The sequence below is a fragment of the Lynx canadensis genome, chromosome A1, assembly GCF_007474595.2.
Source record: "Lynx canadensis isolate LIC74 chromosome A1, mLynCan4.pri.v2, whole genome shotgun sequence".
Classification (NCBI taxonomy): domain Eukaryota; kingdom Metazoa; phylum Chordata; class Mammalia; order Carnivora; family Felidae; genus Lynx; species Lynx canadensis.
This window is the reverse complement of record NC_044303.2, coordinates 185,361,255-185,503,353: the sequence shown is the minus strand read 5'-3', so window position 1 is coordinate 185,503,353 and position 142,099 is coordinate 185,361,255. Positions and strand designations below refer to the sequence as shown.

Below are 142,099 nucleotides of genomic sequence, written 5' to 3'. Positions count from 1 at the left end.
TTTCCCTAGGTTATGATCGTATCCTTCATTGGGCAAAAAGTATTTGTTTCTAAGTTCCTAATTACTTAGAGTTTTAGTTTAGAGAGAATCTGGTTTGGGTAATTTGGTTAAAGCACCAATTCCCAAACCATGTTATATTTTCAAATTAGGAAATTTTATAGATATCTGACCCCTAACCTGGAGCCACTGAAATAGAATTTCTGGAATTGAGGCCTGCTAATCTAGTTTTAAAATTTCCCTGCATGCTTCTAAAGTAGCCAGCCTGGCACTTAAATTTAAGCACCCACCTAATTAAAGCATTTTTTTTTGTTACTTTTACAAAGTACGAAATTGAAAAGTTTCAGAGTAAAAAACCTTTCTCATTCTTCTTTAGCTACTGACTTTCCATCTGTGGCGGAAACCAATGTAGGTCAGATCCTTGTATGTTTCTGCAGACACTCTGTATATGTAAGAATACACTCACTACCTATGTGTGTGTACATACATGTATGTAATTGTCCCTTCCTACAAATAGTAGCTAATACACATTTTTCTGTACTAAATTAAAAAAAAATTAATGTCTTTATTCTATATTATAAAGAATGTCTATATGTGGTTTTGTTTTTGTTTTTTTTACAATTCACTGTGAAATTTTGATCTTTTTTTTTTTTCTAAGATTTTACTTTTAAGCAATCTTTACCGACATAGGGCTGAAACTCACAGCCCTGAGATCAAGAGTTCCATGCCCCTGCCGAATGAGCCAACCAGTTCCCCTGAAATTTCAGTCTTAAGGAAAAGTTGCCAGAATAGCACAAAGAAAGTCTGTATCCCCCTTCATATTTCCCAATTATCAACATTTAGCCACATTTATCCTATCATTTTTTTCTTTCTCTTAACACAGAGTATGGTTTTTTCCTGAACCATTTAGGAGTAAGTTGCAGACATGCCTTTTAATCATCCACTTAGTATCTAAACATCAGTGTATAATTTCTAAAAATCAGAATGCTCTTCTACTTAACCCCATAATGTAACCTTCAAAATCAAGAAATTAATATGGATACATTATTACCCAGTCCACAGACCCTGTTCACATAAGTTGTTCCCAGTAATGTCCTTTATAAGTCTATGCAGTCTACGATAACTCATAGTATTTCTTACCGTTTTTCAGCTTCAACCTGGAACAGTTCCTCAGTGTTGTTTTCTCTTCATGATCTTGACTTCTGACATCTCTCCGTATAAGAAACTGTAAATTCACATTGATACTTCCAATGCCAATATTGCCCCACAGGGTTTATTTTAGCTTTCTTTTTTTTTTTTCCTGTGTTTGTAGCTCCATTCTCTGACAGAAACCTAGCTCCACTGTTCTTAATATGCTTACTAATTGGCTCAAGTCACCTATAAGAACCATTCTTCTGGGGGTGCCTGGGTGGCTCGATTGAGCGTCCAACTCTTGATTTCAGCTCAGGGTCGTGATCTCGCAGTTTGTGAGTTCGAGCCCTGCATCGCTCTCTGTGGTGGCAGCACCAAGCCTGCCTGGGATTCTCTCTCTCCTCTCTCTCTCCTCTCTCTCCCTTTATCCAAATACATAAATAAACTTAAAAAAAAAAAAAACAATTTTTTTGATTAGAACAATTCTGATCACACCAAGTTCTTCTGCTACCCTCATCATAGACCTCCATGAGCCAGTTGAGCATGCCTGAACTCTAGGCCATGGCCTGTTTGAGGCCACCCCGTCCCTCCCCCAGCTGATGAGGCACTGCACCAACACCCACAGAAGTACCACGTACATGCAGAGCACCAAAGAAGGAACTAGGTATTCTTCCATAGACATATATATTCCATTCTATCAGTGAATGAACCAGAATTTATTTAATCTGTTTCTTGATGATGTGCTATAGGTTGTCAGAATTTTAGAGCATGCCTTCAGTGAGCCCAGTGTATAAAGCACTTAAGTTTGTGAGACCTTCTTTTCTACTATATGTCCACAGACCTGTAAGCCCAATATTCTTCAGGTACCGAATATATCAGTCTGGAGTAAGAATACATTCAGAAAAAATTCATTATCAAAATAGGAAAAGAGCTTGAAATGGATCTGAGTGTATGAAGAAAAGTGGAAATAGGAAACATCCAACTGTCCAATAAAACCTTTAGGAGAAATTACTGTTGGAGTCTAAATTAAATTATCTCTTTGAAAACCAAATCATACGTAGTAGTAAATAAGCCAGATTTAATTCAGTTGTGGAGGTTAGTCAAGAGAGAATTTTCTGGCTTGAGGGCAGTATTAATGTAGATGAAGAGGAACCTTCAAATCTGGATTTCAATGTGGTTCTAACACTTGCTCCTGTCAAGTTATTTTTCCTTTGAGTTCCAGTTTCTTTTTAGAGTTAAGTGGGAATAATACCACCTGTTTCACAGGTCTGTTGTGGAAATGCCTAGAGCACAGATAATTAGTAAAAGCAGCAGTGGACTCAACCAAGTCCCTAGGGGAAGAGCTTGGGAGTGTGTGGAGGAACCTATGCTTAGACACTCTGTCAGCTACACTTCCTGACATAAGACATAGGAGTTTCCCTCCAGAAGTAGGATTACGAGTAGTTTTTTCTTAGTGATTTTTTATATTTTCCAAATTTATACAGTGAGCATATGCTTAGTATTTTGGAAATACATTTTAAAAGATTTTTTTTTTTAGTTTATTTATTTTTGGGGTGGCACAAGAGACAGAGAGAATCCCAAGCAGGCTCATATGTGCTATCAGCCCAGAGCCTGCTGTGGGGCTCAGTCTCAGAAACCTTGGGACCATGACCTGAACCGAGATCCAAGAGTGGATGCTTAACTGACTGAGCCACCCAGGAGCCCCTGAGAGATGTTAAATAAGATAAATTATTCTTGTACCCTGTTTAGTGTAACAGCTTCTGAAGTTCGTATTTTGCCACACAAATGCAAAATACTTGAATTTATATGTACTTAATTATATCTCTGGAAATTGGATAAGTTAAAATTCCTGTATTTGCAGTTGATTTATTTTGAAGTTTTTTACTTAAAGTAGGCTCCATACCCAACGTGGGGCTTGCATACATGACCCTGAGATGAAGAATTCATGTTCTACCAACTGAGCCAGCCAGGTGCTCCCCCTGTCCCACTTTTTAAAAATTGTTGTGGGGTGGGCTTTTTTTTTTTTTTTTTTTTTTTTTTTGCAATTGGCTTAATATCAAAAGATGGCCATGAAATTGCTCAGCTCATTGCCACAATTGTTTTGCTTTCCGTGGATCCCATCTTCATTCTGATTTTTGACAAACATACAACATATTGAATAATTTTAATTTTCCCCCAGTTAAAGAACTCAAAAAAAGCAGCCTTTGAAATGTAAACTTGGTATAGAGGTTTCAAAATGTTTTTTTTTTTTTTTTTTAAGTAAGTTTGTTAAGTAATCTCTGTACCCAATATGGGACTTGAATTCACAACTCCAAGATTAAGAGTCATATGCTCTTGTGACTGAGCCAGCCAGGCGTCCTGGTTATAGAATGTTTTAATGTGAGATGCTAAAACTTACCCAGGATAAGTTAAACACTTGGGCATGTTGACAGTCTGGGAATAATTTTTTATTCTCTCCATCAGGCTTTGTGTGCTTAGTACATACTAAGTTATTGGATAGTTGAAAGGGTGATGAGGGTTCTGGCCTTTGGAAGTATTCTAGAGGAACTAGAGGACAAGGATGGATGATGGAAAAAGTCTGAAATGGCACCGTTGTCTGTCTAGTTTGATTACATCTCTCAGCAGCATGAGGGATAATCATCTTTAAAAATGTCAAACTCAAAGCATTCTTCATTACTGTTAGTGATTCATTATAGACCCATCACACATGATCCACTTAAGTCATCTAAACCAATTTAAGTTAAGATCATCTCCAGGTACAGATGGGCTTAGCAGGCCCAGGTTATTTATTTAAAAATTTGAAGGGTTAAGAAACCTAGATATGAACTTTGGTAAATAGATTGGTTTCATCCCAATCTTAGAATTTAAGTTAAATTGTTCTAAATTGTGATAAGACATACATACAAAAGTGCTTAAAATGTGTATGCAGTTTAAAGAATAATGATGAATACCATATGCAACAACCCAGGTTAAGAAATAGAACATTACGGATCCCTTAGCAAGTCTCTTATACAGTAGTCCCCCCTTATCTGCGGTTTCGCTTTCTGTGGTTTCAGTTACCTGCAGTCAACCGCGATCCAGAAGCAGATGATCCTCCTTCTGACGTATGGTCAGAAGGACAGTAGTAGCCTAATGTTACGTCCCAATGCCTACGTCATTCACCTCACTTCATCTCATCACATAGGCATTTTCTCATCTATCATCACAAGAAGAAGGGTGAGTACCGTACAACATTTTGAGAGAGAAACCACATTCACATAACTTATTTTACAGTATATTATAGTTCTGTTATTAGCTATTGTTAATCTTTTACGTTGCTTATTTATAAATGAAACTTTATCATAAGTATGTATGTATAGGAAAAACTATATAGGATTCAGTACTGGCCACTGTTTCAGACATCCACTGGAAGGTCTTGGAACATATCCCACGTGGATAAGGGAAACTACTGTATGCCTTTCTCCTATTCTACGTGTATTAGGGTTCTCCAGAGAAACAGAAACAATAAGGTGTGTACATACGTTGAGAGAATTTATGATAATGAATGGACTCTACGATTATGAAGGCTGGCAAATTCAAAATTGGTAGGGTGGACTGGCAGGCTGGAATCCAGAAGAGTCAATCTTTCAGTTTGAGTCCAAAGGCAGTCTGTTGTAGTACCAGGAAGAGCTGATATTGCAGATAGAGTGTGAAGGCTGTCTGCTGGTCACTTGAATTGAGGCCCACACACATGATGGAGGGCAGTCTGCTTTACTCACTGTCCACTGATTTAAATATTAATCTCCTCTAAAACACCCTCATAGGCAGCTCTTTCTGCCCTTGGGTCTTGTCCCCCTGCTTTAATAAAATCACCTTTTTGCACCAAATAAATAAATAAATAAATAAAATAAAACACCCTCCCAGAAACACCTAGAATAACGTTTGCTCTGGGCACTTTGTGGCCCAGACAAATTGTCACAGAATTAACCACTACAGTGCCACCTCTCCCTCCAGAGTTAACCATTATACTCACTTAAAAAAACTTTTTTTTAATTGTGGTAAAAATAAACATAACACAAAATTTGCCATCTTAACCATTCTGAAGTGTATAGTTCAGTAGTGAAGTATATTCACCAACAAAGTTATAGAACTTTTCCGTCTTGTAAAACTGAAATTATGTCCATTAAACAACTTCCTGTTTCCTTTTCCCCGTGACCCTGGCAACCACCATTCTACTTTCTCTCTTTATGAACTAGACTATTCTAGGTACTTCATGTAAGTGGAACCATGCAGTATTTGTCTTTTTGTGACCAACTTCTTTCACTTGGCCTAATGTCCTCAAGGTTCATCTGTCATAGACTCTAAGTCTAAGTTCTCTTTTGGCCAGAAGAAGAGTGGACTCAGGATTAAAGCAAGAGATGGCTAATGTCCAGCAAAAGACAAGAGCCCTGAATAAGGGTCCTTGCCCCGTTTTTATTAGGATCAGAAGGCTTACAAACATGGCGATGGACGTGCACAAAGGGATAATGAATCTGTGAATATTAACTTGTGGATGTGAGGGAAAGGGGATCTTAAGGATATTTGTGGTTAGGGGTTTGGGTTAATACAAAACAAAATCTGGGCGCTGGGCAGTCAGGAGGAAGGTTGTTCACAGCGGACATGAGGTAGCACCTCTGTTTATCTTAGCTAGCCGGAGATGAGACAGATAGGGGATATAACCTCAGGGTTGACAAAGCACTTTTTCTTTTGTTAACCATCTCCGCTCTGGGCTGCTTTGCCTGCAGCGCAGCGGTCCAGTCCATAGTTTAATTCACCCATTTACTAACCTGCCCCTATGCTACTATGAAAGGAACTTTTCTCTTATAGTACTAAATTGGGGGTGCTTCCACCCTGAACATCTAATCTTGTTTATTTCCTATACCTGTGTAATGGGCACCTTTGTACCATTTCTATTTCAGGCCTTTGCCTCTCCCTCTGTCTTTTGGGGGCTCTGCACCCCCTCCCTATTTTGGGTGCCTTTGCACCTCCCTAATCCTGGCACCTTTGCACCTCCCTATTCTTGGGATGCCAATCTGGTTTACCCAAACTCGGGTGTGAGCATTTTATGACTTTGTATTTCTTTATGCCTTGTCAACCCATTGGTGTAAGCCCAGGGGATTCCTAAGCTTATTCCCCACATTTAGCCATGTTGTAATGTGTCAGAATTTCTTTTATTTTTAAGGTTGAATAATACCCCAATGTAATGTATATGCCACATTTTGTTTATTTATCCATGGATGCTTCCAACTCTTGGCTGTTATGAATAATGCTGCAGTGAACATGGATGTCCTGTGTTGCTTCAAGACCACGCTTTCACTTCTTTTGAGTACATACTGAGAAGTGGAATTGCTAGATCATATGGTAATTCTGTTTTTCAGTTTTTTGAGGAGCTGTCATACTGTTTTCCATGGTGGCTGTGTCATTTTACATTCCCATCAATAGTGCACAAGACTTCCAATTTCTGTCTTTTTTTTTTTTCCCAAAACTTATTTTCTGTTTTTTTTTGTTTTGTTTTTGTTTTTGTTTTTTTTAATGTTTATTTATTGAGAGAGCAAGAGCAAGAAAGAGAGTCCCAAGTAGGCTCTGCACTGCCAGTGCAGAGCCCCTTTTGGGGCTTGATCTCAACTGAGATCATGACCTGAGCCAAAATCAAGAATTGGGCACTTAACCACCTAAGCCACCCAGATGTCCCTGGAAGCCTTATTGATTACACAGCCGATTAATATGTATTTTGTATGTTACAAATACAAACATGTATGTTACAAACATGTATGTTACATGTTTTGTATACTGGATTCTTAAAATACAGTAAACTAGAGTGAACAAAATGTTTTGTAAATAATGAGGAAAATATATTTATAGCACTGTACTTTAAAAGCTATAAGGGAAGCTAGCCTTGGGGGCTGGTGGTGGCACTCGTAACTACCCAGGAATTCACTCACACCATCCTGTTCTACTACGTTAATTAGATCTTAGAGATTCCATAATTAGTAATTGTTGAGGGCCTTTGATAGAACCAAGTTTACCTTACATATAACAGGCTTTCTTAAGATTGTGCAATTCATCCAGTAGAGATCTAGTCTCAAGATACAGGTTAAGCAGTTTTGGGTTCCTTGCTAGATGATGTGAGTTCCCTCACAGTTCAGAGTTCCTGTGATTAGCATTGAGCCTTCATAAATTCACTTAATGCTCCCCTTTTCAGTGCAGTTCCTCCATCCTCACCCTGCCCATCTCACACCCTTCCAGTCCAGTCTCTCTAAAATAGAAGTCCATTAATCTGGGGGTGTTGGGGAGGGGATCAGGGAATCTAATTTAACCCACTTCTCTTTACTCTTCCCCTTCCCTCTCACCTACAATTCAGAGTTATCTATCTGGTCCTGAGACTTTGAGGATTTTTAGAGTAAATTATGTTGGTTCTTAGCTCTCCCAGCCATTGGCTATAATTCAGTTTTGGGGGGTTGGTTAAATTGTTAGCTATTAGTCCTCTTTGCCTTCTAGCTTCCAAAATTTTTTTACTGTTGTCTGCTTCCTTGTTCTCTCTGTCCTTGCTATCTTGACTTTTGTTCAAAAATTTCTTTCACTGGGATTTTGGGAGGAAACAAAATTTGATACGTGTCTTCCATCCACTATCTTAAAATGGAACACCTTACTTGTATTGATTTTTATAGGCTTGGATCATGATTCTCTTCCTGACCCACTTTATGAACTCAACACTCTTTTCTTTAGCTTAATGCCTCCATAACAGATTTTGTGATGTCCTGGCTCACTTGAATGGCTATTCTTTGCCATATGTATTTGGGAAAGTTGATTAGCTTCAACAGGAACAAAAGTATCTTAGATGAATTTATCCATCATTTAATATAAATGAAGCACCAAACTAACCATTTTATTTTTGGTTATTAATATTGCCTGCATTCACCTAGAAAAGGTGATGCTGTTGTTAGTCATGATTCCTATTGTATTTGGACTGTTTTTTAGTTGAAAAGACCTAGAATTCTTTGAAGTCCTGTGGACCTCTTATTACAGAATGCCAAGGCTAAGCTTTAAAATTGAGAAACAAAAGTTCTATTCCTTCCAAGAGCAGTTCTTAGGAGATGATTAAGAGTCAGCAGGGCATCTTAACAGTGTTGATCTAAAAACAAAGCCAATAATTTTCATCCTTTATCCAATGTCCCAATCAGTGTCCTTAAGTTAATAATGCCAGCTTCCTGAAAGGACACTAGATTCTTTGTTTTCCATTTGTGAGATTATAATTTTTTTTTTAATTTTTTTTTAACGTTTATTTATTTTTGAGACAGAGGGACAGCATGAACAGGGGAGGGTCAGAGAGAGAGGGAGACACAGAATCTGAAACAGGCTCCAGGCTCTGAGCAGTCAGCACAGAGCCTGACGCGGGGCTCGAACTCACGGACCGCGAGATCATGACCTGAGCCGAAGTCAGCCGCCTAACCGACTGAGCCACCCAGGCGCCCCTGTGAGATTATAATTTAATTTGATTTTACCAAACAGTATTTGAATTTCCATTGCACAGGGCTAAATGCTGTATGATAATACAATTAATATTAAATCTGTTGTTGGATACTTCAAGGATGATCTGGATATATAAAAAGGATGTTACAGGGGTACCTGTCTGGCTCAGTCAGTAGAGTATATGACTCTTGGTCTTGGAATCGTGAGTTTAGGCTCCACGTTGCACATAGAGATTACTTTAAAAAAAAAAAGTAGGATCTTATACTATGTAGACAATGTGTTGATTTTTCTATGCAGCTTTAACAAATTACCACCTATCTAGTAGCTTAAACAACTCAAATGTATTATCTCACAGTTCTGTAGGTCAGAAGTCTGACAAAACTCTTCCTGGGCTAAAATCAAAGTGTTTTCAGGCCATATTCCCTTCTGAAGGCTCTAGGGAAGAATAAGTTTCCTGCCAATTTGGGTTGTTGATAGAATTTAGTCCCTTCTTGCTAGTTGTAAACTGATGGCTGTTCCCAACTTCTAGTGGCCACCACACTCCTTGGCTTGTGGCCCCCTTCCTCCATCTTTAAAGCCTGTCACAGTGGATTGAGTCTTCATGTTGAATTTTTCCAACCCTCTGTCTCCTCTTTGACTGGGAAAGGTTCTCCAAATTTAAGGAGGCATATGATTAGATTGTATATCCCCTAATATCCAGTAATATCTCCCCATCTCAAGGTCAGTGGCCTTAATCACATCTACAAAGTCCATTTTGCCATATAAGGTTCTAGGGATTAGGGTGTAGACATCTGTGGGTGACCATAATCCTGCCTGTCATTAAACCACAGTTTTGTTCTGTAACTAAAAAATGAAATTATTTAGAATTGGCAAGTTGAAAATTCAAGTAAAAATGTTCCCTTGATGTAAATAAGTGTTCCATCATTTACTTACATATGTTAAAGGAGGGTAGCAGAAACAACCACCTTTTGGGACACCTGTATGGCTCATTCAGTTGAGCATCTGACTTCGGCTCGGGTCATGATCTCTTGGTTCATGGGTTTGAGTCCTGTGTAGGGCTCTGAGCTGACAGCTAGGAGTCTGGAGCCTGCTTCAGACTCTGTGTCTCCCTCTCTCTCTGCCCCTCCCCTGCTCATACTCTGTCTCTTTCTCCTTCAAAAAAAAAAAAAAAAAAAAAAAAATAACATTAAAAAAAAAAAAAAGGAACCACCTTTTGACAGTATTTCTTCTCCTCCCCATATTTGGTTATTTTATTTTTGCTTTAATCTTTATTTAATCTTTGGTTAAGATTCTTGAGAATAACAAAGACTATCCTTTTGTCCTTTCATAAATATTGACTGCATCTACTCCCAAAGTGACAGCCATTGCAATGGGGCAGATAAAAATGGTGGGGACATTTTCTTTTTTCTATTCTTAGCCGCTGCATGTAAGGGAAGTCAGATTAAAATGGAGATACTGAATGGTTTAGGAGGCAAATGTTGCCTTTCTTTGCTCTTACCCAAAAACTTCAAAAACTTCAGCATGTGATCCTAAGACAGACTGGCAATATTGTCTACTGTCTTTTATCATGCTCCAAAAAGCAGTTGATTATCTTGGAAGGGCTTCAAAAGCAATTAAGAAAATCCCTTATGTCAAGTTACATTTCAGACAGGACAAATTAGATGTATGGGGAAATGTCCTGATAAAGTACTTGAGAAATAATGAATCCGTGTACAATTTGTAATTGCTCCTGAAAAAAATTTACAACATAAAAGAGGCTGTTAACCTGAGACTGGAAGCTCAGAGATGTATTTTTTTTTTCATTACAAATGCAAATGCCTTATGAAACTGAGCCCAGAGCATTTTAAAATGTCCAAAATGTAATTCAAAACATTGTTTATTACATCTCTTTCTGGGCTCTTCACTGCATCACAAGCTCCTTTGTAAATGCTGATTTTTAAGCCAGCAGGTCTGCAATGAAAAAATGACCGATTTGACTTCCTAATGTGGAACAGGCCCTACAAGGCAGCTCGTGCCAGAATAAAGGGTCAGGGTCAACCGCAGTGCCACAAAAGGGTGGTGATGGATGGTGACTGAAAAGACATTCAGTTATGTGTTTGCAAGATTGTTGTCTTTGGTTTTTACATTATGTATTAAAGATAAATGATCTTCAATCTACATAACCCTATCCCCGTGACTACAGACCAGCTCCATGGATGGCCAGTAATGAATTAATAGGGTCAGAGGTTGGTGGATTGGGTGCTGGAGGCTAGGGATACTCAGTGAGAAATAGGTATCATCTAGATAGAGTACTTTTATCACAGCGCTGAGAAATTCAAACGCAATTTCCTTCCCTTATGAACTGCTATTCCCCTGTGAATAAAATGATTTCAACTCTTCAAACTACTTGGATTTTATCCTCAATTTCCTAACTTTTGAAGTATGAGTGTGCCCATTGCTAATTTTCCCCCAGTGATAAACATTAGCAAGTGGGAAGTTATCTAGGGTTATTATACAATATTTATAGACCACTTTTTATTTGTGAAGTGTTTGAGGGTCTCTTAAATATGAACTGTTTCCAAATAACCTTGGGCTCATTTTTCATCTTGATCCAAATCCCATGGAAGCAAACCAATCATGAAGCTCTGTAAAAAGTCATTGGAAGCCCCAGGCTCAGAACCCAGCTGTGGAGCACGAACTATTAGGTTCTGTGCTGCTGGAAGCTTTGAGTAACTGAGCCACAGGGACTGATGCTCATTTAGGAATCAAAGTTGGTGCTTTGTTTCTGGAAGCCTTTGCCTGAGCTGAGGAAGGTGGACTAAATCCCTCATAGGAGTTCACATTGTGTAGACTTTACTTTTTACACAATTGCTTTTGAGATCATTCAACAAAGTGATGTCTTTTCTGTTTAAAGAACAGGGAACAGGAACAACAAACCAATGAAAAACAAACTTCAGGGTATTCCTATCTGCAGGACGACTCTGATTTCTAAGTTTGTTTTCATTAATGTTCTCATCCACTTTCATCGGTTCGTGTTTTCTCTTGGTAAGCTTTTCCCCGCTCCCATCCTCAAATCCCATCACAGGTACATACCTCATTATTTCTAACTCTGATGTGCCTTCTTCTGATTTACAGCTTGATCATGTTAATTTTCATCTGTCATCAAAGTATGATTGTCCTGACTCTCTCCAGAGTCAGCATTTGACATAATAATAGTAAAAATACTTGCTAAGTACATTTCTAACTGTTTTGCTTGTATAAGTCCATTTAGGCTCAAAATAACCCTCTCGGGTATTTACTGTTCTTGTGCTCATTATACACATGGAGGAATGGGAGACACAGTGATGATAAGCATGTTGTTTAAGCCTTGCAGCCAGCAGTTGGTAGAGTCAGGGTTCCTGCCCAGGTGATCTGGCCCCAGAGCCCACACTGTTCACTTTTGCTTTTCACTGGCTCTCATAGTGGGGAGAACATCAGCTTTAGGTAAGATAGACCTGCGCTTACAGGCAGATCCTGATACCTATATTGGCTGTTTTGCCTTGGGAAAATTAAGTAACATCTCCGTGCTTTAGTTTCCTCAGCAACATATAACTATTTGTGTGTAGAAAACAGATAATCCTCATAAGCTTTCATGGCCATAGTAGGTGCTTGAGAATGTTAACATGCAGCTAACCCTTTCTCACCCTCAATGTTCTCTCCACTATGTAATTTGCAAGTGACATCGGTTGATTTCTGTATGTTACTGGGAAAAATGGTTCAATATGATTCCTCTCTCTGAGGTAACTTCAGGCATCATGAACTTTTCAGACTGGCACTTTTCACCCCTTCAGTCCATGTAGGCAAGGACTACATCTCTGAAGTTGTACCAAGTTACATGTTCTTACATGTACGGATTTTTGATCTGAAACTTTAATATTTCACTTTACGTGTGCTCTTTGATATGATCTTCAGAAAATGTTTTGAATGAAGAAATGAAGTGGAGTAGCAACCACCTGCTTGTGGGTTTCTATCATATCACGAAGAGCTGGTGGGCTGGTCCAGCGCTCCAAGAATGGCAATGACCCATGGCAAATGCTCTGGCAGGAGTCAGTGTATTCCCTGGCCATGGGGCCAGCTGTTTCTAACTGTACACTATGTGGTGGGAAGTTTCCTCTCCAAGCTGGCCCGTTCCTGGGAACCACACGGGCTATTAATTTTACGGTGGCGGATATAACTGCAGATGTCTGTGTGTGAGACTGGGTTGCAAAATAAACCTGATGAGTTATCCACTTTCTGGGGACAAAACAAAGAGTTTTATCTTTTCTGTGACTTATCACAATAGCAAGTAGAATGCATAAACTCTTGCCAAATCAGTTATACTTTTTTATACGTGATAAGAATATGAGAAGAATATGGTTGAATTGTACTTAAGTACTTCCTCAAATAAGCCCTCACAATGTTTTGATTAATCGTTTGGACAAATTTCTCTCTCTGCACCCCTTTCTTTACATGGCTTTACCGTATGTAAATCTGATCCTGTTCATCCACAGATGGATGTGGGTACTATGTAATTTCCTGGGTATGTGGTAATATCACAAAGAAGGAAGCATAACTCTTGTCCTAAAGGATCTTGAAATCTAGTAAGAGCCAAGAATCAAACATGTAAAGATGCTACACAGTAAACATTAATATATATGGAATAACAGCTATTTGTAAACTACCAATTATTTATGTATCCTTCCAGAGATAGCTTGTGCTATGAGCATATGTTTATATACATTCGCCTTTTTAAAAAATACGGTTAAGAGCATGCCGTAATCCTTAGGTTCCTGGCTGTTTTTTCACTGGACAATATATTTTGTAGGTCATTTCATAGATGCACACATATATATATGCTTCATTATCTTTAATAGCTTTGGAGTATCCCATTATATGGAAACCAGTTCTTTTCTTTTATTATTACATAAGTGTTTTAACTCCAAACATGTACATCAAACTTAATCACTTACCTGAGCCTTGGAGTCTTAAGGGAAAAAAATTTAAACACAGAAATTTGGAACTTTATTGAAGCAAGTTTATATCTTTATTTTGAAGGTGATGACATTTATTTGGATATATATTCTGGCTTATTTGTTTAAAAAAAAGCAGCCTCATTAAACTGTAGTCATATCAACATACCACACAACTGTTAAGGGGTTCTGTGTGTGGAGAATTTGTTGGAGTAATTTTTTGTGTGTGTGCCCTCCCTGGAGTAAGTTTTAGTAAAGTATGTATCATGGCCATGTATCATGGCCACCAGTAATAGTAGATGTAATTCCTACCCTACTGCTTTACCCACATTTGAAAGGAAGGCTTTGGTTTCTTCACTCACTGTAGGTTTAAAAACTTATTCTATTGTGGTAGGAACACTTAGCCTGAAATCTACCTTCTTAATAAATTTTTAGTTGTACAGTATGTTATTGTTAATGTTGCACACTGTATAGCGGATCTCTAGAACTTATCAATTTTGCATAATTGAGACTTTATGTCTATTGATTAGCAGTTCCCCATTCTGCTGCACCCTCTCATCCCCAGGCCCCGGCACCCACCATTTTACTCTGCTTCTGGGAGTTTGACTATTTTAGGTATCTCATACAAGTGGAATCATGCAGTATTTGTCCTGTAACTGGCTTATTTTACTCAGCATTATGTCTTCAAGGTTCATCTGCTTCATATTGCAGGATTTCCTTTCCTACTTATTTATTTATTTAGGAGATAGGCTCCTGAAGGGTCAAAAGAGAAAGGAGAAGGAGGGTAGGATCCCTCTGAAGGGCAAAAGTAGAAATTCCTCACCCTTCTGGGCAAGAGTAGTTCAGTGGATTCGCCCTGGGGCTTTGGATCTGCATGGAGGAGTAAACTTGGCTGGAGGTTGTCAGTTTCCCAAGGAGTACTAGAGTTAGTCCACTGAGGGAAAGTCCCAAGAAATTCTCGGAGAATCTGGGGGACATCCCCGGGCTGGCAAAGTCTCCCTGTACGGGCCACTAAATGTGGGGCAACCAGTTGGGTGGAAGCCTGCAGTGTAAGAATTTACCCAAGGCAGAACAAAAGAGATAGAAGTTTATTGAATACACAGCAAGGAAGTGGGGGGCAGGACAGCAAAGGAGAGACTGTCTGTCCCTTCTTTTTTAAACCTAAATACAATTCTATTGCATATATATATATGACATCTTCTTTATTCATCCATTGATGGAAGCTTAGGATGTTTCCATATGTTGCCTATTGTGAATGGTGCTTCATTGAACATAAGAGTGCAGATGTCATTTTGAGATCCTCGTTTCAGTTCTTATAGATAAATACTCAGAAGTGAGATTGCTGGATCACAAAGTAGTTCTATTAATTTTTTGAGGAATCTCCATACTGTTTTTCATAGTAGCTGCCTCATTTTATGTTCCAACAACAATGTTCTAATTTCTCCACATCCTTGCCAACACTTACTTTTGTTAGTCTGATAGTCATTCTAACAGGTGGGAGGTGATCTCGTTATGGTTTTGATTTGCATTTTCTGATTATATTTTTCATATATCTGTTAGCTATTTGTGTATCTTTGGAGAAATGACTATATAAGTCTTTAGCCTATTTTGAAGTTGGGTTATTCATTTTTGTTGTTGTTGTTGAGTTGTATGAGCTCCCTATATATTTTGGAAATGAAACCCTTGTCTGGTATATGGTTTACAAGTATTTTCTCCCATTCTACAGGTTGCCTTTTCACTCTGTTGTTTCCTTTTCCTCACTCTAGTTTTTGCTGTTGTTATTTTTTGTTTGTTTGTTTTAGGGCAACATAAAAGAAGATATGCTTAGCAAACTTTAAGTAGTAATTTTCACATTTTTATTCAATAATAACTGATACTTATAATTATGTTTTAGGGGTGCCTCGGTGGCTCAGTCGGTTGAGCTTCCAACTTCGGCTCAGGTCATGACCTGATGGTCTGTGAGTTTGAGCCCCGCATCAGGCTCTGTGCTGACAGCTCAGAGCCTGGAGCCTGCTTCAGATTCTGTGTATCCCTCTTTCTCTGACACTCCCCCATCCATGCTCTGTCTCTCTCTGTTTCAAAAATAAAATAAAACATTAAAAAAAAATTTTATAATTTTGTTTTAGAAATTCCAAGATGCCGGTATTACTGTTGAGGAAAGATGAAATTCATGCTAGTTTTTTTTCTAATATATATTTTCTATATGTTTCCTTTATTTTTACCTATATATTTTTTAAAAAATTTTTAATGTTTATTTATTTTTTGAGAGAGAGAGAGAGATGGAGTGCAAGTGGTGGAGGGGCAGAGAGAGAGGGAGAAACAGAATCTGAAGCAAGCTCCAGGCTCCAAGCTGTCAGCACAGAGCCTGATGCAGGGCTTGAACTCATGAACTGTGAGATCATGACCTGAGCTGGAGTCGGACACTTAACTGACTGAGCCATCCTTGGGCCCCTACCTATATTTTATTCTAAATTTTTCTTATGCACTTAGTGTTGTACTAGGTGCTTTACATGCATTATGTCATTGAATTCTCACAACACATGAAGTACATATTCCATTTTACAGATGAAAAAAGCTCAGAGAGACTAAGTAACTCACCCAAGATTATAGAGCAAATGGCAGAGTTGGAACTGAGTTCTGTTTGTATCCAAAGTCCTATTATTTCTGTCCTAATCTTTGAAAACTGTGGGTCTGAATAGCATACCCATGAATGCAATTGTTTATGTGCACACGAGAAGAGTGCTTATCCATTCTGGGTGGACTTTTCTTGTAGATAGAGGGTTTAGACCCCCATGGTGTAACATCCTGCTCATTTTTTCACCTTGAAAATCTTTGGCCGGCACTACCAACAGGTAAACAACTTGATTTATATGAATTTTATCTCATCTCAGATTTGCCTGTTTGGGGATGGAAGTGATGAAATGAGACAGAAGAATGAGTTGATGGAAAAGTCATTGTATAATATTCACTATGTGCCGCACTAAGCAAAGAACTTTGTAGATGTAGCATGTGGTAGAACCCTATCTGTATCATACTAAAGCCCACTTTTCTTGGGGAAAACCCATTCCATGTGGTTCTTAGAGACTGAACTCCTCCTCCCTGCCTGTCAAGGAGTGGTCATTTGATCAGTACTTGGGCAGAGTACCCCATTTCCGTGGCTGAAGGGATTGGATTAGAAATGGGCAGATGATCCAGTCTGTGTTAATTTAACCTCTTCATGGGATTTTTGCTGTGACTATCAAGAGTTTTCTCTTTTCTCTTAGGAAAAATAGTTGTAAGGGTAAGCATTAGTGGCCATCTTGGCCACCATGTGTAGGCTAGAATGTAGTCTAGGAATGAAAGCTGAGAAAAGAAGAGCCAAAAGTTTGAGAGAAATATTTGAATTCCAAATGACATCAGTTGAAACCTTTGATTCAGCTATGCCTGAAGCCAGTCTCATTGCCTGGAACTTGCCAATGACATGGGACTCCTTGGAGCAATGGCATATTCCAGGGCTGGAATTATGAGATGCACATAGGTGCCAGAAAATAAGAAAGTGATCAAAAAATAACAGAGGCATGTCAAAAAGACATAGGAACCAACGTGAAGACTATCCCAATAGCCACATCTAGGACAATTTTAGCATAATAATAATAATAATAATAATAATAAATTATATCCCATAGAATAAATATTTGTGAATATGGACTTACAAATATTTCAATAAACTATTTAAATTATTTAAGTAAATAATGGAATAAACAAATAAATCAGGGAAATGGGTCAACTCTTTCTTCACAGTAGAATTCCAGTTAATAAATATAGGATGCATGGTGGAAACAGAAGTTTACCATTTGCCAAACACCACGCTAATAATTGTTGCAGGCAATAATCATTGTGGAGACTAAAATGAGTGAAAGTGTGATGAGAAAAAACATATTTATACTTTCCCAAGGTATCACCTTGCAAAATACTTACTTACGAAGGAAAAAACTCTACAATAGAAAAATTTTGTAGGCACTACCCTGACCAAATGATCAAAGTTAATATCACAGCAATGAGACATTGACATGTGGCTTCTGATATGATGCCCTAAGAAGGGCACAATGTCACTTCTATGGCATTCTTATAAAAAATGTGTAATCTGAATCTAAATCATGAGAAAATATCAAACTCAAGTTGAGGGACTTATTTAAAATTCTAGCTAGTATGCTTGCTTCGGCAGCACATATACTAAAATAGCTAGCTAATATTCTTCAAACTTGAGGACACAGTGTCACTTCTGTGGTATTCTTACAAAAATGCATAAGTGATTGCCTGGGCGGCTTGGTCGGTTGAGCATTCAACTCTTGATTTCAGCTCAGGTCATGATCTCATGGTAAAGCCCCTGAGCCCCTAGTCGGGTGCTGTGCTGACAGTGTGAAGCCTGCTTGGGATTCTCTCTCTCCCTCTCTCTGTCTGCCCCTCCCCCACTCATGCTCTCTTTCCCTCCCCCCCCCAAATAAATAAACATTTTTTTTAATGTATAATTTAAGGGGTGCTTGGGTGGCTCAGGTCATGATCTCAGGGTTCGTGGGTTCCAGCCCTGCATTGGGCTGTGCACTGACAGCTTGGAGCCTGGAGTCTGCTTTGGATTGTGTATCTTCCTCTTTTTCCCCACCCACCCTGTTCCCCCCCACCGCCACCCAGCTTGTGCTGTCTCTTTCTTTTAAAAATAAATAAACTCCTCAAAAAACTGAAAATACAACTACCCTACGACCCAGCAATTGTACTACTAGGCATTTATCCAAGGGATACAGGTGTGCTGTTTCAAAGGGACACATGTACCCCCATGTTTATAGCAGCACTATCAACAATGGCCAAAGTATGGAAAGAGCCCAAATGTCCATCGAAGGTTGAATGGATAAAGAACATGTGGTATATATATACAATGGGGTATTACTCAGCAATCAAAAAGAATGAAATCTTGCCATTTGCAACTACGTGGATGGGACTGGAGGGTATTATGCTAAGTGAAATTAGAGAAAGACAAAAAATATATGAGGACTTTAAGAAACAAAACAGATGAACATAAGGGAAGGGAAACAAAAATAATATAAAAACAGGGAGGCAGACAAAACAAAAGATTCGTAAATATGGAGAACAAACTAAGGGTTACTGGAGGGGTTGTGGGAGGGGGGGATGGGCTAAATGGGTAAGGGATACTAAGGAATCTACTCCTGAAGTCATTGTTGCACTATATGCTAACTAATTTGGATGCAAATTTAAAAAATAAAAATAAAATCAAAAATAAATATGTAAATAAATAAATAAACAAACATTTTTCTTAGCGTGTAATTTGGATCTAACTCATGAGAAAATATCAGACAAACTCAAGTTGAGGGACTTATTTAAAATAATTAGCTGGTATTCTTGAAACTTGTCAAAGTCAAGAAGGATAAAGACAGACTGAGGAACTTTCCCAGATGGGTAGAGACCAAGGAGATATGAAGCCTCAAAGCAACATAGGATCCTGGACCACAAAAAGACAATTGTCAAAATTTGAATTTGAAACTGGTTTTCATAGTTTATGACAGTAATTTGTTTATATTTGGGGAAGCTGGGTGAAGGGTGTATGGAAACTGAATAACATTTCTGTAATTCTTTTGGAAATATAAAATTATTCTAAATAAAAGCTATTTCCCTCTTTTGTTATTTTATGTTAGGTTTCTCTCTGAAACTGAAAATTCCATAATTGAATAAAATATACTTATTTTGTTGAATTTTCACAACAGCCCTCTATAAAAAAGCTTTAGGTGGTTTAAATAATTTTCCGAAGATCACATAGTGAATGACAAAGCCAGGATTTGAATCTACATCTGCTTGACTTCAAAATTTTATACATGTTATAAAAATAACCAACTGAGTAAGCAATCCAGCTTATTTTAAAATTTACTGGCTTTTCAAAAATGCTGCCTTGTTCCAGAGAAGACTTGAGGCAGAAGACTTGTGATTTGAGTGCAGGTTAGGAGAAATATTGGCAAAATATTAGAAAATGTTTTGGTGTTTATGTTTTATAAGCATACAGCAGAACTCTGTAATTATGTGGTGCAGGAGGGCATACCAATTAGCCTCAATATGGACTTCCTCTGAAAATAATTAACATTTGACAGACAGTATGATCTAATAAACCAGATGACTGAGGCATTTTCCAATGGGATACATACTTAGTTTAAGCCTTCGATGAGTTGTTTTTTTACATGGGAGTCGTTTAAATTTAAGAAAAAGCAAACAGTAGGGCATGTTAAAATATCTATTAACTAAACACCCCGAAAGGGTATAAAATGCCTCCAGCTGCCAAAAAACAATTAGGCTGCAAATATGCCTTTGGTTACCTAACTACACATTCCCTAAACATTTAGTTCTAATTAATTTTCTTCATTACACAACAATGCCTCTCCTAATTACACTAGAGAAATTCTATAAACCTACCAGCTATTCGAAGTCTTTATTGCACAAATTATTCTGGTAGGCCCCTATTAGAAGCAAATCCTCACTCTCTAATTTATACATACCTCATCTCAGCGGACATGGGCTACTTAGTAAACCCTTGACAGCCAGGCAAACTAATCCTGTATGTGACCATTTTCCAAATTAGAAATTTCAGCGTGATGGAACATCAAGGCTGAATAATTTAAAACATACCAAGGTAAAGGTGAAAAGCACAAGCACAAGAACCGTGTAGCATCTGAATTTGTACACATGGTGCCAAAGCTTGTGATCCCTGGATCAGCAGTAGAGGCTGACTCAGAGGAACAGAATGCCTGTGCTCTCAGTTGAGTACAAAGGGTAAGCTAAGTACAAAGGGAAGGCGGTGGCAGTCTGCAGGCACCAGAAACAATACAGCAAGTACAGTAAGAAAAAAGGACCGAAGGGGCCATAGAACCATAGATTTTTCAGGGTAGGCAAAGACCCCAGACCCATCACTCAATAAGTGAGGAAATCAAGGCCCATTGAAGTGATGTGGGCTGATAGCAGGACTCTTCGAGGTCCTGACAGAGCCGGCTACACAGCACACTGTCACTCTAGAGAGGGTTAGTACACTTTATTGGAACCTATTAGCTGTTTGAAAGTTGGGCAAAGGCAGAGTTTGATTCCTGCAAAGCCATTTTGGCTCCCTTTCCTGGAAGATGGCATGTAGGCCAATCAGTACAAATGCATGCTTAGTATTCAAAACTCAAAACCAACTGATGGTGTTTTGGTAGCTTCACTTTCTACGCCTGGGGTATGCTGATTAGCCAACCATTTCAGCCCAGGCCTGGGGATCTGCTTCTGACTTCTTTTTTTTTTTGTACATATGAATTTTCTCTCATGACATTAGATAAAAAGTAACCTAGAGTTTTGCTACTCAAAATGTGGCCTGTGAATCAGCAGCATCAACGGCACTGGGGAGATTATTAGTTCCCAAACCCACTGAAACAGAATTTGCATTTTAACAAGATCCCCAGGTAATTCATATGCTCACTGAAGTTTGAGCAGCACGGGTCTACAGCAGTAATCCTCAAATTTTAGCACGCTTCCACTCATCCGGAGGGTACCCCATCCCCAGAGGTTCTTATTCACTAGGTCTTGGCCGAGGCCTAGCGCTCTCATCTCCTAACAAGTGTCTCAGGAGACTTCTGAGACAAAACCTTGGATTCTAGCATAGACTCTGCTTTGTCAGATATTTGCAGGGGTTGGATATTCAATTGCTGGAGGTTTTGGTAGACAAGTGCTCTTCATTGTTCACAAAGTGCCGATTTGTGCAGTCTTTTAGGTGATTCTGGAAATTCTACACATTTGAGGATAGCAATAAGTCAGGTAAATTGTCAACAATGCAGATTCCTGATCCCCACCACCAACCCTCCCACCTATTTTAGTGGGTCCTGGATGAGATCCAGAAATCTGCATTTTCAATAAACATCCACATGATTCTGACAAGGGTAGTCAAACAGCACACTCAGAGAAACATTGATTTAAATGCGGAGCATCTTAGGGAAGAAGCAGGATTTGTGCCCTCTCAGCAGCAGGATTTCAACGTTCTCCCAGTGCGGCAGCAAGCCCTTCTCATAATTTAGCATTTGAAGCAGTTCCAGGAAATCAGTCCATTGAGCCTTTCCCTCACCGAAGCCCCAGTAGAACTTGCTCACTCCTCCTTTCTTAATTATGTCTGGCCAGCAGTGAGCACTCCAGCAGCTGTGTTCTTTAATCTACTTATCCATCTTACAACTTCGATTAATCAGGTGCATCCATCCATCTGGTTAATATGAGGACAAGCTGTTAATTTGTGAATGAAGATAAAGGTCTATAGACAACAAACACACTAGCAAGAAGCTCTGGAAGGTGACATTTACCCCAATCCTTGCAAAGCAGGGTGAAGGAACAGGGAAATTCATTTGTTATAATAAAAGAAGGAAATGCTTTTTGGTGGAGGGAAGTGAATATAGAATTTAGGCACCCCTGGGTACCCATGTGGCTTGCCCTAGGCCATCTCTGAGTGGAGAATCTTTAGCTGTAAAATAGGAAAATAATAGGGCTTAATCTTCATCTCAGGGAAGTGAGGAGACTCCACTGAGATTAGGTGAGACAAAACACTTTGTAAAATGCAGCAGAAATATTTTTGGTCATTTCTGTGTATTTCCTTTACTCATTTAATACATATACATAGGGGAATCTCTTTTCATGCACATCTAACACTGAGATTTCTAGCAAGCGGATTGTGCACTTTGATCACATGGTAGCTTTACTGTTTTATAGTCTTCCAAGTTTTTTTGCTTTGTTTTGTTTTCTTTTTTGGTTTCTAAAATCCACAGGACAGATTCCCCCATCCTTTCCAACTCCAGTATTAAACTTAAGTGCACATTTCAGTGTATTATGGACTGAATGTGTCTCCTTCAAATTCACTTGTTGAAACCCTTACCCCCCAATGTGATGCTATTTGGAGTTGGTGCCTTTGAGGGGTAATTAGATTAAAGGTGGGACCCTGGTAGTGGGGTTAGTGCCTTCATAAGAAGAGAAAGAGAGCACCTAGGAAAGGCCCTGTGAGCACACAGCAGGAAGGCACTCTTCATCAAACTTGGAAGAGAGCCCTCACCGAGAACTGAATCTGTCAGCACCTTGATATTGGACATCACAGCCTCCAGAAGTATGAGAAATAAGTATTTGTTAAGTATCCTGCATGCCACCCCCCCCCCCTTCAGCTTATGCTATTTTGTTATAGCAGCCTGAGCTGACTCAGATGGTGGGCTTGCAGCCATAGTTTCTGATTCAGTAGGTCTGGGAGGGGCCTGATAATTTGCATTTTTTGACAAGATAACTTTCTTTTTTAATTCTGCTAGTTGTGGACTTCATTTTGAGGACCACTGCATTAAAACAAAATTTCCCCTGATTATGAAATGTAAGCTTTCTTTACTTTAAAAAGTTTATGTTCTCTACCTCATATTTCTGCTCCTCGTCTCCAATTTAAAAGGAAGCATACCCCAGATTTAGAGCTAAATGAGGTGTAGTAGAAAATATACACCTAATGACCTTGGATGCACTTTTGTCAACAACACTGCGCTAAGCACAATTTCTTTCTTTCCATGTCATTAAGAAATATTTTGAAAGCCTTTCAGCTACCCCAGGAGTTTACGATCAAGCTGGGGAGACTGAATATATCCTGTAAAACACTTGGCGAATAATTCCTGAGCAAAATAAACTATAAATGCAAAACAGCCTTGCCTAAAGTCCCCAGGTGAGAACACTGTCACATTCCTAAAAGGAGAAATTGATATTTAAATCCCAAATGCTCAGAAAATCTGCTTTATCACTTCAGCATTTTTTACAGCTAGCTAGAGGCAAACCTCTTGACTTCAGTTCAGTCACAGATGGGGTAAAACTTTGAGGCACTTCCATTGGCCTAACGGCCTGTCCTGTGTCATTAAATAAAGTCTGAAACCACTATTTCTCAGAATGTGATCCATGGACCATCTGCAGCAGAATTGCCTTAGAAACATATTCATTGTACACATTAAAAATGACCTACCCAAAAACAACAACAACAACCACCACCCTTGGAAGCCAGGTCATGGAAACTTGTCATTTACCTAGCTCCTCAGATTAATCTTATGTTTAGTTTGAGGGGACATCCTCCAGGAACTTCTCCCTATCCCCACCCAGTACATCTGACTTTGGGATGACCACTTTGTTCTTAAGACTACACCATGCAGTAGGCATCAGTAAGCCTGCAGATGCAAGGAGATGTTTAGTTTTCTGTTTGAGTCTTAGTTTTTGGGTAGATACAGATAGGATAGGAACCTTCTGTTTGCACCTGCAAGAAACACAAAGATCTGTGATGGACAAATGGGAGGCAAGACTTTGGTACATAGATAAGAAAAGGAATCCAAAGTAAGAGAAAGGATCAGAGGATACTTGGAAGAGCCATGTTGCTGTTGGGTGAGTCCCAGGGAGTTTAACAGATTAGGTTGAGATTATAGTGTAAACCCTGACAGTTGTTGTATGTTTGTTTGTTCGTTTGTTTGTGATGCAAGTGCCTGATTTAAGCTTTGATGGCCCAGGAATCCATTTCAAAGAGGCATCCATTTCAAAGATGACTATTTCTCATAAACACATGCCAGCCAGTGAATAGGTATAGAGCCAGGCCACCTCCCCTTTATAGTCATCTTTTTTCCCCTTTAAAATATATTCTGTAATCTGATTTTTAAAATGGCTACATAGTTTCCCATCATATTGAAATTATGTTTTTTATAAATAGCCATTGATTATGGGGGGCAGTGTCCTTTGATAGTTCCCAACAAGATCTCTCTATTTTATACCAGATGGCTTTTCCTAGCTCTTGCTTAATGATCAAGGGGTAATGTTCTGATTACAGTAGTTGTTCCATTTCCCTCCCTCTAGATCACTTAAGTTCTCATATCATCCTTAGGGGCTTTCTAAAAGCAACTGCAGCATTCTCAACCCCTTGTATTTCATCCATTAATTTATTTATTCATCAAATATTGAGGAAATGGAGGTGACAGATACAAACCCTGCCTTTTGTGGGTTTGATTCTGGTTTGAGCTCAAGAGCAATATACAAGTAAAAATAAATATAATACCAGGTAGTGAGAAGAATAACTTAAATAGGTCTAGACTTAATTGCTCTTAATTGGAAGGACATCTGTTATACTACAAACATCACCTTGAGCAAAATCCGGGTAGCAGGCTTAGGTCATTATAGGTCAAGAGAAGGAGGTTAGAGACACTTCTCCAATATATATATACACTTCTTGCTCTGTCACTGATGGTATCCCCTTTTATGGTACTGATGGAGCCATATAAAGAGATGATCCAATTAATAGCTCACTGGATGACAATATTCAAATTAGATGGAGAATACCAAGCCTCCTTGCTGAAGCAGATCATTTTATTTATAATGGTCTTGCCTTTGGCTTGCTGCCTGCTATTTGTGTGGTCTTTCTCTCTCCTCTCTTTTTTTCTTTCTTTCATCAGTGAAGGATTTAGACTGGATGGATAATGTTGGGAGTCTGGTTGGTATTTTCAAGTTGGAGGGCTGCCTGGGTGGCTCAGTTGGTTGAGCATCCCAGTCTTGATTTCAGCTCAGGTCATGATCCTAGGATTGTGGGATTGTAGGTAAGCATGGAGGCTATCTGAGATTCTCTCTCTTTCTCCCTCTGCCCCTCTCCCACTTGCTTGCGTGTGTTCTCTCTCTCTCTGTCTTTAAAATAAAATAAAATAAAATAAAATAAAATAAAATAAAATAATAAATAGTTGAACATAATGTTATTTATTGTGTATTTCTGGGGTCAAGCAAATCAATAAAGGAGGCCAAAAAAAGTTTGTCCTTCAGAAGTCACCAGCTCACTGAATGTGTGTTGTGGCAAAAGCAGAACTATCATAAGAAAGAGGGATGGATCCCAATATTATCTGACTTCTCCACCTAGACCACAAATGAAGAAAAACCTGTCTAAAAATTGTTATGTTTCCTCACTGGACTTTCAAACGCCTGTTCATAAATGAGCTTCTAATTAACCAAAATCTGGCTCCCATGAGGTCACTAAAAATCTGACACTTTTTCAGAAGTAAACTTTAGAGTGACTTTCTGGTCATTTTACAGAGCACTGAAGCATACAAGCATTTTGCTTTCCAACGGAAGTTCTTTTCTGTTAGTGTCAAACATAAAATGTCCATGATCCCTTCTGTTTTTCTAAACATCATAGCTAAACAACGAAAGGAACTTTTCCATCATTTTTCTATAATTTAAACCTAAGCAGGCTTGAAGGGAGCAGTAATGATATCTAGGATGACTTTGTGTAGACCCCATGGCTTTTGCATATTTTCATTATGCATTTATTTGGTAATCAGTGGAAGTTATTTGCTTCTTATATATCCAATTCCTCAGACAAACAGAGTAACGTCAGAATAAAGTGAACCATCAAGTGTTATAAAATAGCCATATTAGAGGAAAATATCCTTTTAGCTTTATTTTTATGAAAAGGTAATTAGGGAGTGCAAGTTCAAAATCTGGTAAGTCTGACTATTGTAGAATCTATTTCCTTAGTATGGCATGGGTCAATTTTTGTGGGTTAAAAAGCAAGGGTGATGTATTAATTGACTTGGGCTGCGATAAGATATCATTGGCTGAGTAGCTTAAACAATAGACATTCATTTTCTCACAGTTCTGGAGGCTGGAAATCCCAAATCAAGGTGCTGTTAGGGTGGGTTTCTGGTAAGAGCTCTCCTTTTGGCTAGCAAACAGAGAAGGCGCCTTCTCACCTTCTCACTGAGTGTTTAGATGGCCTTTTCTCAGTGCATGCGCAGAGAGAGTGCTCTAGTTTCTTTCCCTCTTTTTGTAAGGATCAGTCCATTTGGATTAGGACTCCACCCTTGTGACCTTATTAACTTTAATTATCTTGAAAGCCTTATTTTCAAATATGGTCACATTATGGGTTAGGGTTTCACCATATGAATTTTGGGGGACACAATTCTGTCCATAACAGATGGACAGAGGGACTTTTGTGTGAGATCTTTCTGAAAGAGTTCTTCTCAAGTGTGAAAACCCTGTAACCTCTATCATTGAAGTGGGCAGGGAGGGGAATGATAATTTGAAGTGGAACCTTTCCTACGTGCTGACAGAGCCTCAGACCCGAGCATTCATGTTGATCCGGGACCCATAGTCCCTGTTCAGGAGCTTTTTGAAACCTTTGAATCTACCTATGTGAGGGTCCCCTAATTCAAGCCTGGAGAATTTCCACAGGGTAGTGTGATACTTTAGTCTCCCAAAAGCTTTCTCAGCTTTCTTTCTTAAGTAAGAAATATATTTATTAATAACCAAGTCACCTTTTCCTTTACCTTTGGTGCCAATCTCCAGCCAAGCTAAACACATGTTTCTGAACTGGATTTAATGCATATCTAATGGCCACTTTTGTCAAGGATTTATGCAGTCTTCCTTGTACTCTTTGAGAAACTTCAAGTTCACATAATTTTTTTTAACCTGCCTCATTCTACTCTATACATGTCCAGCCTCTCAGTCTTTGTAAGGGAACAATTGTGCTCTCTTTGGAAATAAATGCTCTTGCTGCTAGTGAAATCAGGTCTGTTTGTTCAATTATAGGACTCTCTCTGGATGCCTATAATGGAACATTGTGTCTGGTCAGTTAGTGGTCCGTTTACTTCCAGGTAAAATCTGCATGGCCAGGAGAAGAAAATTTATTTGTTTCTCCTGATTAAAAAAAAAAAAGGTCATGAATGATCGTTATAGAAAACAGGAAGAAGAAAAAGAGCAAACCACACATACAAGAAAGCAAGCTCACAATCTTACGATGCATAAATAGTCATTGTTAACATTTTGGCTTATTTTCACCCAGTGTTTGTTTTAATAGTGTTGACAGAGTATTTGTCACCTGCTAAATACTTTGCATCCATTGAGAGATAGATCTTGTTAAGTTCTTAGAAACTGCTGTGCCACACACAGACTAAAGGGAAATGTACACACTCCCTTGGATGGAGTCCTCTGTATGTGTTTCTTGCTATCTTATTTTCCTCAATATGCTATTATAGACATTTAACCATGAAAATAAATAATCTTTAAAAATATCTCTTTCACCTTTGACCCAGCAATAGGTATTTATCCAAAGAATACAAAAATGCTGATTCAAAGGGGCACATGCACCCAAATGTTTATAGCAGCACTATCTACAATAGCCAAAGTGTAGAGAGCCCAAATGTCCATCAACTGATGAATGGATAAAGAAATGTGATATATATATATGTGTGTGTGTGTGTATATTTATATATGTATATTGCTCCTGAGCTCAAACTATATATATATATATATATATATATATATATATATATATGCAATGGAATATTACTCAGTGATCAAAAAGAATGAAATCTTGCCATTTGCAAAAACCTGGATGGAACTAGAGTGTATTATGCTAAGCGAAATAACTCAGAGAAAGGCAGGTATCATGTGATTTCACTCATATGCGGAATTTAAGAAACAAAACAGATGAACATAGGGGAAGGGAAGCAAAAATAAGATTTAAAAAAAAGAGGGAAACTAACCATAAGAGACTCTTAAATACAGAGAACAAACTGAGGGTTTCTGGAAGAGAACTGGGTGGGGGGATGGGCTAAATGGGCGATGGGCATTAAGGAGGGCACTTATTGGGATGAACCCTAGGTGTTATATATAAGTGATAAACCACTAAATTCTATTCCTGAAATCATTATTACACTATAAGTTAGCTAACTTGGATTTAAATTTAAAAAAAAAATCCATTTCATACTATTACAGGCTGTAGATGGAACACGATGTATTTAATCACTTACCTACTATTGGCTTTTGAAGTTGTTGTTCCTCTTTTTATGCTGTTGCTTTCAGCATACTTGTATATTCTGCCAAATCAGAACTAAATTGTCTATATTCTGAACCTTGGTTTTACAATAGGTATCAGGGCATTTTTTTTAACTACCTGGAAATTCTCTCTTATCCAGGGTTATAGACAAGCAGATTTTGAATATGAGCATTTCCAGAAAGGGGGAGGGGCATTAAAACTACTCTAAAGATTTGAAAGCAAGATCTCAAGTCCTCTTAGACCACAACTCTGTCTATCTCTTGACCCCTTCCATCAATTCTATACACATCTGTTTGGATGCCACTGGATGGGTAACTTTTTATTTTGATAAAATTATAAGATTTCAAAATATTTGTTAAGAGTAATAATACAAAGAAATCCCCTTTAAAAAGGCAATTTTTAAAGAGAAGTTTTAGGTTCACAGCAAAATTGAAGGGAAGGTATAGAGATTTCCCATATACTGCCTGCCCGACACATTCACAGCTTCCCACATTATCAACATCTCCCACCAGAGAGGTCCATTTGTTGCAATCGATGAACCTACATTGGCACATCATAGTCACCCAAAGACGTTGGTTTAATTAGGGTTCACTCTTGGTGTTGTACATTCCACAGGTGTGGACAAATCTGTAATGACATGTATCCATCATTATAGTACCATACAGAGTAGTTTTACTGCCCTAAAAATCCCCTATGCACTGCCTGTTCATCCCTCCCTTTCTCAGACCCATGGCAACCACTGATCTTTTTACTGTCTCCATGGATTTTGCCTTTTCCAAAATTTCATATAATTGGAATCATACAAGTATGATCATTTTTAAGAATAAGGCACAAAAAGCTGCAGTGAGTGTGGGGGTTGTCAACTGTGAGCTTCACTGTAAGGTGACTTCACTGGCTATTTCATTAGGGTAACCCAGTTATCAGTATTGTTAGGTATTTCCTCTTTGGCTGGTCAGATTCCCTAGAGAAGTCTTTTATTATATCATGCCTAGAGGGTATAATTTGGGTGTCAACATTCTGGGCTCAAGTAGGGGAGGAAGGCTGGCTTCTCAGGTTCTGGTATGTAAACTTTCTCTTAATTCTCTGGCTTTTGGTAGACAGTCCCTGCCTCGGCCTCTGTATTACCCTCACTGGCCCTCTGCCTGCAGAGTAGGGGAGGAAATCTGTGCTCCTAACTGCTTATGAAACAGATAACACCAGTTTTGAGGTTTTTAGTCCCATCCTTACTCCATAGTCCCAGAAGTATCTAATGTGACAAACTGCTGTGCCTTTTAGGTTCTGATGTCAAATGGGTTGCTTCTTGGATCTCTCTACTGTCAGCTGACGATTCTGTTTCCCAGGTCAGCTAGCTAAATCAATGACCACCTTGTCTGTTTTCGAAATCCCCAAATTTTATTTTCAAGTTCACTTCTCTTCTTATTCTTTGGCCTTATGAGTTTATGCCTTTTTTCCTTTAAAATCCCTTTAGTATTGATATAGTGAGGTTTTGGGAGGCAGGGGAGATAATGTATGTGTTCTGTTTCCTGAATTTTATTGAAAGCCTCCTAACACTTTCTTTAGATGATGATAAGACACTTTTGGTGTGTGTTATATTTTTATTCCTATGTACGTGAAGCATACTATTGATTACGAAGCCCTCCTAGTTTATCTTACTGCACCATTCTTAACAATCACAAGTGCTAGAGGAAGACAGAATTCTGTTCAAACAATGGCTCTGCCATTTGTGACCCAGGGAAAGTCACTTCATCTCACCAAACCTCCATTTCCTTACTTGTAAAATGAAGATGAAAATGGTACTTGCCTCATCTGAGTGTTTTAGGGTATAATTGAGACAATAGATTTAATGTGTTATCACAGTGCCTGCCGCATAGTAGGTGCTCAGGAAATGGCTGCCTTTAGCCTTGTGCTCATCCTTAAGTCAGTGTAAGCTTCAGGAAAAGTTCGAAAGAGCTAAGACATTTTCAGGAATCGAGCCTGCTCCTGAAATGCTGGTTTCAGTAAAAAGTAATCTTTAGATCTCACTTGGATGGGCAACTCTTGGCATTTGAAGCAGTGAGACCTAATCCACAGGTGAAGGTCATAGCAATCCTCATTCATTCATTCAACAAGGAGTGCTAGCTGTGTGGAACATTTTAAGGTAAATATTATATAGCCTGTGAGTGAATCACTGAATACTTCAGAATGCCTCTTATAAAGGGAGGTTGTTTCATATTAAGACTTAATGGAATTAACAAAGCATGCTTAATATTATCTAATATTCAGTACATTTTTTTTCAGTACATATGAAAACTACTTTGATTATCATAATTTTCATTTTCTAAATATTTGCTGTTTGTCGATTTGGTTTCCAAATGTCTTTCTGTTGTTTTTTCCTTTTTTTTTTTTTCTCAAGTTTATTTATTTATTTGGAGAGAGAGAGAGAGGGAGCATGAGCATGCGTGAGCGGGAGAGGGGCAGAGAGAGAGGGAGAGAGAATCCCAAGGAGGCGCTGTGCTATCAGCACAGAGCCCGCTGTGGGGCTTGATTTCATGAACCTATGAGACTGTGACATGAACTGAACCCAAGAGTTGGAGCCACCCATGGTCCCTGTTTTTTCATTCTTAAATCTCAATTTTCTTTCATCTCTATCTCTCCTGCCCCAGAACACTCCCCTTTCCTTTTTTTCCCCATGTTTTTGTTTGTTGAAGAAACAAGGCAGTCGTTCCATAGAAAGTCCTATATTCTGGATTTGGCCAACGCATCCTCCTGATACAGTTTAACTTGTTTCTCTGTCTCTAGTACCCTGTATGTTGGGGGAGATAGGACAAAAGGCAAATTAATTTCCGCAACAATTTATTTTTTATTTGTTTTGGAAGAATATACTATAGTGGTGCCATGCAGTTTTTATTTTATCATTTCATGTGATACATAATGTTTTGTTATTTAGCTATTAGTGATACTAATAGATCCGTGGTTTCAGGTGGTGATATTCTCACTCTTTCAGTGTAAAATTTCCCACCAACATTTTATTTAATCTTTCTGTCATCTATTATTGACTGTTATACACTGAATTGTGTCCTCCCAAGAAATGTATTGAAATTCTAACCTCTGGTACCTATGAATGTAGTCTTGTTTGTGACAGGGTCTTTACAGATATAATCCAGTTAAGATGAGGTCCTTAGGGTGGGCTTAAATCCAATATGACTGGTGTCTTCACAAGCAGAAGAAAATGTCATGTAAAGTCAGAGACACACAAGGAGAATGCCATGCCTCAAAGAGTGGGGAGACCTTCCAGTTGCCCTCACTCAGATGAAACATGGGCTGATCTGGCCCCCAGTGATCCAGCTGGTGGGTGAGAATGCTCCAGGCCAGATTCTGGACAATGTACACAAGGAGCCAGCAAGGATGCTTTCTCCTCCCACTATGCTCTCCCGAACATAATAGGCAAATCTTTTTATAACCCAGTTTCTTAGGTATAAGGGGGATGTATTTTTATTTCATTTTTTGAGTCCTGGCACTCAACAGAAAAGCCTTTTAAATATTCTTTTCTATTAGTTTTTAAAATGTACTTTATTTTAAATGTATTTTAATGTACTTTACATGTATTTTAAATATACTTAAAAAATGTGTATCGGGGCGCCTGGGTGGCGCAGTCGGTTAAGCGTCCGACTTCAGCCAGGTCACGATCTCGCAGTCTGTGAGTTCGAGCCCCGCGTCGGGCTCTGGGCTGATGGCTCAGAGCCTGGAACCTGTTTCCGATTCTGTGTCTCCTTCTCTCTCTGCCCCTCCCCCGTTCATGCTCTGTCTCTCTCTGTCCCAAAAATAAAAAAAAAAAAAACAAAAAACGTTGAAAAAAAAATGTGTATCTATTTTGCGAGAAAGTGAGAGAGCACACACGTGTGAGCAAGTAAGCCAGGGAGGGTCAGAGAGAGGGGGAGAGAGAGAATGCCAAGCAGGCCCAGCGCTTTCAGCACAGAGACGGATGTGGGGCTTGTGTGGGGCTTGATCTCACAAACTGTGAGCCAAATCAAGAGTTGGACATTTAACCAACTGAGCCATCCAGGCAAACCTAGTTTTATACTTTATATATATTTTAAATACAACCAACCAGTCTTTTTCCTAGCTGATCATCCCCAAAGCATTGCTGTTTTTTACTAATAATGAAAATGGTTTCAAGGCTCCAGTTAAAAAAAAAAAAAAAAAGAAAAGAAAAAGGTAAAGACTGAAATAATACAGCTGCAAGCCAAGGAGTGTGCAAGGATTGATGGAGCTGCCACCAGAAATGAGGACGAGGCAAAGTAGGATTCTGTCCAGAGTCTCAAAGGGAGCATTTCCCTGCTGTCATTTCAGACCACCAGCCTTCAGAACTGAGAGAGTAGATTTCTGTGGTTTTAAGCCACCAGTTCTGTGGTACTTGGTTACACCATCCCTAGGAAACTAACACAGTGACCATTTTCCAGATTTGGTTATTTCATTGAATGTTGTGAAGTGGTAATATTTGAATTCTATCATTTCTTCTGTATTTATTAGCTGGAATTATTTTAGTAGAAACTTTTTTTCCTTCACTAAGGCTATTTTCATTGTCTTGAAAAATATTTACTCTAGAAAGGTATAGTATATGCTGATGTTTGTTTGTTTGTTTAAAGTAAGCTCCATGCCCAATGTGGGGCTTGAATTCAGAACACTGAGATCAAGAGTCACACACTCTACTGACTGAGCCAGCCAGGCAGACTTGTTCTCTCCATTTTAATTATCAAATTTCAAAGTAATGACTTGACAACACTTAGTGATGTCCAGTGAGCTTATTTTGTTCCCCATTTTTTGTTTTGAATATATTATGGACTTATGAAGAGAGCTTATTTAAAAAAGAATGTCATTAATAAATTATTCTGGGCCTCTGGGCTTCTCCCAGTTGTAAATGAAATGTAGGATTGATATCTTGCCCTTGAGTAAAATGTATACTAAGAAAAATGACCTTGTTAGGATGTGTAAGAAAATACCTTTTGGTGACCCAGGGGAGTCTATTTAAATTCCAGTAGGGTCAAAGTTGAGTTTGGTTCAGATAATTCTCTGAATACCAGTATAATATATTAAGTATAATTATATTGCTATTTGTTTTCCAGCTAGATAAATCTTGTACCTCCTTAGAATGGCCACCGTTTTATCTGGGGAGGAATTAAATTAAATACTCTCAGAATTTCTTCCCTTCTTAAAACCATTACAAGCTATGAATAGAATCCTTCTTTTTATGGGGCGGATGGATAAAGAGTTGCATAGTAGCAACTGAATGGAGATTTGTGTTTGTTTTTGAAAATAAAAACTTGGGTTTGGGAGAATGAGTGTATTTGAGGGAAAAGCACAGATTAATTAAAATTAGAAATGTCCTGAAAAATTCTATTTTATAGTGTTAGCTATAGTTCCTACCTCCCCACAAAATTCAACCTCCTTCAGTGCAACACCATGTCTAACTTATTAGTATATCCTCAAATCCTCAGTATCAAGATTTCACAGAGTAGGTGCTTCATAAATAAATGAATATAATTAGAATTCAGTGTAGGTAAGCCTCTTTAAAAGATCAATATATGTCAGACAAATTTGGAACATGATGTGAGGATAATGAATTGGATCCAATTACCATAAAATGATGTATTAATTGTATTCAAAGTGGTGTGGCAGTACACTGGTAAAGATGCCCACGACATAAAACAGGTTACAGCATAGCATACTAGTCCATCATGTAAAGAAAAATGGTAGGTAATATTTCAATATGAATTAAAAGAAACTTATGGGGCACCTGGGTAGCTCAGTCAGTTACGCGTCCAACTTCGGCTCAGGTCATGCTTGTGAGTTCAAGCCCTGCGTAGGGCTTTGTGCTGACAGCTCAGAGCCTGGAGACCACTTCAGATTCTGTGCCTCCCTCTCTCTCTGCCCCCCAGCCCCCGCCCCAGCTCATACCCTGTCTCTCTCTCAAAAATAAATAAACATTAAAAAATTTTAAAAAAAAACTTAGAGGAATATATTATATCTATAATGGGCTTAGTCGGCATGCAGGTAAGCAAAAAGAAACCACACAAAATATTTCAACATAAGAGATTTCATATAGGTTGGAGGTGCTCAAAGAGCAGGCAGGGTTATTGAGGTGTCACAAGGACAGTACTGTGGGGAAACAGCTGCCATCTAGGAGTGAGAAACAGAGGTTAAGGTCATATGTGATTAGAATCTCAGAGGAGGGCTGTGATCTCTGGGAAGGGAGCAATGCTTCCCTTCTGCTGGGGCCTCTCTGCTGGGATGTTGTGGCAAAGGTGCTAGGTGAGCTGGAAGATGCTGGAGACTGGGTCTGGAACTCAGTGCACTCCTGGGGATGAGTGGGGTTGCTGGAGTGACACTGATAGGGGCAGCAAGCAAATCAGAAGTGGAACTTTCCTTGCTCATCCTGCCTCCTGCTCTCCCTCTTGTGAGAAATGGGAAGTGCAGAGTCTCAAGCAAAGCATCACAAAGCAGATTATAGGAAAGTAGGTGTGGAGCCCAGAGACAAGAACTTAATAAATCATGTGGGGGTAAGGGAACGCAGACACTTACTCACGTTTATGTACTTCAGCATTGTTGAATTGGGTTACAGCGATCAAACCTTTTTCTTTTTTGTTTTATTTATTTATCTTGAGAGAGAGAAAATAAAGAGGGCAGGGGCTAGAGAGAGAGGGAGAGAGAGAATCCCTAGTAGACTCTGTGCTGTCAGCACAGAGCCCAACACAGGGCTTAATCCCATGAACCATGAGATCATGATCTGAGTGGAAATCAAGAATCAAATGCTGAACCAGCTGAGCCACCCAGGTGCCCCAAACCTTAATTTTCTTTAAGCTTATTTTTTTTATTTTTAAGTAATCTCTACACCCACTATGCAGCTCAAACTCATGACCCTGTGATGAAAACTCACATGCTCTTCTGCCTGAACCAGCCAGGCCTTATTTTTCACTGAGATATATTTCACATACCCGTTTCAGTATACAGTTAAAATATACAATACAGTGTTTTTTAGTGTATTTACAACGTTATGCAGTTATCACCACTAATTGCACAATAGTTTAATCAGCCCAAAAAGAAACTTTGTGCCCTTTAGCTATCACCTCCTATCCCACTACATCCCCCACCCTCCCCTTAACCCTAAGGCAACCATAAACCTGCTTTTCATTACTACGGAATTGCCTATTCTGGACATTTAATATAAATGGAATCATACATTATGTGAGCTTCTTTCTTTTTGTTTGGCTTCTTTTACTTGGCAAAATGTTTTCAAGATTCATCCATGTTGGAGCATGTATCAGTATGTCATTAGTTTTTATAGCTAAACTATAGCTTTATATAGTTTTTATATAATATTCCATTATATACAGCCTTTTATTTACCCACCCATCAGTTGATGGATATTTGGGTTGTTGCTGCTTTGGGGCTATTATGAATATTGCTGTTTGTGAACATTTTTGCACAAGTTTTGTGTGGCTGTATTTTTTTCAGTTCTATTTGGTATAGTTCTATTTTCTGGGTCATATGGAAACTCTATGTCTAACATTTTGAGGAACCATTTAACTGTTTCCCATAGCAGCTGCACCGTTTTATATTCCAACCAGCAATGTATGAAGGTTCCAAGTCTATACATCCTTACTAAGACTTGTTATTGTCTGTCTTTTTGATCATAGCCATCCTAATGGGCATGAAGTGATATCTTACTGTGATTTTTTTGTATAAAATGAAATTATATTTTATTAATAATCCTAGCATCTTTTCATGTGCTTATTACCATTTGTATATATTCTTTGGAGAAATGTCTATTCAAGTCCTTTACCTATCTTTAATTGGATTGTTTTTTGTTGTTGGGTTGTAAGAGTTCTTTATATAGGACATTCGACTCTTATCAGAAATATGATTTGCAAATATTCTCTCCCTTCTGTAGGTTGTCTTTTCAGTTTCTTAATAATGTCCTTTGATGCAGAAATTTTGCAATTCTGATGAAGTCTAATTTATTTCTTTTTACTCATATTTTTGGTGTCATATCTCAGAATCCATTGCATAATCCAAGGTCACAAAGATTTACATATGTTTTCCTGTAAGAATTTTATGCTTTTAACACTTATGTTTAGTTTTTTTTTTAATCTGAGTTAATTTTTGCACGTGGATATCCAGTCATTCCAGCGTCATTTGTTGAAAAGACTGTTCTTTCCCCCAATACATTATTTCAGCGCGCATGTTGAAAATCACTTTTTTTTTTCCAGATTCTCAGTTCTATTCTGATGATGTATATGTCTATTCTTACGCTAGTACCACACAGTCTTAATTACTGTAGCTTTGTAGTAAGTTTTGAAATTGGGACTAACATTGGTTTTCTTTTCCAAGATTGTTGGCTATTTGAGGTATTTTGCATTTCCATATGGATTCTAGGTTCAGCTTGTCAATTCATGCAAAAAAAGCAGCTGGGATTTTGATAGGGATTACATTGAATACCATGCTTACTTTTAGCAAAAACATTTCCACTGTGACCAGAAAGTCTGTTTTTCAAGATGCTAACTCTCTTGGTAATAGGCGGTAAGTGTAAACTGCATTAAGTTAGCTCAGATTAAAATCAAGATTTTTGTCTCTCTTTTGTAGAACAAATCACATTGATAACTTTAAATATATTTGGGTGAAATGCATATCTGTGTGGTTTGGTGAGGGCAAGGACTGTATCTAGTTTTGCTGACCACTGTATCCCCAGGCTAAGCCCAGAGCCTTATATGTAGAAAGTGCTCAGGCTTGTTAAGAAAGGCAAGCATCTTCCCTAACAGGTGAGGGAACAAGAGCAGAAGGATATATGGACTTAGGCTGTCCAACGTGATGCCCAAGGGCACTAGGATGTGTAAAAAGAACCCAGCTCACCCAGACACAAAAGTGCACACATTGTCTTTTTTATATGAAATGTTCAAATGTCTAGGGGGTGGGAATATGGACTGACTGTAAAACAGGTTTCTTTTTAGGTTGATGGGCATATTCTAAAATTAGATTATGGTGATGACTGTACAACTCCGTAATTTTACTGTAATTCATTCAATTATATACTTAAAGGTGGTACATTTTATGATATGCAAATATCACAATAAAACTAAAAAAAAAAAAAAAAAAAGAAGAAGAAGAAAGAAAAAGAAAAAAAAAACCCTAACATAGAACTCCAGCTTGAGACTGGGGCTTCAGTCAGTTTCAATTTTTACTGGGGAAAGTGATACAGACGAGGTAGGTCAAAGGGGGCTATATTTCACTGGCAAAGGAACAAAAAAGGAAAATAAAAAAAAATGGAGGTGGAGTGATTGAAAGGAATAGTGGATCTGCAAAGAGCAGTTGGGACTGAGGCTCACAGAAAAGGTAATGAGGGATCAGGGGCCAAGATTCCTGTCGGGAGTTGGTCTATAAAAGGGCCTGGAATACAAAGTAGAGAACGGACACTAGGTTGAAGGGAGACAAGGGACTGGAAGGCTAACCCATCTGCCCAGTTTTTGACAGCGAGGAAACAAAGAAGGTCGTGGGCTTGCCTTTCAGCGGCACTAGGGGGACCACATTTGAAACACTCCGGGGCAGGGCTGGTCACCCTGGTGTGAAAAGACTGTAGCGGCAGCCGGAGAAATGTGGCGGTGGGAAAACCTTCTAGTTAGGAGCCATCACTTCGCCATTCACCCTTGTCAGCCCAGCTGCTGGGATGGCTCAGCAGGGAAGGGAAATGATCGATAGTGGCTCCTGACAGGTTACAAGGGAAGAAGTAAATGTTCTACAAATGGCTGTGGGTCATGTTGGCCAGGCTGTCTGACTCCCAATCCTGCCCTTGGTCTTGATGCTGGAGCGTCTGCATCCCTCACAGACACTAAGTCTAAATCACATCCAGAGGCTTTCTGGCTTCTATACTTTTGCTCACCCCAAGCTAAAATTCACCTGGCCTTCAAAGCCTGCTTCATTTATTTACAGTGCTAGCTTTCTTATCATTCTTTAACATGTGTGATGTGCCAGGGACTATGCTAAGATCTTTCTAGGCATGCATACATTCTCACACAAACCCGAGAGTTAGAAACCGTTGTCCTCATTTTTTAGATTAGAATATAAACAAAGATGAGAATTAATTTGCTGAGATCACACAGCTGGTAAGTAGCAGAGGTGGGCCTTGATCTTGGGTGTGTCTGATGCCAAAGCCCATTTTTCTCACAGAGTACTGTCTTGTCTTTTCAAAGTGAATCTTCAATGGGCCACTCTAATTGCAGGACTGATTAAACACTAATTTCTTACTTCTAAAGGTGGAGTAAATAAACAGCTAATTATTTCCCTTTAACTGAATTGGGCATTCACAGAGAGCAGCAGACATGCCTGATATAAATAAAACAAACACCAGCTATTTTGCCCCCTGGTCACTAGTCGGGGAGTAAGGTTCTCAATCTTGAGGCATGGTTTCGGGCATTGGGAGTTGGGACTGGGGATTTGTCACAGCCTGCAGCCTTCAGAAGTGCTCTGGTTTCAGTTTGTTAGGACCCAGCTGTTCAGTCAGCAACTCCCAACACTGACTCTGGGAGCATGGACGGGACAGCTATTGTTGGGCTCCCCTGGGGAGGAGCTTGAGGGCTCTTCCCTTTTTGTAGCAAATTGGCCTGATTTCAACCCTTACTGGGAAGAACCAGGCATGCATGTGTTACTAAGTCACAAAGCTCAAGTAACCTACTCAGTTTTCAGATTAATACCTAAAAAATCACATTCACAAAATTTAAATCTAATACTTGCACCCAAATTTAAACTAGAATATCATGGTAAAAGCCTGCAGCCTTCAACTAATCTTGAGGAAGAAAGCCTTATCTTATCCCTCCATAGAGTGATGGTAATGATTAGATAGAAAGCATTATCCTCATTTTACAGGTAAGAAAGTTGGCTCAGAGAAGTTTCTATCCTGAGTGCACCTGACACCTTGTTTTATGTCTATAGATACTCCATTTTAAATATCTGTTCATTAACTGACCCCATCTCCCTGTAGTCAGTGGAGGAGAAAATATAGGTATTATTTATGTAGTTTCAGGTATAATGTTTTCTCCTTTCTGTCCAGTTCACCAAGCTGGAGAGTTTGCCTTTCTCCTCTTCGTCTGGGCACGGAATTCCTGCCATTCCCCCAGGAGATACTTACCCAGGAACAGCTTCTGGGATTATCTCGCCACAATGGATCTGCCATGCCAGAGTGTGGCGGCACAAAACTAATGGTGGAGCCAATAAATGAGTGGAAAGTAAAAGGTCTTTTTTCCACCTTCGTGGGATCCATGCAGCAAGGCGGTGAGGTGCGAAGCCAGGTATGGGCATGGTAGCAGGGAAATGACTGATGTCATCATTAGGTCTGAGAGTTGTGCGTCCTTGGTACTCAGCTGCTTCCTAATGACATTTTTCCCCTCTTGATTTCTTCTCCCTTTCATAAGAAAACTCAGTGCAGAGCAGAATGAAACCCTGAGTCCAGGGTCTGATTTGAATGGAGGTTTTAATATAAGTGATATTTGTGTTCTTTAAAATGAAAGTTTTTTTCATATATTGTTCCATGTTATAAATGATTTATGTTTATGAGAAGTACAATTTTTAGTCATAACCTTTCAAGCCTCCTTGGCATTATGTTTTTAAGCCACACGAGGGCAGTGGTGTCACATGTAAAAGATGCCTGCCTTCTGCTTTCTGAACAGATGGCACATTTGTTAGACTTCATTGGATGTATTTTTCCTTTATCGAAGCACAGGGGAATTTCACATTTGCAGGTAGAATGGGGGAAGATAGTTAAAATTTTATGCCGTATTTTTATCTCTTTGTTTATGCTGATAAAGGCTGCAAAAGCAGTTGATTTATCCTCCTTTTTGCTGTTTTGAGAGATTGTTGTGCTAACAAGCTGGGGTGGGTGCTCATTACCACCGTGACCCTGGCAGAAGATATTCTGTTGATTTTGCATTTAATTGGAAATGTCACAATGATAATACATAAGCCCATCCTTCTTCCAACCCTCCACACCCTTAGATATGACTTAAATTCCTGCTGTTGCTTTCAGGAAAATTTTGCATTTAGTCTTTCTCCATACCTATTAGGTAGGCAGAATCTAGCCAGCTTTCTCTGAAGTTGGGACCCTGTGACCTTCCTTACCCCACGATCACAGAACCTCTGAAGTAGCTCTTTCACAGATAGGTCTAGTCCTGCTGGGTTCCAAATGTCCCCTGGCCCTTGTGGATGCAGAGGGTCTTAAGTCAGAGCTAATCCGTTGCATCTTCTTAAGGTGGGATAATGCAAAGGTTGCTGCAGAACTGTGGACAGTTCTAGCATGTGTCCTTTGAGCATAGTTGGTTTGTCATGCTGTATTGGCTCATGCAGTATTTAATTTTTAAAAATTGCTAACACTTAAATGCAAAGAGTTCTATTAAAGATCCAGTTTCTTGCTTTTCTTGAAACACTGGACAATCAGAATGACTAGCCTGCACAGTCTCTGGGTGACAATTGGCCCACAGCCACCTTCTTTGTGGCTATATGTAGTCATTACATACCCAGGTCTCCCCTTTTGTTTCCCTGACACTAGAGAGGTGCTCATTAGAACCGTGTTTGCACTGTTTTTGGTACAATAAAAAGGAAAATGAGAATTTAATACCCATGTCAGTCTCAGAATAGAAAAATGGAAGGTATAGTCATGGAGCCACATGTCTCAAGGAAAATGAGCCTGAATGTAGCCTTCCCTGCTGCAGCATTTAGGGAAACTACCTGCCTGCTAGCACCTTGAATTTCCCACGTGGGAGAGCTGTGCCTTTGAAGGTGGGCAGGTGTGGGGCTGACCTTGGGTAAAGTACCAGCAGCACTCCGGTGATCTTTTTATCCCCTTGGTTGAATGGGGATAATCTCATTTAACTCCCACAGCAGCCCTGGAAGGTAATCACTGAGTTATCTGGGCACACCGCTTAGCGCAGTATGGTCGGCCAGCTCCTGGCTTTGTCTTACCTTCCTCTCGGGGGCGGTGGGTTTTCAGGCTGGTGTGCCACGGAGCCTCCTGAACGGGCACTCTTTGGTAAGTTGCAGATTCACTGCCTGACCCGGCTGGGGGAAGAAAAGGTTAAGGGAGAAGTGGGGCGGGCGAGGAAAGCCCTTTGGACGGGGTCTCAGACCCGGATGTGGCTAGATGCCAGTCCTGGAGCCTCGAGGTGGCAGCTGAGCTCCGCAGGGCTCCAGGAGGATTGGAGGAACAGACAGGAAATCCATTCTTGCTCTGCAGATTCATCGGCAAAACGCCCAAAGCAAACAGCAGAGGAAGTTTGCTTTAGTGGAGACAAACTCACAACTTTGCTCTTTCAAAGCCTCTGTTTACAAGTCAAAGCCGAGGCTCAGGCGGGCTTTCTATGCACACTCACCTGCAGGGGTGCTGCCTGCAGCGCGTTTTGCTAACTCTGGGTGCCTCCGCAGCGGGGCTCCGGATAACCAGGTGGGGCAGCTCGGGTGGAGCTCTACCCCTTGGGGATTCAGGGCTGTTCACCCCAGGCCTCCCAGGGTCAAATTTGGGAAGAGGGATGAGGAAGAAGAAAAAAAAGCCCTTAGCACTGGTGAGTTTTCCAATGGAGCATCACCTGTGGGTTATGGAATGAGGTGAGCAGCAGGAAAATAGGAAAATTGACAGATGCTGGCTTTAGGGAATTGCAGCTTGAACAAAGGTGCTAAATAAAGCATGCTGCTCACGGAATAGAAGCCACAGAAGATGTCTTTAAGGAGGGGTGTTGGTTCTGTTACCTGAATGGTGTCTACTGTTGTAACTGGATTGGGTATGTCTGTTACCTTGAAATAAAATAAACTGTACTAGTGTCTGGAAGAAAAATATGTTGGCTAAAGGGACACCTGGGTGGCTCTTCAGCTCGATCATTGATGAGGTTTTTTGGGGGTGATAGTGGAGTTTACAGGGTCTGGAGCTGACGGCCAACAAAGAATTCTTGAAAATGTCTTTGGTGCAAAAAGGTGATTTTATTAAAGCACAGGAACAGGACCCGGGGACAGAAGGAGATGCCCCAGGACCAGGAGGAGAGACTGCATACACTGTGGAGTTGGAGGAGGTAAAGTCCAGGGGAAGTTTCCAGTGAGGTTTTCATATGCTAAAGAAGAGTCACAGGATCCTGGAGGCCTGGCTATTGTCAAGCTAAGGTGGTTTTTCCCCCAGCAAAGCATTAGCATTAAGACAGTAAGAGAGTTCCTGGAGACACATTTTACTCTGCCCTCCTCAAGTCTTTGCCAATGGGCTGCAGGTTATAAGGAAATGTAACTTTATGTGTCATTTTCTTCTGCCTTTGTCTGCCACGTCAGTCATGATCTCACCGGTCATGGGATTGGGCTTCATGCTGAGAGTGCAGAGCCTTCTTGGGACTCTCTCTCTCTCCCTCCGTCTCTCACACTGCCCTTACCCCACAGGTGCTCCCTCTCTCTGTCTCTCTGTCTCTCTCAAATTAAATAAATAAGGTTTAAAAATATATCTGCGAGAGGTGGAGTTTGGTGAATTTATAAAAAACAGTATCACAGATCTTACGTAACTTTGTATTCCAGTGAAAGATTTTCTGTGGGAAGGGAGGCCAAGAGAGTGCTCTCTGCTTCCTAGTGGGAAAATGGAGACCTGAGGAACCAGGGGAGCTATGAGATTGGTGAATCACTGAATTTCTCGCCTTGAGGGGCTGCTGATGAAAATGTCTTAGAGATGGTGTGATATCATGGTTCAGCCCTAGGGTTCTGGAGGCAGCTACCTGTGTTTTGAATCCCGGCTGTGATGCTTTTTAGCTGTGGAATGTTGGGCAAGTCACATTCCTTCTTTAAACCTTCATTTCCCTGGCTAGAGAGGGGCGGAGAGAGACTGAGCATCTAAGTCACAGTGATGTAGGGCTGGAGGACAGTGCTGACATTCGCACTGAAGTGTCTGATTTCGAAGCCCTGGCTGTCTACTGTATGTACTGCCCATCGAGTTAAAAACACGTCCCACCTCCCCACCCCACTCCATCCTCACCAACATTTCCTCCCAATTTAGATTTTGAACTCTTAGATTCAGTGCATTCGGTCTTTGCTGCTTTTGTGATTCCTCGGTGCAGGAACCTCCCACCTTCTGTCCCTCACTTTCTGGCTCCTTTGTCATCTGTCCCTAATTTTTTTCAAACTGAATCTCTGACCCTTCCCGGCCATAATTTCTGGTTAATGTTTGCCCCTTTTCATGCCTTTTTTCTCAGGCCGTCCTCACTTTGTGTAATACTCTTCCTTCTCCTGAGAAGGCCTGTGTGGGTGTGGTTCTCTGCCCCTGAATTTCTTTAAACTATTCCCTCCTAGAGTGCACCCTCTGAGGGTCAGTGGCTAAATAAGTTAAGAAAACGGTTGCTTGTTTACATGGAGTTTTATATGCTAGTATGCGTTATAAATCCTTCAAAAGATGCTATTGCATGTAGGGTTTCTCACACTGTTTGGACCTAAGGAATTTAAAATACTTCCTCCTTTCTTTCTTCCCTCCCTCCCTCCCTCCTTTCTTTTCTTCTTCTTCCTTTTAATATTTCATGGGGCCAGAATGTCATGGTACATGTTTTGGAGGCTATAGCACTGACCATTATAGTTGAGGTTATTGAATTCCTACGTAGGGGAGCCCAAGGCCAAACCCTGGGACCAATTGTGTTTCCAAGTGGGGTATAACAAGGGCATCAATCAGCCCTGCTGTTGCTCTTCTGGGAAGTCATATTTTGCATCTAGTACTGTGCTCTTACCATCTTACCTGGTAACCAAGTCCCTATCTCATAAAGCATTCCAGTAAGTGCATCCCTGCTCTTGGTCTCCTGTCTGTTATCCCAATTCCTGTGGCTTTATTTGTGATTCCAAAGTCTGGCATCCTACTCTGTCCCCAACCTTGATTCTATGTTGCTTGTCTCCCCACACAATGCCAACCTATATCTTTCAATTTGGCTTGCCCTCTGGGCCTCTTAGGATACCTTGGTCTTCATTCTTGGTCCCATGCCCCTGTAGTCTTACTTACTCTTTTCAGAGTTGATGTGATTTAGTTGCTGAGGGGTTCAGTCTCTGGGATCTGATAAACTGACTTCTAATAATAATTGTAAACTCTTGAGGGAGTTATTTAACTTTGGGCCTCAATTTTTCTCATCAGTAAAGCAAGCATAACTCCCTTATACAGTCCTGATGAAGATGAAATGAGATAGTCCATATGAAGTGCTTCTTGTACCACCTGTTACAGAGTAAGAGATCAATAATTATTAGCTATTATATTATTCAAGTCCCAAGGGCTTCTTTGATCAATTTAGCCCATACCGAGCTCTCTCATCTCTAAATATTATAATTAGTGTCACAGACTTAACACTTGATTTTGTTTGTGACTTAGTTACAGCTCCCCACACTAGATTTGCACTTAATTTTTTAAAAAAATGGATGATTTCAGGAGTGCTTGGGTGGCTCAGTTGGTTAAGCATCCGACTCTTGATTTCAGCTCAGGTTATGATCTTACAATTCATGAGTTGGTGCCCTGCATCAGTCTCTGCGCTCGCAGTGTGGAGCCTGCTTGGAATTCTCTCTCTCCCTTTCTCTTTGCCCCTCCCCAACTCATGCTTGTGCTTGTGCTCTCTCAAAATAAGTAAAATCAACTTAATTTTTATTAAGTTTAATTTTATTAATTTTTACTTAAAAAGTTTAATTTTACTAATTTTTATTTAAAAAAAATTAAATGGATAATTTCAAACGTACCATAAGTAGAGAGATGAATGGCATCCTTGGTAGGATCCTATTTTTTTAATGTTTATTTTTCAGAGAGACATAGCACAAGCAGGGGAGGGGCAAAGAGAGAGAGAGGGACACAGAGAATCCGAAATAGGCCCTAGGCTCTGAGCTGTCAGCACAGAGCCCAATGTAGGGCTTGAACTAGTGAACTGCAAGATCATGACCTGAGCTGAAGTTGGACGCTTAACTGACTGAGTCACCCAGGTGGCTGTAGGGTCCCTTTGTATTTGTCACTGGATTGGGTCTTTTGTGATAGTCCTTTTTCATTCTGTTCTGACATTAAATCTAACGTTGCTCCATACACAGGAGATGTTGACATAGGCTGTAACGGAGAACAAGCCACCCACTGTGTGTGAGGCTGTGCCTAGGAAGTCTCTCTGCTCAGACTTTCCCGGAGGATGAGATCACCAAAATGGCTCTCTTTTCTCTTTCTCTTAGATGTAGAGATGGAAAAATAGCAGCCTACTTCCTAAACGATATTTCATTCTCCAAAGCAAAAGCATTCCATCTCCCCTTTTCTGTTCTTCAGCTGAGTCTGGGGCAAAATAATTTTTGAATCAGTGATTTCCCATTTTCCCCTAAAGTTTTATCAGAACTGCTTTCTGGTATCAGGTTTGAATCCCAGTTCTCGACCTTTGTGGCTTAAAGCGGCAGACTTGAAAAGACAGATCTCAGAGCTAAATCTCCACCCTCCCCCCCCTTTTTTTTTGCACTGGGTGATTGACATCCAGGGACACAGCATATTGACTTCTCTCAAGATGTTGAACAAAATAAAAACTATGTGCAAGAGGAAACATGATCCTACATTTATTAATGCGGCATCAGTGTCTCTGGAAGCATGTTTTATGCCACAATTCCTCTTGATGGCACTGGAGCCTTAAATATCATAACCAGTCTGGTCTTTCTCATTCTAAATCCTATTATCTAGGTTAGCTCATCTGTATTCAAAAGATCAATGTTGCATTATTACAAAGATCCTTTCAAGTGTAAAAAGGATGGCACTTCATTACAGAAAGTAAAAGAAACTAATCAAACTTTCTTGGTGAAATCATTGACTTTTTTAAGTAAAGGGCAAATTTAAGAATTTGAAAGTCCGAGATGCGAGAGAACTCTGTGGTTTGGGCGCACTCCGGCATGAATGCGTCTGGTTGTAGCGTGTGGGTCTTGGATAACCTAAAGAAGAAAGAGGCTTTCTCGAAAGAGTCTCAGTGCTTGCAGCTATTCTCGTTTCTTCTGTCATTGCCTGGTTATGTGTCTTGGAAAAAATGAGCTGCTGGTGGGAAGACTCCGAGTTATAATCCATGGTGTGCCCTATACAGGCAACACGTCAAGTGACTTGGTTAATAGAAATTGTTAGGAAAACACTGGTAAATGTTATTTATTCATTGTCTTAGTTCTTCTGTTAACAGACAGCTCTTGTTTCTTATTATCACCACTTGTGTTCTGTGGCTTGTGTATTAACAGGGAGGATGTTTGTTAGGGATGCTTTGGGGGTCAACACCTGTGGAATGGAGAGGAAAGAAGTGGGATGGGGTAGGGGGAGATCCACAATGCATGCCCAAGGATACATACATAAGAAAGAGCGCCTCTGGAGCAAGAATGGCTTTTTGGTGCTGTCTTTCCTAAGGAGGAAGAAGCCTGCCCTGTCATATAAACAAACAACCTTGGAAAAGGTGCTTGCTTTTTAGCCAGCCTTTGGTTTTTAGTTTGAGCAGTCCCCAAAGGGAGATGATAGTTGAGGGCTATTTGCTGGCAGCACTCCCAGTAGCCTGGGCAAAATTCCTTTTATTTCTGAAAGTTGGATCTGGGCAGCACATCACACTCTTTTTATTATTATTTTTTTAATGTTTATTTATTTTTGAGAGGGTGGGAAGGCAGAGAGAGAGGGAGACAGAGGATCTGAAGCATGCTCTGTCTGCGCTGACAGCAGAGAGCCCAATGCAGGGCTCGAACTCAAGAACTGTGAGCTCATGACCTGAGTCAAAGTCAGGTGCTTGACCCACTGAGCCACCCAGGCGCCCCCTACCACCCTTTACAACTTAAAGGAGAATGTTCATTGACCACCTTCCAGGTACCAGAACTGTTCTAGGTCCTGGAACTTACAGTGATGAATAAGGAATAGTCCTTGCCTTAAGGTATTTCTAATCAGCCTCTTCTGACTTGTTGATTAGTATGACATGCCAGATGTAATTCCAAGTACTCTTTATCACTAATTTTTTTTTTAATGTTTATTTATTTTTTAGAGAGAGAGAGAGACAGACAGAATGCAAGCAGGGGAGGAGCAGAGAGAGAGAGAGAGAGAGAGAGAGAGAGAGAGAGAGAGAGAGAGAGACAGAATCTGAAGCAGGCTCCAGGCTCTGAGCTGTTAGCACAGAGCCCAATGTGGGGCTGGGACCCGCAAATGGTGAGATCATGACCTGAGCCTAAGTCAGATCCTTCACCGACTGAGCCACCCAGGTGAAAGGGCGGGCCTACGCCGGCCGACTCCATCTTGTTCTGTGTCCTCCACCTTGAGTGACTATGTCCCCAACATGACCCCTTTTCCGGGAAAATCGAAGAAACCTCAGACCGCGCCTCCTCCCCTTGAGTAACCTCCCGCTCACCTGTTCAAACTTCCTGATCAAGCGACCTGCGTAACAGGACTCCGACCATTCCCCAGCAAATTGGCCGAGGCCACGACCCTTCCCCAGCCAATCGGCTGAGGCCACAGCCATTACCTCACCAACTACCCCTAGGCCCTAATAAAACCTTTGTGCTTTTGAAACTCGCTCTCTCTCTCCGGTATCTCACCACTGCCTCGGTGCAGGTAGGGGATTGAGCTCGAGCTAGCTCGAATAAAGGCTCTTTTGCTTTTACATCGGACTCGGCTCCCTGGCGGTATTTGAGGATCATGAATTCTGGGCATAACACAGGCTCCCCTCACCTGTTCTTTTTTTTTTTTAAATGTGACTAGTATAAATTTTAAAAATAACTTAGTAGCTTGAATTTGTGGCTTGCGATTTGTTTTTACTGGACAGAGTTGCCTTACAGTATCTGAGATTCTTCCTATGGGGAAGTATTTTGCTCTTAAATTCAAAGAAAATCCTATTTGGTCTGGTAGTAGGATCAGGTTCTTTTGATATGCTTCATTTAATTTGTATTTATTAATAGGGATTCTATCCACCAACAGCCACTACTTGCTGGTTGTTTCGTGATTGTTGAAAACTAGTTAGAGGCAGCCTGAGTGAGATGAATTAAAGTTCTATTGTTGTAGGGGAACAAGGTCATCAACTTGGAATTAACGGATTTCAAATCACCAGGAAGGGATATTTTACCCTCAGCTTTACAGTTTCAGCATGTAAATTGCTGTTTAGAGGAGAGTGTGTAAAATCAATCCAGCCTTTTTCCCTTCAGAAATTAAAAGCGATTTATTTCTATTTTTGGCGAATCCTGGGAAACACTTGTACATCCAACTCCTTCACCCTGATGCCACCTGTATTGCATGTTGTTTTGGACCTTTGAGTAGGGAGGTGGAAAATTCGGTTGTCTTGGTGTCCCACAGGATTTGGAGGAGACCCCTCTGATCCCTGTTGGGGAGCCCATCTGTCTCCACCTGATACGTTTTATTTCAAATGAGTCAGAAACTCTAAAGCTCAACTTGGCCAAAGTAGCGCATATCATGTGGACTCCAACCAAAGCCATATAAATCATCCCCAGATCATACCAAACTTGGCCCCCAAACTGGGCACAGATTTTCCAATGTGGTCCTGGAGTTTGCCAGAAGGCAGGAGGACCGCAGGGATATGTGGGTTGCAACTGGCTTTTGTCCCAAACTTCTGTGGTTAGTGAAGCTTGTCTGATCTGGGATTGGATATAAACACAGCTTGTGTACTCGAAAGACACCAAACCACCTTGAAGGGTCATTTGGTCCACGCCTCTGCAGAAATCATCCTCACAAATAACTGTGTATCCAACCACCCAACATTACCCCTGCCCACTGTGCCCTCACAAATCAAGAAAGATCCAGAGATGGTTTGTAAATACATTAAGTATTCCAATTTATTGTTCTCTTAGTACTTTTTAATATCAGTACATTGCTGATAAACCTAAACTGGAGACCCAAGTGAATGAATTTTTATATCTTTCTGATTAGATATGCAGAGGCTGCCTTATTTGGTAAAGTGACTCCAGAATATAGCAGCAGTGTATTTTGTTTATCTGATTTCTAGGGCAGGTTCTTTCTTAATGTTTTTACTGTTGTTATTGTTTGTTTGTTTAATGGACAGGAACAATAATGATTAACTTTAATAATTCTTTGTTTTCCTTGGGCCAATACAATTTACTTTCTAGATTTCACTGAGGTGGCCCTGTGCTATATCGTATTTGTCTGATTTGTGAAGTAACCTGTTTTTGGGGAAAGAAGATGTGGGAAGTTGTAAGTATTTTTTGTTTTAAAGTTTACCCAGGAGTCCCCAGATAATTGCATCTCTCCATAGACAAGAGAGGTACTTTATCCTCAGTTTGTTTTCTTTTCTGTAACACAACAAATTGACATCCCCTTTGATAGTTAAATAAGGGCATTCCTGGAAACAAAGGAATAGGTCTGGCTGGAGCTTCCAAGGAACTTCTCAGTTAAAAGGAAGTCACTGCTTTCCGTGTGAAGGATTCCTCAGTCTACCTGAACAACTGGCCAGCTGGGTAAGAGTGTAGGATTTATTGGCTGTGTGTTTGGGCAATGTACTTAACCTTTCTGTGCCTCAGTTTCTTCATCAGTAAAACAATGATAAGACCTTTTAGAGTTTTATGTGGTACAAAAAATACTGTAAAATTAATGCAGAGTCTGGATTATCAAGTGTAGGAAAGAGATTATCAAATGCAGGTGGCAGACATGGCAGTGGAGGATGATCCTTTTCAGTCCGAAAGCGTTTCCACAAAGTTGTTTTTGTTTTTAAATACCGGAAGACGTTTCTAGTAGCGTTTGTGCGATGAACATCCTACAAATAGAATACGTGTAAAATTTCTAAGGAATTAGTTTTGTATAAGCATAGTGTAAATTGGAGTCAGGGCTATGATTTTGATTGCCTCCTGAGTTAGTATTTTAGGAATAGAAATGAGCATAGCTAGGCTACCTTTAGTTCAGACACATGCCTATAAAGTCAGTTGTTACCTTTCTGAATCACACAGTAGGATCGCAGCAACCTGGCCATACTTCTAGTTATTTATCTTACTTTAGGCTCATTTTCAACACCCAGCCTGACCGGACATCACATGTGCCCATTTGAACATGTCCAGAGACATTGTTTCTGATATCACAATGATGCTGTTTTCATTCTTGTACCACAGTGATAACTGGCACATTCTTCTCTCTAGGAACTGTGATGTTTGCCACTTCCTGTAACATCTGGTCTTGGTCTTAGATCTGTCCTTTGGAGAATAAAGCTGTTCTTGAGCTCACATGCCAGAGTTTCAAATATTTGTGGATGGTTGTTATACTTTTCTGAACTATTCCATTGTCCAGGTGAAATTTAGTTTGTTCCTTTAATCATAACTCAAGTGGCAGGAAATGGCTGGTAAGAAAGGAACCTCATGTTTTAGTTCTTTATTGTGTAACACACTGAATGAATAAAACCACTTTCTATTACATTAATACTTATATACGATATAATAATATATAAAATGATGATTATATCATTATCATATCTCAATCAGCTGATTCTTCCTTGAGTCTCTCAAGTGGTTGCAATCAAATTGTAAGTGGGGTTGGCTTGACTTGGGCTGGCTGTCCAAAATGGTTTCACCACCCACATGTCTGACTCTGGTCTCAGATGATTTGAATGTCTGGGGCCTGAAATGGCTTGAGATTGGCTGGGCTTCTTTTTCTCCAGAAAGCCATTCCCTTGTCTAGCTTGGGCTTCCTCACAGCATGGTGGCCTCAGGGCAAGATGGACACGTTACATGGTAGTTCAGTGCACAAAGACGGAAGAAGTAGAGGCTGCCAGGTGCCTTAAAGTCTGAGCCTAACAACTGTTAGAGTCAGTTATGTTCTATCGATCAAAGAAGTCTTAGAGCCCACTCAGATGCAAGGAAAAGGAACATAGATTTTGCCTCTCAATGGGAAATCAAAAAATTTACGGCTGTCTGCCCCTCCACTCCCAGCTCTCTTGGTGCTAATGGCTAATGTCACCTCTTAAAACAGCTACAGTGTTCAAAACAGGACAAAATAATCTAGCATGCTATCAGAGAGGCCACAAGATTTTCTTTTTTTCTTTTATCTTTTTTTTTCTTCAATTTATAATCTCCTAATAGCTTTCTACTAGCTATCGCCCACTATGGGCTCCTAATAAATTCATCATTCACTAGATCCTTTAAGTCCTTATTTCACAAACTGTTATCATGTTTCCTATTTGCATAACTTCCTTTTTTCACAAAAGGCAGAATATGATTTTTGGTAATTAAACTTGTTGATTTGCGCTTGTTATTGTTCTGGTAGTTTAAGATGTTTGAAGAGTGTATTCACAGTTTGGACAGAGTTTGTGGCCTTGCTTACTGTTGCCAATCCTCGGCAGCCAGAATGAACTTGCCACAACACAAATCTAGTTGTGGTTCCCCCTGCATAAAACTCTTCACAGCCCCAAGATGTTGTCCTCAGGAAAAAGTCTGAATTTTATGTATGAAAACCTTGTAAGGTTTTTCATACCTGTCTCCTGACTATACTCTGATTCTCATTTCTTCTTTTCCTCCCACTTCCCCTTCCCCTCCTTCCCCTCCTCCTCCTCCTCCTCTTCCTCCTCCTCTTCTTCCTCCTCTTCTTCCTCCTCTCCTTTCTCTTTCTACTTAGGAATATCCATGTGTAGATCTTTGTATGGATATGTGTTTTTATTTTTCTTGAGTGAACACGTAGGAATAGAATGGCTGTGTCATATTATAGGTGAATGTGTAATTAAAGAAAAAACTGCCAAGCTGTTTTCTAAACTGGATGTCCTGTTTTCTGTTCCCATCTGCAATCCATGTGGAGTTGCATTTGCTCCACATCCTTGGCTCTACTTGGTATGATCATCTTTGAAATTTTAACCATTCTACTCTGTGTATAGTGATAACTCATTATGGTTTTAATTTGTATTTTCCTGATGACTAATGATGTGTTCCATCTTTCCTCTGCTTCTCAGCTATTTGTACTTCTTCATGAAGTGTATGCACAAAGTTTTGGCCTATTTTAAAAATTGGATTATTTTCTTATGCTTGAGTTGTGGTGTTCTTTATGTATATTCTGGCTACAAGTCCTTTATCTGGTATATGTTTGGGAAATATTCTCTCCCAGCCTGTGACTTGCTTTTTTGTTTTTAAAAATGTCTTCAAAAAGCAGAATTGTTTAATTCTGACATCCAATTTATTATGTTTTTTTCTTCTAACGACTGGTGTCTTATATGTTCTATCTATCTAAACATTTCTGTCCACCTTGAGGTTGTAAAGATTTTCTCCTGGTTTCTTCTAGAAGCTTCATAATTTTAAGATTTATATGTAGGTCTGTGATCTATTTTTGAATTACTATTTTTGTATGATGTGAAGTAGGGAACTGATGTTATTGGATTTAGTTTGCAAACCCTTTATTTTTATTTATTTTATTTTATTAAAAATTTTTTTTTTTTTAATTTTTGAGGCAGGGGCAGGGGCAGAAAGAGAGGGGGACAAAGGATCTGAAGTGGACTCTATCCTGACAGCAGAGAGCCTGATGTGAGGCTTGAACTCACAAACTGTGAGATCATGTCCTGAGCCAAAGTTGGAAGCTTAACTGACTGAGCTACCCAGGCACCCTTACTTTTTTTAATTAAAAAAAATTTTTTTTATTCTAGAAAGAGAGAGAGTGGATGAGTGGGGGAGAGGGGCAGAGGGAGAGACAGAGAGAGAGAGAGAGAGAGAGAGAGAGAGAGAGAATCTTAAGCACTGGGATCATGACCTGAGCCAAAATCAGGAGTTGGATGCTCAACCAACTGAGCCATCCAGGCACCTCTTGATGCCTTTTTTAGTCATACTTAGTCATAAGTTATATATTTTCATAAGGAAATTATGTTTATCTTCTATTTTTTTAATTTTTTAATGTTATTTTTGAGAGAGAGAGAGAACAAGGGAGGGGCAGAGAGAGAGGGAGATACAGAATCTGAAGCAGGCTCCATACTCTAAGCTGTCAGCACAGAGCCCAACATGGGCCTTGAACTCACAAACTGTGATATCATGACCTGAACTGAAGTCACACGCTTAACTGACTGAGTGACCCAAGCAAGGTGCCCCTATTGTTTTTATGTTTTAAAAATTACTAACCTAAAGGTATTATGTTTTTGTTTGTTTTTACTGCCTGTCTTATTGTTATCAGTTGAGAGCTCACTGAGAGCTGTGACCAAATGGTAATTCCTCTTCCTCCTTATGAAGTGTGTTGAATGATACCGTAACATCCTAAAGCAAATGAATAGCATTCTCTTCTGGTGGCATTCCTTGATGACAGCTACTCAAATAAGTTCATGTGTAATCCAGACAAATGTTGCTTTCTGACGGTCCTGCTTAACTCCAAGGTATAATTCAGAACATGTAGCCTAAACATTGATTCTCAGAAGGATTACCAGGTTCTTTGCAAAAAACTGTGAATTCCTAAACACTGTCACACATCTAGTGCTTTTGAATCTCTAGGGATGGGACCCAGGAGCTGAATTTTCAATTTTTTTTCATTTTAACCTACTTATTGAAGTGCAATTTATATACTACTCAATTAATGCAGTGAAAGTGTACATTTCAATGATTTTTCAGTTATTCATGCAGTTGTCCTATTATCACCACAATCCAAAGGATGCTGCATTTTTAAATTTTTTTTTTTTCAACGTTTATTTATTTTTGGACAGAGAGAGACAGAGCATGAATGGGGGAGGGGCAGAGAGAGAGGGAGACACAGAACCGGAAACAGGCTCCAGGCTCCAAGCCATCAGCCCAGAGCCCGACGCGGGGCTCGAACTCACGGACTGCGAGATCGTGACCTGGCTGAAGTCGGACGCTTAACTGACTGCGCCACCCAGGCGCCCCAGGATGCTGCATTTTTAACAAGGGACTTCCCATGAAATGGTTGGGGCTCTCAAGTTGAGAAACCCTGTTTGACAGGATCAAATGGATAAGCTTCACCCAATTTGCTTTGAGCTTTAGTGTTGTTACATAGGTCTTTGGGCAGAAGGGAGTTCACCATTGTTTCACAGAAATCTGGAAATGAGAGATTTAACAGTTTTGCTTTCAGTATCCTCAGGTGATTGTATGAGCCCATTAATGCACTAAAATTTACTTTGGCTAAAGTACAGATCTGAATTCTATTCACTGGGTCATCAGCTAGAAGACTGAGTCCCTCAGCTAATGTGTGATTCTAGTCAACTCTCCAGCATCCATATCTCAAAACAGTTTGTATGTGTTGTACTCGTAGGCACGATAGCTAGTTGTCTTGGAACTGGTAAATTGGGCTCCAAATCAAAGCTCTGATTGTCAATACTGGAAATACAAGGCCTTAGATGTCTTTCATTCCCAGACAGAAAATAAAAATTTTGGATGCATTTAAAAAGTATGCATGTTGGGGAGGGATGGAATGGGTAATGAAATGTTAAGTTACCTGCATTAGCAATATAGGGATTCAGGAAGTTTGTGGCATTAGAAATGACAAGGTACCTTACGAAGGGTCTTCTCCAGCATTTCTCAAAATGTAAATCAGCATGTTCCTTGATATAATGTAAAGAATGAGATTTGTGGTTTAAATAACTCACAATCCCCTGAAAGGTTAATTCAACTAATTTCTGCAAGCTGTTTCACATCTACTGTATATTGTAAATCTCTACTGGGGTCATGTGTTTTATGGTGGAATTTAAATTTTTCCATAGAGCATCTTTGCAGCAGTGTTGGCCAGTATTATTTTTCCAGTCTCAGTGTCTAATTTATCTTATTTTGATTGCACAATATTGAGAAAATTATAACTCACAAAGATAAGTAGTTGCAAACGGTAGCAGTTTTTGAAATAGATTGCTTTGCTGTGTCAAGATGCTTGTCAATTAAACTAGGCAAAAAGTGTAAAAGAGGAGCAATAGGACATTTTTGCCTCGATTGTCTATGTTTTATCTTCTGTGCATAAATTGTTTATGTCTTTTGTTTAAATACATCTATTTTGGGGGGCGCCTGGGTGGCTCAGTCAGTTAAGTGTCCAACTTGATTTCAGCTTAGGTCACAATCTCACGGTTCATGGGTTCAAGCTCCTCATTGGGCTCTGTGCTGACAGTGCAGGGTTCTCTCTCTCCTGCTCTCCCTGTCCCTCCCCTGTTAGCTCTCTCTCTCTCTCTCAAATATAAATAAAAACATTAAACATTTTTAAAGTCTCTTTTTTGATTAGTGCCTGATTTGAAGCTGTTTTGTACTAGTGACTGAGATAGGATCTATATGCTTTTTACTAGTGTTACTTAAGTTGTAGTATGTAGACCAGTACTGTTTGTTACTGGTCTAGGTCAAGAAAAGAATAGAAATTGGGAATTATAATTTAGAAATTTTTACAGCAATTTGTCACTGCCCTGACATCCAATCAAGTGGTCAGTGGATTCTTTTTGTTAATCAGGGTCTCATCTATCCAGGTGTTGTCACACTCACATGATGAATCACGTATAGTTCAAGCTACTTATCATCATCAACCTCTAATGGAATGGCAGTTAATAAACAAAGAAATAAAACCAGACTTGTCCTTTACCACAGACAGGTTGAGAAGAACTGGAGTAGAGGACAATTAAGCTGTTGGTCATGTGTAATTAGATACAATTTATATATACTTTTGAAAGGAAGGAATCAGGTTGTTGCTATATCCATGGCATTATAGATGTTATGTCACTAGAAATGCTTCCATACACATTTTGAAACCTTCTGAGGTTTCTAGAATTTTCTACCAGATAAAATCCAATTTTCTCTCTCAGAGCCAGACCCAGAGGTAGTTTCTTTCCATTGGGAATTTTCCTATCACAGGACATCGGTAGCACCAAGGGGGTTGGTCTACCCCCATTCAATTAGTTATTCACCCTCTTACCATTTTTAAAATATGGTCCATTGGAATTTTCTCAATTTATAAATTCTCTGAAAGTAGAGCTCAAGCCCAACCTTCTTTCAGATTGCTTCCTTTAGTCTCTGCCTGTATAGAAATTCTGGAGCAGCTATGACCTATAGATATTGGACTTTAGTGCTCTTCTTTTTCTTTTCCTTTTTGGCTAACACTTTTACAACTACCACTGTGACTGGATCCTTGTAAGAGCTCAACACACGTTAACAATTACTAAAATTATTCTTTGATTTCCATATGTGAAAAAAGACAACCAAAGCATTTTTACAAGGAGAAGTGTGGAATTGTCTCCTTATCTGATAATTTTAGAAGACAATCACAATGATAATCACGTAGGGAGCATTTGATGGCTTAGTTATAATTGTTAAAAATATTATGCCTGAATGCCTTCACATATTTCTCCTTCAGTAATGTATTCTTGAATTTTTTAAAAATGAGAGCTTCTTGCCTTCTTGATTTTCCTTTTCCTTTCTCAATATTGACCTCTTTCTAACATTTATATGGATGGGATGAAACCTTATGGCTTGTTTTCTAATTTAATTTTTCTCACTTAATGATATAACTTGAGCTTTCCATGTTGGTATAGTCAATATAAGTTCACCTCATTTTTTTAGATGGTACTTGAGTTTTCTGTTGAATAGATGTACACTTGTGGGTTCTCTTACCCTCTCACTAATAGATACTTAGGCTTACTGGCTAACCCAATTGTCTTTCTGACTATATAGACTAGTCATGTTCTAGAATATTAATGCAGATAAAATATTTTCTCATCATGTAAATTACCATGTGCTGAAGGGACTAAAGGAAATCAGCTTGGCCCTAAAGGGAAAAAGGCAGCAATTTCAAAGACATTTGAACAACAACTCTAAAATAAAATTAATTAACTTCCCTTTAAACAAATTCTTTTAAGTTTTCATGGCAATTTGTGCTTCTGAAAAAATTCTTGGCATGTCTTCTATAGGGAAGACATTTATTCTCTGTAAGCCCTAAAGATAGGAGGAAAGGAGAATAACTCCAAGTAGAAAGGGAAGACTGTTAACACTGGACAGAGCCGAAAAATATTTTAGTTGGATGATTGTTTGCTTAAAAGGCCCTTTGAAGCAATCTTGAATTGCAGTGTTAATTCCATTGTAAAATTTCCCCAAGGAATATTACAATACAGGCTGGCTATGAAACAGTGTCTAGGTTGTTTTCAGGCACATTGTAGGTGCTCAATTGTTTGTGGAATTAATGTGGTTGTGAGAGAAATGACCCAGAAACAGTGATATGACTGAGGTCTCCTTGTGAGCCCACAACTGCATGGACCACGAGCCCTGAAGAATGGTTGGCTGCCCACTGACTCTCAGATGGCCTGAAAATTGATCCTAATATTCAAATAATCCCTATGATCTGGAGTGTAGGGAATAGGATAAATGATTCAACCAGGGTCTTCAACTCCTCAGGAGCCAGTAAAAGATAGGAGAGGTTCCTGCTGCAGAAGAGCCCTTGTAGGGACCATGCATTGACCCAGCAACATAAGTTTCTTACAAAGTTGAAGGATGATTATTAAAATTAATGGGTGCTCTCCTTTTGGGATGAGCACTAGGTGTTGTATGGAAACCAATTTGACAATAAATTTCATATATTGAAAACAAAATTAATGGGTGCTCTTATAAGTAATGTAAATCTACTATAGAGATCATTTAAAAAGTAATTGCTAAGGGTGCCTGGGTGGCTCAGTCAGTTAAGCATCCAGCTTTAGCTCAGGTTATGATCTCACGGTTTGTGAATTCCAGCCCCGCGTTGGGCTCTCTGTTGTCAGTGCAGAGCCTGCTTCAGATCCTCTGCCCCCTGTCTCTCTGCCCCTCTCTCCCTCACTTGCTTGTGCCTGCTCTCTCTCTCAAAAGTAAGTAAACATTAAAAAAAGTTATTGCCAGGGGCGCCTGGGTGGCGCAGTCGGTTAAGCGTCCGACTTCAGCCAGGTCACGATCTCGCGGTCCATGAGTTCGAGCCCCGCGTCAGGCTCCGGGCTGATGGCTCGGAGCCTGGAGCCTGTTTCCGATTCTGTGTCTCCCTCTCACTCTGCCCCTCCCCCGTTCATGCTCTGTCTCTCTCTGTCCCAAAAATAAATAAACATTGAAAAAAAAAAAAGTTATTGCCATACATTTTATTTTTGTTTTTAATTTATTTTTAAAATTTATTCTTGGCATATAATTGACATACAATGTTATATTAGTTTCAGGTACCATATGTTTTTTAAAAGAAATTACATTTTTATTTTAAGTTTTTATTTTTATTTTTTTATTTTATTTTTTAATGTTCATTTATTTTTGAGAGAGAGACACACACAGAGTGTGAGCAGGGGAGGAGCAGAGAGAGAGGGGGACACAGAATCCAAACCCGGCTCCAGGCTCTGAGCTGTCAGCACAGAGCCCGACGCGGGGCACAAACCCACCAGCTGTGAGATCATGACCTGAGCCGAAGTGGGACACCCAACCAACTGAGCCACCCAGGCACCCCAAGTTTTTATTTTTAGTTTAGAGGGAGAGAGAGAGAGTGTGAGCAGGAAAGAGGGGCAGAGGAAGAGAGAGAGAGAATCTTAAGCAGGCTTCAGATTTAGTGTGGAGCCTGACGTGGGGTTCGAGTCCATGACCCTGGGATCATCACCTGAGCCAAAATCAAGAGTTGGATGCTCAACTGACTGAGCCACCCAGGTGCCCCTATTCCAGGTGCCATATGTTTTTAATTGGCGTCTGTTAACCATAGAGTAGATCTGCAGTGTTTGACATACACAGAGAAGGAAAACACAGACTGAGAGACTCCAAAGAATATTTGACCCTTCTGCCTTCTAATTGATGTGGTAAGATATTGTTTGCATCATGTGATAGATAATGATCTCTTTAAATTATCACCTTGGCAACAATGTAGCATGATGTAATAGGTCAAGTAGAATATCTGGGGTCTAGTCCTCATTTTTGCTCTTTAACTACTTTTATATCTTTGGGCAAGAAACTTAGCCTGATTAGGCTTTATCATCAGGAAGCTGAGAATAAAAATACCAGTCCCGCTTATTTTGCAAGGTTGTTGCAAGGATGAAATGAAATAAATAAATAAATATGAAAACATTTTATAAACTGCTGTTATACAACTATAAAGTCTCATTACTTGCTGAGATTACAATATCCTCAAATTTTAGTGTGTAGATAAGAGTCATTTGTGGTGCTTGCTAAGAATGCAGTTTCCAGAACTTCTATTTCCAGCAATACATAAGGCAACAGAGCCCAAAAAACCCTCCCGCTACACAACTCCTAGAAATGTTGGATAAAGTATATCCAACGTCATTATAAATGCATAACTGAGCTTGTGATCAAGAAATGAAAATTTCTAGGGCCAGAAACTGGAAGAGGAAGAAGTGACTCAGAGAGGTAATTGGGTGCTAAAGACACAGCTGCCTTGAGGGACAATAATATATAGTAGAATGTTTTAGGCTAGAAGCAGACAGAAGACAATGTCTGTGGCTCACCCAAGGTGTAGAATCAGACCCGCGACCTCCTGTATATCCACTTCTCATAAAGGGCATTTTTCCTCATTAAAAAGGCAGACTAAGAGACAAATCTACCATTGACCAAGGGAAGGGACAAGGAGCCTAACCCTCCTAGTGGTTTACAAAGACCCCAGCTGTGAAATTAACTCTAAGCTCCTGAGATTGTGGAACTGAAGCACCAAGGGCAGAAGCCAAAGGATGTTTCCTTGTAATTATGTCCCCTCTGCCCAAGGGTCTGTGGATTGTAGAAATAAAGCCCCGTCTAACATTAACTCCAGTTCCCAAATCCATTTGTAATAAGACCTAGCAGAAATATAGACTCTCAAGGACTTTAGACATTGGATATAAGGTACAGAATGTAAGTATGTATAAAATGTTTGAAAAGTGCAGATACCTGGGTGCAAACGAATCAATAGTTGGGGTGGGCCTGAGAATCTGCACTTTAAGAAAGCATCCTAAAAGAGTTAAGATGCAGATGGCCTTCAGAAGACCCACTGGGAAATGTAGCTTTGCCAGTTTTCCAAAATGGATTCCACTGGCCACTTTAAATACTAAAAGGTATTCATATTTGGCTCTACCTCCATGTTAGTGGGTTAAAAAGAGTAACTTTTAGGGTTTTTTTTTTTCGAAATATTTATTTATTTTGAAAGACAGAGACAGAGAACACAGGGGAGGGGTAGAGATAGAGGGATCTCAGGCAGGCATGCTTCCAGCTGTTAGCATGGAGCCCAATCCCACGAAGCCATGAAATCAGGACCTGAGCTGAAATCGAGTCAGACACTTAACCGACTAAGCAACCTAGATTCCCCTAAAAGGAATACCTTTTAATGAGGAACTTTCTTTTCTGCTCTGTGGCTAATCAGGCTTTATCAGTTTTCTGACTTAAGTGGATAATTAGGTAGCCAGAATTTTTTTCCTTTGGCCCAAAAACAACCAAAGAACAACAACAACAACAAACAATGATACTCAATGAGTGTGCCTGGGTGGCTCAGTCCGTTAAGGATCTGATTCTTGATTTCAGCACAGGTCTTGATCTCAGGGTCATAAGTTCAAGTCCCGTGTTGGGCTCCATGCTAGATGTGGAGCCTACTTTAAAAAAAAAATAGCTAAATAAATAAAAATAATGATACTGAAACAACATGGAGAGTAAATGGAAGTGCCATTCTCTTCCCCTCTTTTGCCAGCTGCTTCCCTAGTGGTCTCCCTTTATTGCTGCTGAGTCTGCTCAGGCTGAAAATGCCCCTCATCTTGTTATAACTTATGGAGGTTAAAATGGTGCATAATGGACGATTGAGGCAGATGGTGACTTTCTTTACTGTTTATGTTCCTCCCATATTGAAAACTTGTAGCTGCTCCAGGTGCATTTTGGCCTTTGGTGAAGGGTTGGGGAAGGGATTGAGAAAGGGTTAGAGGAAGGTCTCAAGAGAACAGCCACCAGAAAAATTTTAGTCCTGGCTTCCCATCTTCCTTTTCTCCATCACCTTTTTATCTATTGAACTCAACATGAGTCAGGTTTTGCTTTTGAAAGCTCTGTGCAGGGAAGAGTTGTTTTTCCTATCTTTGAGCTGTTCAGCCATCTGTCCCAGTTTCTTCCTGGTTTCCTGTTATTTTCATTCTGCCTTTATAAAGATTAACATGCGGTGCAACCACATATTCTATTAAGCTTGTCTCCTCACTACTTTATTTCATTAACTGCTTGATCACTATGAATAAAAATAATCTTCCATTAAGTCACAACTTCAAACGTCTCTGAGACTTTAGATCAAGCAAACCTTCAACAGCTTAAAAAAAATCTCTTTAAATCCAAGAGGTTCACTTCAAAGGAAAACCTATGGGTGTTCTCAACCCAACTGACAGGTAAATAGTCATTTGTAACTAAAGATATGCAAGTAAGGAAACACAGCTTACTCTGGAGTTTATACCTTCTCTTAACTTTTTCTCTACTTAAAAGGGCAACTTAAGACCTGGCTGGAGATAGGATTGGCTTGGATAACACAACATTGTACACATGGAAATAGGGTAGTATTGGAAGCAACCATACAGCTTTCTGTCCTATTTCATACTTTTTTTTTCGTATTTACAAAATTAATACACAAAGAAATAAAAGAGAAAATGGGGACAAAAGGAGGCAGTGTTGGTAGGGACAAACATCACCCAACCAGAGATAACTACTATTAATAATTTGATAGTCCTTGTAGTTTGTGTGTGTGTGTGTGTGTGTGTGTAGATAAAAAAGGATAAAATGCATATTCTTTCGTAGATATTCTTTTTTTTTTTTTTTTTTTTTTTTTACATCCATATACTTTCTTCATGTGAAGGATAACTTTGTGTGTGCTGTTTTCTTTGCCTGGACTTTCCTTCTTTTACCCAAAGAACGCCTTTCTTCTTCAGAACTCTACTCTGAATCTCCTTGCCTTTGGGAACCATTTTTGATCTGCTGACTTTTTTATTCCCCACCGGATGTTTCCTTTGCTTAGTGGTCTCCTTCTGGGCACTGATCATAGTTGTAGTTTTTTATTCCTGTGTGCTTTTTTTATTGTTTTGTCTCTCCCACTAGACTTTAAGCCTCATAAGGGTACAGGTTGGGTATTCTCAGGGCCCAGCACAGTGCCTGACACAAAGTAGGTGCTTCAAGAACTTTGGTTTGGATGAAAGAATGGTAAGTTTTCATATATTCTATGCTTGTCCAGCTATCATTTAACTTTGAGGCTGCTTATTGGCTAATATAAACACGATAATGGGCATCACTGTATGAAACAGCCTTGCCCACAACCTTAGTTATTTCTTTAGAAAGATTCCTAGAAGTAGAATTACTAGACTAGAGAGTATGGGGCACTTTAGTGCCTTAGATATATACTTCCAGAAACATGTCAATTATTATAGTCTTTAGTAGTAGAAAAGAATGCCTATTTCCCCATATTGTCATACTTAATTCTAATTTGTAATTTTTTTTTCCTGCAAATTGACTATTCCTAATCTTTGTCTTTTTTTTCCCTACTTGGATATCTGTCTTTCTGTATTTATGACAATCCTGCGAATTAAGATTCTTGGCCATGTATCACAGTCTGTCTTTTGACTTAAACCTTTTCTTTTTTAAATCTATCAATTGATGTATGTGTATTTATTTGCACAGATGCAAAACTCTCCATCTTTTTTCCCTTGTTTTGTTTGTTTGTTTGTTTTTATCTTTATAAAGCTTTTCCCACATTAAGATTATAGAAATAATAGCTGGGGGAAAAAACAAACAAACTAAGGGTATATATATGAGTATATAGAGGGAGAAGACTGGATTAATCTATAAATGAAGGTGGTTAATTTATCAATTATATGGAAGGGAAAAAGTTCGTCTCATCTAACATCTTACATGAAAGTATGCTTCAGATGGATTCAGATCAAATTTTTAAAAGTATGAAAGAATTGGAAGAAAGTATTGGTAAGTACCACTTATCTGTCTTAATTGAGTACTCAAATAAGAGTTAAGAATCTAAGAATTACTTTGGATGAAAAAATAATTTCCCATTGTTAAAAGTTTTGGTTAGAGATTTTGATCAGAGATTTCCCAAGTAGTTCAGTGTTGAGAGGGAGATTCTAACCTTGCTCTCTAAATACCAACTACTTTTTTCTGAGCTCCACAACAACACTTCTGGTTAAAGTAAGCCAGGGAAGTAAATAGTGTGGTAGAGAAAGGCCCTGTACTTGCAATGAGAAGACACAGTGTCCGGTCCTGGCTGTATCTCATTGCTCATCACATAGTTAGATCATCTGGGGAGAACTTTTTCTTAGACATTTTTTTTTTTTTAATCTGTAAAATGTATAACAAAAATCTCTGTGCCATCCACTTCACAGAGTTGTTGGGAAGTTCAAATCAGGTACTAAAAATGGGCAGTATTATTACTGAAGAGTGCTGTACATAATAATAGCTCAATGTGTTTTATATTGTTCCTCTTTATGTCCCAATCTATCTTTCCTGCAAAACTATTTCTTTAAGAGCAAGTTTGTTCCTCCCTGCATTCTGAAGCTGTCTGGCATGATGGCTTTCCTTAAAGATTATACTCTGCAGTAATGAAGAGCCTTGACTGGAGTCCTGCTGAGTTTGGTTTGAATCCAGGTTCTGTGGTTTGTATTATTGTGACCTTGGGCAAGTTATGTAATCTCTCTTATGTTTCAGTTTTCCCATCTTTGAAAAGAGGATAAAAATAGCACTTGTCTTGGTAAGTCAAGGCTCTGGTTATGTCAGTAATCCAAACTATGGTTGTTGAAGTAATAAAGGGAATGCAGTAGCTTATCAATCTCTATCTCTGTCTCTATCTCTATCTCTATCAATATCTCTATCTCTATCTCTATCATCATCTCTATCTCTATCTCTATCATCTATATCTATATCTCATGTGTTTCTGTCTCTGTCTCTGTATTTATCTAGCTGTACTTTCCAGGAGTGGTTAGTTAAGGTATGATCTTGTCACTCTCTTTTGATTTGCTTTTTCTTTTAGCCTCAACCTCTTTTGATTTGCTTTTTCTTTTAACCTCAACCTTTTATTTTTCCCAAACAAGATTTATCTACACAGCAGAGAAAAAGGTGTTATAGTCCCTAATTTACGTCAAGTAAATGTATCAAGTTCTCCAACTTGATATTTTAACAATTCACACATTAAAAAAAAATCCGGGTAAAATGTCTTCATTGGTTCTACTTTGGTCATATTCTCACCCTGAATTAACCATGTGGTCTGGTGAAGGGGGTGCTTTGGTTGTTTAGACTTGGTTCCCCTGTCCTTTTATGACTGTGGTCATGTGGGTTCTAGGAGTGTCAGTCCTCCCACTATCACATGATTAGAGAATGGGAGAAGCAGTTCCCCAGAGGAAAGGGTGTATTAACACACAAATATAACCAATGTCTATGAGTTTTCTCATAGGACTGTTGTAAGAATTCAGTGATAGAACTTTTTGTACCATTGGTACATAGCAAGTGCTCAAGAAAAAAGAAAAAAAGTTAGCTTTTACTAGTATTATGATTCAGTGGAATGTTATTTGTTTCTAGGCATCTTGCAGATATCAGTCACCTTCTGAATTGTTGCAGTTAAACAGCCTTTGACTAGGTTTAGTGTAAACATCTAGGAAAGAGTTGTAGGAGATCAGGTGATAAGAAGAGAAAGGAAAGGAAGCCATCATGACTCCTTACAGGAACCAGGACCCAGAAGGGCACTGGGGCTTAGAGCAGGGGAAAGAAGCCTGTCTTTTCTGATGAGTGGTTCCTCATAATAAATGCTTATTTTCAGTGGCAGCTGTAGGAGTATGCTAGCCTTGAGTCTCTACTGCCATTCCCAACCTCTCTTCAAGAGTCAAATAGTTAGGCTTAACCACGATTACAGTGACATAAGACTCTGGCTCCTCTGTTTTTGTTTTTTCCTTCCAACTGGTTAGTCTGTTGCCCCTACATTTTTGCCCTTTTGTCTCCTCAGACTTGGATTTATCTCAGTTTTGACTTTTTCCTTTAGCATGACTCTGGTCACATACAGATAATGCCCAATAATAATACCTAATGAGAAAAATGGAATTTAGTTTAGCTTCCTTGTATGTGTTGCATTGTTGAGACAAAAAAAAAAAAAAAGGTTGAATCTTTTGACTTAGAGCCATGGAAACACTCTTCTTAAGAACCATCAACTTGAAGTTGAGGCTTCCAACTGGCATAGATCTTCACAGCAAGCAGGCAAATCTTTTGAAATAAAACCAATCTTTTCTTAAAGACAGACATCAGGAGCACATAAAAAATCACGTTCACCACAATGTATTTTGGGGGTAATTTTCCTTGATTATAAACAACATTTTGATGTACTTGTATCTAGAACATCGATGAGATAGAGTTCGAGTGAATAAATAGTTTCTGCATTTCATGATGTGATTTTAATTCCTCCACCTTGGCTGCTTAGGAATAACAGCTTAATCTGATATCACTGAAAATAAGATATATCTGTATTTCCGTGATCACTGAAAGTTCATATTGGATTGTAAGCTCAGATAGAACTGACCTGAGGCTTATCAGAGCTGAGCAACGGAGCTGCATGAGAACAGAATAAGATTTAATCAGAAAGGAAATTCTGCTTCAGAAACAGTCTTTGCCCCACCAAACGACACTTGGGGAGGAAGGAGGACAGGAGATGAGAAACAGAAAAAAGGAACATTTCAAACACTTTTAAAAAATAGCACTTTTCCCCCCTGGTAACTTCTCCACTCAGTTAGGTTTAGTATAAAGTAATCCTGCGTGTTCCTGAGGAAATCTTCTGGTTATGTTCTCGAAGCAGGTGAATAATGGAGATATCTGCCACACTGGAAAATAGTGCCGATCAATAATATTGTGATTTTTGTTTGCCATGCCTTTTTTGCAGCTGACTCACCTTCCCTTCTCTCTGGAGCTTGGATGCTTTATTTAGAGATGGGGTTTTTATCTTCTCTTTTCCTAATGGTGATGTTTGGAGGACCAAGGAAGCAGCTATGAAAGTGACTCTGGAGGGCAAATACCCAAGCCTTTAGTACTGCAGTGATTTCCTGAACTCACAACCCGTTGCGGGGTTACTGTGTTACTGAGGCCGCAGCGCATATACCTCACCCTGTTCTGATACTATTCAGGGCAGACAGATGTGGCCATCAAAGCTATTGCTATTGGAAGATTTTTTCTGCTCCTGCAGAATGATGTACTGTAGCTAAAACTTTAATTTTAGCAAGTAGGATGATTGTTACTTCTCTAATGCCTCTGATTAAGGTCAGCAGCAGACATTACTTGGGAACTAAGATTGCTCTCATGAGCAAATGACACAGGGGAAGAAATTAAAAAAAAAGTTTCTGTCTTGAAAATGGAGGATACCAGAGGGAAATGTGTGGTGTACAGATTGTATCAGTTTTCTCATACCATGTGGTATGCAAGACATAATGGCTTCAACAACACCAATTTATTTACTTATACTTTTGCCATTTAGATAGGGCTCAGCTGGTCTGGCTCATCTCTGTTTCCTGTGGTGTTGGCTGGACTCAGTATGTGTTTGTGGTCAACTGGGTTGCTTGTACAACCTCTCCGACATGCCTAGCAATTGGCTCGGTGGCTCTCCTTTGAGTAACTCCGCAGCGGGATAGCCTGGGCTTCTTCACTGCATTAACAGCTTTCCCAACTATGTACCATAAATCTCAACCTCCATAAAGAAATATTTCACCACCTTCCCTGGACCATTTCCTGTAGTCATAATTGTTGTCAAAATAGACCCTTCCACTGAAGCTGTCCTGCTCTGCCAGCTACTTCAGATTTTGCTTGTCCTTCCATGTGTATTCCAGCATGGCAGGGTTGTCATTGCAGTCATGTCTTACTATGTACCTTCATCCATGCACTGGGCCCTCATACCCCTAAAGCAGTGTGGCTCTCCTGAGCAAGGTGGCAACACTGCTCCTTCTCCCTCTGGACTATTATTTTATTTTATTTAATTTTTAAAGTTTATTTATTTATTTAGAGAATGAGCAGGGGAGGGGCAGAGAGAGAGGGAAAGAGAGAGAATCCCAAGCAGGCCCCACATCATCAGCACAGAGCCCAATGTGGGGCTCAATCCCACAAACAGTGAGATCATGATCTGAGCCGAAATCAAGAGTCAGACGCTCAACCAACTGAACCACCCAGGCAGCCCTTCTCTGGGCTACTATTTTAAAGGGGCTCCATGCAGGACTGTCGTATCCGCATTTTGTTCCCCTTTCTTCATCCTCTGTTGTTCTTCTTCTATTTTAGACATGAATCCAGCATGGGCTTGGCTGGGAATGAATGGATTTGACTAGGGCACACTACTGAATTAAACCAATGGGATTTTACTTGCTGAAGCCTATCGTGTCCCATTCTTTCTATCTTTAGGATGAATTCTCCCAAGGTCCTAATTTTCTAGATAGCAATCTAACTATCCAGCTCGGACACCCCCTGTTTCACTCATCATCACTTTCTCCAACTAGCACCATTATCAAGTGAGGTTTGTCCCATTTTAAAGGTGAAGAAACTAAGTAAAGGAAATGGGAAATTTAATTCCCTTGACTTATGCAGCCACTGTAGGTTAGGGGAAAAAAAAATAAAGGCGACATTCCAGAACTCTATTTAGTCCATTCCTCAGTTGGCAAATCCTCCTTATCCTAAGAAATCAAAGATATCCTGTGGGGGTAGCAACGAGATACTCCATATGGTGTTCTGCTCTTTCTCACCCTTTTAATTTGGCTCATTGTTCAATCTTAATTTGCAATTGTCACAGCTGCGATCGCATTCCCAATGTTCCACCAACTCCAAAAACCCTTGAATCCGAACCCTCGGTGGTTTTAATTTTATTTTTGTTGAGAAAGGTTATGTTGTCACAATGGGTAAAGGTAGCTCTTCAGTGAGGGAAAACATTTTTTTTTTGGGGAAAAAGATACTTCTAATTTCGTATTAAGCTTCAGAATGGGCTGCCACTGTGGAACCTCAAGTGCAGGGGAGTTGACAATTTAGCCATAATCAAGCTAACTGAATTGGACAGAGCAATGTGAGACATAATTAGCAATTCCGTTCAGCGAGCTGTCTCCTGAAAAACTTAAAATACCTTCCCTGCCTCATGCATATTCAGTGCCTCATTTGCTATTGTTTTTATCCAACAGGTTGAAATTCAAAAGGAAAAAATTCTGAGTTGTCTGTCTCATTTTCATCCCCCGCATTCTCTCTCTTCAGCAGCCCCCCCACCCACCGCCTGCCCCGCCACCCAGCCAGTCCCATTTCAATACAGCAGGGTCACCCCAGTGCCAACTGCACACTGATGAATACAAAGTCCTGAGCACATTTTTTCTCTTGCTAGTACCTTTGTTAACCTTTCCTCTTAATTAGATAAACTGAGCATGTATGTTTGCACTGTGGAATTATGACCATTCGGTTGTTGTGGTCAGGCTTCTGTTGGGCATTCTGTCTGTCACATGGTTATTGGGTCAGGATAGGTTTGTGCAGAATTGGAGATTGATTGATGATCCCATGCTTTTCCTCCTGATCTCTATCCACCTTGATGGGTTAAGCTTTCACTTGCCTTGATGTTTCAGGGGGTTAGACTTTTGCCTTGTAGATGTGCAGCAAGACGGAGACCGCAGAAGTAATGAGAGGGAAGGGAAAAAAAATCAAACACATTCCCTTCTGTTGCCTACAACAGTGGTTAGCTGAGCCTACAAATTCCCCTTTAGAAGACTGTCTATGGGGCGCCTGGGTGGCTCAGTCGGTTGAGCGTCTGACATCGGCTCAGGTCATGATCCCGTGGTCTGTGAGTTTGAGCCCTGCGTCGGGCTCTGTGCTGATAGCTCGGAGCGTGGAGCCTGCTTTGGATTCTGTGACTCCCTCTCTCTCCGCCCCTCCGCTGCTCATGCTCTCTCTCTCTCTCTCTCTCTCTGTCAAAAATAAATATAAACATAATAATTAAAAAAAAAGACAGTCTATACAGTGTGTTGGGTGTGAATACTCTGGAAAGACCCCCTGAAGGGGTTGTCTGCAGAGGCAGTATGGTGTAGTACAAGCAAGAGTTGGAGTTAGATCTAGGGTCAAATCCTAGCTCTATACTTATTAGCTGTGTGGTCTTGACCAAGTTACTTAACCTCCCTAATCCCCACATGCTTCATTTGTACAACAAAGATCATACCAACCCTGTGTGTGAGTATCATTATGAGGAATACATGAAATAAGCTATAGGGAAGACCTAATTGAGTGTCTGGCACACTCAATTGTGTTCAATAATTGTGTCCTTCCTTTTCTTTCCTCCCCTTCTTTATATTAGTCGTTCCTTTCCTTTTTCTTTCTGCTTTATTATATTTTGTAGTCTGAAATCAGAAAATGTAAAATATTCTAAAATTTCTGGAAAATTACTCAGCACTTTACATCTCGTTCCCTACAAAGCTTCTTTATCTTAAAAGACACATTCTAGCAATTAGTACATGCTGATTTAAGTTTCATCTTCTTCCCCCTCCCCCATTAATATCTGCTAAAGGTGACAGGCCAAAGGTATAAATTGAGTTAAATGAGAAATTAAAAGTTTTTCTAATCCTAAATCCCCAGAAGCATCACTATATTTCATCACTTCAAAAAATAGCTTCTTTCAGATTTTAGCTTTTCCATTTGGGGAGCATTAGAATAAGAAAAGCATATTGATAAAATTTCATGTTAAAAAATTTTAATTTGCTGACCTAACTTGGACGGTTTAATTTTCACATCTTTTTTTTTATGTGAAAAGTAGGAATTTCAGGCAAACTCAGGCTTGTAAATATTTTAGAAGAAGCTGAGATATACTCTAAATGGATTCTGTATCAAATACAACGGTAGTGTTCAAAAGAGAGTTCTAACGGGAAATAAAAGGAGAACAAAGGTCGCCAGTGTTGTAAATCAGGGGAGGAGAGTTGGGAAGTTATTCTTTTTCAAAGTTAAATTTGTTGTAGCAGGTTGGCATCTGAATAAGTTGGTAGGATGAGAAATGAATGCAAAGACTAGGCCAAGTAGAGGTACTTTTCCTTCCCTCCTTCCTGAAAGCATATGTGTCATACCAGTTGGCAGGTGATTTTAGCCTTCATTGATTACCATCACACACTGTCCCCTGTTTTCCAAGCAAAAGTCTTGTTTTGTTTTGTTTTTCAAAATAATGCAGAATACTTGAGGGGATGGGTCACCTCACTTATTTGATGTGGCCTCCCACAGCTTCTAGCCCACTCTATATATGTGTTAAGCAAGAAAGGAATCTTTGCACACTGGAACTAGAATGAGAGAAAATGAAGCCGTGAACCTATCTTCCATCTGCAGTAACCCTCACGAATGTGTTACGGCCAAGGCTATGAGCCACCAGCCTCGCCAACAGAAATGGATGTACAGGAGGGATGAAGAGATGAAGGCCAGATGGGAAGCCTTTGAAACAAATATGTTGAACTCCAACACTGGAAAGAGATAAAGAATGAAGTGAAAATGGAGAGAATGTGCAAGATGAAAGAAAAGAGGTGGTGGCTCACCTCCCACGGAGAGAATTTTGACTGTGACCAAGTTCCAACACAGTTTCCATGTCATACATGGGGAGGGTAGAGGAGGGACTAGGAATCATGACCCCTTGGACTGAACACCTTTAGTTAGGTCTTCAACATAATCTCTTGTGTCTCTCAAGCAGGAACTTGATAAGCAATACTTTTGTTTTTAAATATGAAATTTATTGTCAAATTGGTTTCCATATAACACCCAGTGGTCATTCCAAAAGGTGCCCTCCTCAATACCCACACCCACCTTCCCCGATAAGCAATACTTAAGGGAGACTTGAAGGAGCCCATACCCTGAATGGGGTATGAATAGAAGAATGGGGACAGAATAGAAGCAGACATTTGAAGCGTAGGGAGAGATTTGCACATTGTTAGTAGTGGAAAATATCATCCTTTGCCTCTGCCTCCTTGAGTAAAACTTCCCAGAGTTTTGAAAGAAATTAATCTGATGTTTCTACTTTAACCCCAATAGAAGCCTAAATCCTGAAAAGTCTCTGCAATAAGTATATTTTGTTGACAGGTTATTGTATAGGGTATAACCTCCCACAAAAAATCTTGTCTAAATCCACCAGAATGGTGAAAATGAATGATACTGCATCAAAGTCATGCCTGTATTTGTTACATAGCCTTCAATTTTTTGCTTCTTTCTCCCTTATACTTTTTAAAAGCAGGGAGTCTATTGAGAAATCTTATTAAAAATCACAAACTGAACAGCAGACCCCCCTTTTTTTTTGAGAACCAGAAACAGATTTTAAATGACAAAAAAAACCCTCCTTTAATCTTTTTGTAACATCTTGACAGTTGTGCCAGAAGATGTCTGCTTCTGCCTTCAAAGTATAATTGCTTTTGGTCTGAAATAATTCATTTCCCACTCTTTTTCCTCTACTAGAAATCTTTGCCCTTTAAGCTGGATATTTCCCCTTAATTTTGTGTCTACTTTTTTGGAAGGTAATGGAAAGGGGTAGGGAGCTGGTAGTCTAAGGAGTCCAGAGTGAATGTCACAACACAGTACCTTGTGAGGGTGTAATGTGGGATATAGCATCCGTGAACCAAGGCGGGCGGGAGGGGGGGCGAACTAACAAATTTTGTCATAAAAATGAGGTTAACAGTAACACTGTTGGCTATCTAGTGTCATCAAAGGTATTTGACCTTTTTAAATCCATCAGAGCATGTTTCTATTTGTTCTGTTTTCAATAATTCAAGTGAAGTCATATCACAGTTGAAAAGCTTTTTAGCAGTATAGTGTCTTAAAGATGCCAGATCTTGTTTTCTCCAAAGAATCCTTTATAAACATTGGAGTAGGAGTGTCCTCAGATTTCTGTAAAATCTATATCTGTGGACTCTTTAGCAGGAAACATTTCTGATTTGGGAAATAAGCCTAGTGGGCAATAGAAATAGGTGATCTCAGCAAAAGGGGGATCTTCAATGGTGGGATGGGGAGGGTAGGCAGCAGTGAGAATCCATAACTGCAAAGTGGCATGGTATGTCCTTCGATTGCCTAAATTCAAGTCCTGAATCACAAACTACTGAGAAGAAAGATAATAAAGGGAAAAAGAGGATGTGAAAGAGAATCAGAGTGTTGACCATCACAGTAAACTTAAGAGTTTTGGGCTCCTTGTCTTGTAGAGTATCTTTTTTCCCATATATATCTGTCATTTCTTTTTTCCAAACCAGTTCTGTGAAGGTACGTGTAGTCCATCAGCTCTTTTATGACTTAGTTGTACAAATGCTTTTGGCTTCCTTGCATCTACCTTTCTCTATATTCACTAAAGCCCAGAAAAGGACTATGCCATGCACGTCGTGGGGCTTATGGGATTAAGCAACTCTCTGCTGCCAACTTCTGTCCAGATTTGATGTGCTGGATGAATGAAGATTTGTCTAATAGAGTATCTTCTCTGCTTTTATAATTGCTTGCAAAAATAGGAAATATGTGAATAAAACGGGCTGGGGGAAGGGAACTCCAAGCCTCTGTTGCAGTACTCTCAACTCCTTGGAAGCTATCAGGCACACTATTGCTTCCACTTGCCTTGACGTTACTTAGCCACTGAGAGGCAGGGTGGAGGTGGTGCATTTCATACATAGGCAGGAATTTAAGGTACTTTTGGAGAAGCAAATCTAGGCCCAAGTTTTCTTCTTTCTTTGGAAACACAAGGATGAGAATTAACATGCACTGAGCACTTAACTATGAGCCAACCACTGTGCTTGATGCTCCTTATAATATGTGGTTGGGCCTGTATCCCATTTCCCAGTAAGACACAATCACCAACATTCTGGGAAGGACCAGTTGCCTTAAAATTAAACCCATGGTTTATGCTATACATTATTATGGTCTCTTAGGAGATTCTCAATGGATGAAAACAAAGATTCAGTCTTGCTAGCTGGGTCCAAGACATAGAAGAAGAAACTGATTATTTTCCTTAGGTTTTCTTCCAATCCAGGACTTCATATGTCTTTTTCACTTCTCTTTATTAGTTATTTAATGCTATCTGTCCTTCCTGGGATATAAGATCTGTTTAATTCTGAGTCCCGTTTCCAGGATTCCCACTATACTCTATTACTTGTAAGTCCACTTTCCTTCTGAGGAGCATGGCTCTTATCTATTTCAGTCTTTGGGGATCCCAAGAAGTTTTATGCAAAACTAATGATCTTTTATTATTATTAAGAGGTCTCGTTTTCCTGGAGGATTAGCACCTCCTAACTCTAGAGACCATCTCATTTTATCCTTATAACAGCTTGGCAAGGTAGGTTGGCACAACCTTATTTTACTCTGAGGAAAGTAAGTTCAGAGTTAGATAAGTTGCTTAAATCACGTAATTAGTAAATGGTAGAGCCAGAAGTTAAATATGGGTCTGTTTGGGGCTAAAGGAACTATGTATGTTCCTTTTACACAATCATCTGTTAAAATCTAACATTTATTGAATGCCTACTGATGGGTCAAGCACTGTGCCAAGGCTGCTATGCTGAGGAATTCTGAAATGGAGTTGGCATCAAATGGAGTTGGCTTTCTGAAGTACTATGATGAGAGAGATTCTGTGATCTTGTCTACACTCAGTGGGAAAGGATGTTGGGATTCATCGTTAATGTCTGTCATGGGAGCATGATAAGGTGGCTTTGCCAATTATTCACCTTCTCTCACAGAGCCACCCAACATCAGGAGTAGGATAATATGATATTTAAGAGCTAGATTTGACCTGTTACAGACCAGATTCAAGTCCTGAATCCAAAATGTAACTGCAATGTCTTGAGGAAATCACTTAAACTGAGTCTTCAGTATCTCATTTTTTTTTTTTGAAAGAGAGAGCATGAGCATGAATGGAAGTTGGAGGGGGGCAGAAGGAGAGGGAGAGAGAGAATCCCAAGCAGCACCCCCATCCCATGTGGGGCTTGAACCCACGAACCATGAGATCATGACCAGAGCAGAAACCAAGAGTCAGACACTCAACCAACTGAGCCACCCAAGAACCCCTCCATTATCTCATTCTTTATTATTTTGTTTATTTATTTTGTGTGTGTGTGTGTGTGTGTGTGTGTGTGTGTGTGTGTGAGAGAGAGAGAGAGAGAGAGAGAGAGAGAGAGAGAGAGAGAGACACTTGCACAAGCTGGAAAGGGGCAGCTTTCCATGAGATCTCGACCTGAGCTGAAATCAAGACTCAGATGAGCCACCCAGGTGCCCCTCTCATTCTTTAAATGAGGATGGTCATGATATTCACTTTGGGTTACTATGAGCCTTAAATGTGACAATACACTAGAAGCACATAATGCAATGCTTGGTACATTAGGTCTTTAGTAAATGTTACCTGTTATAAATGCAATGCAAATGGAAGGTTAACTTGATAGACCGCTTACTATCTTTTTCTTTTTCTAATTGTATAGAGGTTACTTCTCTAAGGATACCTAGTTGACATATTTTTCACGGTGAAATAAAAGAGTAATTATTTTTCCCATTTATTTCTCTGACAGACTCCTCTTCACTTCCTTAAGATTAGAAATCCTGATTTGGCTAACTGATCTGGTCAGTAATGAGCACCAAATACTGACTGGGAGACTCAGGTAAGAAGTCATCTGCAAAACCACAGATGAAGGCTTGGTACATTTTGAAAAGTCAGGATGAGTGTAATAAATTTAAGGGGCTTATAGGGGATGCAGGGCAGAGAAAACTCTAATGTCTGTGTTTTGGGTGAAGACGATATTGGTTTTGCAGACCACAGTTTCTCTGTCTCTGCTGCCGTGTTGTGAGATAAGAGAAGTATGAAAGGGTTTGGCGAGGGGCTGAGACTGAGAAATGTAGCCACAAACCAGTTTCTTGTCCGAGTTCCATTAGCACCGTGCAGGCGTGTGCTCCAGTGCTGTGAGTGTACTTAGGGAGCTTGTAATTGCCCTGTGCTTCAGTCAAGAGATGGGTAATTGCTCCTATGGGCCATGGATTTCCTGCTAGCAGCAGCTGATTGAAACCAGCCATTTATTGTGGTTAAAAACCCCAGACTTACTGCAGTGTTTACAGATAAACCTTCTGTGCGACAGTCATTTACTCTACCCAGCCATCCATATATTAAAGATATTACATACTACCCCCTCCCTTTCTCTTGAAGACAGATCAACTGTTCTTTTCAGTTTGATTAAATTTCAGTATGTAGTGTTGACATGCCAACTCTTGTATTTTATAGCTTATGCTTTAAATAAATTTGCATTTCTTTGGACCAAAGTTCTATTTTGGGGGTGTTTGTTAATAGACACACTACTATAGTTTTAGTTAGATACTTTTGCAAAGTTGCTTTTCCTCTTTTCTGTTCCTCCTGTGAGCCAAACACAGATCTTAGCCTGTGTATCTGTTGATGCTCTCATGAGTTGGAACGTAGTAAAGGTAGGCCACTTACTCAGTAGTCATAAATTTTTAAGTTTTGGGGAAGCTGAGAGAGGATTGTGTTTTCTAATTTCAGTGGCACCTGCATCTACAGCAGGTACAATAGATGCTGCTACATGATATCACAAGGTGGAAGACATTCTGTGTCCACTCTCACCTTACTGGTTTCCCATTCCGCTACCCTTGCAGTTCTATTGAATTTATTTTTGGGGGGCACCTGGGTGGCTCAGTCAGTTAAGCACCCGACTTCAGCTCAGGTCATGATCTTATGGTTCGTGGGTTCGAGCCCTGCATCGGGCTCTGTGCTGACAGCTCAGAGCCTGGAGCCTGCTTCCGATTCTGTGTCTCCCTTTCTCTCTGCCCCTCCCCTGCTCATGCTCTGTCTCTCTGTCTCTCAAAAATAAATAAACGTTAAAAAATAATTTAAAAATTTTTATTTTTTACTTAAAAATGTTTTTTTTAATGTTTATTTATGTTTGAGAGAGAGAGACAGAATGCAAGCAGGGGAGGGGCAGAGAGAGGGAGACACGGAAACAGGTTCCAGGCTCTGAGCTGTCAGCACAGATCCTGACTCAGGGCTCGAACTCACAAACTGCGATGTCATGACTTGAGCTGAAGTTGGACAATTAACTGACTGAGCCACCCAGCTGCCCCTTAAATTTAGGTTTTAGGGGTTAAAAGAGCAGATTGATATCTGCATATGATTCAGGTCTGTCAAGTGGATCTCAAGGTTTTGGGTGGTTTTAATTCAGTTTCTCTGTTTATGAATAGGAACAGTGATATCACCTTCTACTTGCTCCCTTCGTTCTTGGGCCAAGAATGAACAATGAGCACAGTTAAGGATAAACCAGGAATGCCCTGGACTCGTGAAACCAGAAATTCTGTGACTTCCAACCACGCCCCCCCTTTTTTAAAACTTTCCTACCAAACCTTGGTAGAATTCATGAATGATTTATGTTCTTTCTATAGCAGTGGATGGGATTATCTGTTAATCTTGACATTTATGTGTAAATTCTCTAGTTGATCGGTGGGAAAATGGTTGATCCATTTTTTTTTTAACGGAGCAACTGTGAAAAGTTTATATTATCATGGTCAGACCTGGTCAATTAACAAAAGAGGTGAGATGTGTCTTGTGCACGTCTTCTCTTCTTGCAGCTGTATCTCCCCTAGACACATGGAGCTGATGGATTTGTTTGTAATGCAATGTTAAGGAATATATTAATTAGGACTCTCAGGTCTGTGTCTAAGCCTGTGTTCCTGGAACCTCAGATAACGACTACTAATTTACCTTCTAAATTCCGAGGTTGAAATTAATGGTTTGAGTAGAAGCCAAATGAATTAAAGCAAACACTTGCCCCTAGCATATGAATATGGGAATTTGGTCCCCTGGTAGATAGCAGATGGGGTATGTATGTCTGGGTGTTTAAGAACATGCTACAGGACAAGAAAACAAAAACTTGACTCCTATGATGGTATAGTTCTGTGACTCATTTCAGCAGATTCAAATTTAACACAAAGATTAACGGAGTAATAATTAAATTTATAAAAATAGTTCTTCGTAAAAGACCGAGGGAAAAAGTTAATGAATGCTTGCTTCTAGGCCCTGCTACTTTACTTGATGTCTTCTTATTTATTGTTTCCCTGATGAGGTAGATGTTTTCTTTTCTTTTTTTTAATTTTATTTATTTATTCAAGCAATATATACACTCACCATGGGGCATGAACTCACGACCCCAAGATCAAGAGTCTCATGCTTTTCTGACTGAGCCAGCTAGGCGCCCCTAGATGTTATTTTCTTAAAGATGAGGAAGCAGAGGGGCGCCTGGATGACTCAGTTGGATAAGCATCCGGCTTAGGCTCAGGTCATGATCTTGCAGTTTGTGAGTTTGAGCCCCGCGTCAGGCTTTGTGCTGACAGCTCAGAGCCTGGAGCCTGCTTCAGATTATGTGTGTGTCTCTCTCTCTGCCGCCCCTCTCCTGCTCATGCTCTGTCTCTCTGTCTCTGTGAAAAATAAACATTAAAAAAATTAAAAAAAAAAAAAAAGATGAGGAAGCAGAGGGTCCCAGGGGTTAAATAACTTGGCCTATGTCATAAAGCTTATAGGAGGATCAGTTGGGATTCCAGTACAGGCAGGCCTGGCTCCTAAATCCATGTGCTTTCTATTATTCACCCAGTCCGTGAAGTTTTCTTATTTCTCTGAATATCCAATTTCCTAGCGCATTTATACATGATTTGATTGATCAGCATTTGGTGTCACTTGGCTTTTTAGGAACTCATTCAATTATTGATTCATTCAGCTAATATTTATTTTTGTATCTCCTGTATGTCAGGCTCTGCTAGGCACTGAGAATACAAGATTAATGAGATGTGGTTCCTGTTCTTGAGAAACTTTCAGGGAGAGAACAGATATGTAAAAAAAAAAAAAAAAAAAAAGCAAAAAAACTTTTGATCCAGTTTGAGAGCCACATTAGAAGTACAGTAGGACCCGTGTCCCATCCATGGTTTTCCTTACAGGGTTTCAGTTCCCTGTGGTCAGCCATGGTCTGGAAGCAGATGATTCTCCTGGCGTGTCATAGCCTAACACTGTATCACAATGCTTGTATCATTCACCTCACTTCACCCAGGCATTTTATCATGTCCCATCATCACAAGAAGGGAGAATACAGTACAATGAGGTACTTTGAGAGACCCATATTCACATAGCTTTTATTATAGTATATTGTTATAATTGTGCTACTTTATTATAGTTATTGTCGCTAACTAATTTTATTATTAGTTATTGTTGCCAACCTCTTACTGTGCCTAACTTAGAAATTAAACTTTATCATAGTTATGTATATATAGGGTAAAAATAGTATATATAAGTTTTGGTACTATCTGTGGTTTCAGTCATCTGCTAGAGGCTTTGGAATGTAGTCCCCCCAGATAAGGGTAGACTAGTGTATGTCAGGTTTCATGGGTGAAAAAACAAGTAATTGACATGTTTGTGAGAAGAGGTTGTGTTTGGCAAAGGGTTTTTGCCAAAAAAAAAAAAAAAAGCTTTAACTGGAGTATTAAAGGATAGTGATGATGATAATGATGATAGCAGCGATAATAGCTAATAGTTTTGAACACTGAGTATGTTTATGAAAGCTACCTGATTAAAGTATTCCTTTATTTAACCTCTCAATATCTCTAGGTGTTATTCCTTTTCACATCTTGGTGATGGGGAAACAAAGGCACAGGGAGTTTAAGTAACTACTAGATGGTAGAAGTAGGATGCAAATCAAAGTTGGCTAGTTCCAAAGCCAGCCCCATTTTGTGGTTCTGTTTTACTGAAGCAGTGCTGAGCGAGGGTTTACCTAGAAGATGGTCAGGTTGGGGTAAAGGGAAGGTTGTGGAGTTTGGAAAGTTTTACCTGAGTAAATGAGCAGCATGTGCGAAGTCAAAGAGACGGGAAGCCATGTAGCACATAGTGGATGTTTGTAAGGAGCAGCATATGGCTGAATGCGCCTTGTGTATTGAGGGTTGTTGAAGAGGGTTGCCCAGATCAGGAAGAACCTATTTGAACATGGTAAGTTTAGATTTGGTGACATTGAAGGATTTTAAGTAAGGGAATGAGATGATCCCATCACTTTTCATCACTAAGGTATACACAGGAAATGAGGAAAAGCCGAGGTATCAGGGATTTGAGTTAAAGCCCTCAAAATACATTAGTAGCAGGAATTTGACAACCTCAAGTTAAAATCATTTTAATAGCATACATTATTTATCTCAATATTTAAATATGTGATAACTTCCACTTTTAAAGCCGTGCATTCTTTCTAGTCAAAACACTTCTAACAAAGAGGTTAGACCAGTTCTTGGAACTGAAATCTGCAAATGCCATGATCATTTATGCAGGTTTCAGACAGGCCATGTCACCTGAGAAAGACACTCATTCTAGATCTGAGCTTTAGAGCAAATTGCTTTCTCCTAAAAGAGGACCTCATGGAGAATTTGTAAATCATAGATTTAGCGTTTTTGTGTTTTTAGGAGCCCATTCTAATGTTTCACAGACCATTAGCTAAATTCCAGGCTCCTGAGCCTACATACACGCACCGACAAACCAATTTGGGGAGGGAGAGCCATGGCTGAAAGGGCCACCAGGGTTACTGGTTTTGACTGCTGCCTTTCTAGGCACTGCCACCTGAAGATTTAAAGCCAATAGCAGTCTTTGCCTCTCCTGGTATTTTCCACCTTAGATTGGATCAAGCATTGCCTGACACTGGTGGTTGTTTTCCCTGACTTGCTTTGCTGTTATATGATGACCTTTTCTTTGTTTATTGTTTTATTTGAACTTGCTGGGAGTTTATATAATTGATGGGCTTGTATGCTGTAGTATGTCTGGGAATCTGCTGCTGATACACTACAATGTCTGAAGGTGTAATTTTTTCTTTCATTCTCCCCACCCCCACTCCTACCCCTGATGTCAGATAGTCAACATCCCAACTGGTTGAGCTGATATGGTAATAGAGATTCTGCCTTATCTTGTAAGCAAAAGGTTTCAGTTAATCAGAGTCACCTAAGGGTCAGTGTATATTGGAAATTTCAACATTTTGTTGACAATCTCTCAAGCTCTGGTATACTACCTGAGTTTTAGGTTTTGATGTATTTCTGAACCGAGATCAGTCTCTGCCTATATTACCTCAGCTTTACTGGGGTATTGAAATGTACAAATCATGCAGTTGTTCATTACTTATGAAAAATAAGTAGTATGTAGTTGTCAGTATATGTTTGCTAGCTAATCACTTAACATTTTAATCTGATTTTAAAAACTATAGGCATTAGAAAAATTGGGGCACCTGGATGGCTCAGTCAGTTAAGAATTTAACTCTTGATTTTGGCTCAGGTCATAATCTCTTGATTGTGGCATCAAGTCCCATTTCAGGCTCCATGCTGGGTGTGGATCCTACTTGAGATGCTCTCTCTCTTTCCCTCTGCCCCTCTCCCCCATTCATGCTCTCTTTCTAAAACAACAACAGCAACAACAATAACAACAACAACAAAAGTGTAGTCATTAAAGACAACAAAAATGAAAAAAAAACCCACAAATTAAAAACAGTACAGTATATAGGTTCCCATTTTTGAACTAAGGTATACATGATCTTGAATGAAAAAGATATGGAAGAAAAAATATCAGAGAGCAGTAGGCATAATCTGGGTCATGAGGACTTTCTGTGTCATTTCTCCCTGTGCCAGTACATGTGTAATTTTTCTTTTGTATTTAAAAAAGCTTAAAAGCCCAGGAATTATTTATAATACTGGCATAACTCAAAAGCTTGTAATATGCAAGAGGATTGAGTGACTAGCAAATAATTCAAACATGTTGTATGTTTCAAAAAAAAAGTTAATTGTTGACATGGTTAAGTGTGAAGTTTCTTTGTTGTCTTTTCAACTGTGCTTGGGTTTTGCAGCAATGATTGAGATTCTTACATCTTGGCACTAAGGAATCAGGCTTGGTAAGTCACTACTTTCATATTCTTAGAGTCTTATTCGAGTTAAACATTAAAAACACTTCCACTAGTTTTGGGAATTGATAGGCAAACAGATATACTTGTGATACCTCTTGCTCACCTGTGATGTTAGCCTTAGTCTTATCTCAGTACCTTCTCTGTCAGTCAGTCGTGTCCAACATCTGTTGGAAGCCAGTGGTGTGCCAAAACTCATGACAGGTGTTCAGGATAAAAAATGCATGGTTCCTCAAGAAGCTCACAGTTGCTTTGAAAAAGAATCCAGGGTAAATATTGAATTTCATTGCTTACATGTGTTTTCCTATAGAGAAGAAGGTAGCTTCTAAAATGGGTTATGCTTTGCCATCCCTTCTGAGAGGTGCTCTAAAACAAGGCATAACTGCCAGGTGAGGCTGTGATTGGATATTTTATCAAGAGCATCTAGTTAATCATTAGACATCTAGTTTGGTGCTAATTTAGCAACAATTCTCCATGAATATTCAGAGGTGAGATTTTCTTTTTGTTCTTTGAGAGTGAATCTGGATTCTGCAGGCAAGAGCTAACGTGTCTGATTTGGTTGAAGGGCTCTATATGGAGGGACTTTTTGTTTTAGGAGTTTCTGTGGGATCCTGTAAAGTTGGTTCTTCATCCCTCTTCATGGAATAATACCCTAAATGAGGAGCTTGCAAGAGATAAAAACCAACAAATAGGCAGTGAAATGGGCAAGAGAAATGTCAAACTCCGAGGGCATTTGTCAAAGGTTTATCAGTGTTTTAGTTCATTTGGGCTGTTTTAGCGAGGTAACAGAGATTGGGTAGCTTATAAACAACAGAAATTTATTTTTCAGAGTTCTGGATGCTGGGAAGTTCAGGATCAAGGCACCAGCATGGTCATATTCTGGTGAGAGCCCTCTTCCTGGTTTATAGTCAGTGCCTTCTTGCTGTGTTACCATATGGTAGAAGGGGTCAGGGATCTCTCTGGAGCCTATTTTATAAGGCACTAATCCTATTCATGGTTCTCCACCCTTCATGGTTTAAATACCTCCAAAATCCCGACCTCCTAATAACCATCTTTGGGAGTTAAGACTTCAACATATGAATTTGGGGGGCAGGGAGCACAAACATTTATACCATAGCCATCAGGTACTCACCGGTCCAGAGTGGTCCCAAGTTATCAGGAAGGGTTGGATCTTTGTGATCAGAAAAATCAGCAGGGGGTGGGTTGCATGTTGTCATAGTACTCAAGGTTGCTCCTTGAGTTCCATATCTCCTACAGCAAATATGTTTGTTGTGTTTATGTCTTGATATGCAAGATATCACAACACCAAACTTAAAAAAATAATAGAAAAACCTGTGCCAGAAACGTTTCAAAGGTAGAGAAGTATGCTATCCTTTAATGCCACCGTTTTGAGAGAAAGTATTCAGATTTTTGAAGGAAGTTAACATTTTCCTATAATATCTGCATTCGTATATAGATTTATCTTTCTATCATTGACCTCTCCATCTATCTGGATTTGATCTACATGCATATATGAATTTGATGCAGCTGTTTGGTTTTAGCATAGTTATTTGCTGCACTCTCATGTGTTGAAGAGTAAAAGGTAGGGGATGATTTTAATTTAGCATTTTAATTTGCAGGATACAATTAATAAGTATTAAATAATTTAGAAGGGGAATGAGTCTTTCTGGGCCAGACTTTTCTTCTGAGAAATGACTGTATTCTAGATTTTACTTACATCTGCTCAGGGTCAGAACTGTGTCATACTGTGGTTTATTTACAATGTATGGTTTATGTTATGGGAATTTATTGGGCAGATGACACCTGTAAATTTACTGGGGAGCTGACACTTTGACTTCCCTCATTCTTTCTTGTGTTCTCTGAGTCCAGACTCCAGAAGAATATGTATATTGGATTCATATTTTGTATTTTTTGAAATCATATTACAAAATACAATAAAAAAGAAAGAGCCTTCACCATTTTCATCTTAATTTTCTTTTCTATTGTTTTTTACCTAAATTTTCTGAATTGAATTTCTTCTTTTATAAAACGGGGATGTTGATGTCCCTCTCTTCTGGTTTGAGGATGTGGCCTGGTACATTACAGGCACCCAAATCAGTTTGCGGAACTAAGTTTTAAGTGCTTAGCAAACAATAAGGTGTTCAACAAATGTTATGTACCTTCCACATCTTTTTGGGATCTGAAGGTGAATGAGACACAGTTTCTGCTTTCAAGGAGCTTGATACCTAGTGGGACAGAAAACCAGGTCAACAGAGCCAATAAAACCTCTTATTCAAAGTGCTTTTTGGGACTAAGGAGGCAGTGTACTAAGGATCTTTGTGTTCTCAGCCAGCCAGAATTGTCCAAGTCAGCCATATTATTTACAGTATACAACTGAGTGTTTGCCCAAAAGACCTAAAGTCATTGACAACCTATAAAAAAGGTTGTAGTGGTGAAAGCTGTTAATGTGTACACTGAGTGGAAAACAACTTTAGCCATGGGACCGTACTAGTTTACTAGGGTTGTTGTGACAAAGTACAACCAACTGGGCAGCTTAAATGACAAAAACTCATTATCTCACAGTTCTGGAGGCTAGAAGTTGGAGATCAAAGTGTCAGCAGTGTTGATTCCTCCAGAGGATTATGAGGAAGGCTCTGTTCCATGCCCTTCTCGTAGCTTCTGGTGGTTTGCTGGCAATCTTTGGTATTCCTTGGCTTCTGCTGCATCACTGAGATTACTGCTGCATCACTTCATCTTCACATGATGGTCTCCTTGGGGCCTTCCTGTCTCTTTAAATGGTGTTCTCTTTCAGATGTATTGAGTAGGGGCCTACCATACTCTAGTATGACCTTATATTAACTAATTACATTGACAATGATTCTACTTCCAAATAAGGTCACATCGTGAGGTAATGGAGTGGGGAATTTAACATACACATTTTATGGGGAACACAACTCAACCCATAACAGGGCCCTTTCTGATATTACAAAAGTGCTTCTTTTTTGTGTTTTCCAAGTGACAGCTGACTAGCATTTATCCCAAATGCTACAGACACTGGAAAGGTATATATATTATCCTGATGAGAAAAACGGAAGAGCAGGTATTGGGAGAGAAGGGATGGAGCCATGCTTCATTGGACACTTTTTATAGCTTAGCCACTATTAGGTTCTTAGTCTATGTAATTTCACTTGACATAATTTAATTCTGATTAAAACATGTTTATAAGATCATCTTCATGTTGCCGGTGCAGAAACTGAGGCTCAGAAACATGGGATAACAACTCAGAGTTGGGAGGCACAAAATGGGGTAGAACTGAGATTTAAAAGCTAATACATTGAGTGCCAGGAAACATGTTCTTTCTCTTCTAGTCTGGTGTCCTCCCAAGAAAAGCTGTGATGATAATATAGGATTGTGGAAGCTAAAGATCCTAGAACACCTTTCACATAAAAAGTGTTTATCCCCAGGTGAAGTAACTTTACCAGTTACATTCTTGGTCATATTTTAAAACTGTATAATGGGAGCAGATACCTCAATATTCTTTAATTTTTGCCAAGATTGTTTGATAGGCAGATATTAGATGCTCTTCAATCTAAACTTCAATTAAAAAATTTACAATTGTCTACATTTTCCTATCCCACTCATCAGGTTGTTGACCATGATGGGAAAGAGCTGAATTCACAATGGAATTGCAAGGAGAGACTGTTGGGATAGTTCACATGGAAACTTTAGGCACTTAAAATTTGACTTTCTTCTGTTTGGCATTCAACATGTTCTATTTCTCCCCCATTCCCCTTTCTTCTCTATTCTTGTCCTACCACATCCGTGTCATGAAAATGGCTACTGAAATAAATTAGTTTAATTTGCGAAATTACATTATGGTTCTCTCTGCTCATGCCAGTTTACCCAGATTAGCCCGGGCAGATGGCTGCGGAGTTTCATTGCTGGTGAGAAAAGGGGCCCTTTCCAGAGATGAAGTACAAATGTGGGAGAAATGTCGTGGATGCCAAAAAGCTGTATGCTTGAGTTTTTGGGCGAGCAAAAGCAGTGCCGTGCATCAGGGCGACTCTGCCTTCTCAACAGAGGGCTTACTGAGAGCTAGAAGCAGCTGGTTCTGGAGAAAAGATGGCTTGAAAAGAATCAGAGGCATTATGAGTCTTAAATTATTTAAGTTCCTCCTGTGGCAGCGAACTGTAATTGCTTCCTATTTCTGTAAATATTAGCAGCTGTGAGCCTTTCAAGTAAGAAGCTAAAACAGCGCTCAGTGTATCATACTTAAACTCTGGAATATTGTTAAATATCTGACCTTGGGCTGTCAAAGCACACTCATTACCCACACTAGTCCTTCTGCTGGGGAGCTGTTGACACACTCTGAACTGGTACATTATTTTCAGCCTGGTCTGTAATAGCCTCAATAGATGCAGAATCGGCAAAGGGAATTGCGAGTTACCAAGTAGCAATGTCATGATCCATTTCCTCGGGGGAGGTCGCCTTTGTGCTTGCTGCCTTTTAGTTGTTTTTACACCTGTGATTCCACCTATGACTGTCATGGCGAATCCTTTATCAAACTGGCAAAAAGTTGAAACAGGACTAATTCGAATACCAGCTCTTACCTCTTTAGTCTCAGTTGATCCCTCTGCCTTATGTTCAGTGGTTTAGTCATACAGAATTTTTTTCCCCAGCCTTCAGATTCATCATATTCTCACTTGTCTCTTGCACTTGGCTTATGCTGAAAACTTCTATCTGGAACACACTCTGCTTGTCCCATAACATCTCCATACTAGCTTCTACTTATTCTGTTGATGACACCTGCTCTTGGAAGCCGTCCCTGACCATCCGTATGTGGGCTAGTTATGTCTTCATTATCCCATTTGTGTGGGCACTTTACCCATAAGAGCACACATCATATTGGATTATAATAACATATTTAGTGGTCTTTATCTGCCTTCGTATAGTGGGCTCCCTGAGGGTAAGAAAAGTATCAGTTCTATCTGTTGTTTAAGTTGCACGGTCTGTGGGGAGACTGGTAAACAGAAAGTGATTGACAAATGTTTGTTAAGTTGAATTCATACTCCTGTATCTAACATTTCTGGGATATAATACCTTTGGGCTTAGTCTTGAGTAGAGCTGCCAGAGCAATCTGTGTATGTGCCAGAATCTCATAGATGTCTTCAGATAGCCACTGAGTCTTCTTCCTTACGAATATATTTGTTTGGGATAGAATGTGCCCAGCTCGCATAGGTGAATCAAGATTGGCCTAATAAGCCAGTTACCACAATCTCATTTCTTTTTGTCAGTGGTTGGTGAAATATGCCAGGAATTGTTTCATTTCTGGTAGTGAAACATAAAGAGAAGTATGTTGAAGGTTTTGGGAATTATTTTTCTTTTTATTAATAGTGTGATTTGAGAAGGAAGCCATTTTTACTCTCATCCCTCCTTTTTTAAAAAAAGATTTTATTTTTAAGTAGTCTCTATACCCAATGCGGTGCTCAAACTCACAACTCTGAGATCCCGTGCTCTACCGACTGAGCCAGCCAGATGCCCCTTGTCCCTTTTATTTTACTTGGAAGTTTTCATAGAAGATAAAAAGAAATGCTACAACTATTTGGCAACCATGAAAAAATAGAACCCCAAATGAAAGCAACACATGAGCAAGGGAAATTGGAAGGATGGACAGTTCTTAGGTTCTCAATGATGTTGACCCATCAAAATCAACCCTGAGACAATTCATTTCTGGATTTCTATAAAGTAAAATACTCTTCTAACTGAAGCTACTTTTGCTAGGTTTTGTATCATCCTAACTGATACAGACACCAGGAAAAGGAAAGTGTGTGCATGAAATTTGGGGCTCATTTAAAAAATGGAGACTATGCTATGTAGAAATGAGAGAAAGCAGTGTAGAAAATGTCTTGAGCTTGGGATTGACACATCTTAGCTCAACTGGGTATTTCTTGTGTAATTCATCTTGGATGAATCACTTATCTCTCTTAATTTCTAGTTGGGCAATCATTTATTCAACAACTACAAAAATTGTATTTAATTGCCAACTGAGTATTATATACTATGTTGAGTGTTTAGGAAAATGGAGTTGAACTAGGTGATCTCTAAGCTCCTCTGTTTGTAAAACTCTGATTCACCTTTTACTTTTACATCCTTCCTTTCTTTATTTTTTTTAAGTTTACTTATTTATTTTGAGGTGGGGGGAGTGGCAGAGAAAGAGAGAGGGAGAGAGAGACTCCCTAGTGGCTCCACACTGTCAACACAGAGCCCCATGTGAGGCTTGAACTCATGAACTGTGAGAACATGACCTGAGCTGAGCTCAGATGCTCAACCAACTGAGCCACGCAGGTGCCCGCATTTTTATGTCCTTGAACATAGTTTTAGGAACTGTGAGTCTGTAAAAATCCTGTATATCTTACCCCCCTAAATCTGCCTTGATTCAAATCATGTTTATCATTGGCCTTTCTCCTCACCCAAATTTCTTATGGATCCCTGTATGAGAGAATTTAAAAAACAAAAACCAAAAAACAACAAAACCCACAAGCATCTGTCTCTAGCAAGCATGCTCATGAGTCACATCTCCTCCTCTGCAAAGCAAAGTCTCATGAAACCAGCTGATTAAAAGGAGCCCTTAAAGAGGAGGCAATCTGTTAAATTTATTTTAGGTCTGGCCCCCTAATTTCCATTCCACATGCACTCATTTATTTAGCCACCAAGTCTTGGCAGATGCAATCTATTCAGGTGACCCTGCTCAGGCTCACCTCTCAAATTTCCCAGCTGGAGAAAAAAGGCTATTGAGCTGTCATCAGAGGTTTTAAAGCCACTGCTGACTAGATTCTGTGGATGATTTGCAACTGGTTCATCATGGCCTTGCCTTGATTAGGACAGGGCTCTGGATTCAAACTACCATGACCCTAAAAGTCATCTGTGTGTGGTAACCTCACACTCTTGGTAGTAATGGTGGGGTGAGATTACCCTTGTGTCAGGCTGTTAAGTGGAGGATCATCCATGCTTAACGGGAGCCTGGGTAATCTCCAGAGCAGAAATAATCATCACTCCAGTGGGACTGAGGATTATGAAGAACCGACCAACAGCAATTGGTGGTTGTGAATTTTAGGATATTGGTTTTGGCTGCTGAGTGTAAGCCATCTAGGACTTATATAGTGGATCCATGGTGTGGGGACCCAGCAGCCTCTGAACACCTTCTGCCGCTCTTCATGCTTGGCATGTGCTTTCACTATGTCTGAATTCCAGCAAGTGGGAAGAAAGCCAGAAAGAATAATAGAATTTCACGTGTCTTATTTTTTTATGGATGTGACCAGAAAGTTGCACAAGTAACTTCTACTCATATTTCCCATTGGCTAGTACCTGGTCACATGCCACATCTAATTTTAGGGAAAGCTGGGAAGTGTAGTCTTTAACCTGGCAGCCATGTACAGAGAAAAGACTTGTATTATTGTAGAAAAATGGATATGGGGTAGGAGACTAGAAATCTCAGGCACAGTAGTCCTCAAAGGATGGCCACATGAGTAGCATCTTGGTGAGACTCAGCATCTATGCAGCCATAAATTCTTTATGGAATGATTCTGGATGCAGTAACAGCTCTAGTTCCCCTCTTCTTCTTCTTCCTTGTTTGTGTTCTTGTCTCTTCTCCCAACTTGTTTCCACCTTGTAGGAGTGGAAAAAGCCTATTTTTTCACTGGACCTTTCTATACCGGGCTTAGGTCAGTGGCGTTTTTCATGAGTTAAATAGTATTTGCACAATAGCTTATGTTTTTACAATTTGGAGAAGCAGACTGACACCTTAACAAATGCCTTGAAAATATAATTCTGTCCCATCCTTTCCCTAGATATGTAGCAGAGCCCTTTGCCTTTAAAGGAGAGAACAAAACCCTGGTCCCAGCTGGGAAGGCATGAAAAGACATTTAGAGGCAGTTTTTTTGCCTGGTCAGGATGTGTTCTCTGGAGATGCATGTGCCTTATTAAGAAAAACCAACCAAACTGTTTTTGGTCTCTGTTTAAGATTTGTAAAAGACAGCAGCAGGTAACCTGCTCATTGCATACTCTCCAGACACTTCTACTCTCCCTGAGAGCTAAGGAGAAATGACATGTTATCTGTTTCCTGACAACATGATCCAGGAATATTCCTCCAAGAACAATTCTTGATTTGTACTTTATTTTGTCCTTTTAAGAGATTCACTACTAGAGAATTTAAAAGTTCACTACTAGTGAATTTAAAAGTTGTAATATTTCATACATGAGGGATGAAGATTTTTTCCCTGCCCATTATTTTGGTTGTGAATTAGTGACATTTGCTCATTCCCCAATGAATCGCCAATATTTCCTTACAGAGATTCATGAGCAGAGAGATCTATGCTCTGGTTTCTTTAGTGAGTGAAGAGAAATTCTGAGCAGTCCTCCTATAGTGTTCTATATATAATTAATAGTTTAAAAAGTGAAAAGTTTATTTGGTTGACTTATGGTTGTTTAGAGAAAGGCAGACATTGGTGGAATTTTATTTTCTTATTGTGTGGATTTTTCTTGTGGAGACATGAGGAGAATCAGGACTAAGTTGGTGTTATGTGGGGATTAAGCACTGGGAGAATACCTGGCTCCCATTCCCTTACAATGTTCTCTTGATTTTTGGTTCTGAGTTTGCCGGAAAATGCCATCTTGGTACCAAATGTCAGCATCCTCTTTTCTAGAGATGCACTAGGCTTTGGATTTCTACCATCCTCTTCCATGTGCACAAACCTTGTGTCGTTTGTCTTATGTCTTCAGAGGCCAGTTCTCTGTGAGGTGAAGGGCTGATCAATGAAAGAAGATGCTCTAATGTTGGGAACATTGGGTACTTAGGTAGTTGTGCTGAGGACATATTTTTGGGTAGATTTTTTTTTTTTTTTTTTTACACTCCTGTGAGGCTCAGTCCTGTCTGATTTCAGAGCCATGGACTTTCTTGAGGTAAGACAACTCAAAGATTAAATATTTACACGTGAATGAGGAGCTGAAAGAAACTTGAGGGATGGGTTTTTGACAGTGAGACAGTTCCCTATCTCTCCTTTTTATCAGCTTTATTTTATTTTAGAGAATATCTATCTCTATATATGTATCTATCTACCTATCTAGAGGGAGGATTCTCTATGTAGGTATGCTGCCCCCAGACTTGCTTTTTACTATTTAAGTAAAGATTGAAGATTTACTATTTAAGTAAAGATTTGACTGCCAAAATGAGGTTGATATCAGTATAGATTTATTGATCCAGTTCGTCCTTGTGAGAGTAATGATCTTTTGTAGAATCAAAGCATTTTTGCAATCTGCAGAAATCTGAAGACTATCTTGTCCAACTGCTTATTTTACACATGATGGAAACTTCGAGGTTCAGAGATAAGTGACTTGCCTAAGGCCACACAAATAAATTGCTCTGTTGCTTTACTTTTCGAAAGTAAACTTTTTATTAAAGGATACATACATTAAGAAAAGTGCAAAGATTTTCCCAAAGGGACTAGATTTTTGTAACTAGCTTGTAGATCAAGGATAGAAAGCTACTCCAAAATTCTCCCATCACTACCCTTTTCCCCTCTCCAAAAGGTAACTATTATTCTACTTAAAACATAGCTTAATGTTGCCTGTTTTTGAATTTTGTGTAAATTTAATCATACAGAATCTGCTATTTTTTTCGTTTCTTTCTTTCTTTTCTTTTTTTTCTTGGTCTGGCTTTCTCATTCAACATGATGTCTACAAAATTATCCATTTTCTATGTTGCTATATAGTCTGTCCATTTGCATTGCAATACTTTATTCCAGTATGTGAATATAATGCAATTTATTTTTTCTTCCCCATTGCTTTGTGTTTAAATGACTAGAGATTCCTAGTGCCGATTTTCATGTCTATTTTAATTATTTTGCTTCTGGATAGTAGTATTTCCTCAAAATCAACCTATAAGGCTGATTAAGTATGAATCAACCTATACATCGAATCCTTAATTACAGCAACCAGGAAGCAAAAATATATCACTACTGATTATTTGCTACAGCAATTCCTGTTTTTCTTTGGCCCGTCTTTCTCTGACTACTGAAAAGTTAGTTGAACAAGAGTCAGATGACATTCTTCCCCTTCTTTTTTATTCTTTATTATGGCCTTTTGCTATTAAGAATTGATTTACACTTGGGGTTTTGAACAACTCATGTGAAAGTGGCTTCTTTAGAGGAGTGACTTTCCTTGTTCGTTTTCTCCAGATCCTCTGGGAGAATCCAGATGGTTCTTGCATTTTTAGTGAATGAACACTTGCCATCTTGCATAATCTAATTGTTTAAAACTGCCCACATGCTTACCATCTGAAGGAGTGCTGTCTGCCAAAGGTGTCAGGTTATCTTTCATATGGCTTTAAGAAGGAAGGCATTGTAGCCTGAAAGCGTGGCCTCAAAAATCATCTCTCCTGGGTGGCCAAAATTGACAGTTCTTCAACTCCTTTATTAAAAATACAATTCACCAGTCTGAAAAAGAAAATCTAATTATTTAACTGCTAGCAGTTTTTCCTATGGTAAAATAAACCTTAAGTGTTTACAATCAAGTTAGCTAGATTTAAACCAATTTACTTATTTAACCAAGTATTAAAAAAAAATCCATACCATACCTTGTAAGTTCTCCTAAACCTTTTTTTTTTCTCATTGATTTTGATTAAATAGGTAATTGGCAGTTGATCAATTGGCACGATCCTGATGGGCTGTTTTGGCCCAACCTTCTGTGTGACAGAGCTCCAGGAAGAGGGAACCTAGAGGTTTGCTGACACTCCAATCTATCTTCAATGAATACAAGCTGGCTAATAAATATTTAATGGGCAGTTGTTTGCAGTTTAATAGAATTAGATAATTCTATTAGAATCCTGTTTGCAGGCCTACAGGTATCATATATCACAGCTGAAGACATGGTTAATAATTTAAGCTAAGTGACTAGTAATTAGACAGTCAGATTAAGAAGGAACTTTTGGTTTTAAGCCATTTGGGAATTGTGTGTGTGTGTGTTTGTGTGTGTGTGTGTGCGCGCGCGCGTGTGCGCGTATGAGAGAGAGGAAGAGAGAGAGAAAGAAAGAAATTATGTAGGATTTTAGATTGTAAACCATTACAAGGATTAGCTAATGCAGCAAGTCTGGGCCAAGCCTTAAACGTGATAACAAAGCATGAGGCCCCTGGGGTTTATTTAATATCTCATCCTCTTAGTTAATGAGATGGAAAATAGTTCACTGTTTATCTACAGTAGATTGAGCAGATGTTGCCAATTCTGTTTTATGGAATGTAATCTTGGTAAGATTGTCTTCTGCCCATTACCTTTTCATGGCCTCAATCTCTCTTGTACTCTTCTTATTTGGGGGGATGTAGATACCCTCCTGGCCATGGACTAGATGAAAAAATCTCTGAGTTAGGACTTAGTGGCCTTTTCACATTCTGAACACTCAGTCACCTTTATTATGGCAAAGTTGGTTGGTTGACATAGAAAGGTTTGCTAACAACACAGGACTTATAAACTGTGCAAAAATTTACAAAACTTTATAAAATGTGAAGACTGTTAACTTTCCTAATTACTGTTTATGAAATTCCTCAGGTTTGTGACTTTATTTCATTTGCCTCTTTTACATGTCCCTATTTTACAAATGTATAATATATTAATTGGAGATTGAGTCTAAGAAGCCTAGTGTGATCTTTTTTTTTTCCTGGTAAGCAATTTTAATTTTTCAGAACCATGGAGTAATTAGTATTTTCCTAAATTGTGATATCAGGATAAAGTGGCTAATATTGGAACATAAGGTAGTAGAGATTTAGTTAAAGGCATTAAAGTTACTTTAGGATGTGGCCTACAGATTTGTTAGGACTTGCCTTTGTCTGTAGCAGAAAGCTGAACTTGTAATAGGCATAAAACATATAAAGTTTTCATCTTTCTCATATAAATATGTCTGGAGGTGTATGATGTCTGGTATTAGATGAATGGTGCAAGGATATGTGCTTCAAAGGCCCTGGGATTCTCTTACTTTTTTTCCTTATGTTCCAAGATGTCTGCTTTGACTCAAACCATTGTTTGCATTCCAGACAGGAACTAGCAGATAGGAGGTTCCAAGAAATTCCCAGGAGACTTTCACTTATTTCTCATTGGTCATAAATGTGTCACATGCATGCCCTTAGCTGCAAGGACATCTGGAAAGGTGGGTTTGTATCTCTCTAGTTCTTATAGGAGCAGAAGGAAAGGAAAGGGAATTTGAATAAGTATTGCATGAGCCAACCTACAATATTTGCCAGATTCTTTAAGGAAATTTCCTTATTTTGTAGTAAATACTGACATAAATCTCTTCTACCAGAGAACAAAGCCTTCAGGATTTCTTCAGGCCCAGTGTTCTAAATGCTATTTACGAAGTCTTGCATATGGTATATTGGAAATTCTTAATAAGTTATGCTATATTCTTGGGGGAAGGAATTAGAAAACGGAAGAATTAGGGCAAGAGGTGGAAGGCAGGGAACAAAGGTGATGTTCATTTATATGTAACTAAAAACAAAAAAATATTATACTGAATCATTAGAATGTTCCAATCCTTAACTATCCCAATAATTCTGGTTAGTTAAAGTTTTAAGTTCAACTTTTTTTTTTAAGTTTATTTATTTTTGAGAGAGAAAAAGAGAGACAGACATAAAGCACAAACAGGTAGGGGAAGAGACAAGGTGAGAGACAGAATCCCAAGCAGGCTCCACACTGTCAGCGTAGAATGTGACTCGAGACTCAATTTTATGAATCATGAAATTGTGACCTGAGCTGAAATCAAGAGTCAGATGCCCAAATGACTGAGCCACTCAGGAGCCCCTAGGTTCTATTTTATTTATATTTACTAAGAAGTTGTTATTATTGAGATGTTATCAAGTAATATTTCCACTTGAGTTTTTATTAACCTTTTTTGTCTTACTGTATTAAAAATATTTACTTTTACCTCAAAGTAATGTATAGCTGTTGCAAAATTTTTGAAAACATATAGATAAAAAGAGGAAATATTCAAAACCTCACTAACGAAATATTTTATTGTAGAATAAGACCTTCTATGGTGCAAACTGAAGCAAGTGGTGAAATGATATGGTGCAAATATCAATGATAAATTTCATGTATGGATTTGAAGTAAGAATTCTCAGGGTGCTTGGGTGGCTCAGTAGGTTAAGCGTCCGTCTTCGGCTCAGGTCATGATCTCACGGTTTGTGATTTGAGCCCCACGTCAGGCTCTGCGCTAACAGCTCATAGCCTGGATCCTGCTTCAGATTCTGTGTCTACTCCTCTCTCTGCCCCTCCCATGCTCATGTTCTGTCTCTCTCTGTCTCTCAATAATAAACAAACATTAAAAAAAATTCGAAGTAAGAATTTCTCAAATTAAAAATTAGAGCATACAAGGGTATACTTTCAAAGCTAGGGTCCAATAGGAATTACAAAGGGGTGTTTAGGGCTGAGGGTTGAAGTCATTATGGTTGGTAATCCAACATCTCCAGTCAGAATTAGGCTTTGGTGGCTCATTTGCACTGAAGTGACCACCCTAGATATCTTCCTTTGTGTGAGTTGTGTTTACCTAGATAAAAATATAAGATTGTGCTCTATGTGCTTTTTTTTTTTTTTTTTTTTGGCAATATCTTATTTTAAATATTTGCCTAGGTTGTTATCTTATCTTGTCCTGAACAGATTTGCATAGGCCAGTGAAAGAAATGTTCAGAAATGCTTGTTATCATTAACAGTAATGATAAAGGACCTGCCATACAATTTATTCTCCTTATTTTTTTTTTTAAAGTAATACAAACAAGGTTCAGATTTAACTAATGTTTATTGATCTCCAGTTATGTTCCATGCATCATGCTAGGCAGAATTACAAGCATTCATTCAGTAAGTGCTCAGAAATACTCCTGTGTGGTCATGTTATCTACTTAGCATTATCCTCAACTTCATTTTCTTTTTCTTTCTTTCTTTCTTTCTTTCTTTCTTTCTTTCTTTCTTTCTCTCTCTCTCTCTCTCTCTTTCTTTCTTTCTTTCAGATTTTATTTTTCAGTAATCTCTCCATCTAGCATGGGACTCAAAGTCACAACCCAGAGATCAAGAGTCACATGCTCCACTGACTGAGCCTTCCAGGTATCCTTCCACTTCATTTTCTTATCTCTCATATCTAAGTGGCAAATCGTACTGGCTCTACTATCAAAATAAGTCTGACTCCGATCATTTACTATCTCTACCACTATTACCTTAGTCTAAATCACTGCCATCCTTTGCATAGGTGGCTTCAAGAGCCTCCAAGCTGCTCTTTCTGCTTCCACTACGCACCTTTCCTCCCCTCCCCCTGGTCTGTAATCATTTTCCTGCAGGGAAGACGCAGTGGGAAAGTGTGCCCTGGTTAGTACAGGAATTACTGTACTGCTGCTAGCACCCAATGTATGTGGGGAGAAGAGAAGACAGATTTGAAAGAACTTTGTACATTTATTGTTATTTTTAGAAGAGTTTTGTACATTTAAATAATCAGAAATATAAATTTATTGAGGTTAGAGTGGAAGAGAGCCAAAGCCTAAGAGACTCTTAAAAACTGAGAACAAACTGAGGGTTGATGGGGGGTGGATGATGGGTATTGAGGAGGACACCTTTTGGGATGAGCACTGGGTGTTGTATGGAAACCAATGTGACAATAAATTTCATATATTGAAAAAAAAAATAAAGTTATAGAAGGAGGATTCAGTTTTTACTGACGTCTAGTCAAAATGGAAGTGTGGAGGAATATGTTTGATTATGTAATTCAGGCAGCTTAAATGCATCATGTTTTTTCTTTTGTGAATCATGAAAACTGATTTGTCAGAGTTTCTGTCTTAAAAGAGGACAGATCTCAGTACTACAAACAGGGAGTACACCTGTGTGTGATGTTGCACGTCATCCCACCTTCCGTGATGAATTTTGATCACTCTGCTAGAAGAAAGACTTGAACTACCTTATTATTCCCTTGAAAATTAGAGTAAAAACCTATTGTCATATGGACAGGTGATCAAAGAGCAAGCAGATAAAAGGAATAGAACAAAGTTATTACAGAAGCGTTATCAGTCAGTTAATTAACAAGAACATTAGGATATTTTTCTAGGTTTTGTGGTATTTGTGACACTTGTCAACATTTAAAGATTTGCAGTTTGCTGTGATTTCTCTTTTTTGATACTCACTTTCATACTTAATTTTGCATTTGAAATTAAAGAGATACCCTCACTTTATTGTTTAAGCTTTGGGCCCTACAAAACCTGGATCTTGCTTTATTTTTGTGAGCTATCCAGAGGCTCCTTCTCAGTTTGAAGTGAGTTTCTGTTTCCTACAACACAGAGCTTTGGCTAACATAAATACCTTTAAAGAATTAGTGGCAGAGTGGGACCCAGGGGAAAGAAGAGGACATGTGTGGCAGGTGGGCAAAGAAAAGTCCCAATTATAGGACAGTTCTCAGGGAGAACATGGCTATAGAGGGATGGGTGGTGATGGCGATAGGGTTGATGGTATTCCTAAAGATCCCAAAGCAACCTCGTAGTCACAGGACAAAGAAAACTCCCTAGCTCCCAGCCCCACAGAGAAAAAAAGCATGGAGGGAGACTGGAGCAGACTGGAGAATTCAGCCGGCAGCCAGTCTGCTCCTTTGCAAGTTGTACACACTCCTCAATACAGTGTGTTGACTTTGTACAAGGAGGCTGAGGTGCTGCTAGCCATTCAGACAACGCTGGTGCGTAATGAAAGCAGAACAGCAGGAGCTGTACATTGGAGAGGGCGCTTTTGATTTGTGGCTCCTTTTGTTGCTTTCCTTTTGAGTTTCCTTGGTTCTGTGGTTTGGACCTCCACAGACCTAGAGGAGTTCAGAAACTTGAAAGGGAAAAAGCCCTTCCTCCCCAGGGCCGGCTCCTCCACTTTCATCCTGTGTCAGGTGTTCACGCCTCACAAAGATGGTGCTAAATGGAACTCTCTACAACCTCTGGGTAGCTGGGAGTCCCTTTGAGATGTTATGTTCCTGCAATAATGGAGTCTTGTCACTACAGGCTGTTAACATACACCCTTCCATTGTTGAAGAAAGACATCCAGGCAGCCACAAAGCACATGGCTCCCAGTAGCATCTCAGGCTCGAGGATCTCTCAGGGAGTTTGCTTCTTGAAAGGAACATAGAAATCTCAGGCCGTTACTTCTCACAGCTCTTTCCCTCTCTTTCTCTGAGTAAGCTGTTTAATTTTATTTCTATGTTTCGAAACACAAGGGGTTTATAGTAGATGGTTGTAGGAAACAACCAACAAGGATAAGCAATTTCGGGGAAGGTGCTTTGAAGTGTAGTTGTATTATCTTCCTTGAAGGATTCAGATTCTAAATATCTATATATTGATTCCTGTATCTATATATGTTACCTATATCTATATCTACACAGTAGGCTAGATACCTTGCTTTCTGGAAATTTTCTATGTATTCTTCTTCTTTAACTAAGAAGGACTATATTGTAATATGCCACCATACTCTGTCTTTGTAGACATTGCTATTTGATCATGGCATTTATTCCTATAAAGCTCTGATGTAGTTTCCCAACTATTTTCAAAGACGATTCTAGATAGTCACCTTCAATCGACAGAAATTTGCGCCTTATGAAAAAGCTTGTCTAGGGGATGAAGTTCTCTTTATGTGATTCTAAGATCCTATTACCAAAGGCATTTTTAAAGGCCAGACACTTATTTGCCTACTTCCAAGATAAAAAAGGAGAATGTGAAAGCTCATAGAAAGTTTAAAATAAACATGGGATAGTAAGGCTGGTGAAATGTGAAAGAGAGAGAGAGAGAGAGAGAGAGAGAGAGAGAGAGAGAGATGTGTTTAATTTATATTAGGTATTTTTGTCTGCTAGGCTGTTTATAAAAAAAAAAGCTACCTTAGCAAATCAATTATAGTTAGAATGACAGGGTACAATAGTAATAGTTGAGACAAGCTTCATTAGGCATTTGTGAGTGTGTCTTTTTTTCTTCTCAAAGGTCTGCCTGGGTCACTGGAATAACTGTGAATTTGGGTCAAGGACCCGCGTAAGCAGGGGAAGGCTCATTTATCATCAAAGAAGGGTGAGACAACTGTCATCACTCCATTTGACTCCAGCTGTGAAGTGAACAGCTTATTTTTGTTTTAGTGATGATTTGAGAGACCCATCAATAAAATCACCAATACTCTTTGCAGTGCGGCCATCTATCTGCGTGTCAGTGTATGCACACGTGTGTGGACGTGCACATGCGCTTGCTGAAAGCAGAAAGGGAAAAAGTAGGGAAAAAAACTTTACCTTGGCACACGTATTTATATAGGATTCCCTTCTTTGTGTTCACTCATGTTAGGGACTCATCTCAGAGTCTCCAGCTGGTTCATCATTGTCCCTGATGGTTAGCATATCAAGCTGGTTTCACAGCTTTATTTGCTCAGATGTGCTGTGGCTGCCTACTGTGTTGCTCCTAAAACCAAGCCCAGAGGATTCTTTGAGGAAAGAGTGATTAACTGGAAGAAATGGACTGACTAGACTGTCATCAATCACTTTCCTTTATTTTTAAGAGCTCATCTCTTGAAACTTAATCATTCTGAAGCCTCTAAAGTCCTTGTCATAATTTCCTGGGTACTTACTAAGCTAACACACACTCAGCACTTAAGATGTATGAGGCCCTGTGCTTTCTTTTTTCATGATTTCATTGACCCTCCACTACCACACAGTGGGGTAGGTACTATTCTTTTCCCCAGCGTTAATTAGTGTAGCCTAACTATTCTAACAAATAGGCCCAAAATGAATGATGGCTCAGATACTGTAGAAGTTCTTCCTTGCTCACAAAGGAGTACCATGTAGGTGGAAAGTTAGAGAGGGTCACCTGCATATCCATACAGTCATTTGGGGACTGTATGAGAGAGAGAGAGAGAGAGAGAGAGAGAGAGAGAGAGAGAGAAAGGAACAGAGGAAGAGGGATAGAGTATCTTAAACAGGCTCCATGCCCAGTGCAGAAACTGACCCAGGGTTTGACCCCACAACCATGAGATCATGGCTTGAGCCAAAATCATCAGTCAGATGCTTAACTGATTGAGCCACCCAAGCACCCCTAAACAAGTAGTTTTTAGGGTCACCCTGGGGGATCATGTCCATTCTAGCCAGCTGAAAAGTGACAATATGGATAGAGTACTGGGTGGGGGTCTTTATGTGTCAGGTCTGGAAGTCATGGTCATCAATTCTGTTTACATTTAATTGGCTAGAATTTAGTCACATGACTACCACTCAGGGTAAGAGGAACTAGGAAATGTAGTCCCTAGCTGACCAGCCACTTCTCTGAGACAACTCTACACTATGTGGGGCAGTGTAACACAGATTTTTGGTGATCTGTTAGCCATCTTTACCCTACTTCGTTCCTCTGGCTTTTAAATATTTCGGAACACCTTTCTTCACATACTGTTCCCTAAGAAAGACAATCCAGAATCCCATTCACTTACCTCATCCAGGTCAAAGTCCAGGCTTTCAGAATAATGCACTGTCCTATGTCCAGTGTGGATGGATGTGATTCCTGGTGCCTTGAAATCTATGAATGAAAAGCTAAATTATCTTCCCAACCCCTACTGTACGCTCAATAAATAATGACAGTATAGCAACACACACATAAACTTCATCTTGGAAACTGAAAGCATGGGAAACTCACAACCACTATGGATCTGCTGCAAAGATGAAATCATCTCTGGTCAAGTATATGATGGACTTTTGAAAAAAATGTTTTATAGGCATTTGAATGCAATGTGTCTTCTCTGTTTGGTACACACAGACACATGTATACATATATAAAATATAGGGGTGCCTGGGTGGCTCAGTTGGTTAAGTATCCGATTCTTGGTCATGATCTCATGGTTTGTGAAATCTCTCTCCCCTGCTCTCTCTTTCCCTCTCTCTCAAAATAAAGTTTAAAAAATGTATATTACATATTTAATTCATATGAATTTATAACGGTCTCTATGAATATATTATTCATACTTATATATGAAGAAAGAACATATATGTAATGGTGATGAACCTTGTTATTCAAATCCTCTGTATCTTCATTTTAAACCTTTTGGTTATGTGAAATAAAGCATGCATTAAAAGAAGTGCTTACACAAATGTACAGTTTAACACAGTAATGACATGAGCATCAGTGTACTCATCATGTAGATCAAGAAATAACATTACCAGCACGCCAGAAGCCCCTCTCTTCTATCACTTCCTTATCACAGGGAAGTTCTATTTTATTATTGCCTAAGGTAATTACTCTCCTGACTTAATGAGACTCGCTTTCCTGTTTTCCTATGGCTTTACCACCTAAGCATGCATTCCGAATGTACACACTTTAAATCTGTTTGTTCTTGACTGTTATATGCATGGACTCATACTGTGTGCATTTTTGGTGTCTTATTCTTTTCACTAAACATTGTAATATTTGTTGAATATTGCTGTCATTGACTTATTTTTTATTCATGATTTAGTAGGCTTATCTCTGGGGTGCCTGGGTGGCTCAGGCGGTCAAGCATCGGACTCTAGATTTCAGCTCAGGTCATGATCCCAGGGTCATGGGAAATCTCACCCCTCCTTGGGCTTTGCACTGAATATGGAGTCTGCTTGGGATTCTCCCTCTCTGTCAAACTTTCTCTTTTCTCTGCCCCTCTCCCCCGCCCATGAGTGCTCTCTCTCTCTCTCTCTCTCTCTCTCTAAAATAAAATAAAAAAAATTCTCTAGAAACAATGCTTCAATTTATTTATTTTAAAATATTTTAGTGTTAGAAGTTGCTTTCTTACTAAGGAGCACATAGTCTTATCTCTTAAGCAAGTGAATAAGCTCTTATTCTAGCTGTTACCTTTTTCTTTTTTTTTTTTTTAGAAAGAGCACATGAGAGCCTGACATGAAGAGGGGAGCGGTAGAGGGAGAGGGAGGGAGATAGATAATCTTAAGCATGAGATAGGGATCTGAGCCAAAATCAAGAGTAGGCTGCTTCACTGAATTAGCCACCCAGGTGCCCCTAGACTGTTACATTTTTAAGTCCTACATTTTCAGGAAATATATTTAATCTGCTGCTTTGCACTGTTTCTTTGACAAAAATTAATCAACAGTAACTATCTTGTACATTGATTCTTTTTTGTTTGTTTACTTCAGCTTTTTTCTTTTTTTTTAATTCATTTATAACATGTATACAATAAAGTACACAAACTTTATGTGCCTAGCTTGCTGAATTTTTACAAATGTAGGTACATGTAACCACCACCAGGATCAGGTTCTAGAACTTTCTAGCACCCCAAAAGACTTCCTCATGCCATTTCCAGTGCGTACACACCTTCCACAGACACTGACCATTCTGATTTCTATCCTCATAAACTAATTTTTCCTTTTATTGAACTTCATATAAGTGAAATCATATAGTAAATTCTATTGGTATCTGTCCTGTACTTATCAGCATATTTGGGGGTTTAATTTGTGTCATTAGGTCTAACAGTAATTTATTCCTTTTTATTGCTGTGTAGCTTTTCACCGCATGAATATATCACAATTTGTTTATCCAGTCTTGATTATAATGAATAAAACTGCTCTGAGCAGTCTTGAACATGTGTTTTGTGGATATATACTCACTTATCTTAGAAATATACATAGATGTGGAATTGCTGTGTAACAAGACAGCTGTGGATTTAACTTTATTAACACTGTGTTCTAAACAGTATCGGAAAGTGCCTCTAATACTTTACACTCTAACTGGCAATGCTGCACATTCTGGTTGCTTCTTATCCTTACCAACACATATGTCGTCAATCTTTGAAATTTTAACCAGGAGTTGGAAAATTTTTTCTGCAACTGGACAGATAGTATTTTATTTTATTATTTATTATTATTTTTATTTTTAGTGTTTATTTATTTTTGAGAGAGAGTGCAAGCAGGGGAGGGGCAGAGAGAAAGGGAGAGACAGAATCCGAAGCAGGCTCTAGGCTCAGAGCCAACAGCACAGAGCCCCATGCAGGGCTTGAACCCATGAACCATGAGACCATGCCCTGAGCCAAAGTCAGACAGTTAACTGACTGAGCCACCCAGGTCCCCTGATAGTAAGTATTTTAGACTTTATTGTCCATAAGGCCTCTATTACACCTATTCAACTCTACCATTGTACTGCAAAAGCAGCCTGTTGACAGTAAGTAAACAAATGGGCATGACTATTTTAGATGATCTTTGGTCTAAAATATCCATTTCCATAACATTTGCATTTCAATTAATAGGAAGAGGAGTGGGAAAGTGGAAGTCATTCTTTTCAGAAAATGAGTTACAATTGCACATATCACTTTCATCCACATTTTACTGGTGAGAATTTTGTCACAAGACCGGTTTGCAAGAGGATGACAGATCATTTGGCCTGGTCCTCTGTGATTAGCTAAAATTCTCAGGGTTCTATTAAAAGAAGTCAGGGAGAAAGGCTATTGGTGTACAACTAGCTATTTTTTCCACAGTGGGCCATGTCCTGTGGAACATTTCCTTAGGTCAAGGAAAATTGATATTTATTTCTTTCATTATATTCTCTGTACATGTTTGTCATTCTTCTAGAATTCATGGTAGACAGATACTGGCTTTCTGAGATCTATCTTGAAAGATCTAAGTTCTTAGTTCTATCATGATTCTTGTTTTTAGTCTTATAATTTCTCTCTTTGATAGGTTTTCATGTGGTTAATTCAGTTTTAATTGATCTCCATTTTGGTATTTCACTGATTTATTTAGTGTAAAAAAATCTTAGCAATTATGGTTTTAATTTGCAGACTGACGATTGATTTTCAAAGAGCCCTTTTATAGCTATAAATCCTATCAAATCTCTTGAAGATAATTATTACATATTTAAATTTCTATTCCATATTGTTTATAAGCTCTGTTTATAGGGATTGGTTATTTTTCTTTTCAGCTTTTATTACTTTGGCATTCTTGCTTATATATAGAATTTGGAGTTTGGAATGGGTTTCTCCAGCACAAGTGAAAATAGGCATTCTTTTGGTAGATAATTCAGTCATGATTATGGGATGAGCAGCTCTATAGCTATGCAGGGCAGGAGAACAGAGAAACATTTGGCTGTGGAGCCTTTTCTTTAGTTGCATGAGTAACTTTAGTTTGGGATGGGTGGTTTCATGCAACACTACCATTATTACAATGACATTGTTCCAAAGCTCATCTGGGGGCATTTGGAGGCATATCCTCCACTTTATTTAGAGTAATAGATTTGAGGCTTGTCGTTCAAAATATAGTGAAGTCACCATGAAAGCAGGGACCAATGCAGTTGTTTTCCAGCACTTTAATTTTTTCATGGGCAATCACAGTATATGTTGTCTCTGCCAGGGCTTGCCCACTATGCCTGATTCTCTTATTTGAGGATTATTCTGTAATTCTGTTCGTCTCCTCTTTTGTATGCCTGGGATTGTAGATTTCTCATTTCTTTGGGAGTCTGCTGTCAATCTTATGACATGTGTTTTTTCCTTGATGAAGTTCCTTGATGATCAGGTTGTCTTGTGCTCCATCAACTATCATGAAGTTAGACTGCCTCTATCAGTTGGATTTTGTTAGAGCTATTGGAGAATGAGCCAAGAATCTCAACAGGGTTCTTGGAATAGGCTAAACTTTGAAAGCAATGTCCTTTCTGTGTTTCAATAACTTGTTTAAAAACATTCCAATAGAATGTTTCATTTTGCTGGAATCTTTTGGAAGGACAGTTTTGTGGTAAGCCTGGGAGGTATATATCTGGAAAATAGTGCAGAGTCTGGTATATGAAGCACCATGGGACTGTCAAGGGAGCTAGTTTCCATGCCAGTTAAGGCCTGGGGGAATGGAACCAAGTGACCAAGTAGGAGATGGGGGAGGCCTCATATTTTAGTTTGCTACATTGGTGCTGTGGTTTTGTTTGCCTTTATTTAAAATTAAGCCCATCGACTAATTTTCAAATTGATTTTTGGCATTTTTATAACATTTAGAGGAACAAAGTTATAATCTAACTATTGTTTGCATTCATTAAAGAATTATTCTATGAAAACAATTATTTCACTTAAGCTCTCATTTCCTTAGTTAAGTTTATTATATTACATGTTTGCTTTCCTTATTACAAAAATAAAGTATGCTCAATTATAAATATTTTTAGAAAATGCAGATAAATTAAATAAAAGTAATTTAAAGCCTAATCCCTCCATCCAGAGGTGACTACTATTTACTTTAGAAGATCTATCTATCTATCTATCTATCTATCTATCTATCTATCTATAGCTCTTTTTCCTTCATGTGTGAATTAGGCTTAATAGAAATTAAGTTACTTACTGATGATCATATAGTAGGTAGTAAAGCCATGATATAGAAGAAGGCAGACTTATTCCAAAGCCTTTGCTCTTAAACACTACAATTTATACTTTGCCTAATGGGTTGAATCCTGGCCTTAGGAAGTCTTGGAAGATGTAGGATTATGGCAGTTTGTAGCCAGCAGCCAGGGGCTGAGGAGAGGAGGTTGAGGACTGTGAAACATTCTGTCGGGTCCCAAAGGGAGTGTTGCTCTTTAAGGAGTATGCTTCTCTTAGTTTTCCAAGGGTCCTACTCTTGTTGATGACTCCAATCTTGTTGGCTCTGAAATTCTACTCTCTTCCAAGCATCTTACAGAGTGGATTCATTATGTTTAGGCTTTTTTTTTTTTTTTAATAGAAACTATGCACTGTTGAACTCTATAGAAAAACAAAACTCACATGGATTCTAATCTTGTAATTATCGACTTGGGTGCAGTCTTCTCCGTGAGGTTGAGCAAAGATAGAGGAGGCGCTGTGTATACCACAACCTTCTTCATTATCCTTCGATTTGCTCATCTTCTTGGCAGGCTCATAGATGTTCACAAGGACTCAGAGAACTGGGTTGCCATAACATCTCTCTAAGATCTGCTTCAGGCAGTGCATTTCAGCAAAGAGCAAGCCATGTAAGATCACAGGTATCAAAAATAACAGGTGATGGTCCAAATTCTTGGCTCCAACTATAAAATACTGATTTCTAACTCCTATTCTCTGGGCTTTCTTGCTCTGAGGCCAGGCTGGCACTGTTTGCATAAAGTGCTGTTCCATTTAAAAACAGCTGTGCCTAGAAGCAGATGAGAGTCGGCAAAGTAGGGATCATAAGTCAGCAGAACTGTGCTACAGAGGCATTTTCTGTTGCTGCTTTTGGTGGATGCTGACTAGAAAATCAGATTCTCTATAATCAACAGAACTTTACATCATGCATTTTAGAAGTTAAAAATCTAAGCCCAGAGATCCTTAATGATTTACTACCCCGGACAAAAGTTGCAGCTCATAGAGTCTGTGCTTTATGGCACAAATATTATGATCTCATTGAAACAAATGTTATCAGAATACCCCTTTTAAACAGGTTTTTTGAAGTTTGCTAAGTTATGATTACAAGGTCTGTCTTTTCCTGCTCTCCTGAATGTCTCGTGGTCTCATTTTCCCTACTTGAGTGACATAAGCTACTCCTACCGGCTGTCCATAAGACACATCTTGGTGGGGCTCTTAGCGATACACAGGGACAAAAGAGACACTGCCATTACAATTTTATAAAGTGGGGATTGGTGGTTCTTATCACCTGTACTGTGAACACTCTCCTGCTTCCTTCAGTGTAGCTCCTGTGAATGACACTTTTTGGGGTTTGTTCTGTTTTTACATTGATCAGTCTGTTGTCTTTTTCCCATGAAGTCCAGCCACCCCTGGATGCTCCATCACTTGTAAAGGTGATGTACAAGATACAATTCAAATAAGAAATGTAAGCCAAGCTGGAGTCTGAGACTTCAACTGATATGCCGCATAAGGCATTCTTAACACATCTCTTCCTTCTCTTGCATGCCATCTATCATCTTGGACCACAACCTCTAACCATCATCTATACTCCCCTCCCACAGTTAGCACAGCCATGAGTTGTAACCCTGATTTTGGCACGAGTGTGGACAACCTCTTGATGTTGATGGCAAAGCTAGTTTGGACTCACATCATGATCCAGGTTCCTGAGGCAAAGTTAGACATTATAACCAGGCTGTCACCATACTGGATGTGAAGCCTGGAATCAGAGTCGCCAAAAAAGTGAAGACAAATCAGTAGTTTCTCTTTCCTCACAAGAAAGGCAATGGTACCGTATTCCTGCTTCTATTATTACATCTGGACCTAATAGTGTACCTGTGGGTATCTTTATTGTCTGGTTGGATATCCTCCAATATCTTGAAAAAACAAATTCAGCACGATACTATATAAAATTACTAATGATGAGGAGGTAGGAATATGTGATGTAACACTTCTAGTCAGTGATAAGGTACAAGTTAAAATAATTGGGATCTAAAAACAGCTCCTAAGTAGAAATATTTATATAAGAGAGTATGTGATTGTAGAAGAGAATAGCTCTCCAAAAAAATTTAGTGCTGTGTTTTCCATGGTACAGGATCCACCTTGGGAGGAAATTGCCCACCTAGGGGACTACATTTCCTGGTCCTCCTTGCATGCAGATGTGGCCTTGTGAGCATTCTGGCAAAGGAGCAGAAGTATTATTTCCTGGGCCAGTTTTAAAATGCCAGTGTCTCTCTTACTCTCCTTTCCCCTGTCTCTCATCTGGATACAGGAGATTCCAGAGGCCTAGGAATTGACCGAGTCACAAGATGGAAGGACCCTTGTTCTCTAAATCTCCATGTGGAGGAGAGTGGCCTACTCACCAGGAACACTTTCATGGGATGTAACAGTTTTATTTTTAAGAGCAGCTGGCAGTACCCTAAGGAATACAGTTGGAGAGGCAAGTTGGGACAATGTCCTTGCCTGTATTTGTGTTTTGCATTTCCATAGTCCAGATGATGTTGTATCCAGATGCTAATGTCCAGATGCCCCAGCATATACTTATATAAGTTGATATACTTATATAAGTTAAGCTACAGGATCCTATTCCTTTGCCACTTTATTTACTAGCAAACGCTTAAAATGGAATGCTCTTCTTTGTCTGAACACGTACTATCAAAGTTTTTCATCTACCGAGAGTGGTAGAAAACATAACTAACAAGTCTTATTTCTTTTAGAACTATTTTGGTATGTCTCAAAATATGGGATATTTTGGTGTATTCTCAATGTCATTGGTACTAGCCTCTCACACCTAAGTGATCATCTGGCTTTCCCTAACATAGTTCTTTGATTTCATTGAGAACAGCCCTTTGTCAGATTTAGGTGGCATATGTACTAATCATAGTTTAATTGGTCTCTCCTGGTCTGTGTTGGTACAGGTGTGATGCAAATAAAACATATATGTGCAATGGAAGTGATTGGAATTATGGTCAACTGACAGGAGCCATCAACCTTTCAGTGCTCGAATCGCTGGTTTATTGGATAAGACAGGACAATTACCACAACTGGCCTGTCAAGATGGTTAGAGCTCCCTACAGGCATTGAGGCAGGTGTTTGTGCCTTCAGTTTAATCTCTTCCTTTCTGGTTCCAGGCTGGATGCAGCTCTTGGCGCCAGCAGAAGTGTTTATACAGAAATGAGGGTCACCTGGATGCCCAGCCCAGTGGATCTGTGTGCTCATTGCCAAACAAGGCATGAGCTCCCTGTAATGCAAGCTCGATTTCTCTGGGGTAAAGGTAATCTGACTTGCAGTCTTTTTTGGATCATCTGTATGTTTGATTTAGTAGAGTTGTAGAAATTGAGAATGCTTTTCATTAGCTCCAATGGACCTCCTAGAACCTATGCTGTTCAATCTCTCATTTTACAACTGAGGATTCAGGGTCTCAGAGAGGTTAAGTGGGTGCCCCAAGCATGGCCAATCAGCAGGGAGCCAGGATGAGGTTTTAGGGCTTCTCAGCCGGTGCTGATTACGTGACCCACAGCTGCTGTTTTGAACCTGTTTTCATTACCTGTCAGCTCCTGTTTATAGGAGTTGAAGCTTCAACAGCCTCTAGAGATTGGAGAAGCAAAACAGCTCCAGAAGAAGTTGTGAATAACTGTTTACTTCTTTAATGCCTCTTTGTCTTTCTGCAAGGATTTGTGTATCTCATCTCAAAGCATGTTATTCCATGCGTTTCTTGCTTAAAGTTGTTTGAGACCTTTGACAATTCTGCCATTCTAGTTCATATATTATGATTGATCATTACAGTTTTATTTCATGGACAACATGTTTGGTAGTATTATTATTCATATTCTTAGAGGTACCAAAACTAGGTTTGAGGACTATCTTAATAACTTTCCTAAGGTCACTTAGGCATGGCAGAGCTGGGCTTTGAACATGAGACTGGCCTCCACCAAACCTGTGCTGTTGACCTCATCATACATGATCCTGCAGAGTACCGAGTATTTCTTTTTAAAAAAATTTTTTTTAATGTTTTTATTTATTTTTGACGAGGAGAGAAAGAGAGAGAGAGAGAGAGAGAGAGAGAGAGAGAATGAGTAGGGGAGGGGCAGAGAGAGAGGGAGCCAGAATCTGAAGCAGGCTCCAGGCTCTGAGCTGTCAGCACAGAGCCTGATGTGGGGCTAGAACTCATGAACCACGAGATCACAACCTAAGCTGAAGTCTGACGCTTTACCGACTAAGCCACCTAGGCACGCCCTGAGTATTTCTATAATAGTTTAACTTACTCCCAGAAAAAAGGCTCAGCCTTGGGAGAATCTGTTTCTTAAGGATGAGATTTTTCTCAAAACTCCTCTTTCATGATGAAGATTCAGATGAAAATTTTCTTATTCGAATGTGTAGCCTGAGCATTGTTTCAGTGATCGATATAGGCTCAAACTTGGGGTTACAGAAATGGGTCAGGGTAGCGGAAAGATCTAGAAGTCTGGGTGATGGTACAGCCTTCTTGAGAATCTCTGTCAAGAAAATCACTCTTAAATTGTGTTAGATGTCATTTCATCCTCATCTGGAAGTAACTTAGTTCCTCTGATTTTTTGGCAAAAATTGGTCCTGGCTATATTTTCCGTATTTGTCACTTTCCTTATAGAAATAAAGTCCTTGCTACTTGGGTCATTTCTGTCAAAACTAAACAATTTCTAGGCTAGTAAAAAAAAATGGAGTATTACTGTTTTATGGGCCAATTTGTAAAACTGTCAACTTTCTAGATGGTATTTTTTTATTTGTGGATTTTTCTCAGAAAACCCCATGACTTGAAACAATATTTATTAATTTATTTTTTTACAGTTCATTTCATACCTTTAACCCCCCCCATGATATCCTTGTGACTATATACAATTCATCCAGTTTCTCTTATTCTTATTTCAAAGAGCAAAGGGGATAAAGGTGGTAGAATGGCTTAAGAAGAGTCAAGTTCTGGGTGGCTCAGTTGGTTGAGCATCTGACTTTGGCTCAGGTCATGATCTCACGGTTCATGAGTTTGAGCCCCACATCAGACTTTGTACTGCCAGCGCAGAGCCTGCTTTGGATTCTCTGTCTCCTCTCTCTGCTCCTCCCCTGCTCTTGTTTTCTTCTCTCTCTTTCAAAATAAACAAATAAACATTAAAAAAAGAAAGAAAGAAAAGTTCTGGGAGAAATTGGAAATTGGAAGACACCACTCAATTATTGGTTTAGGAAAAATGCTTCCAAATCCTTGTTTGAATGGCAGGACTGAATGTGAAATTTGGGAGGTGTTCTAATCCAGATAGTTTTCTTATTCCTTGCAAGTCTACGTTTTCTCCTTTTCTGGAGGATGGAGACAGAAAATGAGAGATAAAAACTTAGTCTTGAGTTAGCTTCATATTGTACAATTACTCTATTCCACCTATGTTTCACATATATTGCTTCTCATAATCACAAGGTAGCATATTTGAATATACAAATGAACATCACCATCTAGATAAAAACATTACAGTTTCAAAGCTTGGGGTACATATGCAAAAAACTGTTGCCCTGTATAGGGGTGCTCAAGATGAAGATAACCTTGACATTGTTGTCCTTTCTGCGAGGAACTTGTTCAATGCCTAGGTGTGCACTTTCCATGTACCTATAAAGTCTGGACCATTTCTTTTTGCCTTTTTTTCCCCCTTTCTGTTTTCTTCTACAGTATTATCCAACATGTGTTCTGTTTTCCTTTTCTTAATTTTTTTTCTTTTTTTTTTAAGTAGGCCCTACACCCAACATGGGGCTTAAACTCACAACCCTCAGATCAAGAGTCTCACGTTTTACTGGTTGAGCCAGCCAGGCAGCCTCATTTTCTTTGCTGTAATTCTCTGTTCTTTGGTTGGCAGATAATTTTATAAACTAAAAGGGTTTGTAATAAAACTTCTAATAGGATGAATGGAGGGTTTAGATACTTGCCCAGAATTTATCTTTACCTTTTGATATAAGAAAATTGGATTATTAGTTTGATTGAAGGGAGGAGTTTTGTTATAATAAAGGTTACATGAAGGAGGAGAGGCAAAAATGATGAGGGTCTTGTTTTGTCTTTCTACTTCATATAATGGAATGGGTTTGAGTTCACTTATTAATGGGTCCCTGGTCTAAAGTTGCTATAATTTCTTTAAATGTTTGTTTATTTATGTTGAGAGAGAGAGAGAGATCACAAGCAGGGAAGGGGCAGGGAGAGAGGGAGAGAGAGAGAATCCCAAGCAGACTCTGTATTGTCAGTGTAGAGCCCAATAGGGAGCTCAAACTCACGAACTGTGAGATCATGATCTGAGCCAAAATCAAGACTTGGACTCTGAACCGACTGAGCCCCATTTTTTTTTTTTTTCTTATAAGAGGCTTCAGGGATTCTGTGTCCAAGCAGTGGTATTTCAGGCCTACATGTCAGAGTATGGCATAGAATAGAAGAGAGGGAAGTCTCTAAGCACTGTTTTGGCATCTTTGGAATTGACATCTTGGAAAATTCTCTGCTCTTCCATGGATACTGCCACTCACAGGGTGGGTGTGGTCAGCAGTTGCTGACGAGAAGCCCAGAACACCTATGGAGGCAGTTGGCATAGAGAGGGAGAACATGACAATTTTGTGTAAGGGCTACAGTTGACATGTTGGTTCGTGAGTACATGTGAGGCATTCCATTGGCAGTAACAGGGACTGGGGAATGTATTTAAAAATTTTTTTAATGTTTATTTTTAAGAAAGAGTGGGGAGGAGAGGGGTAGAAGGGCACAGAGAGAGAGACACACAGAATCTGAAGCAGGATCCAGGCTCTGAGCTGTCAGCACAGGGCCTGAGGCAGACCTCCAACTCACAAACCATGCGATCATGACCTGAGCCAAAGTAGGACGTTTACCCCACTGAGCCACCCAGGCACCCCATGACTGGGGAATATTTTAAGCATACCTGAGAACCATTAAAATTCAGGAGTCAAGTAATTTGTTATTTTTGTGAGGGAAGAGTTGGTCATACTCAAGTTACATGTTAATTCATAAAGTCTGGTGAGTGTCCAGAACTGCGATGGTCTGAAATTTTACCCTACTTGCAAACTAACAAGTCAGCCCATGACAGTTTCATAGATACTGGCTGAAGATATGAGACTCCTGGGTGGAGACAAAAGACTTTATCATTTATAGCTGAGCAGGCAGAGCTCCACAATCTCATTGGTTCCCCTAGACCCCATGTCCCATAGGATGATGCAGAGGAGGCCCTAGGGGAATATTATGCATGCATTGGGCTTATGTCACAGTTGAGGAATGTCATGCTTAGGAAACCCCAATTTTTAAAAAAGGGCTATTGGCAAACCTGACCAACCTTTGCCTTGGAGGGAGATGTTATCTTTCTTAAAGTGGTCAGAAAACAAATCTGTCCTCTGTTTCAGAGGAAAACTGACTCTATCTTCCAAGGCTATTTGCTATTCAAACATCCTTGACAAGATGGTCTAGGGAAAAAACTGTCAGTGCCTCTGTTCTGAAAACTTGCATGAAGGTAAGAGACCCATGAAGAATCCTCCCCAAATATGTTCCAAAGACCCACATTTTTATAATTTTTGGAGGTAAATGATGCCTGAAGTCAAAGGAATAAAGCCAATTATGATAAAGCAAGAGGAATATTTTGGGGACATGCCAGTTTTTTGTTCACCAAGTCATACCCACTGAGGCTTTTCCTCCTGTGACCTGTAATTTGGATACATTTTCCAGGGGAGATACCTCTTTTATTGTTACCTAAACTCATCTGGCATGGATGCTTAGGATCTGTCCACAATGCTAATAGATTTCAGCATTAGGATGCAAAGGAAAGTCTTCAGATGAAATGTTCCAGTGTCCATTAAAGAGTAGTGACAGGGACCAGAAGATATCTTACCATATCCTGTCACTGTATAATATGCTAGATTGCTTCAGCCGATTAACTAGGGAGTAATGAAAAGTCTGTGTGTGAGTGAGTGACTGTATGTGTGGTGTGTGTGTGTGTGTGTGTGTGTGTGTGTGTGTGTGTGTGGAGAAGGAAGAAGGCAGAGGGAAAGAGGGGAAGAGGGGAAAAGAGATGGAGAAGAAGAGGGAGAGGGCTACCAATCACAGCTTATATTGAGAAAGAGCATGTGCACTTATATGTTTTGACACTATTGGGCTAGTGTCGTTCACGTGAAAGGCATTTTTAAAGCTTTAAACTTATTCTGTTATACTTTCAAGACCTGTGAATGATAACCCATGCTTTTTGTATGGTGATTTTATTTGGTAAACATGGAATTAGCCTTAGAAACAAACCCCCTTAATTCAGACATCGATTAAGTCGAGGGCTCAGTAATACAGAGTCTGAAAGATTTTGTAGGTAGGTAGAAGAAAAGAAGTCAGTCTTTTAATTACATATTTGAAAACAAAGTGAAAGAGGGAAAATGATAAATAGTTTATAGGAAGAGGCTTTTAGGCTTTTTCAAAGCTAATTTGTTGGGAATTCTTTGGCTAAATTGGAATAAATGTATTATCAGAGAAGCTCTATCGAGCACAGTGTGATGGTAGCTTAATCTGACTGTGACTGTATCTCACAGATCACTGTACCCAGTCAATACTCTATTATTGCAAGTTAAGTGGTTTGCTACAGTATTCCACACACAGGGTATTAGGAGCTCTGTTCCCTAATTTCCTAAGCAATAATGGTATAAGCAGTATGCATTTTTTATTATAAAAACTAACAATTGCCTCCACAGAGTTAATGGTTTTTTATATACTGTTGGTACCCAGGAGATTCAGTCATAAATCAGAGCAAAATTAAATGTAAAATGTACTAAATTTTGGCAGAATTAGATTTTCTTTGCAGAGGCTGAAGTCTTCAGTTTTCCTTGGAATCAAACTTTGGTTTTCTTCCTGGTGCTTTTATTTTCATTTTATTTAAATGAGTGTGTTGTTTCCTGATTAAAATTGATTCTGAATAATTATACCAACAGTAATTCACAGCATGAGCCTGGGCAGCATTCTTTATAGCTCCTGGAGGCTGTCTTCATCCAGCTTTTCTGAGCTTGCCAGTTTTTCAGTGTTAACTATATTCTCTGCGCAACAGGGTTATGAACCACCCAACAAAGACTGTAGAGTGCAGGATCATTCCTCCTTTCAAATGGCTGCTGTTTTTACAGGTTGGGGACTCTGCGCAGGTCAGAATTTACTTGGTGAATTGCTTATTTACTCATTTCACAGTAAATAGTAGGGAAGAAAGGACAGTGGTTTGGGGTGCCTGGGTAGCTCAGTCGGTTAAGCATCTGACTTCCGCTCAGGTCATGATCTCATGGTTTGTGAGTTCGAGTCCCACGTCAGGCTGTGTGCTGACAGCTCAGAGCCTGGAGCCTGCTTCAGACTCTGTGTCTCCTTCTCTCTCTGCCCCTCCCCCACTTGTACTCTGTCTCTCTCTCTCTCTTTCTCTCAAAAATAAATAAATGTAAAAAAAAATTAAAAAATAAAAGGACAGTGGTTTCTCTTCATTAAGATACTTGGTTAGGATTGTTAGTTTCCATGTATCAGGAGCTGGTGGCCCAGGAAGGAGGGGGGGAGAAGTGGGTTACTCAGAAGGCACGTGAGTGTTTGGTTCAGACTAGAGGTAGAATTAGAGCTACTGGTGGGTGATAGGAACAGGATGTTAAAAGTCAACACAGTCAAGCTTACACTCTAATCTCTCTTAGAGGTCTCTCTTTTGCTCTTGCTTCGTTTTTCTTTATGCCATTGGACATTTTCCTGCCTATTTCCATTTGTGCAGAATATGGTGGCATCACAGGGTCCCAGACTGCACATTCTCATTCTCAGTGACCATTCAATCCCACTCACTAGGCCAGAGTCAGGCCCAAAGGCCTTCAGGAGCTGGGCCACATTTCGGTTAATAGTGAGTGATGGGACAATGGCAATATGCAGAATGCAGTTCTTGCTTAAAAGCATTCAAATTAAACAATATTAATGGCAAAACTAAACATAGCCACAGTCTGCAGACCAAATGTAGTGTTGAGGCTACATATAAGATCCCTTGACCAGTCTTTATTAGACCATTTCCCAAATTCATGGGACACCTAGCTTTGTCGGCAGAGATGAAACTAAGATGAGGCAGTAAGGCCTTGGGTGTAAAATTTAAGGTGATGCCCAAAAATATCAATAATACAGATAAATAATATTTCAATGTAATGTTTTTGTTTTTTATTGATTTTTGTTTTTTAGAGAGAGACCACGTGAGAGGAGGGAGGGGGCAGAGAGAGAGAGAGAGAGAGAGAGAGAGAGAGAATCCCAAGCAAGCTCCATGCTCAGCGTGGAGCCTGACATGTGGCCTTATCCCACCACCCTGGGATCATGACCTGAGCCCAAATCAAGACTCAGATGCTCAACTGACTGAGCCACCCAGGCACCCCTCAATGCAATGTTTAAAAAAATACAAATTAATACAAAAAACTCCATGATGAACAAAATACAAAATTATAAATATAGACAGGATCACTATTGCTGATTTTTCCTTTTGCCTCAAGCTCCAGCCAGTATGTCTCACAACAGCATGGTTCACTAGGTGTCTACTCATAAGCCAGTCAGTTATGGACAGGAGAGGAGTCCCATCAATACCCTGTGGGTGGAGGAGTCAGTTGTCAACAGTAGGGATATGCGCCAGGCAAGCAGATCCCAAAAGATGTCTCTAAAGGATGTTAGAGCATGATACTTTGTTCTGGGATACAGACTTTATTAGTCAGCTGGCCATAACACAATACCATAGGCTGGGTGGGAATCTAAGATCAGGGTGCCAACGTGTTTGGCATGATTCTGGTGAGGACTCTCTGGCTTACAGATGACTGCCTTCTCACTGTGTCCTCGCATGGCCTTTTTTCTGTGTAAGAATGTGGGGGCAGAGAGAGAAGCCTAGCTTTCCTTTCCCTATCTCTCCCTATAATCCTATCATAAGGGCCCCACCCTCATGACCTCATCCAACGCTGATTACCTCCCATCTTCACATACCATTACGTTGGGGTTGGGGGTTCAACATGTGAATTTTGAAGGACATGAACATTCAGTCCATAACAGCGCTACATATTAGGGATGTGCTCCAAATATTCTTAATTCCTCTTTGTAGTCTTCCTTGGACTTCCTATGTATTAATTACTCCTTACTTTTAAATTTTTTTTTTTCAACGTTTATTTATTTTTGGGACAGAGAGAGACAGAGCATGAACGGGGGAGGGGCAGAGAGAGAGGGAGACACAGAATCGGAAACAGGCTCCAGGCTCTGAGCCATCAGCCAAGAGCCCGACGCGGGGCTCGAACTCACGGACCGCGAGATCGTGACCTGGCTGAAGTCGGACGCTTAACCGACTGCGCCACCCAGGCGCCCCTATTACTCCTTACTTTTAAAAAATCTAGTTATCTTTTGACAATCGTGCCCAATATAAACCCAGTAAAGTAAGTTAAGATTTTGTCATTGACTTCTTATTCCAAGTTAGTTGCCACAGGAGTATCGTTTTACAAAGCTGAATTAATCATTAGAAGAATGACTCAGATTTAACTAGAAGATGAAGTTTGGGTGCTTAACCATTTCTGAAACTCCTGGGACCTGACCAATAATTACACTTCCCATCCGTAAGAAGACAGAAACATTTAGCATATGGTTTTTCTTTTCCATATAAAATCAATCAGAATATGTCACTTTATGGCTTAGTGTAGTTAGTCAAAATGTTGTGCCTAGTTCTTCTAAATGTAAATCTCCTAAAGACATTTTTCAGAAAGTTCTGTCAAATTATTAAATGACAAGAATGTTGGTAGAGAAAATAAATTCCTTTAGACGTCTTATAGGAACTAAAGAATTAAGAAATTCTTTTTTTCTTTTTATCTTCCCCCCCATCTCCTTAGGGTTTTTTTTTTTTTTTTCCTTGTTTTGATGTTCAAACACCATATTGGAAAACATTTAAACTGTGAATATAATTCTGCAAACACTTTGAGCCATGACAATATCTGTCCTGGGCAACCTCGTATCAAGCTGGCAAAACAGATCTTGGAAAAATGGGGAAGTATTTTTGTTTTCAGAATGCTTTATATGCAATTCCCCAGAAACAGTTCAAAAAGATAGATACTCTTTTCTAAAAGGTTGCTGTTTTAGCACTTCCCAACTTATAAAGGTTGGAATTTCCCACTGGCTCAGCGGAGAGATTTGTATCAGTTATTTTAGATTCACTTAATAGCACATTTGTGTTTGAGATGAAGTGTGAGTCCCATCAGACAAGTTAAGATTGTTCTTAAAAATTGGCCTCCTTCTCCCTCCCCCCATGTATACTCAGATCTAAAGTAGAGTCTTCCAAATGTTATTCCACAGCTAGGTATGACATCCTATCTTAAAACAGCAGCAATAGCTGCTGTTTCTTTTTGTAGAGAACATGGCTGGGTATATAGCAAGTGAATCTGTCAAGACCGGTGATTTTTCAGTTCTTTAAGTGAAGCCTTGATTATTCCCCCCTCCCCTGCACCGTACTGGTATAGATGGAAGTGAGGAAGGTGGTAACACATAGAAAAGTACCTCCAATGTTTGTACAAAATGCAGTAACACTTGCCTAATCACCTGTGACTTCAGTATAGTTATTGCATTTTGTTTTTACTTCTGCATTCATCATGTTCTATCCTTTTATTTTCCCTCCTGCTTGTCACCTTATTATGTTTTTTTTTTTAATTTACTTTTTTAGAGCAGTTTAAGGTTCATTGTAAAATAGAGGGGAAGATAAAGAGTTTTCCCATATACTCTCTGCCCCCAAACCTGCATAGCCTTGCCATTAATTGATGAACCTACATTGACAGATCATAGCTACCCAAAGCCCATAGTTCACTCTTGTGTCACTCTACGGGTTTCGATAAATGTATAGAGACATGTTCATTATAGTATCATACAGAGTATTTTCACTGCCCTAAAAATCTGTGCTCTACCTATTCACCCTTCCCTGCCCACCTTAAACCTGGCAACTGCTGATCTTTTTACATGTATTATACTATAGCTTTTTCCAGAATGTTATATAGTTAGAATCATAGCATACATAGCATTTTCAGATTGGTTTCTTTCACTTAGTAATATGCATTTAAAGTTCCTCCATGTATTTTCATGGCTTGATAGTTCATTTTGTTTTGCCACTGCATAATATACCATTGTCTCAGTATACCACATTTTATCCTTTTACCCAGTGAGGAACATCTCAGTTGCTTGCAAGTTTTGGCAATTATGAATAAAGCTTCTATAAACTTCATGCGCAGGTGTTTGTGTGGACGAAAGTTTCAAGTCCTTTGGATAAATACTAAGGTGAGCGATTGCTGGACTGTATGGTAAAAATATGTTTAGTTTTGTAAAAAACCACCAAACTGTCTTCCAAACTGGCTGTACCACTTTACATTTGCACCAGCAATGAATGAGTGTTCCTATTCATCCACATCCTTATCAGCATTTGGTTTGGTTTTGGAATTTGACCTTTCTAAATAGGTGTGTTGTGGTATCAGGTTCTACCTTGTTTGGCTCTTAGGTTTTACCTTCTCTGCTAGTTTACATGCTTCTTAAAGGCAAGGGTTATGCACATCTTTTTATCTTCAATCACTCCTTGTGTAATCACTTGCATGTAAAGTTCACTCAGAAGTGTGCCAAAAGACTGAAGATGCTGAATGTGTTTGAATTGGTTACAAGTTCAGTTACAAGGAAAGGAATCATTTCTTGAATAAATATGCCAAGCATTTGAAATACTTGCACTTTTCCTGTTAATCCTCACAATAGTCCTATGAGAAAGACAAAACTATTCCTACTTTGCTAAAAATGGACAAACTGAGTCTTAAAATAGTAAGTAAATTACCTACCATCAGTAGAGTCAGCTAGACCCATGGTTCTAAACCAGGTCCATTGGCCTAAAGCTTCATTAGGCCATTAGGATGGGCTGCGCCTGCAATTAGAGCCAAGATCCCAATGTTAGATGCCCATGGGGCCAGGTAGACAGGGTAGGATGCTGGTCAGGGGGGAGGGGTTGGGGTAAAGAAGTGGGCAGTCTCTACTTAGCTGTAACCAACTATTAAACATTTTTAGAAACAGGAATCCATAAATCTGGATTTTGCAAAATCTTCCAAGTTTTATATTTTGGCACCTAATTTAATAATAATACTTGTAAAAGTTAATATAGGTCTGTGGGCCAGATTTAGGCCACAAAAGAAAAGTTTCTAGCTGTTGTATTAAAGAGTAGTTTTTAAAAAAAAAATTTAATGTTTATTTATTTTTGAGAGAGAGAGGGAGATAGATAGAAGAGAGATGGGGGGTGAGTGGGGGAGAGGCAGAGAGAGAGGGAGACACAGAATCTGAAGCTAGCTCCAGGCTCCAAGTTGTCAGCACAGAGCCGGAGGCAGGGCTCAAATTCCTGAACCTTGAGATCATGACTTGAGCCAAAGTCGGACACTTAACTTATTGGGCCACCTGGCACCCCTTGAAGAGTAGTTTTAAAGGGTTGCAACTCCTTTTCCCCAAGTATGTATTGTGATCCCAAATGATGTAAAGTATTGCCTGTCAAGAAAAATTTAGAGAGCTGTCATTAATAGTTTACTCTTTTGTTGGTAGGTAAAATGTTCACAGATAATACTTGTTAAGAAGTAGTTACCTGTCTACTACTCAGTGTGGAGCCCAGAGTGTGAATGACGATGGTTACTATTTTACTTACTGTAGTTGATATGAAGTTCTGATCTAGAACTTCGTGAAAATAATAAAAGCATTTATTGAGTTGTGAACTGATGCTGCATACTAAACTATACATAATTTTCTAAGTATTTTATGTAAATATATGCACTCTCCCACAAGAAATTACAAATGACATGCATATGTAACCATATGTAGCTTTGGTGTTAATTACTAGTTGCCCATTATGAGTATGTAGATGAATCCCTTTGTTAGAAGCAGCTAGAGTGATCTCTTGTTCTTCCTCTTGGAGTTTTCTATCTATTGTTTTCCTGATCCAGGTCACCAGCCTGTTTTATCTTTGTCACTGGCCCAGAGTATTTGAGTCTCTCTTTTGACATAGTGTTGATAGGATAATCACAGAAAAATTCTATCTTTCTGTTACATCTCTTGCAGTTTGCATCTGCACAGAGTTTAGTTGAATTTTTATGCTTTAACAATGTTTATTCCTAGCAGCTCTTTCAGGACATGCTGCAGGGAGGTGAAGTTCCCTCACTGTCAATGTTGGCCTCTAAATGTCCCCATTGGGCACTCCTTTAGAGAGAGAGATTTGATGAGACTCCATGATTTCTATGTAGAAAAATAGAATGTCTTCTAGGATGCTGCTAAGGCTTAGATTTGTGAATATGTTCTTTAATGATCATGCCCCACCTTTCATTGTAAATATGTCTACTTTCCTATTGCAAGGATATTTCTTGTCCCTGTATTTTTCAAGTTTCCCTGCTCTTTATTGTTTTCATTTTTTAATTTCTTTAATGTTTGTTTTTAAGAGAGAGAGAGAGATAGAGCATGAACAGAGGAGGGGCAAAGAGAGAGGGAGACACAGAACTCGAAGTGGGTTCCAGGCTTTGCATGGTCAGCACAGAGCCCAAGACAGGGCTCAAACTCACAACCTGTGAGATCATGACCTGAGCTGAAGTCGGACGCTCAATGACTGAGCCACCCAGGCGCCCCTCAAATCTTCCTGCTCTTTTAAAATGGTGCTGTGTTCATTTACTTTAGTCCTGCTTCCCTCTCTTCTGCTCTTCTTGTTTTGCTCTTCCAGAGAAACCACTGTAGTTATTTTAACTTATTTTGGAATTTAACATTATGCTTCTAAATAACATGCTTTTATTGCTATTTGTTGATTTAAAAATTTTAAGTGTTATCTATGCAGTTTCAAATAAGAAAGCTCAAGGAAGATTTAGCTCTATTTCATGCTTGATCCCTACCACAAAATGAAATCGTATTTTTCCAATAAATTTAGTTGAAATTTGTTAGATTGGTATTCCAATATGCAATGTATATATTATTATGGCTTTATAGGCACTGTTCACAATCAAGCCATTTAGTATGCTCTGATGTATTTTTCCTAATGTTCTGAAATTTTCACATTGATGTGTTTTAATGTACATTTATTTTCATCCATTTTTCTGGTAACTTAATATACCTTTTTAAATTTGGAAGCTTATATCCTTCCATTATGGGAACTTTCTTGAATAATAATAATAATAGTTCTTGTTTGGATGGTTCACTTATCTCCATTTCTTTTATTTTCTTATTCATTTAATGATGTTGGACCTCCTGGACTATACCTCTAATGTTATTATCTTTTTTTCCCTATTTTCTTATTTTCAGTTTCTATATCTTTCTGTTATGATTTACTCTTTCCTCCTTTGTCTCCTCTTATGTTTTCATTGGGTTTAGTTTGCTCTCTCTCTCTTTCTCTCTCTCTCTCTCTCTTTTTTTTTTTCTAGTTTCCTGAAGTGGAAAGTTAGGTTGCTGACTTAAGGTCTTTCTTCTGTTTTAATATAGATTTTTATAGTTATAAATTTCCTTTCTTGTATTACTTCAGCTACATCCCATAAATTTTGGTATGTTGTATTTTGTTTTCATTCATTTTAATGTGTTTTTCTAATTTTCTTTGTGATTTCTCTTGACCCATTGGTCATTTAGAACTCTATTGTGTGATTTCCACATATTAGTCAATTTCTCTAATGTCCTTCTGTTATTGATTTTTAATTTCATTTCATTGTGGTTGGAGAACACGTTTTGTAAGATATAAATCCTTATACATGTACTGAAAGCTGTTTTATGGTCTAGCATGTGGTATATCCTGGGGAATGTTCCGTGAGCCCTTAAATAATTATATTTTTCTCTTGTTGGGTGGAAAGTTCTATAGATCTCGGCGTGGTCTAGCTGGTTAATAGTGTTGTTCATTTCTTCTGTTTTCTTGTTGATATTTTGTCTAGTTATTCTATCCATTGCTGAAGGTGGGGTTTTGAATCCTCCAACTATCTTTGTTGAATTGTGTATTTCTTACTTCAATTATGTCAGTTTTGACTACATTTATTTTGGGGTTTTATTAGTTGAATATATTTATAATCATGTCTTCCTGATAGATCGACTTTTTTATCATTATAAATTGTCTTTGTGTTTAGTGACAATTTTATCTTAAGGTTTATTTTGCTTGATATGAGTATCACTCTAATTTTTTTAATTTAAATTTCTATTTAAATTTTAGTTAACATACAGTGCAATATTGGTTTCAGGAGTATAATTCAGTAATTCATCACTTACATACAACATCCAGTGCTCATCACAACAAATGCCAATTTAGGACCTGTCATCCATCTAGTCCGTCTCCCATTCACCTCCCTCCATTAACCCTCAGTTTATTCTCAATTGTTAAAAATGTCTTGTGGTTTGTTTCCCTCTCTCATCTTTTACACCTTCCCGTATGTTCATCTGTTTTGTTTTTTAAATTCCATATATGAGTGAAATCATATCATATTTGTCTTTCTCTAACAGACTTATTTCACTTAGCATAATACACTCTTAGCTCTATTAGTGTCATTGCAAATGGCAAGATTTCATTCTTTTTGATGCCTGAGTAATATTACATTATATGTATATATATATGTGTGTGTGTGTGTGTGTGTGTGTGTGTGTGTGTGTGTGCATATATATATGCATGCCACATTTTTTTTATCCATTCATCAGTCGATGGACATTTGAGCTGTCTCCATAGTTTGGCTATTGTTGATAATGCTGCTGTAACATCAGCATGCATGTACCCTTTCAGATCTGTATTTTTTTTTTTTTAATTTTTTTTTTTCAACATTTATTTATTTTTGGGACAGAGAGAGACAGAGCATGAACGGGGGAGGGTCAGAGAGAGAGGGAGACACAGAATCGGAAACAGGCTCCAGGCTCTGAGCCATCAGCCCAGAGCCTGACGCGGGGCTCGAACTCACGGACTGCGAGATCGTGACCTGGCTGAAGTCCGACGCTTAACCGACTGCGCCACCCAGGCGCCCCTCAGATCTGTATTTTTGTAACCTTTGGGTAAATACCTAGTAATGCAGTTGCTGGATAGTAGGTAGGTGTATTTTTAGTTTTTTGAGGAACCTCCATACTGCAGACCTGCACTGTTGCTCTGGGGGAGGATCTTGCTGTGTTTTGTCATTTGCCGGCTCCTGTGAGGAAAGCAGTCACATGACCATGCAGTGGTTCAGAGTTTATGGCAAAACAGAGCAGAAAGCCAGCATCCAGCTTGTTGCCCTCCACCTGAATCTCTGCTGCTATGCCTGGGAAAAGTGCAGCACGTTGTCACCACCCTTCCTTCTTGTGATGCAGGAGTCCTCAGACCATGCTGTCACTCCTGGGATTATGCCTGCTTTGCCACCTTTAGGCCAGGCATGTCCCCCATGGTAGAGGACTTCTAGAAATTCAGATTTTGTGCTCTGCTGCTTATAATACTTTGCAGTAGCTTCTGTGAGCAGACTCCCTCCTCACTGCCTTATCCATAGCTATATCGCTCCCAAGTCAGCTCTTTGCACCTCCTACCTTCCCAGAGGAAGTTGCTTTTCTACTTGTAGACTTGCAATTTTTGTTCTCTCCAACATCCAGTTGCTTTCTTGGGTGTTTAGAATGATAACTATCTAGCTGTTTTAAGGATGTTTGAGGGATGTGTTTTGGGATGTTTTGAGGGATGAGACAAGCTTAGAGTCTTCCTACTCCTCTGCCATCTTAACTCCTTCTCATCACTCTAACTTCTTTTGGTTACTCTTTGCATTGTATATCTTTTACTGTCCTTTTACTTTCCAGCTATTTGTGTCTTTGGCTCTAAATTATATTTCTTGTATCTCTTGATCTGTCAATCTCTGACTTTTGATTGGAGTGTTTACGCCATTTACATTTAATGCGATCACTGGTAAGGTAAGATTTATATGTGCAAGTTTGCTATTTATATCTTTATGTCTTTTGTCTTTTTGTTTCTCTGTTTCTCCATTGCTGTTTTGCTTAGTGTTAATTAGGTTTCTGAGTATACCATTTGAACTCTCTAAGGCTGCTTGTTTCCACTGCTCCTGTTTTTGTTAGACTCTTATTTTCAGAGCTATTGCAGAATTAGGTAGAGGGTGATGGGAATAGGCTAAGGTAGAATACCACAAACCTCATTGTCCTTATTGAGACTCAGATGTTTTCATTGAATAAAGAATCCTTGAATTGTTTTATATCATTGGTTAATTTCTGAGTTCAGAATAAGTTTGTCAGTTTTTGCCAGTGTTCCATTGCTTTTATGGGTGAGAAAATTTTCAGATATCCTTTTTCCACCATTACAGAAGTGCTTTCAGAGATTCCTTGAAATCTATTTTCAATTCTTTCTTTTGGCCATACTTATTCTCTATTATTATTATTATTTTTAAATGAATGTCTGCTCTTGTTTCTTGTACACAACGGCCAGGATATTTTATCTCTCTGAGGATATTCACATAAGTTAAAAAATTTTCCCCTACATTATCTCTATTTCTTCCAATTTGCTTTAGCTTCTTCATTTTGTCTTCTCTTCTATGTTACAACTCTCTTCAGACAACAATGGCAACTGTAGTAGCAGACATTTATTGAATACCTACTATGTGGTCATCACTCTTCTAGTGCATTATACATATTAACTTACTCAATACATGTTAACTTATTTCATTCTTACATTAAATATTAGAGGTGAGTATTATCAATTCCTCAATTTTACACGTGAAGAAGTTGAACTATAAAGAAGGCAAATAACTTGCCTAAAGTTACACAGTAAGAATTGCAGAGTTGGAATTCAGGTCTAGTCTAACTTCTACATCCTCTTTCTCAGATGGCTCATCCTTAGGTTATCTGTTTATGTGTCCAGTGGAGCTATGAACATTCTGGTCATATGGGTGGGACTTATTGACTATGTAGGTGTCATCTGTGAAGTAAATTGGGTTTTTCTTGGCTTTTCTTATTTCTACTTTATATTGCTAGCTTTTTCTTGTCTCCTAGTTAATTATCACTAGTCCATTAGCTTTTTATCCTCTAAATGTTTTTTTTCTGTTTTTGTTCTCATTTTTTTTTCTTTCTACATGTATGAGTTTATGCCTTATGGAGGAAAAAGGTTTACTATCATTTTAGTAGGGCTTTGGGAAAAGCCAGAACTAAATGCATGCTTTCAATACACTGCCCTTTTAATCATTTGAAGCATATTTTTTTGAAAAAAAATCTGTTATCTGAAGTTCTTGGAAGTCTAGTCCTTCTGTTTATCTGCTGATTTAACATGAATACTAGATTTTTCCTCTTCAGCTCTATAATTTTGTTTTGCATGTGCATCCTCAGTGGGAGCTTTATCTATGGGATTTCTGTGTGATTTAGGCTGAGTTTTTCTTCATCTAAATAAGTTTCTCATTTTCTCCTGCTGGGTGCTCCAGGATGTCTTTTTATGTTAATGTCATGCCTTAGGAATACAGGACTCTGCAAGGAGAGTGTAAAATAAAACCAAACTCATGGGATTCTGATTAAAAATTTTTAGGGGGGTTCCTCCCCTCCTCATGCCTGAAATGTAGAATTGCACCAACCTCCTCATTACATTTCTTTTCCAGTGAGAACACCATTTCACTGAAAATGCAGTCCTCTAAAGTTCCTGGATTAAGGACGAGGGTCTCATTTCCAGCTTTCTGCTTCTCATAGGTTCCAGGTCTTATGTAGTATGTGGTCCGCTATTAAAATCAAAGCCCCTAGGCTGAGACCAGACCCATCCCTTCCCCAATCACCAAACCAGGATAACATGATACTATCTCACTGAGTTTTATCTTCATTTTTGACCTCTGGGTATTTCCTGTACTTTTATTTGAGTTCAGACATGTATTTAAAAGGATATTTGTGATATTTTAACCAGAATAGCTATATGTTTTATAGCAGAAGATTTCATGTTAGCTGATCTGATATTGTTGCCTGAAGTCCTAAAATTAACTTTTCTTGTTGAATTACTTCATGTATACCCCATGAATGTTATCCTCACTCTGAAAGTGTGTGTCCATTATATCACTGCTAAGTCAAAGAATGTATTTTCCCCAGCTTCGTTGAGATATAATTGATATGTAACATTGTATAAATTTAAAGTATATAACATGCTGACTTAACACATTTATTTTTTAAATTTTTTTTTTTCAACGTTTATTTATTTTTGGGACAGAGAGAGACAGAGCATGAACGGGGGAGGGGCAGAGAGAGAGGGAGACACAGAATTGGAAACAGGCTCCAGGCTCCGAGCCATCAGCCCAGAGCCTGACGCGGGGCTCGAACTCACGGACCGCGAGATCGTGACCTGGCTGAAGTCGGACGCTTAACCGACTGCGCCACCCAGGCGCCCCTGACTTAACACATTTATAAGTGGCAAAATAATCACCAGCCACTATAGTGTTAGCTAACACACCCATTATATCACATCATTACCATGTCTTTTTGTGGTGAGAACATGCAAGATCTACTCCCTTGGCAACTTTCAAGTATATAATACAGCATTATTAACTGTAATCACCATGCTGGACATTAGATCCCCAGAACTTATTCATCTTATAACTGGAAGTTTGTTCTCTTTGACCAATATCTCCCCATTGCCCCTATGACCTAGCCTCTGGTAACCACCATTATAGTTTCTGTTTCTGTAAGTTTGCCTCTTTTAGATTCCACATATAAGTAGTATATAACATTTACCTTTTTTCTGTGTGGGTTATTACACTTAGGATAATAAGGTCTGTCTGTATTGTTGCAAAAGGTGGGGTTTCCTTCTTTCTCATGGGTGAATAAAACTCCATAGTATATATACCACATCTTCTTTATCCATTCATCCATTGACAGACACTTAGGTTGTTTCCATATCTTGCCTATTGTGAATAATGCTACATTGAACATAGGAGGGCAGATATCTCTTCCATTCTTTTGGATAAATACTCAGAAGTGACATTACTGGATCATGTGGTAGCTACATTTTCAATTTGTTTGAGGAATCTTCACACTGTTTTCTACAGTGGCTGTGCCAATTTACATTTCCACCATCAGTGTTCAGAGGTTCCCTTATTTCCACAAACTTGCCAACACTTGTTCTGTCTTGTTTTGAGGATAGCCATTCTAACAGGTGTGAAATGATATTTCATTGTGATTTTGATTTGTATTTCTGTGCTTAGTACTATTGAGTGCCTTTTCATGTTAAAGACTATATTTTTAAAGTAGCCTAATGGAATTTATGACCAGGACAATAGAGGTAATAGTTTCTTTATATTTTGTGCTGGCAAGACCTAACTAGAACATGACATTGTGTTCTGGATACTGCACTTTACAGAATATTAATAGACTTGTGATATGTCATGACAGGGACAGTTAGCATAGTGAAACATTGGGATACTATGTCATATGAGGATGAGTATTTTATTTTATTTTATTTTATTTTATGTTATTTTATTTTTAATGTTTATTTATTTCTGAGACAGAGAGACAGAGCATGAGTGGGGGAGGGGCAGAGTGAGAGAGGGAGACACAGAATCTGAAGTAGGCTCCAGGCTCAGAGCTGTCAGCACAGAGCCTGACGGGGCTTGAACTCCCAAACCGTGAGATCATGACCTGAGCTGAAGTTGGTCACTCAACCAACTGAGCCACCCAGGCGCCCCAAGGATGAATTTAAAACACAGATTTAGCTTGGAGAAGGGAAAATTTGAGGGGGTATGATGAGTTGTGTTGTGGAACACCAATTAGATTTATTCTTTGTATCTCCAGAGGGCTTTATAATAGGCAGAAGTTATAGAAGGAGATAAATTTTTTTAACATAATTTATTGTCAAATTGGCTAACATACAGTGTGTACAGTGTGCTCTTGGTTTTGGGGATAGATTGCTGTGGTTTATTGCTTACATACAACAACCAGTGCTCACTCCAGCAAGTCCCTTCCTCAATTCCCATAACCCATTTCCCCTTCACCCCCCCCCCCCGCAATCAACCCTCATTTTGTTCTCTGTATTTGTTCTCTGAGTCTCTTATGGTTTGCTTCCCTCCCTCTCTGTAACTATTTTTCCCCCCTTCTCTTCCCGCATGGACTTCTATTAAGTTTCTCAAGTTCCACGTATGAGTGAAAACATATGATATCTGTCTTTCTCTGATAACTCATTTCACTTAGCATAATATCTTCCAGTTGCATCCACGTTGCTGCAAATGGCATGATTTCATTCTTTCTCATTGCCAAGTAGTATTCCATTGTATATACAAACAACATCTTCTTTATCCATTCATCAGTTGATGGACATTTAGGCTCTTTCCATAATTTGGCTATTGTTGAAAGTGCTGCTATAAACGTTGGAGTACATGTGCCCCTATGAATCAGCACTTCTGTATCTTTTGGATAAATTCATAGTAGTGCTATTGCTGGGTCATAGGGTAGATGTATTTTTAATTTTTTGAGGAACCTCCACACTGTTTTCCAGAGCAGCTGGACCAGTTTGCATTCCCACCAATAGTGCAAGAGGGTTCCCATTTAGAAGGAGATAAATTTGGGCTTGATATGAGGGAAACTTCTTGCTGAATTGAAGCATCTGTGCAAGAAAAGATAGCCCACCTTCCAGACGGGTGATGACTTTCTCCTTTCTTCATCACTGAGAGGGATAAAACGTAAGTAGGCATTATCTTATCTATAATAGTTAAGATCTCAGACTCTGAAATCAGATTATTTGAATTCAAATTCTGGCTTTATAATTTATTAGCTTTGTTGCCATGGCAAGCTATTTAACCTCCATGAGTTTCTCTTTGCCTATCTGCAAAATGCCATCATAATGGTAACTGTGTCATAAGGTCACTGAGAAATTTAAATGGGGTAATACATATAAAGTTGTTGTGATGGTGCATGGCACAGAGTAAGCCCTAAAGAAATGTTTATCAATATCATTATCATCTGCCAATGATATAAAGGGGTGTCTAAAATAAGAAGAAATCACAGGACACTGGAGTTGTGAATGCTTTATTAGTTTCCCACGGCTGCTGTAACAAGTTACCACAAACTTGGTAGTTGAAAACAATAGAAATTTATTATTTCATATTTCCAGAGGCCAGAAGTCTGACATCACTTGTAGTGGGCCAAAATCAAGCTATCTGCAGGGCTGCATTGTCTTTGGAGGCTCTAGGAGAGAATCAGTTCCTTTCCTCTTACAGCTTTTGGTGGCTGCTAACATTTGCTGGCTTGTGGCCACATCATGCTTTTCTCTGCTTCCATGGTCACATTGCCTTCTCTTCTGTGTGAAGTCAAATCTCCCTCTGTCTCCCTCTTGGAAGGATACTTGTGATTGTATTTAGGGTCCACCTGGATAATCCAGGACAATCTCATTGTTTCAAGGTCCTTAATTTAATCATATCTGCAAAGTTCTTTTTTTGCCATATAAGACAATATTCACAGGTTCCAGAGATTAGGACATGAATATCTTTGGGGGTCTATTATTCAGCTTACCACAGCAATCTTTGTGGACGCCAAACTATCTTCTTTGCTCTGAGAACACTCTCTACTACATCCTGTGTAAATGTCCTCCAGTTTCCCCTTGAGTAATATCAGTGTTAGGGAACTAATATCATTGGCTGTTAGACTGTACTATAATAACTTTTTTTTTTTTTTATGAAATTTATTGACAAATTGGTTTCCATACAACACCCAGTGCTCATCCCAAAAGGTGCCCTCCTCAATACCCATCACCCACCCTCCCCTCCCTCCCACCCCCCATCAACCCTCAGTTTGTTCTCAGTTTTTAACAGTCTCTTATGCTTTGGCTCTCTCCCACTCTAACCTCTTTTTTTTTTTTTTTCCTTCCCCTCCCCCATGGGTTCCTGTTAAGTTTCTCAGGATCCACATAAGAGTGAAACCATATGGTATCTGTCTTTCTCTGTATGGCTTATTTCACTTAGCATTACACTCTCCAGTTCCATCCACGTTGCTACAAAGGGCCATATTTCATTTTTTCTCATTGCCACATAGTACTCCATTGTGTATATATACCACAATTTCTTTATCCATTCATTAGTTGATGGACATTTAGGCTCTTTCCATAATTTGGCTATTGTTGAGAGTGCTGCTATGAACATTGGGGTACAAGTGCCCCTATGCATCAGTACTCCTGTATCCCTTGGATAAATTCCTAGCAGTGCTATTGCTGGGTCATAGGGTAGGTCTATTTTTAATTTTCTGAGGAACCTCCACACTGCTTTCCAGAGCGGCTGCACCAATTTGCATTCCCACCAACAGTGCAAGAGGGTTCCCATTTCTCCACATCCTCTCCAGCATCTATAGTCTCCTGATTTGTTCATTTTGGCCACTCTGACTGGCGTGAGGTGATACCTGAGTGTGGTTTTGATTTGTATTTCCCTGATAAGGAGCGACGCTGAGCATCTTTTCATGTGCCTGTTGGCCATCTGGATGTCTTCTTTAGAGAAGTGTCTATTCATGTTTTCTGCCCATTTCTTCACTGGGTTATTTGTTTTTCGGGTGTGGAGTTTGGTGAGCTCTTTACAGATTTTAGATACTAGCCCTTTGTCCGATATGTCATTTGCAAATATCTTTTCCCATTCCGTTGGTTGCCTTTTAGTTTTGTTGGTTGTTTCCTTTGCTGTGCAGAAGCTTTTTTATCTTCATAAGGTCCCAGTAATTCACTTTTGCTTTTAATTCCCTTGCCTTTGGGGATGTGTCGAGTAAGAGATTGCTACGGCTGAGGTCAGAGAGATCTTTTCCTGCTTTCTCCTCTAAGGTTTTGATGGTTTCCTGTCTCACATTTAGGTCCTTTATCCATTTTGAGTTTATTTTTGTAAATGGTGTGAGAAAGTGGTCTAGTTTCAACCTTCTGCATGTTGCTGTCCAGTTCTCCCAGCACCATTTGTTAAAGAGGCTGTCTTTTTTTCCATTGGATGTTCTTTCCTGCTTTGTCAAAGATGAGTTGGCCATACGTTTGTGGGTCTAGTTCTGGGGTTTCTATTCTATTCCATTGGTCTGTGTGTCTGTTTTTGTGCCATGTACTATAATAACTTTTAACCCCTTCCAATTCTCAAGAATCCATGCTTTTGGAGTCATTGTTTTTAAGTTCTTTTTGAGATCTGGTTTTATATTTGTTTATGGTCTCTTTGTACAATGTGTATAAAAAAAGAATGTGCTAAATTGAGGTCAATTTACCCAATCCATGCCTGAACAATTATTGAGGCTTCATAGTGACCTGTAACACTTAAAATGAGGAAAGTATATCAATCAAAATTTTATGTTTGCAAATGTTCAAAACTAACTGAGTGAGGTGCCTGGGTGGCTCAGTTGGTTGAGCATCCGACTCTTGATTTTGGCTCTGGTCTTGATCCCAGGGTTGTACGATCAAGCCCCACATTGGGCTCTGCACTGAATGTGGAGCCTGCTTGGGATTCTCTGTCTCTTCCCCCCTGCCCCTCTTTCCTGCTCTCTCTCTCTTTCTCTCTCTCTCTCTCTCAAATTAAAAAAAAATAACTAAGTGACTAACGCAGTGATAGGAATTTATTGGTTTATATACCAGAAAAACCCTGGAATACATATAGCTTCAACTGGATCCAGGTACTGAAATGGTGACTTGGTTGCTCAGGAGTTGGTCTCTCCATCTCTTAGTTCTGTATGAATTTATTTAGCGAGCTAATGCTAAGATGACAAGATGATCACCAATGACCCTAGCAACTGCTATCTTCTTAGACATCAGTGGAAAAAGCTTCATTTAAAACAAATATTTCCAGGGGCACCTGGGTGGCTCAGTTGGTTAAGCGTCTGACTTGGCTCAGGTCACAATCTCACATTCTGTGAGTTCGAACCCCATGTTGGGCTCTGTGCTGACAGCTCAGAGCTTGGAGCCTGCTTCCAATTCTGTGTCTCCCTCTCTCTCTGCCCCTCCCCTTCTCACGCTCTGTCTCTCTCGCTCTTAAAAATAAATAAAATTAAAAAAAAAATTTCTAGAATTTGCATTCATTGGGCTAGGCCAACCTTGAATTGAGCCAGCCTCAATAAACTCCAGGGACATTGAGTAAAGAATGATGGTCTCCCCTAAAATATTAAAAAGGCACTATCAGCAAAAGGGAAATATTTGTTGGTCAGGCTACAAAAACAGATGTACTATGCAAAGCATCACATGTAATATGCAAAACATTACATATGCTATATGTAATCATAGTTTCAGTGGTACGTTTTGCTGGAGGCTTATGGAATCAATCCCAGCACTCTATAGTTGTATGTCAGGCTCTGTGTACATTTGTTTGTTTATATTTTAGATAAAATTTACCAGATGGGAGAAATCCATTGGTGATGCCTAGCTGGCTTGGTGGAAGTGATCAGAGGATGTGGGTAAATTCATCTTTGAACAAATGAATTAAATATGCACAGTAAATGGTTTAATGCACAGCAGGAAAGTGGCGCCTAAGCATTGGGGAAGAAAGCAAAGCCAGCAGAGCAGCAAGCCTCACGCAGTTACTCCTGTGGTCAGGTCTGAGAGGTGGCGATAGCCAGGAGGCTAGCAGAGTGCTTTGTAGCACAGGGCTTGTCTGAGTGTGCAATATGTTACCTACAGCTGGGTCTGGCATAATCATCCCTGACTAATGGGAGGTGAGAGGAGGGGGTTCAAGTGCTGAATAAATAAATTACTTAATTACATATTATCAGAGAGAAGAACAGATGGTCAGCTTAGCCCATCTCCTGATGCCTTTGGCTTCAGAATGGAGAGTAGATCTCATGAGACTGGAGCAGGTTGGGCTCTTGATTCTCTTTATCTGCTGGTCCTACCAGAGGTTCATGGTGTTCAGGAATAAACAGGCCTCATTTCCCCAAGGCTGGAGGGCACTGGGTGCTCCAGTGCCCATTCTGAACTAAAGCTGGGCAGGTCTAAACTACTCGGCATTTTCTACTTTGTTAATTTTGGCACCAGATGGAGGCAAAAATGCATTTCATTTCCTGTAAAATGGTTGAAAAGTGATTTTCAATTGAGAATCTAATAAAATGTGAAGGGGGTAGTTGAGCATTTATTTTATGTGCTCAGGAGTATCTCCTATCATGTCAGACCATACACTTGTTTTCTTTGGCTTTCGATGTCCCCGTGGAGAACCCACTTTTTCTGTGTACTGGTTGCTCTGGTGTCAGAGGGAAGGGTGGCTGAGGTTGGATTCTGGAAGCACCATGTTTGTTTTCAGATGCCTCAGTTTGGCATGGGAAGGTCTTCAGAGAGGGTGGCTGGTTCCCAAATGCTGGTGTGGGGATGGTTGCCAGATTGGCTGCGTTGGAATCACCTATGTTGTTTATTGAAGCTATTTGTTCTTTAGCTCCAAGCATAGAGATTCTGATTCATTAGGTCTTGGATAGGCTCTGGGAATCTGTGTTTCTAAAAAGCTTTACAAATGATTATGAATTAAGTTTGGAGATCACTGTATCATATCAGTTGGGTGGCAGGAAATGGAAAGTCTCTTTGAGAGGTTATTAAAGACACTTTAATAACCGCTTATTTACAAAGGTGTGAGCAAGTTTAGGGGGAACTGTTAAGGGATGATGAGCCATCCTAGCAGTAATAGGAAATAGGTGCAAGGGGAGGAAGTAGTTACCAGAACTTGGTGGGACTTATAGCTGTAAGAGAAGACCCCTGCACAGGCACCATGGACAGCCATCGTCACCCCATCCTCTGGCAGGGAGGAAAACTTCTCTCTCCTTTGGCCCTTTGATCTCTTTCTGGTGCTTTTCATTGGCCAGATCTATAGGGCCACGAGTCCAGGCGATGCAGTCTATAAAAGTCAGACTTCTGAGACACGAGACAAGATGGAGAAGGCTGGAGAGTGGAACTGAAGGAGCAGATAAAGAATATCTAGCACATGTTGGTATAGATGATATTTTCTAGTTACACATTTGTATCAATATGGGAATGGCAAATATGTGGATGTGTTTTTGTTTACAGACACATTTTTTTTTGGGGGGGGGGGTATGAAATTGCCTTCTCAGCGATTTCATCATAGAGACCGGAAACTCTTAAGGAACAGGGCTGACATCTTTAGAATTATCTTCCTGTGCCCTGCCCATGGTTTAGCCAGTTAATATTCTTTCTCTGGAAAGGGCTGTAAGGAGAATATTTTGGAATATTACACATTTTAGAGAATGTTTTGAAAGTTGTGTACCTGGTTGGCAACTTTATATTTAACAATATATTTTTGGGATGCTCTATTCTCTCTTATTAAGTTATTGTGGCTCTATCGTTCCATATTCTGTGAATTTATTTATACTTTATAGGAAGCTGTTTATATTTGTAACCAATACGATCTTCATGCTGAATATGTCTCCTTAAAGAAACCACCTTTCTATACTTCCTAAAAGATTGAATTTAGTTGTATTGCTCTTTTTTTTCTTTTTGGTTTTATGTCAGAAATTTATTTCACTGTATTCGAAGCTTGCATAAATGCTTATTTGTGAGTATAACGCCATATCAGAAGGATTGGATTAATTTTGATTATAGTGTGTTGCCTGTGAAGATTTGAGCATATCTTAATATAGCAGTAAAAAAAAAAAAAAACAAACTTTATAGGAACTGTCCATGGAATCCCTGGAGATTTATCTACAGCTTCTGTTTTAAGACTCCAGCTCCTTCCCCCCCAGTGAAGAAGTATCTGGCATGTAGAGTCTCCCTTCATGATGCAGACTAACAGCTCAAAGACAAAGTCTTCCACTACAGCTATTCATTAGGTCTCCTGTGTCTGGTAAAGAGGACAGTTCTGGTCTCACACCAAGGGAATAATATGCATACTGATTGCCAGCATCTTTTAGTACCTAATGTGTCCTGGGCACTTGACATACAATTTAGTTCTTCCAGTTGCTCAGGAAGAAAGCTTTGGAGTAAACTTTGAATTCCTTTTTTTTTTTTTTCTTCACATACCTATATAAATCAACTCCAGATTGTCTATAAAACAACTCCAGAAGTCTCTACTTTCAAAATATATACAGAATCTGGTCACTTCTCACCACGTGCAATGCAGGGTGCTAGTTCAAGTCACCATCATCTCTCCCCTGGATTTGAGTAGTGACCTCCTAAATGCATTGCCTGTGTCTCTCCCTTCTCCCTTCCATCTTTTTTTTTCTATAGAGCAAGCAGAGAAAGGCCTGTTAAAGATCAGATCATGTAGCTCTTCTATTTATAGCCTTCCAGTGGCACCCACCTCACAAAGTCATTACCATAGCTTCTAAGGTGGAACCCTATCTTTTCTTAACTCTCTCTCTGACCTCATCTCCTTTTGCTCTCCTCTCATTATATCTACCTACAGCATACTTCTGCCTTTGTATAGGCCATTCCTTCTGCCTAGAATCCTCTTCCTCCAGTTTTTTACTCTCTTATTTCATTCAGGTCTCTTGAAATATGACCCTCTGAGAGAAGCCTTCTCTGAATACTGTATATATAGCAGCAACCATTACTCTCCTTTCACCGCATTGTGTTCTTTTTCCTTGTATTACATATCAGCACCTGACATATTTACCTGTTTGTTTCTTCTGCACGCAAATTAAAGCTTCTTAAAGGCTGAGACCTTTGAGGTCCCTGGTCTATCTCTGGCACCTGCTTTAGTAAATGGCACATAGATAGTGTTCATCAAATATGGGTTATGTAAATGAGTGGATTTAGGAGTAAATCAATTATTCTTGGGGCGCCTGGGTGGCGCAGTCGGTTAAGCGTCCGACTTCAGCCAGGTCACGATCTCGCGGTCCGTGAGTTCGAGCCCCGCGTCAGGCTCTGGGCTGATGGCTCAGAGTCTGGAGCCTGTTTCCGATTCTGTGTCTCCCTCTCTCTCTGCCCCTCCCCCGTTCACGCTCTATCTCTCTCTGTCCCCAAAATAAATAAAAAACGTTGAAAAAAAATTAAAAAAAAATTATTCTTAAGAAATATATTATCTAGCGTTTAGCAAAAATAACTCAGAAAATTTTCATTTTAAATAATATTATATTGAGTACTTACCTGATACTTTGCTAAGCATTTTATCAGCCTTATTGCCAATGAAGGATGTTTTGGTTTATTGTGAAGGAGGGGAATATGCGTATCACATACACACACATGTGCACGTGTACATGCAAATATACACATACATATATGTTATGTATGAATGTGCATGTTCATGTATGTATGCATGTATGTGAGTGTGTGGAAGAATGTGCATGCGCTTTGCATGTGTGTGCATGAGTATGAGTATGTTTGTGTTTAAAACTTTTCTTGGCCCAGGAAGGAGATACCTTCCTACTCAATACTTCATTGGAAAATCTCCATCTTCTGTCCTAGGAGCCGGTGCCAAAGGTGGACATGGAAGAAGGAGACAGTGGGGATCTGCACATGAATGAAGAGACCTGACTGTGGAGTATTAGAGGATTTATTAAAGGATTGGACAGTTTTCCTTTATGGTCTTTGTGAAGCCTCGGAGTTACTAACTGCCAGTGCACTATGGTATCACAAAGATAACAGCCTTTACTAGAAGTTCAGTTTTCTATTCCTACCTTGGAAAGCAGCAGCTTAACAAACCCAAGTGGTCAACGTTTATGGTACTCCTGTCTTTCTTCTAGGACCCTTTGAAATATATGTCTTTTGAATTTAGTTTTGCTGGAAAAATCTGCATCCAATTTGAATGAAATTGAATATGTTTCAGGGCTCAAGCAGCATGCCTTCCATCTGAAGCAAAATGGAGATGAATTTCAATTAGATGTTCCCATTATAATCTGTCTCCACCTGTAGTTTTCCATAAAAATTGCTAGGAAGTGTGGTATAATGTATGATCAGGATTTGCCCACTGGCAGCAGTGTCCCATTATCTTAGTAAAAAAGCACAAAATAATTAGTCTGATGCATATAGATAGCAGCTTCTTACAGCGAGTGACTTTAATTGTGGTGAGTAATATATACGGAGTTTGAAGTATTATATATTTCCCTCCCAAGAAGATACCAATTACTAATTCAGTTGACAAAGTAACAATATTTCAGAAGATTTAATGCAAACTGAACATTGTAGTCAATAGCCACTGTAAAATGTCCATTTTATGGTCTTATTTTTGCCTGAGCTTAATTTATGGTAATTTGGTAGTTGCATATAGCCTGGAAGTATGCTGTTGGCTTGAATTAGTACTTGGGTATTGCATAAATCATACTGAATGTGTTGGCTTCATCTAATGCCCTTCTTTCTCCTACATTTGGAATCCTTCTTATCTTGTCATTTCTCTCTCCTCAATCCTACCTGTAAATTCATGGGGCTCTAAGAGCTCAGTATTTAGGAGATCACTTCCTCATAGAGTAGCATCTTCCAAATGCCAGATAGAGTTCTGTGCTTCAGAGGGAGGGAATTTAGCAAAAATTTTTTTTTTGTGGGATAGAGTATTTGTATTATCCCACCTTAAGTGCTTTAAAGGAAAATACAATTCCCTCTCCCTGTCCTATTTGCCTCTAAAATCCATGCTAATATAAAAGGCAAGGTTTAAAAGTATTATATTATTTGAACTAATTTTTCCAGTGCTGGTTTATATTAGTTTTTTCAATTTTGTTTTTTAATCTGAAACATAGGACAAATATGCCAGCATGCTCTAAGCTCACAGGTAATCTACCTGGGGACTTAAATAATACGAATCATCCAACTGTATGGTAAGATTTAGTTTAGGTGACTGGGCTTCAAAGAAATACATTGGATGTTTCAGAACTAATGAGATAATTGGCTATGTTCTGCTGTTCTTTTATACTTGTTGATAAAGATTTTCAATTTTTAGTTGTGGTTAGTCATTTTTAAAAATGATTAAAAATTTTAAGTCAATAAATGTCACATAGACATCTAATTGTGAGCAACCTCATTTTGAATGTTGTAGGAAACCATGTTTTAAAATGTAGGTTCTTCTCTTGAACCCATAAAATCATAATACAATATTGACATCTCTTCCTAAGTTGGATAACAATATTCTTCTAATTTAGTTACACAACTCTGTTCCTTTACTTATAATCATAATAGTTAACATCTGTACATAAATTATACCGAACTTTTATAGGCATTACCAGTTTTAACCCACATGTCAGCCCCCCATGTTGTAAGAATTATTATCTACAATTTAAGTGAAGAAACAAGCAAATTTAAAATGGTATATTTTCTAATTATAAAATGACAAATGTTTATTGTAGGAAATCTCAAAAGTGTCAAAAGTACACAGGTGTTGTTGGGAAGACTGACCAAACAACAATATAGAAAAGACACAAATTACCAATAGCATGAATAAAATAAGTCGGTATCACTACAGACCCCACAGATATTAAAAGGACACTAAAGAAATGCTACAAACAACTCTATGCACATGAATTCAATATTCAATAATAAGAAAAATGTACTAATTCCTTAAAAAATACTATTACCAAACTCACTGAAGATGAAATAGGTAACCTGAATAGTCGTATCACTTTATTAAAAAGCTGAATACATAGTTTAAAACCTGTAAAAGAAATCTATGGCCCAGGTGGTCTGACTGGTGAATTCTAGCAAATATTTCAAGAAGAATGAACATAAATTTTATACAGTTTCTTTTTCCTTTGTCAAAAGTATAAATACACAGATCATTGGAGAATCCAGAAATAGATCAACACAAATATGACCATTTGATTTTATTTGCATTTGAGCATCTTATCTATTTTAATGAAAAACTATCTTTAAACAATTTTGTATTTACAGAAAAATTAAACAATTTTATATTTACAGAAAAACTGAGAAGATAATAGAGTTCCTATATACCCCCTACCCACAGTTTCTTCTATTATTATTATTTATTTATTTATTTATTTATTTAATTTTTTTTTAACGTTTATTTATTTTTGAGACAGAGACAGAGCATGAACGGGGGAGCTCACAGAGAGAGGGAGACACAGAATCCGAAACAGGCTCCAGGCTCTGAGCTGTCAGCACAGAGCCCGACGCGGGGCTCGAACCCACGGACCGCGAGATCATGACCTGAGCCGAAGTCGGACGCTTAACTGACCGAGCCACCCAGGCGCCCCCAGTTTCTTCTATTATTAACATCTCACATTAATGTGGTACATTGGTGGGGCGCCTGGGTGGCTCAGTCAGTTAAGCGTCTGACTTCCACTCAGGTCACGATCTCGCGGTCCGTGAGTTCGAGCCCTGCGTGGGGCTCTGGGCTGATGGCTCAGAGCCTGGAGCCTGCTTCCGATTCTGTGCCTCCCTCTCTCTCTACCCCTCCCCCATTCATGCTCTGTCTCTCTCTGTCTCGAAAATAAATAAACGTTAAAAAAAAAATATGGTACATTGGTTATAATTAATGAACCAATATTGATACATTATTATTAACTAAAGTTCGTACCTTTTTTATTTAAAGATTTCTTTAGCTTTTACTTAAACTCTTTTTTGTGTTCCCGAGTTCGATGGAGGATACACATTACATTTACTTGTCACGTGTACTTAGGTTCTCTCTTAGCTGTGGCAGTTTCTCAGACTTACCTTGTTTTTGTTCACCTAGATAGTCTTGAAGAGTATGGTTGGGTCTTTTGTAGATTGCCCCTCAATTGGGATTTTCCTGATTTTTTTTCTAAGTGTTTATTTATTTTTTAGTTTTTGAGAGAGAGGGGGAGAGAGAGGGGGAGACCATGAGTGTGAGCAGGGAAGGAGCAGAGAAAGAGGGGGACAGAGGATGTGATGTGGGCTCTGTGCTGATAGCAGAAAGCTTGACATGGGGCTCAAACCCATGAACTGTGAGATCATGACCTGAGCTGAAGTTGGACGCTTAACCGACTGAGCCACCCAGGCGACCCCCTGAAGTTTTTTCATAGACTGTGGCTTTATTTTTGGGGGAGGAAGATCATAGAGGTAAAATACCTTTTTCATCACATTATATCAAGAGCACATACTACCAATGTGACTTACCACTGTTGATGTTGCCTTTGATCATCTGGCTGAAATATTGTTTGTCATTTTTCAACTGAAAACTTTTCATTTCCCCTGTTTTCCATACTTACCTATTTGGAGGCAAGTTGCTATACCTAGCCCATACTTAAGGAGTGGGGGGTTATGTTCCCTCCTCCTTGAGGAAAGACTATGTAACTAAACTATCTGAAATTCTTCTGCATGGAAGATTTAGCTCTTTTCCCTATTTATATCTATCTATCTATCTATCTATCTATCTATCTATCTGGGAGTATGGGTCCATGAATATTTATTTTATGGGTTATAATCCAATATGACTTTGTTTTGTTGCTCAAATTGTTCCAAGTCAGAACATTGGGAACTCTTTCAATTGGCTCCTGTTTCACTTTCATATGCCCTGATGGTGTTTTTTATTTTTTGTTTTTGAAAGTACTTCCTTAATTCCTGGCACTACAAGTTGCTCCTGGCACACCTTGTACATTTCCTACTAGGAACCTCTTCTATATTTTCTGTTTCAGCCCTAGAATCCCCCCATTCCTTCATTCTTCAAGAAGACCTGGTTCTTTTTCTTGGATAGTGGTATTAGAAACCAAGACCTGGACACTAAGTTTGTCCACTGCTACTGAGATGTTACTGACTCTAGGTCCTTTGGTTGATGGATCAGGGAAATTTATATTTGTATACTGTGTCTATACATGTGTTTATAATTATTTCTGCATGCAATCATTTTAATTGATATTAAGCTAAACAGGAGTTAATGATGTCTCCAACTCTAATATCATATGGATCTTTCTAGCTCCTTCTCTTGTTTATCCGTAGACCCCACTCCAACAATAAGAACTTGGGTTTCCATCATTCACCATTTATACTCTTAATTGCTTAATTCCAGTATACATGTATAGCTGAGTTAGATTTGTTAACCTTTTCTTGCATGGGAAAAATTTTATCAACTAAAGCATAGTGTTTACACTTGATCTTAGCCAAAACGATAAGAAGTGACTGAGCATAGCATTTAAATAGAGTTTCTTTTACCTTTAATTTTATAAATTCCATTAATTTCCAAAGTTACTTAGGTCAGCATCACCTCTTCCAGTGAGGTAGTTTTATACATTTGTAATACTGTTAGATTGCTTTGTCACATTCTATATTCCATTCTGGGATCATATGTCATCCTAAGTAATTTTTAAAATTTTGCATACATTAAGGTCCATTGTAAAGTTTTATAAGTTGAATGGCTTTGACAGGTGCATAATGTCATATGTCAGGAATCATACAGCATAGTTACACCACTCTAAAAATTCCCCATGCTTCAATTCTCCCTTCTAAACCCCTGGCAATCCCTGATCTTTTTACTGTCTCTATAGTTTTGCCTTTTCTCCAATGCCATATAATTGTCATCAGACAGTATATAGCCTTTTCAGACTGGCTTCTTTTACTTAAAGATATGAATTTATGATTCTTCCATGTATTCTCACGACTTGATAACTCATTTATTTTTGCTCATAAATAATATTCCATTGTATAATTGCCATTTGGCTTTTTCAAAGGTGCCTAAGTGATTCAGTGGAAAAAGTATAGTCCTTTTGACAATGTTGGAACTATTTGGGTCCATTTACAAACCATGGCACTCAATCTTGTATAAAAATCAACTAAAAATGAATTGCAAATCTAATTTTAAAATTATAAAACTTTTAGAGGAAAATATTCAAGACCTAGAGTTGAGCAAAGTGTTCTTAGATGGAACTCCAAAAGCAAGATCCATAGAAGAAGTTGATAAATTGGAATTTATCAAATATAATACCTTTGCCCTGCAAAAGACACTATTTAGAGAATAAAAAGACAAACTACAGACTGGGAGAGAATATTTGCCAACCACATGTCCAACAAAGGACTTGCATCCAAAAAACATAAAAACTCTTAAAACTTGGCACACTGGGGTGGCTTATTAGGTTAAGTGTCTGACTCTTGATTTTGGCTCAGGTCATGATCTCATGGTTTGTGAGACTGAGACCCAATCTGGGCTCTGTGTTGACTGCACAGAGCCTGCCTGGGATTCTCTCTCTCTCTCTCTCTCTCTCTCTCTCTCTCTCTCTCTGTCAAAATAAATAAATAAACATTAAAAAAATTCTCAAAACTCTATAGTAAAGAAACAAGCAAACTAATTTCAAACTTGGGAAATATTTGACTTTACCAAAGAATATATACAAATGGCACATGAAAAGATGTTCAACACCATTAACCAACAGGGAAGTGAAAATGTGTGGTCTGTCCTCTTGGTACGTCTCTGAATTCCTCTCCTGTGTTTTCCTACCTCACTTGCTCCACAATCAGCCACAAGCATATCTTTGCTGTTCTTAGAACATCCCAGATACAGTCTTGACTTCTACTTGAAATGTACTTCATCCAAATATTCCCAAAGCTAGCTCTCACCTTTTTCAAACTTTGCTAAATGTCACCACCCTAATGAGGCTTACTCTCTCCATCACGTTTAAATTGCAATCCCCTGTCCCTGTGCTCTCAGCTCCTCCCTGTTTTACTTTTTCATAGCGTTTATTACCTTCCAACAAATTGTATAAAGTACTGATGGTATTTATTGTTTGTTGATTACCTTTACCTACTAAT

General features: G+C 39.2%; 1 long non-coding RNA gene across 3 annotated transcripts; it reads left to right on the top strand.

The window, feature by feature from the left end:
- The first annotated feature begins 39,339 nt into the window (after positions 1-39,339).
- LOC115522225 lies at positions 39,340-137,649 on the top strand. 3 transcript variants are annotated; one of them, XR_003971291.1, is made up of 8 exons: positions 39,340-39,755; positions 74,811-74,900; positions 81,147-81,191; positions 82,030-82,082; positions 91,862-91,953; positions 106,843-107,844; positions 128,024-128,207; positions 135,863-137,649. It is a non-coding gene; the product is annotated as an uncharacterized LOC115522225 (long non-coding RNA). The 3 variants fall into 3 exon arrangements; XR_003971294.1 differs by lacking the exon at positions 91,862-91,953; XR_003971295.1 differs by lacking the exons at positions 81,147-81,191; positions 82,030-82,082.
- The last annotated feature ends 4,450 nt before the right edge of the window (positions 137,650-142,099 follow it).